The sequence below is a fragment of the Haemaphysalis longicornis genome, unplaced genomic scaffold (genome assembly GCF_048455015.1).
Source record: "Haemaphysalis longicornis isolate Haplotype H1 unplaced genomic scaffold, Haemaphysalis longicornis Haplotype H1 scaffold_1, whole genome shotgun sequence".
Lineage (NCBI taxonomy): Eukaryota > Metazoa > Arthropoda > Arachnida > Ixodida > Ixodidae > Haemaphysalis > Haemaphysalis longicornis.
Genome location: NW_027526203.1, coordinates 35,535,377 through 35,679,555, shown reverse-complemented (window position 1 = coordinate 35,679,555; position 144,179 = coordinate 35,535,377). Strand labels below are relative to the sequence as shown.

At 47.7% G+C, this 144,179-nt stretch overlaps 3 protein-coding genes across 3 annotated transcripts; 1 reads left to right on the top strand and 2 right to left on the bottom strand.

The window, feature by feature from the left end:
- Positions 1 to 27,296: 27,296 nt before the first annotated feature.
- LOC144163745 (uncharacterized) lies at positions 27,297 to 29,032 on the bottom strand. Its single transcript, XM_077694500.1, has 2 exons — positions 28,628 to 29,032; positions 27,297 to 28,523 (listed from the first exon to the last, which is right to left on the bottom strand). The coding sequence occupies exons 1-2, from the start codon at positions 29,030 to 29,032 to the stop codon at positions 27,297 to 27,299; spliced, it is 1,632 nt and encodes a 543-aa protein (XP_077550626.1).
- A 6,496-nt stretch (positions 29,033 to 35,528) lies between these two features.
- Positions 35,529 to 98,962, top strand: LOC144163630 (kinesin-like protein KIF20A). The gene is made up of 7 exons (XM_077694457.1): positions 35,529 to 35,579; positions 84,572 to 84,778; positions 86,038 to 86,262; positions 87,016 to 87,543; positions 92,742 to 93,085; positions 96,017 to 96,185; positions 98,831 to 98,962. Exons 1-7 carry the CDS (start codon positions 35,529 to 35,531, stop codon positions 98,960 to 98,962), a joined length of 1,656 nt encoding a protein of 551 aa, XP_077550583.1.
- Positions 98,963 to 132,691: 33,729 nt separating this feature from the next.
- On the bottom strand, positions 132,692 to 133,048 carry LOC144163489 (uncharacterized). The gene has a single exon (XM_077694413.1). It carries the CDS (start codon positions 133,046 to 133,048, stop codon positions 132,692 to 132,694), a length of 357 nt encoding a protein of 118 aa, XP_077550539.1.
- Positions 133,049 to 144,179: the final 11,131 nt, after the last annotated feature.

Sequence of the window (144,179 nt, the reverse complement as noted above, 5' to 3'; positions counted from 1 at the left end):
GAAGCGGGAGATGCTCGAGCCTTTTTGTGCTGTAGTGATGATGATGATGAAGGCTAAATGTTTATCCTCGCAGTCGGGGTGATAGCAAGCGCCATCTCGCCTGCGTGAGCACGTTGTCCACTGCTTTTTATTCTACACACTCTAAGGCCACATTATTGTCTTCGTGAATTTTTCGTGAATTCATTATCTTGTTTTATATAAGCGATTGCTTACATGTGCACGTAAAGGTCTGATGGAACGCCGGGTGATATGACACTCGCTTTAAAAAATCACCATGAACCAAGGACAAGAAAATGGTCGAGACGTATGTAAAAAGGAATTCATCGCTAAAAAAAACATATTTTTATTCCAAACTAGAGTTAATATCATTTCAGCCGGTGTAGCTACATTGGCCATAACCTCCCCTCCATCGGTCTATTGTTTTTTTAACAATTTATCTATTGTCGCATTCCCAAAAAAATCGCGTTTGCTTTTTACGCACAGCCTCTATAATAACCTTTTTCTGGGGTGGTTCATTTCTTGAGTCTCTCGCTTGTCTTAAAGATCACCATTGTCACGACCACAAATTAGTTTCACGCTACACCAGCTTTTTCTTATATATTTGTAATTTTCTTGGCGCTATTTGCCCTAGAGGCCCGTGCGCCACAAAAAACAACTACCATCACCATCAAATCCAACACAAACCCAATTTATTTCTCTTAAGCGCGGCTGCCATTTTGGTACCATTCGTGTTGATAGACCATACCGTCACCAAGATTGCGCTTTTGATGCGTCCAAGTAAAGATTTATTTTGGCTAAAGTTCTCCGGACAGCATATTGTAACGATATTTTAGAATGACAACTGGTAAAGGTTTGTTTACAAGGCAAACTTGTGTACAGGAACAGTGCGCGTCTCGTAGACTCGGAGGTGGAACGTCGTCTTCCTCCTCTTTCCCCACCTAGGGCATCTCGTCTTCTTCTTCCTTGCCTTCCCCTTGTTCACTGATGCCTGACGTCAGTGTCGAGCCAACGCGTAATATTCAAGCACGTTGCAATATAACACAAACGCCTGAAATGTGGACAATTAAATGTCCTTGCTATAGGCCCAAGTCGTTAAAGTGTTCGCGTACATAGGGCTTGCGAAATTAAATTTTTTTGTCCAAACAGAAGAAAGTGATCAAAAAGTAGGTGCATATAAAAATCAGCAATATGAAGGTGCACACTTCAAAAGGTTTACTAGAAAAATATCTTTTCCCACAACAGTTGGTCAGATACAAAAAAAAAGTTCGCACTCCTGGTTCCCATGCCATGCGGTGAAGCCAATCGTGTATTTTGGATGGCGGGACTTTGGACGGTCCCCTTGAAGAAATCTAAATCTGATAGATTACTGCAGGCAATAGATCCCGCTCGTGACTTAACAATCTTCTCAATGACTTTCTTTGCATTTACGGCGAGCGCAAGATTGCGCACAAGCATGCGATCCCATGACATAAATTCATATTCCAAAGCGAAACTCGGTGGCAAATATGTGCTGTCATTTACAGTCATTTTATTGTGATTTAGCTCTCAACTTATACTTGCGATTTACTGCCATCTTCTAATTTGGTATAGTTGCCACGGTTGCAGAAATTAGGCATAATCGCGGCCGGCAAACTTTGAGCAAGAAGCTGTTGCGGAACAAAAAAATGTTCCATGCCAGCAACCTTCTGCCGTTCAGCGCCACCTAACATTTTGCATAGATACAATACCGACACGGTTGCAGGCTTTGCCAGTATTGTCAGTGCTATAATAGTCAATATTTGACATTTAGTGTTCTACTGTCATAGGAGCATTTTTTTCCAAGTCGCCAGCCAATGCGTGGGGCTTAGGCTAGGAGCGTTAGGGGTGGCACAACTGGAATTGTGCTTTTTATGTTTAATAAGTTAGCTGATGGTGGATTGACTTGACGATGTTGATGTTTAGGACAAGCGAGAGACTCAAGAAATAAACTACCCGAGAAAAAGGTCATTATAGAGGCTGCGCGTAAACAGCAAACGTGATTTTTTTGTTAATGTAACAATAGATAAATAGATAAGCCAAAGATAGACATAGACGGGGGAGGGGGGGTTGGGGCATATGGCCAACGCAGCTGGACCGGCTGTAATGATAGTAACTCTGGGTTAGAATAAAAATACGGGTGTTTTGTTAGTGATGAATTCTTCTTTTTAATACGTATTGACCTTTCGTCGTGAACTTTCGTGCACACGTATCCAATCACTTATATAAAACAAGGTAATGATTTCACGAAAAATTCACGAGGACAATAATGTGGAGTAGAATAAAAAGCAGTGGACAACGTGCTCACGCAGGCGAGATGGCGCTTGCTATCACCCCGACTGCGAGGGAAAGCCTTTACCCTTCCTCATCATCGTCAACAACAGCAGAAAAAGGCTCGAGCATGCCCCGTTCCGCCGTTCGCATTAGCGCGTGCAGCAAGCTGCCCATCGTGTTCGTATCGTAGCGGTCCACGGGCAGCGTCTGGTTTTGATTCCCGATCAGCTTCAGCCAGTGTTTTTCTTGGCGATGCCTGCTCACCTTGCGAAGAAGCCGAAGACTGCTCAAGGAGCGACGGAGCCGCCCATGCAAACGACAGATCCAAAGGTGGGCGGCAGCCACTACTCGCCCCCTTGCACGCGTTCACAGAAGGACCGCTTCGAGAAGCGTCTCCAGAAACAAGAACCGCTGGTGGAGCGTCGTAGGTCGAAGGCGACGGTGCAAAAACAGCCTGGTAAAGCACGCCCTGCGCTGAAAAGGGTGGAGACTCTTCCTGAGAACAAGACTCATCTCGCCTCCGCAGGAAAGGGGCAGCCAACGGCTGGGGAACCTGCGACGTCGCGGCCCACCCTGAAGAATTTAGCGCCAACCTCTTCATCCGGCGCGAGCGGGTCTTCTGCCGGCAGTACCCGGGCCCGTCCTCCGACTAGTGCCAAGAACGAGGCCTAGCAAACCTCACGGCCATCTTCAAATCAGTCTAACTTTGCTTCCTACGCCCACCCGCCTGCAACAAGTCCTCCTGAAAGGCTTGTGTGGTCGCCCACCTCCACTTCCTCACCCGCCTCGACGAAGAATGGTCAGTCGTGTTCCCGAACTGCCTGCTCCTCCTACTGAACTTCGAAAGCTTGACCGCCATTTTTAACTTCGCACATAAAGGGGCTACTTGACACATTGCCATTTTGTTGTGGTTGCCATGCCGCATGCGTACCGCGTTATCAGTGCTGACGTAGTTTCCGCACCTGTGCGGTGGATGGTAGCGGTAGAATTTCCCAGCCAGAAAACCGTCTATTGGGGTGTTTTACACTCCACACTCTCTTTCACCGCCTCTGAGAAACTGCAGGCGGGGGATCAACCCGCTTGTACGCGCCGACTACGGCAACGCCTTTCCCTGAGTTACCATGGCGTGTACACCAGAAATGAAATTTTTCCGGAAGTAGAGACTTCTCCAACTGATAACTTTGGCTGAAAAATTTAAAATGCATGGCATGGCTTCGGAAAATTTTAGATAAACTGGCACCGGGGATAGCTACTGAGGTGTAACGTGGTTAACCAGCCAACTCGCCCGAGGTGCTATCCTTGGACAATTGAAATGCTGGAAGTTTCTGCCGATCCCACTTCGTGCGAACACGGAATACGTTGTTAGAGCTACTATCGGAGCACCCTAACGGCACCGGCCGGAAATACCAAATAACTATAAGATTTGTAGTAGTACATTTAGGGAGCAAACAGAGCGCTTGGGATGGCTCTTTTGTGCCGCTAGCGCCCAAAGATTCCCGACATAGTCAGTGGCCGCGAGAAGCAATAATAAATGCTGGGGACCTGTCGGAATTCTGAGCTTCTCTCCTCTGCGTACCGCAGTGCTTGATCCAGCAAAGCAAGAACTAGTTCAGATCTATTCCTACGGCGTGCATCGATCCTGCACGCAGCTATGCATGAGCCGTCAACGCAAGCTCGGGAACATATTTAATGCTTCAGCCCTGATGATGCGCGGGCACTGCGCTTCATCTCTGCAGCGGATATTTCTTATGAGGACATTTTATCTCCGAGGGCGAAATATGCACAACACCCTGTTGCTTTCCAAAACCATTTCTAAAGAATTCAGCGGGTTTTGAATGATGGTAGCTTTTTATACCGAAGCGTTGACTCAATTCACCCCCCCCCCCTCTAAATGTATGGGTGGCTTCTGGTGCTAATGCTGTTACTGCTGCCCTTGCTTCTCTCCTGCCTGGAGCACATCTGGGTTTTCTACACGCGATCACTTCATTAGGCTCATTTTTCGTTTTTCCATGTTTGCTAGGCGTTGTTGGGACTAGGCGTCCCCCCGCAATCACTAATGTTTAGAATCGCATCCGAGATTGTCACCGATGTTGGGAATCAGCCATCCCGACACTGTCACAAGTGTTGAGACTGGCCATGCGAGCGCAGTCACCGGTGTAGCGACGCTGCCTTGCTCAGTCCGTTATCGACGCCCGTAGAGTCGAGCTATGAAGTCCTCTAGCTGATGAAAAGTTGAAGTAGCATTTATATACAGTATGTAGAAGGGCAAAAAAACGTTACAAGGCTCGCACAAATGCGATATCACCTCTCCACTCGGTGCCTTCGTAAAGTGCCGCTGAAGAATGCCGCCGGAGAATGCTGACGATAAGTGCCTCCTGGCGGGTTTTTATACCCCCAGGAATCTTTTGTGGCCCCGAGAAGATAGAATCGCTCCAATACCGACTCTCGCTGGGCGAAGTTTGAAATACGACGGATGGCTGCGAAGTGGTTGAGTCAGCCGAGCCGCCGCGATGAAGAAAAGGAGGGCGATACCAACGCCGTCTCCTCCAGCTCCTCCAATATTTCGGTTGCCGGTCGTTCACCCGATGCAGGATTCGGCCGAGCCGAATCTTCAACTCAGCCAAACTTCAACTCAGCCACAATCCAAAGCCAACGCCTCGCTACAAACTCGAAGGAAATGTGCGCCCTGAAAGCGATAGCGCATACGAATAGACGAAAGTTTTATAACACGAGGGACACAGGTTCGATTTCGACCATGGGAAGACTTTTGTTTTGGTGCAGAGCACTTTATGGACTCGCCGTTTCGACGTTGCTCGCTAATGGTCAATGTCAAGAGACTGCCGGAATCAGGCGGCGCAGCGAGATAACGTACTCAAGTATAGCCTGTTGTACCGTCATCAGGGAATCATGCCGAGGCTTCGAAAACACCGCGGTTTAAAAAGTCATAAACGTTCCAACCTCGGGAACCGCTGCCGCTTGTCATATATGTCCCTGATGTTTACCGCAAACAAAACTGCAGGTACGTTTTAGGCAAAACTTGCTATATAACAAGCTGCCCCCCTGTTCATTAATTATGAACGCTTGCTGGCTTGGTACTTACGCTAGTAAGCGAAAAATGCGGCCGCGCAAGAACAAATGGCGCGTTCGAAATGACGCAGAAAGGCTCCAGCCGCGCACGACAAAAATTGCGCGTTCGAAATGCCGCATAGGCTCCAGCTTCACAAGAGAATATTAATCGTTCGGAATGACGCAAAAAAGATCCAGGTAACGAAATTTAACCAAGCTCAAAAAGAAGAGAACTCCCGCTGGTGAGCAGTCCCAGCACCGCCTTTTGAGCAGCTTCCATTTTCGCCACCTTTCCTCGCACTTCCTGGCCCAACATTTCCCGCCTGTCCCCTCCACTGGTAAAATTTAGTGCCCTTCCCCTCTCCGAGGAACAATGACCAGCGAAGCGGGCCGCAGTTCAACGAGTGCGATTGAGGATTCTCCTTAGTTAACTTGCTGAAAGAAACTTGGGAAAACTCGAGGTTCATTGCAGATGACAAAGCCCTGGTTGCCGGTTCGATCCAAATACTTACTCCCTCACTCTTAACTGCGTAGTTACCAAAGTAAATCAAACTCGGTGAACTGTTAACGTCGTCTTAGGGGTTAATTGACATAAAGTTTGATTAAAGTAAATACACAGTCTGTTTTTGTGACAATATTCCCTCCGTAAATGGCCATGTTTTCACAGGAGTCTGAAATCTCACAATAGTTGTAACTTAACTGTGAACTAAATATTTACGACAAGTACATGGCCTTAGTACTTAGCCGCGAACCGCTCTTATCCGCGAGCAAGTACTTAGTCGCGAACCGTCCTAAATTTGTTTTGTGATAATTTCGAGATAACTAACACGCTTTGCAGCCAGCCGTTTTCTGCAACCATACTGTCTCCGCGTAGACGACCATGTACTGACTTCAGACCCCAATACTTTATCTTTAAAACTTCCCGGAATACTAATTATGAAATGTAAAGGAAACTCAGTGTAATGACACAGTCATCCTAGCGGATAATTTCAGTATATTTTTTGCAGCGAAGCTGTATATTTCTCGGTTTCTCTATACAGCGTGCATCAACGGAAGTCGCGTCAAAAAGACTCGCCAGCGCTCACTCTAGAGGTAATATAAAATGATCTGTAGCTATCAATATTATACAGGGTGTCCCAGCTATCATGCACCAAGATTTAAAAAATGAGAAATTGCGTAACTCGAAGAAAACGTAATGCATAATGTTTGCAGTACTGTGAAGAAGCGGAGAGTAATTTTTTCGTTAATCTGTCTTAATTAATTAATTGTAAATAATTATCTAACTCGAAAAATACTGTCCTAATCACTAAAGTGTCAATGAGGCACTTGTAGGTAACCACGAGGGGCATCTAACTGCGCTATTTTCAGCGACGAACTAATTGCGTACTCATTTATTCTGACTGATAAAGGAAACCCGCGAAATGTGAAAAATACCACGTGACGACGCTTACGCGCGCATTGTAAAGCAGCGTCCCCAAACAAAGCTGATTGAAAGCAACTGCTTCGCGTGTTACCCTCCCGAAGAAGCAGCGCATCACCTTGATAATGGCATGCATGGAAGGAGCAGCAGCAGCAAGATTCGCGGGACGCGTGTGCAGATAAGGAACAAACTCGGTCGCGATTTCTTCTTTCTTTCTTTTGTCTATTCATTCTGGCTAACTCAGAGGCAGCCTGTTTGAGGGCGTTGCTTTACGGTGCGCGCGGAGGCGTCGTCACGTGGTATTTTTCATATTTCGCGGGTTTCCTTTATCAGTCAGAATAAATGTGTACGCAATTAGTTCATCGCTGAAGATGCCGCAGTTAGATGCCCCTCGTGGTTACCTACAAGTGCCTCATTCACACTTTAGTGATTAGGACAGTATTTCTCGAGTTAGATAATTAATTACAATTCGTTAATTAAGTCTCATTAAAGAAAAAATACTGTCCGCTTCTTCACAGTACTGCAAACATTATGCACCTGGTTTCTTTCGAGTTACGCCTTTAATCTTTTTTTAAATCTTGGTGCATGATAGCTGGGACACCCTGTATAGGTATCTCGAACAAATAATATGAAATTGACCGTGCAGACGATTGGAGTGTTACTCCGAATTTTATTTACTTGTCATGAGTACTTAGTTGACGTTTAGGTGCTATATACTGGGAAATGTCGGTCTGCTGCAAATACGTAGGCTTCCGCGGGAGGGAAACGAACCGCCCCATATCTGTCTATTGCTATAAAACTCATGTCCTTCCAAGTCTGATTCAGCTAGTTAACTAGGCAGTATATGCTGAATTGGAAATTACAAACTAACGTGTCTTGTTTTTTTCCATTCAGTGTACTGCGTCCGGTACCGGTGATCATCCTTCTTCACCTAGTGAAAGGGCTCTAAATTTTTTTAAGGTGTCTACATTAGATTGAGAGCTACATATCATTTTACACGCTTTGGGAAAAGCGCGGGCGATTCTTTTCCGATGCGACTTCCGTTCACGCAAGCTATATGTGAAAACCGAGACATATGCAGCTTCTGTGTAAAAAAGCAAAAAGCTCGCCTTCATAACGAGAAGAAGATCAAATTTTACCCAAGCTATTTACAAACTGTCTGAAAGAATTATTCAGGATGCTTGAATTGGAGAAGGCAGTATTACAGAAAAAGGAAGAACATCTGATGCACCTGAGATTTTCGGTCGGCTTGCCGTAGTCCACTGAGTGTAGAAAACACCTTTTAAAATTGCTGGAAGACCTATTCCCAGAAAGCTTGATCGTAGAGTTAAGATGTGCAAAATTTGAAAGTGATGCTAATTGGACGTACAAATGACACATTCATTACGAGCGGTATAGAAATGCTTGAACAAGTGGATACAAAACCTCGGACAAGTGATCGCAACCATTGCAAGGAAATCCCGTGCAGAACAGGTATGGGCTGCAATACACAAATTCAGTATTTTCACATAATGAGTAGGTGGTCATTAGAAGGAAATCCGGTGCAGAACAGGTATGAGCTGCAATACACAAAGCCGGAACATTCACATAATGATCTTGGCGCCATTAAAACAAAATCGGGTGCAGAACAGGTATGGGCTGCAATCCACAAAGCCAGTATTTTCACATAACGAGTAGGTGGCCATAAAAAGAAATCCGGTGCAAAACAGGTATTGGCTGCAATACAAAAGCCAGTACTTTCGTATATAAGCAGGTGGCCATTAAAAGAAATCCGGTTTAGAACAGATATGGGCTGCAATACACAAAGCCATACTTCCACATAATGAGTAGGTGGCGATTAGAAGGTAATCCGGTGCAGAACAGGAATGGGCTGCAATACACAAAGCCAGTACTTTCCCATAATGAGTAGGTGGCGATCAGTAGGAAATCCAAGGCAGAACAGGTATGGACTGCAATACACAAAGCCAGTATTTTCACATAATGAGTAGGTGGCCATTAGAAGAAAATCCGGTGCAGAACAGGTATGGGCTGCAATACACAAAGCCAGTACATTCACCTTATGAATAGGTGGCTATTGGAAGGAAATATGGTGTAGAACTGGTATGGCGTGCAAAACACAAAGCTGGTATTTTTATACAATAATTAGGTGGCCATTAGAAGGAAATCCGGTGCAGAACAGGTATGGGCTGCAATACACAAAGCCAGTATTTTCCCAAAATGCGTAGGTGGCCATTAGAAGGAAATCCGGTGCATAACAGTATGGGCTGCAATAGAAAAAGCCAGTATTCTCACATAATGAGTAGGTGGCCATTAGAAGAAAATCAGGTGCAGAACATTAATGGGCTGCATTACACAAAGCCTGTATTTTTACATAATGAGTACGTGGCCATTAGAAGTAAATCCGGGGTAGAACCGGTATTGGCTGCAATACACAAAGCCAGTATTTTCACATAATGAGTGGGTGGTCATTAGAAGAAAATCCGGTAAAGAGCAGGTATGGGCGGCAATACACAAAGCCGGTATTTTCACATAATGACTAGGTGGCCATTAAAAAGAAATACGGTGCAGAACAGGTATGGTCTGCAACACACAAAACCAGTATTTTCACATAATGACTAGGTGGCCATTAAAAGGAAATCCGAGGCAGAACAGGTATGGGCTGCAATACACAAAGCTAGTGTCTTCACATAATTACTACGTGGCTATTACAAGAAAATCAGGGGCAGAACAGATATGGGCTGCAATACACAAAGCCGGTATTTTCACATATTGAGTAGGCGGCCACGAGAATGAAATGCAGTGCGGAAAAGGTATGGGCTGCAATACACAAAGCCAGTATTTCACATAATGACTAGGTGGCCATTAGAAGGAAATCCGGTGCAGAGCAGGTATGGTCTGGAGTACACAAATCCAGTATTTTCACATAATGAGTAGGCGGCCATAAGAAGGTAATCGGGTGCAGAACAGGTATGGGCTGCAAAACACAAAGCCGGTGTTTTCACATAATGAGTAGGTGGCCAGTAAATGTAAATCCGCTGCAGAACAGGTATGGGCTGCCATACACAAAGCCAGTATTTTCACATAATGAGTCGCTGGCCATAAAAAAGAAATCGGGTGAAGAACAGGTATGGGCTGGAATACACAAAGCCCGTATTTTCACATAATGAGTAGGTGGCTACCCGTCTCTCTGAGAAAAATATTGTACAACGAATGCCTATTACCGGTGGTGACATGCTGTAGAAACGTGGTGCTCTACTGAATGCCTGGAAAGTAAAGTTATTCCAGCGCGAAAAACGTGAACGAGGGTGATAGGAGTAACGCTTAGTTGCATGAAACGGTCATGTTAAATCAATGAACCAAATTAAGAACGAAATGGAGTTTGGCTGGACGTGCAATCCGACGAAACAACAACTGGTGTATCACAAGTGTGGAGAAGTAGTTACCAAGAGGCGGGGCTGGAAATAAAGAAAGGCCATTGAATATAATAAAGAGAGAACTAGTAAAAAGTGGTGGGAAAGAATGGATAAAGGCAGTGCGAGAAGAGATCAGTTGGAGGTCTATGGTACAAACTTATGTCTTGCATTGGACATAAATGGAATAATTACGATGGTGATCATCATCATGTGATTCAAAGTTGCTGACACAGAGTATTGATTTCCCTTTCCGGGTCGAGAACGCCCAAACAACGCACGCCGCTGACGACGTAGTTTGAATGCGTTAAAGATATAAGGCGCGTCTAACACTGATATCACTGTCGCGTCCGTGGCTTGGTCAACGTCGCGTCCGTGGCTTAGTAACTTCCGGCGCGCTCAGCGAACGGACGTGCGGATGGCTGGCTCCGCGCCAGGCGTTTCAGCGGCCATGTCCGGCCGCGGTGAACGGTTTCCTTCTGCGCCTTCGGGCTACAGGTTTTTGCTGCCGACGATATCGTCGGAAGACTCGATGAAAGCTTGTTTAATTCTTCACTGTGACCTTGGTGGGAGACCATACCGGATTGAGGACTTTCGCACGCCTTTACAAGAAATGGGCGTGCTCAAGGACATCGCAGGAATAGGGCCCTTTCAAATGGGCCATGTCTGGCTGATAAAGCTGAAGACACCGGAGGCGCGCCAACGGCTGGTGGACGCAGGAGGACTGAAAGTGAAGGGGCGTTACTGCGCCGTCATAGACCCCATTCAACAAGAAGTTACCATCAAGCTACATTGGGTACCCTTTCACGTTCCGGATGCCTCGATACGCAGGGTGTTCACAGAGTTTGGTGAAGTGAAGGACGTTCGCCAAGACGCATGGGGGGCAGCCGGCTTTGAGACTGCAGAGTCGACGACACGCCTCGTCCGCATGACTCTGCGTGAGGACTTCACCACCGACGATTTGCCCCACCTGTTCAAGTTCTACGGAGGCTCCGTTCTTGTCGTCGTGCCGGGTCGTGCGCCTCAGTGTCTGCGGTGCAAGCGTAGAGGACACATGCGAAAAGAGTGCCGAACACCGAGGTGCTCGAAGTGTAAGCTTTTTGGCCACCTCTCAGACGAATGTGTAAGGACCTACGCCAATGTCACCGGCCCTGCTGATGAACCGGAAGTACATCCTGAAGTCATGGATGACGAAGAAGCGGAGAGGGCAGCGGCGTCGACAGCTTTGGCCGCGGCAGCGACGGAGAACGCCGTAAACCGAGTGAACGGGGCTGGCGACCAAACGCCCCTTGACACTGCAAAAGTAAGCGAGGAGCAAACCGCCAACGGGTCACAGCTCAAGCCACAGACCAGCGACTGGGTTGCAAGTACACCCGAGGCCACTGAGGAGGACGCACCCATCGAGCAGCAGCACGAAGACACCGCGGACGACGACGACGCAGTGAGCCAGCACTCATGTGTTTCCACACGGACACTGCATAGCGGAGAGTATCTAACGGAGGACGAGAGCAAGAAGGCACAGAACACCGGACTTCGAGACGAGTCGGCAAAGCGACGCCGGGATGCAACATTGAGCGAAGAGCGACGCCTCGCCCGCCTAGAGAAGGAATGGAAAATATCAACAAAAAAAAAGGGCAAGTTTGAATCGCACCAACCGCGGTCACAGTCCGCGACGCGTTTTAAGAAGCACTGAGTCTTGTGTTTCCCGCTAAAATGTAAATCATGGTGTCTGTGTGTAACTCATTATCGGTGACAGCCGATACACCCCTCCAAGTAGCGACGCTAAATGTACGAGGCCTTGGTTCAAGGAAGCGTCAACTTCAGCTTCGGAAGCTAATGGAGGAAATGCAAATTGATTTGCTAGCCGTACAAGAAACTAAAATTGAATCCGAGCAACATACAGACACCATGGTGCAACCATTCCTTGATGCGTATGACGTGTGCGTTAGCCATGCGACTGGAACTTCTGGAGGCTGTTGCTTGTTTATAAGAAAGGCGAAAAACTGCGTGGTTGAAAGCGTTAAGGCCTGCTCAGAGGGCCGTTTCGTCTGCTGTGATTTCGTGTATCACCAACAGCCTTTTAGAGTTGTGTGTGTCTATGCGCCCACAAAGCCCAAAGAACGCCGTATTTTTTTTGAGGATATAGTTAAACTTCTCGAGTGTGACAGGAAGCTTATTTTTCTCGGTGATTTTAACTGTGTTTGCAGGCAAGAGGACCGTTCGAACGAAAACGCCCCCTCTGATCCAAGTGCTATATTTTTGTTGGAAAACATCAGCCGCTTGTTACTCGAGGACGTTGCGTGCTTCGCAAATGCTACATGCGCGGCAAAATTCACACATTTTCAAGGAGCTAGCCATGCCAGATTAGATAGGATTTATGTGTCGGCAGAGCTAGGCCCCTCGTGCAATGATTATTCAGTCGAACCCGTCTCGTTTTCAGATCATTGTTTGGTTACCGCGCGTGTCGGAGGCAAAAAACAAAGCAGGGAAAAGTTTAACTGGACCCTTTGGAAATTAAATGAAAAGCTCCTTCAGGATGACAAGTTTCTTTTCATGATTAACGCAGAGCGAGATGAACTTTTTCACACCGAAGGCAAGAACTGTATCGAGAAGTGGGAGTGCTTTAAGCAAGAAGTGAAGATTGTAGCTATTGAGCGTTCTACTGAAATTCGACGTGAAGAAAGAAAACAAGAGAAGGATTTACGCAACTTGCTTAAACAGCTGACAGATGAGGAGACAAAAATGCCCGGTCTGTTTATGGCTGACATGCGCAGTGTAAAAGAAAAAATAGAAGCCATCGAAGTAGAAAAGTACAAGGGGGCGGCAATAAGGGCCCGTTCAGAGAACCTTATAGCCGGGGAAATGCCAACGAAGCGCTCACTGTCAGACGAAAAAAGGCAGGCAAAGAAGAACGAAATTGGGGGAATAGAATACAAAGGATCCGAAGTCCGTGAACAAGCTGAAATTGAAAAAGCTTTTTTTGAATACTACAAAGATCTTTTTTCCTGTAAACAGGCACCGGATGGGTTTGAGAGCTCATTTCTTAGCCTTTTGCCCCAATTAGAAAAAGAGACAACTGACAGTTTAGGTAGCCCCATAAGCGTGGAGGAAATCGAAGACGCGATAAACAATTTAAATAACGGGAAATCGCCGGGACCAGACGGGTTAGGTACTGCGTTCTATAAATTATTCAAGAAGGATGTGGCGCCTATTTTATATGAAGTTTTCCGTGAATCCTTCAGCTTTGGTTTTTTACCTCCGTCCTTCTCAAAAGCACATACAATTCTGATTCCCAAGAGTGACGATGCAGAACAATTGTCAAAAGTCACTGGCTATAGGCCCATTACCCTGACTAACACTGATTACAAAGTGTTCACGAAGGTACTGGCTAAGCGAATTCAGGGGGTCATCCAAACGTTGGTCGGGCCCCATCAAACTTGCGGGATAAAAGGACGAACCATTTATACCAACATACATGTTGCACGGAGTATTCTGGAAGCATGTGACATAGATTTTAGGAGGGTGGCGATGATACAAATTGATTTTGAAAAGGCGTTTGATAAGGTGTGCCATTCCATTCTTTTCAAAATCCTGGAACGCGCAGGACTTGGAAAAGTTATACTTGACGGAGTTAAAATGGCCTACCATAAGTGCACAACTAAGATTTTAGTCAACCGACGACTAACACAGAGTATAGATGTGTGTGCCTCAATACGACAAGGCTGCGCACTTTCCTCTCTTCTTTTCGCGCTTTACTTGGAACCTTTATGTAGAAGAATTAACAACAGTACCGGCATACAGGGTTTTACACTAGAATCGTCCGAAGTCAGAATAATGGCATACGCAGATGATGTTGTTTTTTTTTGCGTTAACAAACAAAGTGTTTCAAATGCCTTGGACATAACACAGGAGTTCTGTGATGTCACGGGCAGTTCAGTTAATTACAAGAAGTGTGTCGGCCTCTGGCATGGCGATTGGCTGCAATTTCCACGCATCTTCAAGGGTGTCACGTGGTCATCAAAACCAACGTCTTATCTAGGAGTACCGCTGCAGCATTACCGTGATAACAGGACTTACTGGTGTGAAAAGGCACAGGAAATACGAGAACGGACAGGGAACTGGGGGGGTCGTAATCTGTCCATCTTTGCTCGTGTCACGATCTGTAATGTTTTTCTAGTGGCCAAGATTTGGTATGTTATGCAGGCTTTGTTTTGTTCCCGTTTGAATATTCAGAAGTTTCACCGCATTTTTGCCGTGTTCGTTTGGAATTCAACGTTCGAAAGAACTAGTCGTACTAATCTTTTTAGAAAGCTCAAAGGGGGTGGGCTAGCTTTGCCCCATCTCTTTTTAAGACAAGTTGTGTCACGTTTTTTCTTTTTGCGGGACCAGTCTAACCCTTTCTTGCGAACTTTTATGCAGTTTGCTTTGGGTGATGCTTTGCCTGACTTTCTGGTTCCTTCTGCTGTTGTGGCTCGTTACACCGTTAGTCTTTTTTTGAAGGAAGTGGTTTTTTCTTATCGGTTTCTCACGGCACGCTTCTCGCGTGATTTTCTTTCTTCCGTGACACGTAAAAAATTGATGGGGGATTTGATCGAATGTTTATTTCCCGAACCCTTGTATCGTTCTATTTACAATGCGGGCCCAGGTCAGGATGTCTTGAAGAGAGTGAAGAAAATGCCAGTGCCGGGGGGAATTAAGACTTTCTTCTTTAAGATGCACACAGAAACTCTTCCGGTTATGACGTGGATGGCTGCCAAGGAGCTCTTCTTGCCGTGGGGTGCGGACTGTTCACTCTGCAGGAAACCAGAGAGTATTGAACACGTATTCCTGGACTGCTGGGACGCAGTTTTTTTTTGGGATGTCCTGCAGCGCACCTTAAAGAAAGAACTGCCTTTGACGCCCCATGGAATTCGATACCTCGCTATAGGTCCAGATGTTTTGCCCTACGACCTGTTCTTCCTCCTGGGCCTACATGCTATATGGAGGAGCCGTATGGATGTGCGTAATGCAGATGTAAATGCTCGATCTGTATGTTGTTATTTTGTAGAAAGCATATGCAAATTACGCGAGGTGTTCCACAGAGCAGGCTATGATGAAGAAATATTGTCTCTAATGGATGACTTGGCTGTCATGAAAGTACATTTCTTTTAACTGCTCGCTCAAAGCGATGCAGTCCCCCCTTTTTTCTTTTCCTTCTTTCCTTTCATGTTTTATCAGTCATTGTGGCTGGTATTGTTGTATATGTGTTGTTTTGTCCTTTTCGGCAATAAAGAAAAAAAAAAAAAAGCGTCCGTGGCTTGGTCGGTAGAGCGTCGCGCTGCGGCCGCAAAGTCCTCGGATCGAAACCTGGCGCCGGATGCTGTTTCTTTTTCAAATATAGAGGAGCACTGCGGACGCCAACGCCGCCGGCGGTGGATGGTTTGGGGTCGCTTATAAAGTGCATTCGCACTTAAAAATGTTTGAACTTGCCTGCAGACGCAGACCTGCAGTTACAGGTCTAGATGCAATACTTACTGCGGGAGGTCATTTTCTCTCGGTATATTTGACCACTTTTTTTGCTCCTCTACATCTTTCCGAAGCCGGTTACAGATCGTTACAATGGAATCAACGTACCATGCCAAGTTCTCGCGAATTTTTTCGGATGTAATCTAATCCGAGCTGATCAAAAAACGTTGCAGCAGTTCTACTTAACGTGAAAACTGTCAAGTGCAGAGCAGTGATTCGCCAGAAGGGCTGTGGTGGCGTTATCCGCTCTTTTCTACCGTTCCTCACTCTATTTCCCTCACTGTGTCACTACTCTGTTTAGAATTGAACGGAAGTTTGTTCAGTGTAACTTAATTTTACCGCTTTCGCAATCCTTACGCGCCGTCTCCTGGACAGCTCGCATCGTTTTTTATCTTTTGTTTGTTTTCGCATCGATTTATTTATCTTAACTTGCGTAATGCTGTGCCAACTCGGGTTTTAAGGACAAGATACTAAGCCAATGCTGAAGAGTGAACATTGTCAGCTGCCGAGCCCAGTGAACGTAAGACTGCCTTTATTCCAAAACGGCGTCGCTTATATACAGCATCAGAGCTTCTGGGTATTACAACGTCCCCTTTCTCTTTCACTGTTCTTTCTTTCATAGACAGAGTTACCCTGCCGGAATGACTTGGTAGTGCAAACTTTTCTTTATTAAATCAGCAGCGTGTTGTAAAACCTGCCTTCATAAAATTAGCTTAGATTAGCATGCTGTTTTTTTTTATTGTAGGGTTTACGGTGCCGATACAATGTAGGCGATGAGTCGCACCGTAGTAGGGGGCTCCGGATTAATTTTGACCACCTGGAGATCTTTCACGTCCACCGAAATCTCCTACACACGGGCGTTTTTGCTTTTCGCCTCGGTCAGAAAAGCGGCCGCCACGGCCCGGAATCGAACCAGCGTCATCGTTCTCAGCAGCACAACCCCTTAGCCACTGAGCCAACGCGGCGGGTTCACTTCCTCTTTTTGGGATCTACTTGTATGACAGCTGAGTCCGGTGTGTTACGCTTAAACCATGAAGGGAAGCAATCTGGCACATTTTGCTGCAGCCTTTGCGATGGGGTCGACCCTGCGTATCTATTAACAAGGAGCTCTTCTAGCTGGCCGTAATGCGTGGCGCGTAACGCGTTAAAAATAAGAAAATGCCGGGTGCTCGTGAACGCATGCCTCGCGCCGACCACAGACAGGCCCCGCCAGGCGCAGTGGCTTTACGAAAAAAACAGGGAGGCAATCATGGAGCAAAAACAGTTGGCGGAGCAGCTCCTATGACACATCGCGCGCGCACACCGGGCCATGTGTCTTCTCCACCCTACGGAAAACAAAACGTGCTGCAGTCCTTCAACACCATTTTCGCCATACAACTCCATATTTTCTTTTTAATTTAAAGGTTCAAATTGATACTTCACGTGCTTACAATGAACTTGGGACATGGGGCGCAAGGAACATAGAAACGAGTGGTCATTGCAGACGAACATATTTTCTTTTTCCTTTCGAACATTTCGGACCTGCAGAGGAAGATATAAGAGGATGTCTTGTTCTGTACAGTGCAATTGTACATGCATTCATGGACTTATTCAAAGAGCAGCCGAACACCTCTTCCCAACCCTTTCAACACCCTCAGAAAAACCAAGGGTGTGGAATTTGATTACCACTATATTTTTCGCAAAAAAATGGTGTAGAGCTAGGAAAAGGGTTTATAAATTACACACAAAAGGGTGTACAGCTAGGAGAAGGGTTTTGAGATACACAAAAAAGGATTTAATGGCCTCCGAACACCCTATTCCCATTTATGCTACACCCTTTTTTGCCAAATAGGGTGTAACAAACTTCAGTGAGGCATAGAAATTATTTCAGCCAAATTCACCACCGGGGAAGGTCTCTGCTTCCGGAAAAATTTCATTTGTGGTGTACACACCACGGTAACTCATGGGAAGGCGTTGCCGTAGTCGTCGCGTACACTTGGATAGATTCCCCGGCTGCAGTTTCTCATAGGCGGGGAAAGAAAGTGTGGGGTGTAAAACACCTCAATCGACGGTTTTCTGGCTTGGAAATTCTACCGCTACCATCCACCGCACACGTGCAGGAACTACGTCATTATTGATATCGCGGTACGCATGCGGCAAGGACACCACAACAAAATGGCGATGTGCCACTTTATGTGTGGAGTTAAACATGGATGTCAACCTTTACAAGTTCAGTAGGAAGAGCTGACAGTTCGGGAACACGACTGACAATTCTTCGTCGAGGCTGGTGAGGGAGTGGAGGCGGGCGACCAGAGAAGCGTTTCAGCAGACGTGTAGAAAGCTGGCGGGCGGGAGAAGCAAAGCTGTACTTATTTGAAGATGACCGTCAGGTTGGCTAGGCCTCGTTCTTGGCATGATTCGGAGGACGGGCCCCGTTACTGACGGCAGAAGACCCACTCGCGCCGGACCAAGAGGTCAACGCTAAAGTCTTCGGAGTGGGTCGCGACGTCGCAGTCTCCGCAGCCGTAGCCTGCCCGTTTCCTGCGGTGGTGAGCCCAGTCTCCACCCGTTTCAGCGAAGGGCGTACTTTACTAGGCTCTGTGTGCACCGTCGCCTTCCACCTACGACGCTCCACCAGCGATTCTTGTTTCTGGAGACGCTTCTCGAAGCGGTCCTTCTGTGAACGAGTGCAAGGGGGCGAGTAGTGGCTGCCGCACACCTTTGAATCTGTCGTTTGCAAGGGCGGCTGCGCAGCTGCTTGAGCAGTCTTGGGCTTCTTCGCAAGGTGAGCAGGCATGCTCAAGAAAAACACTGGCTGAAGCTGATCGGGAATCAAACCCAGACGCCGCCCGGGGACCGCTACTATACGAAAACAACGGGCAGCTTGCTGCACGCGCTAATGCGAATGGCGGAGCAGGAGATGCTCGAGCTTATTTGTGCTGTTGTTGATGATGATAATGAAGGCGAAAGGTTTCCCTTCGCAGTCGGGGGGATAGCAAGCGCCATCTTGCCTACGTAAGCACGTTGCCCACTGCTGTTTATCCTACACAGGCTAAGGGCTCCATTATTGTCTTCGTTAATGTTTTGTGAATTGATTATCTTGTTTTCTATAAGCGATTGGTTACGTGTGCACGTAAAGGTCTGATGGAACGCCGGGTGATATGAAGCTAGCTTTGCAAAATGACCATGAACAAAGGACAAGAAAACGGTCGATACGTATAAAAAAAAAGAATTCATCGCTAACACATAAGCCGTATTTTTATTCCAAACTACAGTAAATATCATTTCAGCCGGGCTAGCTACATTGGCCATAACCTCCCCTTTATCGGTCTATCTTTTTTTTAACTATTTATTTATTGTCGCAATCGCAACAAAATCGCGTTTGCTTTTTACGCACAACCTCTATAATAACCTTTTTCTGGGGTGGTTCATTTCTTGAGTCTCTCGCTTGTCTTAAAGATCCCCATCGTCACGACCACAATTTAGTTTCACGCTACACAATGTTTTCTCGTGTATCTGTAATTTTCTTCGCGCTATTTGTCCTAGTTACCCGCGCGCTGCAAAAACCAACTACCATCACCATCAAATTAGACACGAACCCAATTTATTTTCTCTAAGAGCGGCTCACATTTGGGAACCATTCGTGTGGATGGTCGATACCGATAGCCGGATGGCCGCTTTTTATGCGTTTAAGATTTATTTTGGCTAAAGCTCTTCGGTCAGCATATTCTCACGATGTTCACGAATAACGAATGGTAAAGGTTTGTTTACAAGGCAAACTTGTGTCCAGAAACGGTGCGTGTCTCGTAGACTCCGGGCTGCAACGTCGTCTTCCTCGTCTTTCCCCACCTAGGGCGTCTCGTCTTCTTCTTCCTTGCCTTTCTCTTGTTCGCTAATGCCTGACGTCAGTGTCCAGCCAACGCGTAATATTAAAGCATGTTGCATTATAATACAAAGGCCTGAAATGTGGACAATTAAATGTCCTTTCTATAGGCCCAAGTCGTTAAAGTGTTTGCGTACATAGGGCTTTTGAAAAAATGCATAAATTAAAATTTTTTGTCCAAACATAGAAGAAAGTGATCAAAAAGTAGTTGCATATAAAAAAACAGCAATAGGAAAAGAAAATAAGAATGTACGCTTTGTAGGCGCACACTTCAAAAGGTTTACTAGAAAAATATCTTTTCCCACAACAGTTGGTCGGATACAAAAAAAAAGTTTGCATTTGTGGTTCCCGTGCCATGCGGTGAAGCCAATCGTGCATTTCGGATGGCGGGACTTTGGACGGTCTTCTTGAAGAAATCTAAATCGGACAGAAAACTGCAGCAATAGATCCCGCTCGTGACTTAACAATCTTCTCAATGACTTCCTTTGCATTTACGGCGAGCGCAAGGTTACGCACAAGCACGCGATCCCACAAAATAAGTTCAGATTTCAAAGCGAAACTCGGTGGCAAATATTTGCTGTCATTTACAGTCATTTTATTGTGATTTAGCTCTCAAATTATACTTGCGATTTACTCCCATCTTCTAATTTGGTATAGTTGCCATGGTTGCAGAAATTAGGTATAATCGCGGCCGGCAAACTTTGAGCAAGAAGCTGTTGCGGAACAAAAAAATGTTCCATGCCAGCAACCTTCTGCTTTCCAGCGCCACATAACATCTTGCATAGAAACAATACCGAAGCGGTTGCAGGCTTTGCCAGAATAGTCAGTGCTATAATAGTCAACATTTGACATTTAGTGTTCTACTGTCATAGGAGCATTTTTTTTCCAAGTTGACAGCCAATGCGTGGGGCTTCGGCTAGGAGCGTCAGGGGTGGCACAACTGGAATTGTGCTTTTTATGTTTAATAAGTCAGCTGATGGTGGATTGACATGACGATGTTGATGTTTAAGATAAGCGAGAGACTCAAAAAATAAACCACCCCAGAAAAAGGTCATTATAGAGGCTGTGAGTAAACAGTAAACGCTATTTTTTGTGAAAGCAACAATAAATAAATAGATAAGCAAATGATAGACATAGGGGGGGGGGAGGTTGGGGCATATGGCCAACGCAGCTGGACCGGCTGTAATGACAGTAACTCTAGGTTCGAATAAAAATACGGGTATTTTGTTAGTGATGAATTCTTTTTTTAATACGTATTGACCGTTTTCATGTCCTTTGTTCACGGTGATTTTGTAGAGCGAGCGTCATATCACCCGGCGTTCCATCAGAACTTTACGTGCACACGTATCCAATCGCTTATATAAAACAAGGTAATGAGTTCACGAAAAAATCACGAGGACAATAATGTGGTGTAGAATAAAAAGCAGTGGACAACGTGCTCACGCAGGCGAGATGGCGCTTGCTATCACCCCGACTGTGAGGGAAAGCCTTTACCCTTCCTCATCATCATCAACAACAGCACAAAAAGGCTCGAGCATGCCCCGTTCCGCCGTTGGCATTAGCGCGTGCAGCAAGCTGCCCATCGTGTTCGTATCGTAGCGGTCCACGGGCGGCGTCTGGTTTTGATTCCCGATCAGCTTCAGCCAGTGTTTTTCTTGAGTATGTCTGCTCACCTTGCGAAGAAGCCGAAGACTGCTCAAGGAGCGGCGGAGCCGCCCATGCAAACGACAGATCCAAAGGTGGGCGGCAGCCACTACTCGCCCCCTTGCACGCGTTCACAGAAGGACCGCTTCGAGAAGCGTCTCCAGAAACAAGAACCGCTGGTGGAGCGTCGTAGGTCGAAGGCGACAGTGCAAAAAGAGCCTGGTAAAGCACGCCCTGCGCTGAAAAGGGTGGAGACTCTTCCTGAGAACAAGACTCATCTCGCCACTGCAGGAAAGGGGCAGCCAACGGCTGGGGAACCTGCGACGTCGCGGCCCACCCTGAAGAATTTAGCGCCAACCTCTTCATCCGGCGCGAGCGGGTCTACTGCCGGCAGTACCCGGGCCCGTCCTCCGACTAGTGCCAAGAACGAGGCCTAGCAAACCTCACGGCCGTCTTCAAATCAGTCCAACTTTGCTTCCCACGCCCACTCGCCTGCTACAAGTCCTCCTGAAAGGCTTGTGTGGTCGCCCACCTCCACTTCCTCACCCGCCTCGACGAAGAATGGTCAGTCGTGTTCCCGAACTGCCTGCTCCTCCTACTGAACTTCGAAAGCTTGACCGCCATTTTTAACTCCGCACATAAAGGGGCTACTTGACACATTGCCATTTTGTTGTGGTTGCCATGCCGCATGCGTACCGCGTTATCAGTGCTGACGTAGTTTCCGCACCTGTGCGGTGGATGATAGCGGTAGAATTTCCCAGCCAGAAAACCGTCTATTGGGGTGTTTTACACTCCACACTCTCTTTCACCGCCTCTGAGAAACTGCAGCCGGGGGATCAACCCGCTTGTACGCGCCGACTACGGCAACGCCTTTCCCTGAGTTACCATGGCGCGTACACCAGAAATGAACTTTTTCCGGAAGTAGAGACTTCTCCCAGTGATAACTTTGGCTGAAAAATTTAAAATGCATGGAATGGCTTCGGAAAATTTTAGATAAACTGGCACCGGGGATAGCTACTGAGGTGTAACGTGGTTAACCAGCCAACTCGCCCGAGGTGCTATCCTTGGACAATTGAGATGCTGGAAGTTTCTGCCGATCGCACTTCACGCGAACACGGAATACGTTGTTAGAGCTACTATCGGAGCATCCTAACGGCACCGCCCGGAAATACCAAATAACTATAAGATGTGTAGTAGTACATTTAGGGAGCAAACAGAGCGCTTGGGCTGGCTCTTTTGTGCCGCTAGCGCCAAAAGATTCCCGACATAGTCAGTGGCCGCGAGCAGCAATAATAAATGCTGGGGACCTGTCGGAATTCTGAGCTTCTCTCCTGTGCGTAGCCGCAGTGCTTGATCCAGCAAAGCAAGAACAGGTTCAGATCTATTTCTACGGCGTGCATCGATCCTGCACGCAGCTATGCATGAGCCGTCAACGCAAGCTCGGGAACATATTTAATGCTTCAGCCCTGATGATGCGCGGGCACTGCGCTTCATCTCTGCAGCGGGTATTTCTTATGAGGACATTTTATCTCCGAGGGCGAAATATGCACAACACCCTGCTGCTTTCCAAAACCATTTCAAAAGAATTTAGCGGGTTTTGAATGATGGTAGCTCTTTCTACCGAAGCGTTGACTCAATCTCCCCCCCCCCCTCTCAGGTGTATGGGTGGCTTCTGGTGCTAATGCTGTTACTGCTGCTCTTGCTTCTCTCCTGCCTGGAGCACATCTGGGTTTTCTATACGCGATCACTTTATTAGGCTCATTTTCTGTTTTTCCATGTTTGCTAGGCGTTGTTGGGACTAGGCATCAGCCCGCAGTCACTAATGTTGAGAATCGCATCCTAGCTTGTCACCGATGTTGGGTATCAGCCATCCCGACACTGTCACAACTCTTGAGACTGGCCATGCGAGTGCAGTTACCGGTGTAGCGACGCTGCCTTGCGCAGTGCGTTATCGCCGCGGCGCAGAGTCGACCGATGAAGTTATCTAGCTGATGAAAAGTTGAAGTCGCGTTTATATACAGTATGTAGAAGGGCAAAAAACGTTACAAGGCTCGCACAAATGCGATAGCACCTCTCCACTCGGTGCCTTCGTAAAGTGCCGCCTTCGTAAAGTGCCGCCGAAGAATGCCGCCGGAAAATGCCGACGATAAGTGCTTCCTGGCGGGTTTATACCCCCAGGAATCTTTTGTGGCCCCGAGAAGATTGAATCGCTCCAATCACTTCTCTCGTTGGGCGAAGTTTGAAATCCGACGGATGGATGCGAAGCGGTTGAGTCAGCCGAGCCGTCGCGATGAAGAAAGGGAGGGCGATACCAACGCCGTCTCCTCCAACCGGCCTAGATTCGTGTGGTGACATTTCGGTTGCCGGTCGTTCACCCGAGACGAATCTTCAACTCAGCCAAACTTCAACTCTGCCACAATCCAAAGCCAACGCCTCGCTACAAACTCGAAGGAAATGTGCGCCCTGAAAGCGATAGCGCATACGAATAGACGAAAGTTTTATAACACGAGGGACACAGGTTCGATTTCGACCATGGGAAGACTTTTGTTTTGGTGCAGAGCACTTTATGGACTCGCCGTTTCTACGTTGCTCGCTAATGGTCAATGTCAAGAGACTGCCGGAATCAGGCGGCGCAGCGAGATAACGTACTCAAGTATAGCCTGTTGTACCGTCATCAGGGAGTCATGCCGAGGCTTCGAAAACCCCGCGGTTTAAAAAGTCATAAACGTTCCAACCTCGTGAACCGCTGCCGCTTGTCATATATGTCCCTGATGTTTACCGCAAACAAAACTGCAGGTACGTTTTAGGCAAAACTTGCTATATAACCAGCAGCCCCCGTGTTCAATAATTATGAACGCTTGCTGGCTTGGTACTTACGCTAGTAAGCGAAAAATGCGGCCGCGCAAAAACAAATGGCGCGTTCGAAATGACGCAGAAAGGCTGCAGCCGCGCACGACCAAAATGGCGCGTTCGAAATGCCGCATAAAGGCTCCAGCTTCACAAGAGAATATTATTCGTTCGAAATGACGCAAAACAGCTCCAGGTAACGAAATTTAACCAAGCTCAAAAAAGAGGAGAACTCCCGCTGGCGCAGTTTCAGGAGGGTGGCGTACGAGCACTTCGATGGCTCGAAATTTGAATTGCATATTCACCGCGAGAGGAGTGAGACAGGGCGACGAAGAGCGTAATGGGTGGTAGCAGTGAATGGATAATTGCGCCACCACCTATTATGGTGAATCACATCTCTGCACGTCCGACAGCTTCCACATTAAGCGGAACGGCTTAATTTTTTTGCTCTCCCGTTGGCTGCTCATGTCATTGTTCCCCGCCGCTGCTAACCTTGTACCCCTCGGGCCTTTGGGGTGGCGCAGTGATTAAATTGCCGGTTTTCCTCCCTAATCACATTTTTTTCTTCAGGTGAGCAGCCCCAGCACCGGCTTTTGCGCACCTTCCGTTTTCGCCCCTTTTCCTCACACTTCCTGGCCCAACATTTCCCGCCTGTCCCCTCCGCTGGTAAAATTTAGTGCCCTTCCCGTCTCCGAAGAACAATGACCAGCGAAGCGGGCCGCAGTTCATCGAGTGCGATTGAGGATTCCCCTCAGTTAACTTGCTGAAAGAAACTTGGGAAAACTCGAGTTTCATTGCAGATGACAAATCCCTGGTTGTCCGTTTCGATCCAAATACTTACTCCCTCAATCTTAACTGCGTAGTTACCAGAAGTAAATAGAACTCGGTGAACTGTTAACGTCGTCTTAGTGGTTAATTGACATAAATTTGGAATAAAGTAAATATACAGTCTGTGTTTCTGACAATATTCCCTCCGTAGATGGCCATATTTTCACAGTAGTCTGAAATCTTACAATATTTGTAACTTAACTGTGAACTAACTATTTACGACAAGTACATGGCCTTAGTCCTTAGCCGCGAACCGCACTTATCCGCGAACAAGTACTTAGTCGCGAACCTTCGTAAATTTGTTTTGTGATAATTTCGAGATAACTACCACGTTTTGCAGCCGTTTTTTGCAACCATACTGTCTCCGTGTAGACGACCATGTACTGACTTAATACCCGTATACTTTAACACTAAAACTTCCCGGCATACTAATTATGAAATGTAAAGGAAACTCACTGTATTGACACAGTCATCCTAGCGGATAATTTCAGTATATTTTTTGCAGCGAAGCTGTATATTTTTAGGTTTCTGTATATAGCTTGCACCAGCAGAAGTAGCGTCAAAAAGACTCGCCAGCGCTCACTCTAGAGGTACGGTACGGTACGGTACGACAACTTTATTGATAGTGCCTGCAGACGGCTTGTCGCCCTGGTCTTGTTACGGTACTTCACCGCGACGCGGCCTTGACGTCGTCTCGGTTGGAGTCGCCTCTAATTTTGGCCGCGGCCCCGCTACTTCTTCTTGTCGACCACGCCTGCCCCTGGTCTGGAGCGGCAGTCTTCCCTCGGGTTCGCTGGGTCGCTGCCTTTCGTGTGCGGCCGAGACCTGCTGGACGGCCTGGATCTGGGTCTCCTTGTCGTAGCTCCTCGTCGCTGCTTCTAGCAGCGGCGGGATCGTCTTCCTCGTTGCCGCTTCGTGTGGATTTTTGCTGCAGTCCCATAGGACGTGAGCCGCTGTGGCTCTCTCCTTCTGGCATGTGCGGCATAGGTCACTCGTGTACACGTCCGGGCACACGTGCTTCATTCGGGCTGGGGTGGGTAGCGTCCCCGTCTGGAGTTGCCGATATAGTACCGCTTCCTCCCTGGTCAGGCCCGGGTGGGGCGGTGGCATCGTTCTCCTCTTGTGTCTGTACCACTTCGTTATCTCGTTGTATGTGGTCATGTTGTCTTTGGTCTCCCACCACCACGTTGGATCGACGGCGGCAGTTGCCGCAGCGCGGTTAGTGAGGCCTCGCGCCACGGCGTTCGCCGTCTCGTTGTGGTTTGCGTACCCTCTTTCCGATAAGTCTTCGCCCATGTGTGCAGGGAACCATTTGATCGCCACGCGGCGGCTCTCGATTTTTGTCGCTCTCAGTATTCGCGCGGCTTCGCTGCTCACTCTTCCCCTGGCGTAGTTGCGTACTGCCGTTCTGGAGTCACTGAGTATGGTCGTGCACTCGGTGTCGGCGATGGCCAGGGCGATGGCCACCTCCTCTGCCCGATGCGCCTTCCGTGTGCGCACGCTTGCTGCTGCCTTAGTTGTCGCTGTCGTGGTTTGGACTACGACTGCTGCGTAGGCTTTCCCGTCTCCCAGGTATTCGGCCGCGTCCACGTATACGGCTCCCTCGTCCTTGGCGTGGAGGTCGATGAGTGCCCTGGCTCTCGCCTCTCGCCTTTCCCTGTTGTATTCTGGATTCATGTTTCTCGGTATTGGGTGTTCTCATAGCCTTCTGCTGATGTCTTCTGGGATTGTCTCTTCTGTTCTATTTTGTTCCCTCAGGCTTATGCCCAGGTTCCTTAGTACTTGTCTTCCTGTTCTTGTTTCTGTAAGGCGCGCGAGCTGCGCCGTTCTTTGCGCCTCTGCTATTTCTTCCAGCGTGTTGTGCACGCCGAGGGCCAGGAGTTTCTCCGTGCTCATGCCGTCGATGAGCCCGAGTGCCGCCTTGTACGCCTTGCGTATCAGCACGTTGATTTTGTTCCGCTCGCATTGCCTCCAGTTGTGGAATGCTGCCACGTACGTTACGTGGCTTATTGCGAAGGACTGTACGAGTCTTATGAGGCTCTCCTCCTTCATTCCTTTTTTCTTGTTTGATACTCTCTGTATGAGTCGTATGGCCGCGTACACTTTGGCCGTCACTCGGTTGACCGTCTCGCCGTTCACCCACTTCCGTTCGATTAGCATGCCGAGTACCCGAATCTTCGCGACCTCAGGGATCGTGAGGCCGCTTCTCGTCTTGATCCTGATCTTGTCTCTCTCTCTCTCTCGGATTTGTCTCCCTTTGTCCTTCCGGTTGACCTCTTTTGTGGAATCACCAGTAGCTCGGACTTGCGTGGGGAGCAGATGAGGCCGGACCCGTCTAGTTGCTCTTCGAGGTCCTCGACTGCTTCTTGCAGCGTGCTCTCGATGTACCCGTCACTTCCCCCCCCCCCCCCCGGTACCCACAGCGTCACGTCGTCGGCGTGTGTCGAACCCCCGCGACTCGCGAGAGTCTCTCTGCCACCCCGATTATTACCAGATTGAAGAGTAATGGTGAGATGACCGAGCTTTGGGGGGTTCCGACGCTGCCCAGCAGCTTCTCGGGTAGCCGCAGGTCACCGGCGTTGATCTCAGTGGTTCTGTTCGTCAGGAAATCTTTGATGTACGCATACGTCCTGCGGCCCATGTTTAGCTTCGCCCCTTGCGCCAGGATCGCGGAGTGCCTCACTTGGTCGAAGGCGCTCTGGAAGTCCAGGCCCAGTATGGCCTTGTTGTCTCTCGTTCCCGTTGTGTCGTCGAGAATATCGTGCTTTAATTGAATCATGGCGTCTTGGGTGCCGAGCTTATTCCTGAACCCAATGATGGTGTTGGGGTAGAGCCCTCCGTCTTCTAGGTACCTCTGCCATCTGTTCAGGAGGACATGTTCTAGCACCTTGCCTACGCAGGACGTCAACGAGATTGGTCTGAGGTTCTCGATGCCAGGACGTTTGCCTGGCTTTGGGATTAAGATGGTCTTGGCCGTCTTCCATTGTCGGTGCAGCGACCCTGCGCGCCAGCACTTGTTGAAGTAGGCCGTGAGGTTCTCGATTGCCGGTTCGTTTAGATTTTTGAGTGCTCTATTTGTGACGCGGTCGGGTCCCGCCGCCGACTTTGTGTTCAAATCTTGTAGGGTGGCCCCGACCTCCCACACTTCAATGTCCCGGTCCAGCCACTCGTTCTGTTCCCCCTGGTATTCCGGGTGCGCCTCGGTGGGTGCGGTCGGTAGGTACTTGTTGTTGATTCTCCTCTTTGTCTCGTCTTCCCCGTGCTCTTTTCTGGCTTTGTGGATGATTCGGGCCAGGTTGTCGTGCTGGTGGGATTTGGTTGCGCTATCGTCTAAGAGGCTTTTCAGCAAGCTCCACGTCTTGCCGCAGTGCATCTGGCTGTCCGACTCGTTGCACACTTCGTTCCATTGTTGGGTGCACAGCACCCTGCTGTGGGCTTCTATCTCCCGGTTTAGTTCGGCCACCTTCTTGCGCAGTTTCCTGTTGGTTCGCTGCGTCTTCCACCTTGCCTGTATCGATTGTTTGGCTTCGATGAGGTGGGCCAGTCGGCTGTCGATTCTACCGACGTTGTCTTCTGTCTCGATGGTTCTGGTGGCTTCCTTTTCCTTCTCCCTGATTTCGTTTGTCCACTCCTCTATGTCCGTGATGTCCGTCTGCTCGGAGGGTAGCAGCTTTCGGAAGGCGTCCCAATCCGTGTGTCGGTGCTTTCGGTGGCCTCTGTATGTCCCTCCGTTGCACCAGATCGGGATCTCGTGACCTCCACGATGTAGTGGTCGCTGCCCAGGTTGTTTCCCGTGTTGCGCCACTCGAAGTCTGCCCTGTCGTTTTTGCCCTTTCTGACGAAAGTGAGGTCCGGCGTTGTGTCTCTGGTGACCGAGTTGCCGGTTCTTGTGGGCTGGGTCGGGTCCGTGATTAGATTTAGTCCCAGGTCCGTGGAATCTTGCAGCAAGTCTCTGCCCTTTGCTAATGTCCTTTGGTACCCCCACGCTTGATTCTGTGCGTTGAAGTCTCCACATATTATCAATCTGTTGTCCGGTCCCGCGATCTTGCTCGCCTTGTGCAGTAGAGCTTTGAATTTCTGCTTTCCGTGCGACGAACTACTGTATACGTTTGCTATGTACGTGCTTTCCTTCTTCTTCTTTCCCGTTACCACTTTTACCATTGTGTGATCTATCATGCTATTGTTGAGAAGCTCGTGCTCGACAAACGTGATGCCCTCTTCACCATGGTGCAGACTCCCTTGCCACCCCTCCTGGCCGTTCCCCGGTCTTTGGGTCGACTGGCAACGGATCGGTAGCCCGGAAGTGGTAATATAAAATGATCTGTAGCTATCCATCTTATATAGGTATCTCCAAAAAATAATATGAAATTGACCGTGCAGACGATTGGATTGTTCCTCCGAATTTTATTTACTAGTCATAAGTACTCAGTTGACGTTTAGGTGCTATATACTGGGAAATGTCGGTCTGCTGCAAATACGAAGGCTTCCGCGGGAGGGAAACGAACCGCCCGATATCTGTCTATTGCTATAAAACTCAAGTCCTTCCAAGTCTGATTCAGCTAGTTAACTAGGCAGTATATGCTCAATTGGAAATTACAAACTAACGTGTCTTGTTTTTTCCACTCATTGTACTGCGTCCGGCACCGCTGATCATCCCTCTTCACCTAGTGGAAGGGCTCTGAATTTTTTCAAGGTGTCTACATTAGATTAGGAGCTACATATCATTTTACACGCTTTGGGAAAAGCGCGGGCGATTCTTTTCCGATGCGACTTCCGTTCACGCAAGCTGTATGTGAAAACCGAGACATATGCAGCTTCTGTGTAAAAAAGCAAAAAGCTCGCCTTCATAACGAGAAGAAGATCAAATTTTACCCAAGCTATTTACAAAGTGTCTGAAAGAATTATTTAGGATGCTTGAATTAGAGAAGATAGTATTACAGAAAAAGGAAGAATATCTGATGCACCTGAGATTTTCGGTCGGCTTGCCGTAGTTCACTGAGTGTAGAAAACACCTTTTAAAATTGCTTGAAGACCTATTCCCAGAAAGCTTGATCGTAGAGTTAAGATGTGCAAAATTTTAAAGTGATGCTAACTGGACGTACAAATGGCACATTCTTTACGAGCGGTATAGAAATGTCTGAACTAGTGGATACAGAACCTCGGACAAGTGATCGCAACCATTGCAAGGAAATCCCGTGCAGAACAGGTATGGGCTGCAATACACAAATCCAGTATTTTCACATAATGAGTAGGTGGTTATTAGAAGGAAATCCGGTGCAGAACAGGTATGGGCTGCTATACAAAAGCCAGTACTTTCGTATATAAGCAGGTGGCCATTAAAAGAAATCCAGTTTAGAACAGATATCGGCTGCAATACACAAATCCATACTTCCACATAATGAGTAGGTGGCCATTAAAATGTAATCCGGTGCAGAACAGGAATAGGCTGCAATACACAAAGCCAGTACTTTCCCATAATGAGTAGGTGGCCATTAGTAGGAAATCCAAAGCAGAACAGGTATGGGCTGCAATACACGAAGCCAGTATTTTCACATAATGAATAGGTGGCCATTAGAAGGAAATATGGTGCAGAACAGGTATGGGCTGCAATACACAAAGCCAGTACATTCACCTTATGAGTAGGTGCCTATTGGAAGAAAATCCGGTGTAGAACCGGTATGGGCTGCAATACACAAAGCTTTTATTTTTATATAATAATTAGGTGGCCATTAGAAGGAAATCCGGTGCAGAACAGGTATGGGCTGCAATACACAAAGTCAGTATTTTCACAAAATGAGTAGGTGGCCATTAGAAGGAAATAGAAGGAAATCCGGTGCATAACAGTATGGGCTGCAATAGAAAAAGCCAGTATTTTCACATAATGAGTAGGCGGCCATAAGAAGGTAATCGGGTGCAGAACAGGTATGGGCACGGCCGGGCTGGAGGAGCGGCGGGCGCGCACTTTCATACGGCCTGCGCTTCGGGTATAGTTCCCACCTTTGACCGCCGCTAGTTCGTGTCGCTGCGGACCAACCCTCGCCGGTTGACCTACAGCACGCGCGGGGTAGGTAGAGCGGCGGCGCGCGCGCACTTGCCACTGCTCTAGCCCTGCCGTGGCTACACGCGATACCTGTCCGTGTAAATTTACATGTGCGTCATTAAAATAGGCGACTCCTCCCCCTTCTGAATTTTCGGTCTAATAGGGTCAAACAGCCTAACATTATCACTCGGAAGCGGCTAATCAAAAAATTGAAAGAAACATTTTAACTCGGGGCACATGAAGAAAAATGTGCGAGGCCTTCATATCTTATCAGCGACTGTATTATATGAAAATGGTGAGACAGGCAAATAAACACGGCACTTTCCGTGACTGAAATATCATTTCTTATTTTTTATTTTTCCTTTCAGATGATGTCTTGGTTTGCACACGCACAGGGCACGACCAGTGACGCGAATGATTTCCCGTCGAGGGAGATAGGGTTATCGCTTAGCTAAACGTGATTCTGCTAAACGTGATTCTGCTGCCGGCGGGCTGAGCAGCCCGCCGGCAGCGAAGCGCACTGTCAAAAACACACAGCTGCTCGGCCAGAGGCGATGCGTCGACTAACAGAAAGGCGGGTTGGAAGGGCAGAGGGTTGGTTCGAAGCGCCCCCACTGTAAAGAATCTGCTGTATTGGTTCCTTCTTGCGTGCGCAGGCCGTATGAAAGTGCGCGCTCGCCGCTGCTCCAGTCCGGCCGTGGTATGGGCTGCAAAACACAAAGCCGGTGTTTTCACATAATGAGTAGGTGGCCAGTAAATGTAAATCCGCTGCAGAACAGGTATGGGCTGCCATACACAAAGCCAGTATTTTCACATAATGAGTCGGTGGCCGTAAAAAGGAAATCGGGTGCAAAACAGGTATGGGCTGCAATACACAAAGCCCGTATTTTCACATAATGAGTAGGTGGCTACCCTTCTCTCTGAGAAAAATATTGTACAACGAATGCCTATTACCGGTGGTGACATGCTGTAGAAACGTGGTGCTCTACTGAATGCCTGGAAAGTAAAGTTATTCCAGCGCGACAAAACGTAAACGAGGGTGATAGGAGTAACGCTTAGTTGCATGAAACGGTCATGTTAAATCAATGAACAAAATTAAGAACGAAGTGGAGTTGGGCTGGACGTGCAATCCGACGAAACAACAACTGATGTACCACAAGTGTGGAGAAGTAGTTACCAAGAGACGGGGCTGGAAATAAAGAAAGGCCATCGAATATAATAAAGAGAGAACTAGTAAAAAGTGGTGAGAAAGAATGAATAAAGGCAGTGCGAGAAGAGATCAGTTGTAGGTCAGTTGTAAGAATCAGTTGTAAGAATTTCAGTAGTACAAATAAGGAGAGTACAGAGCGCTTGGGCTGGCGCTTTTGTGCCGCTGGCGCGAAAAGAGTGCCGACATAGTCAGTGGCCGCGAGGAGCAATAATAAATGCTGGGGAGCTGTCTCATTTCAGAGCTTCTCTCATCTGCGTAGTCGCAATGCTTTATGCAGCAAATCAAGAACAGGTTCAGATCTTTTCCTACGGCGTGCGTCGTTATCCTGCATGCAGCTATGCATGAGCCGTCACCGGCAGCTCAGGAACTTTTTTAATGCTTCATCCCTGATCATGCGCGGCCTCCGCGCGTCGTTTCTGCAGCGGGCACTGTCTTATGAGGACTTTTTAACTCCGAGGGCGAAATATGCACGACACCCTGCTGCCTTAGAAAATCATTTCAAAACAATTTAGCGGGTTTTGTATAACTGTAGCTTTTTAAACCGAAGCGATGATTCCGCGTCCGCCCCCCTCCCCCCTCAGGTATGTGGGTGGCTTCTGGTGGTGATGCAGTTACTGCTGCCTTTGCGGCTTTCCTGCGTGGAACGCTTCTGTGTTTTCTTCATTCGATCGCATTATTTGGCTCATTTTCTGCCATTCCGTGTTTGCTAGGCGTTGTTGGGACTGGGAACAGTTACCAATGCTGAAAATCGCATCCCAACTTGTCCCCGATGTTGGGAATCAGTGATCCCGACATTGTTAACACTCTTGAGACTGGCCATGCGAGCGCAGTCACCGGTGTAGCGACGCTGCCTTGGTCCGTACGCTATTGACGCGGCGCAGAGCAGAGCGATGAAGTTCTCTAGCTGACTAAAAGTTGAAGCAGCATTTATATACAGTATGTAGAAGGGCTAACAAACTTTACATGGCTCGCAAAAAAGCGACACCACCTCTCCACTCGGTGCCTCCGAAAAGTGCCGCCGAAGAATGCCGCCGCCGAACGCCGACGATAAGTGCGTCCGGGCGGGTATTTTTAGCGCCAGGAATACTTTGCGGCCCCGAGAAGTTCGAATCGCTCCAATAACGAATCCACTGGACGAAGTTTGAAATCCGACGAATGAATGCGAAGCGGTTGCGTCAGCCGAGCCGCGCAGATGCAGAAAGGGAGGCCGACGCCCACGTCGCCTCCTCGAACCCGCCTCCATGCGTGTAGCGGCATGTCGGTTGCCGGTCGTTTACCCGATGCAGGATTCGACCGAGACGCCGCGACGCAAAAAGAGAGGCGAGTTGCGGCGGTGCAAGTGGTAGCCTTTAGCCTGCAGGCGGTTTGGTATGGTTTAAACGATGCGCGAATACGCCCCGCTGTCGGCGCGTCGTCCCTTGCAATGAATTTGGGCCGGGCGCTCCGGCACAAGAGCACAACCCCGCCAGACAATGCGCCGGGAAGACCAGCTGCCTTCACATGGCTCGGATGCCGGGCGCGCTTCTTCGCCAGGCTCATCCAGGTTCACCTCCAGTGCTCCAGGAAAAGGACAGCTCCACGCTCCTTTCCACGACCAGCTACCACCAGCCAGGTCCCGATCACAGGTACATCTCCGGGCCGTCCAGGTGCCTCGACCAGCTTCGCCCGGCTCTTCCGGTCTTGTCTGTTAGCAGCGGATGCTATTCGTTCTGCAGCATGCAAAGAACCGAGCGACAACAGGCAACACCCAGCGTAAGCAAGCACCCTCTGTCCTCCGTCAGAACACCAGACTCCAACACGTAATAAAATCTCCTAGCCAAGGGTCTATCCCCAATTTGGACCCTCTACACTAAGAGACCTATGCGGGACGCAAGACTCTTAAAATAGGAACTTAAACGACATGCCAAGCGTAACCTACGATCTGAAATGATCCTAACTTCGGTTGATTTCTTGATATCATGCGGAACAGAAATAATCAAATGATGCAGCAAATAAGGCCAATATTTTTGCTCACGTCTACCTGCTAAACTAAAAGCTGCTCACGAAAAGACGAAACACAAGTCATGGGGAGGACAAAGGCAGCATTACTAAGAACGCACGGCTTAAGGTGTCAGCGTTAGCATTCAACTCTCCATTCTTATAGCAAACGACAAAATTGTGCAGCTGGAGTATCATACTGCACCTAAGCAAACGACTGCTTTTAGTCGATATGCCATTTAGATAAGTTAGCCGGCAATGAACAGTTTCTACAACAAACTGTGAACCGGCTACAGCGCACGCCATCTTTGCACTGTCCACGCGATGGGGCCACATTCCTTTTAGGATGTACTGTACGCGTCCTCCCTGCAAGTTAGCTTACGGCTTAGGTACAATACTGGTCGTCCCCGGCCGTTCGCATCCTCTTGCAATAGTACAGCTCCAATGCCACGACCGTTCGCATCGCACTGAATCACGAAGGTTTCGAAAAGTCGGGGCCCTTGAAACTGGTTCCTCGCACAAGGTTCATTTCAGCTTTTGAAACGTGTCCTCCTTCTTTGTGTCCCAGTCCACTTTAACTGACTTCGTCTTTCTAAGAGCAGCAGTTAAAAGGCTAACAAGTGTGGAGCAAGCTTTCACATAATGCTGATAATACCCAGCCAAACCCAAACGGGGCCTTATTTCGGACTTCGTGGTTTGTAGGCGAAAGTTCCCGACCGCGGCTACTTTGATTTCCGACGGTCTGCGTCGGCCGGGCTACCACCTCCACCTGCCTTGGTTACGTCACTTCGGTGCAACCTACGTGACACTAGACTTGACCGATAGGCCACCTTCTTTGAGCCTGCTCAGCCGGACTCTAGGTGCTCTACATGGTCCTACCCATGTGATCGTCGAGATCAAGGAGCCCGGCCACGCAACACGCGATTCGTTAGGTTTGATAGGCACACGCCGCGTTTTGAGACCGAAGCTCAATGTGTCCGGACGAACTATTTCGAACGGGGCAACAAATGGAGCGTGAGAACTAGCGATTTGGCCACGGCTACTCTCGTCCTTCGAAATGCGTTATCTTTTCCTGGCCGTATACAAGCTTCGCAGGGCTGACGCCAGTAATCTCCTGCAGAGCTGACGTCAAGGCCAACGTAGCAGCAGGCACGCATGCCTCACAATCTTGTTTCCGCTCAAAGCATACACCTCTCAACTTTCGCTTTCGCACTGAGTGCCTTCACTCCACTGTATTAGAATGCGGGCGCAGGTTAGAACTGTGCACTATCTAGATTACATGCCCGCTATCGAGGACTGGGCACCATGGCGAGTTCTCCAAGCAACGCGCGGCCAGCTGGGTTCCTCTGACGATCGGGATGGCGTCACGCCCTTCGGCCGTAGGCGGCTCATCTAAAGCCTGGTTTCTTTTCAGTCCGACAGAGCCCGACATGGCCCGACTGGGCCTGTCGTGCTCTGTCGGGGAGGCCCTGAAGGGCCAAGTTGGACGCCGAGGCCGAATTCGCTCGGCGAGCGAATTCATCCGGCTGAGCCGGCCGGCTGGGCCATCCTGGCTCCGCCCATCGGCCTTCGGCAACATGGCGGCAGCGAGCTGCGGAGACGGTGTGCGTCGCACAACTTGATTGTGATATAAAAAAATCGCCCCAATCCACCCCGTGAATGTGGTTGGAAAGCAAAGCTGTAAACGGCAGCCATAACAATTACCCATGCGACGTCACTTAAATTCTCTCACATCGCTCTACAAATAGTAAAACCAGAGAGAAGTAAAGTGCACTTAACCACACCATTTATTAGTTCAAATAGATATTCTCGGTAGGTTCAATCAATACATGATGCATGAACCGTGCTTGTTTGAGTTGTATTGGTGTAGCACGAGTGGAAACTTTATTTATAAAATTAAAGTAACCAGCAACCCGGTGTTAGACAATCTGACTTCTCGGTTTCTGCGCCGTGGACGGAGGCGACGAGATTTGCGGCAGAGAAAGAGGAGGAGGAGGAATAAATACTTCTGTTAAGATTTCTGAGCGGCCCAGAGTGCAGCCCAGGGGAGCGATTCCTTCCTCTGTGGGGCCCATATGCAGTCCGCGCGGCCTGTGTTCTGTCTACCCGGTGAAGCTAGGTAGGTAGAGAGGGCCCGGACAGCAGCATCTCCCATTGCTCTTTTTGGGTAGTTGACGGAAAGAGAGGAGGTTGCTCAGGGCTAAAGTCGCACATCCCGATTACGGGGTGGAGTGTTCCTACTTCTGAGCAAAATTTACATTGAGCGTCATAACGATTCGGATACAATAAGTGAAGACGCGTAATCTCTGGAATCCGCCCGGATCGTATGAGCCGTAGGGTAGTTTGTTGTTCTCTGGAAAGGTTAGGGTACGGCGAAGGTACGGTCTGTCTCAGAAGACGATAATGCTGGGTTATCTCCCTGAAGGTGACAAGCGGGTGACTGTCCTCGTGCAGCTCCATAGCACGGGAGGTAAAAGCGCAGGCTTGTTGGGTGGGCGTATTTATTGCCCTCCATTGAAGCGTGATGGGGTGTCCAGATGAGCCAAATGGAACCGTTTGGGATGTTGTTTTTTAGCACGTGCATTGCAGGACAGGACACCCAACTCGACTGGTAATTCCAGTAGGCTTGCTGGGAATCGGTGACTACCCTCCGAACACCTGGTTAAATGAGAGAGCCAAGGTGATGGCTGCCTCTTCTGCTGCCGTCTTTTCTTGGGTCCTAAGCTAGGTACACGCAAGGAGGTTGGTTCTGGAGGTAGCCACGATGATGGCTTACTGCTGCCCTCGATGTTTGGGGGCGTCTGTGTAGATAACTGCATGATACTCACCGAGGATGGTGTTAAGCTCTTGAGCCCGTGCTTTTCGGTGACCCTCGTCATGTGAGGTGTTCATATTTCTAAGCAAAGGGAGCATCTTTAGTTTTAGTCGCCAAGAGTGTGGGAGTACGTCAAGCTGAGTGACATTTTTGGCTGCCCAGCCAATCTGCTGAAGCATGCGGTTACCCATCGCAGTTCTGAGTCGGACCTCCTGGTTAGAAAGATGGCCTTCGATCAGCTCTTCCACCGTGTTGTGGAGCCCCGTGCTAAGCAGCCTCTATGTGGACGCACTAATGATAAGACAAATGGCCTGCTCGAGCGCCTTTCTAATCATTATATAAAGCATTTTTATGTCTTCCTTCTCGAGAAGAAGACAGGGGGTTGACGTAAGTGACTCTCTAGAGGACAAAAGCTTCAATTAATCGAAATGTACCGGATTACTTTAGGCCTCGCTTCTTGGTGGCAACTCGCCTGATCATGTGTATGATTTGATTAATGCTGTTTTTGAGGCGCTGCAAGGAGACGTCACTCTTGGTGTTAGCCTCGAGATGTAGGGCCAGGATGTTGACGCTGGTGCTTGGAGTGATGGTCTGGCCATCAAGGAATATTTGAATGTATTCCTTGATTTGGCGTGAGGGCGGACGACAAGGAGCTGGGATTTTTTACGTGAACACTGGAGGCCACAGGCTTGATAGCACAGTGGCGCACTAGAAGTGAGATGCAATGCATTAGTGTGAGCTTCCTTTAATATTTCTAACCCTTAGCACATGAGCAAGGTGCGCATAGGGCCGCTAGACGGGCGTGAGTGGTCGCGTGACGCTTTCACGTGACATTCAGCGAGAACAATGGGGGTAAACCCGTAGACGTGCTTGGTGAGTACACCAACTGTCTTCCCCGTCTTCGCGTGTGCTCGTAGCTAAATTGGTAAGACAACAGGCTCTCGCTTTGTTAGTCTATTAGTTCCAGGTTCGATTCCCGGCGGTGCCAGTAAATTCTTTTATTTATTCGCTGGAGTTTTCTGGTGACACCAACGGTCGCGAAAGAACCCTTGGGGGGTAGAGGTAAAATGCTTTGCTTTAAAAGGACAACGACTTGCAGAAGTTACGACAGACCACCGCGGTCCTGAGTCGGTACTGCGATACGCGTTTATCGTTGGTCTATTTCAAATGTTCGCGCTTTGTGTGGAGCCGAGGCAGAAAAGGCACCAGCACCAGCGTCTGCAGAGTGGTGCGACGTGTTTTCTTTCTCTATCAAGTGTGTAGAGATACGCTCGTCGCGCTCATCGCTAACGCGAGACAACCGATAAGTCCAAATTCATCGTGGCCCCGCTCTCGCGCGCTCCGAGCTGTCAAGGTCTGTCTCCGGGCTTGGATCATCGATAACGTTCAAAATATGGTCACTGTGAGTGAAAGCAACGCGCAGTGGCGGTCAGCGCTTGTGTACAGTGCAAGTTTTTCATATCAAGTGTGTACGCCGTGCTGTTATCTGTTTGATGTGTCGAAGTTCGGCTCTCGCGATCAGCCGTGTGTGGTGCGTCGCAGTTCTCCCGGAGTTGAATGTTTGTCTGTGAAGCTGCGGCGCCGCTAGCTCCGATACTGCAAGAAACACATCGCATCCGAGGGGTGCACCTTTTACCTAACTTTCCCGTTGTATATCTGCGCAGTTGGTCGCGATGTGTGGCGGTGTTTCTGCGTTTTGAAATGTGAGGGTGTTCCCAGTGCTTTAGTGCCGCTGGTGGACTGCAGCGTTCCCAAACCAGTGTCGTGAGTGCTCCGCTAGTTCGCCTATTCTAGTGGCCGCGTGATGTGGTGGCAAGTGTGCTTTGTGCAGCAACTGCAGTGTGTGTCCAGGCTGTGCTTTTTTTTTCGTGTTCAGCACTGTTTGGTTACGTGACGTGTGCTTCATGCGAGATGCTGTTTCCGTTTGGGATTAGTTTTCGTGGTGATTTCACTTGCAGCTGTTGCTTGTTTACGCATGCCGCGTATAAGCGCTAGGTAAAGCTTCCATGCACCACTACCCGAAAAAGTACCTTTACTAATGAAGCACATGGTTATTGTAATGTAATCATGCAGTCATGGCATATTCCTGTGAGTAGTGTTTACACACCAGGTTCACAAAATGGTTTCTATCATAAACCTTTTCAAATGCCCATTTACGCTTTTGTTATAGTTGTTTGCTTTAAGCCACATCAAAGTTGGCTATGTTGAGGTCTTCCCTGAACTCTTAAAATGCCAGCACTGTCAATCATCAGTGAACATTCTTAAAGCGGAGTCAGGGGTAATTCGTGTTCCGTGCGCGGCACACGTGACTTCTTTCGAGAATCCCTTTTTGCTCCCAACATATCCAGTATCGTTCAGCTTGATTAAGCTCGTCGGATATGAGGGGTCCCAATTTGCTGCTTTGTTGTTTGGTTCTAGCGATGAACTGAAAAACCCGAGCTGTGACTCTGATTAGCGTTAAGATTTTGCCGTAGTGTTCCAGATCGATCATGCCCGACTCAGTAGGTGGCGATGTTGCCGCTGGAAATGAACATGTTTTCTTCCTTTCCCCTAGTTCGATTTCATCGCATATCGCTTTCGGAACCACTCATTCCCAATATGCATGCGGGACAAATCCGCAGTGCTCTGCTCCGCTACAGTGCGTTTTTGGCCAGCTGCATGGCTGGGATGTCGCGAACTGGATTTTCTCTTCCCGGATAATGTCTACATACGCACTTGTCCGCGAGGCGTTGAATTTTAGTGACTCAGTTGCGTGCGAACTGCTTCCAGCAGCCAACATCTTCATGAATCCGATAAAGTGGTGTTGTTGAATCTGTCCGTAGGTAGATGTTTGATGGCTGTTGCTTGAGGGCTTCCAAAATATAGCCACACAATCGACCAGCGAGCAGGCATGCCACCAGTTCCAGTCTCGCCAGTGTAATTTCCTTGCCTGGTGCAACCCTTTGTTTGCTTACCAGAGTTGTCGATCTTGTACCGTTTTCACCCTCCAGGGTGAGGTAGGCAACTGCCTCATATGCCATTGGACGGGTATCAGCAGAAATGTGAAAGCAGTCCGTCCTCCCTCCATTTGTTTGCGACCTGTAGTACCGGGGTACTTGAACCTCAGGGAGATAGGGAGTCCGTCTAGCTACCTTCCAGGCCGCCGTGCTGTTGGTAGGTAGCGTGTTGAAGTCGATGTTTTTACGCCACACTTTGTGGAACAGGACCTTGGCATGGACAATGAAGGAAGAAAGCCCCCCCCCCCCCCTCCCTCCTCCCTCCCTTCCCAGTGGTTCATGTTGAACCTCAGTGCAAATGACAAGACGCGGTACGATAGCAACAGGACACACGAAGCGCTGCTTTGTCCTGTCGTTTACGCTAGGGTTCAACATGCTTCCCAACACTTCCAAGTTTTCACGTTGCGCCCTAGTGGGTCACATATCCACGGCGTTTGTAGCATGGGCCAATTTGTGAATGGTTCTATGCCATGAATACAATCCATACATGGACAGAATGTTAAAGTGGTTGGCACGCGGGTCCCACGTACATCGCAAAACCTTCAGCACACCCGACAAATAACCGAGATGCATGGTAGCCCGGGAGTCACGTTGAAATCACTGGCATAGCATTTTACTGCTTCAAACATTTCAGTTGCATTTTTGTACAGCTTCACGGCAGCTTTCTTGCTTCCAGCTCCTGTGAGCACGTCATCCGTGTATGTCTCACAGTTTGAGGGTACTGCTCTTTGTTTAAGTGGTGTTGAAGCATTTCGGAAAGTAGAAATGGGTTAGCCATCACTCTGAAAGGGATGCGGGTCATACAGTAAGTCAAAACTGGTGAAAGTGGTACACCCGGTTTTGGTATTGCTTGAAACCACAGGAAATGCAATGCATCTGTGTCCACCAGTTTTATGCCAACCTTTAAAAATGTTTGTTTGATATCCGACCCTTGCGCCACTTGGTGTCTTCGGGAGTTCAGCAATAGGGTGTATGCACTGGGCTTTTGACCGTGCAGCAATGCTACCTACACGACGGCCCCGACACCATATCCACAGTTGCATTCTGCCGTGCAGGCAGCATGTTTCCTGATGCAAAACGTGGTTTGCGGCGTGGTGTTGGTAAGAACGTTCGCGTGGGCAGTGTTTTTTTCTGCGTGATTCGTGGGTTTGCGAATGCCTTGTCACAAGGAGTAGTCAGCATTGTTTTTGTTTCGAAATTTTGGACTGTGCTGTTCACACTTCCGCAACCGCAGATCCGAAAGCAGGGCGCACAATAAAAGCAAGCGTTTCGCTTTTTTTTAAGTGCGAATGCACTTCTTAAGCGACCCTGAATCACGCGTCCACCGCCGTCCGTCCGTCCGCACCACATACCCACTTAGGGCGATTGGCCAAGACGAGTTCCTAATTTCTTTAGCACATACCCACTTAGGGCGATTGGCCAAGTAATCTGAATCACGCGTCCATCGCCGTCCGTCCGTCCGCACCACATACCCACTTAGGGCGATTGGCCAAGAAGAGTTCCTAATTTCTTTAGCACATACCCACTTAGCGCGATTGGCCAAGTAATCTGAATCACGCGTCCACCGCCGTCCGTCCGTCCGCACCGCATACCCACTTAGGGCGATTGGCCAAGAATCGGGCGTGAGAAGGGCTAATGCACCCGCTTAAAGGAGTACTGACACGAAATTTCAAAGCTGAGATCCGCTCTAGCAATCAAGTACAACGACAACACAAACAGGTGTCTGTGCATGGCACATACCCACGTGGGGGATTGGCCACGAATCGGGCGTGAGAAGGGCTAATGCACCCGCTAAAGGAGTACTGACACGAAATTTCAAAGCTGAGATCCGCTCTAGCAATCAAGTACAACGACAACACAAATAGGTGTCTGTGAATAAATGCATCTTTCTTTCTTTGTAGTTGTGTGTGTGTGTGATCTCTCTTTCGCGAACATTACCGAACCACGCAAATTCAACTCCTGCATTCGCACTTTCACATTCTTCCCCTCGGGGAAATGCGGGGAAATTTTCTGTTTTGAAGCGGTAGCTAGAGCAGTGCTTGAAGACGATCTGACTCCATGCAACGAATTCGCAAAGAAGCTATCGATGATGGGTTTAATCAATACCGAATCAGGCGTGCCCATTTTATTTCAGGGGGAGATGACGGCCGTCAAAGCTTTCACCTCATACCTTGCACATGCTTGTAACACGATGTGTTAAGGTAGCCGGCATACTTTATCAATGAGGCTAACCCGACTGTGCATCCAGCCGCAGCCTTGTCTACTTCCAGTGTTTTTAGGTGAATACGTGTACATGAAATGCAGCCTTTTTTCAGGTAATTGTGGGCCTCCAATTCTTTTGTAGTCTTCGAGCGCTCTTTAATGACCAAGCGCGTTCTGTGCTTATGCACTAAAGCTTGACGTTGGCTATACAATTTGACTACTTCAAGAACAGCGCAGAGATGAAGACTTATGGAGTGACAAACTAGAGCAGTATGGTTTATCGCTTGTCTCTGTGCTGTTTTGGCAGTATTCAAAGCGTGTTCCATAATCTTGTTTTGCTTATAATTTCCACCTCGTCTACATAAAAAAAAGCACTTGAAAAATATCGGTCCAATCTTTGTCGACGTGGCTGCACCTAATTTTATATACATATGTCGCGATTGCTTCCACCCAGAACCTCTGCGTAATTTCTCACCGTCATTGGAAGCTTAGGTAGACAACAGTCATACGTTCAACACACCAGAACACTGTTGCCAGAGCACCTCACCGTCTCTCGCACTCCCCAAGAAGCGCGCAGCATGCCTGGGTGGCTCGGTAAAGCCAGTGCCTCGTCCCACACGCTGTCACCATATCAAATATTGTTGCAGCTTTGGGTGGAAAAATTTGCCTAACTCGAGACACGGTCCTTTGAAGCAACCCAAAAATAAGAAAATCAATGCATGGGTATCACATGGAGATAATGCATGGCGGACTACGTTATCAGCCCCTGTCCAACGGTTAGACAGGTGCGGACAGGGGTGCAGAGAGCACTGCGCAATGTTTCAAGCATGTGACAAAGTGTGAGGTGAAAGCTTCAAGGCCCGTCGTTTCCACTTGAAACGAAACGGGTGCAACAGATTCAGTACTGATTAGTCCCATTATCGATAGCTTCATTGTAAATTCGTCTCATGAAGGCGGACTGTCGTCAAGCGCTGCTCTATCCTTGGCTCCGAAGCAGCAAAAAAAAAAAAGAGCGACACGCTTGCTTTTGCCATGCGGCCTGCTTCGGATCTTCGGTTGTAGCAAGCGTGCACAGCGCCGTCTGGAATTTCAACGCAAAAACAATGCTGACTACTACTTGTAACAAGGCATTCACAAACCCACAAATCGCTCGAAAGAAAACGCTGTCCACTTGAACGTTCTTGCCAACACCACACTGCGAACCACATTACACATCAGACACGCCGCGGCCCATGCGGCAAAATGCAACCGTGCAGATGGCATCGGTGCAGCTAAGCAAATAGCACCACCACGCATTCGAAAGCCCATTGCATACGCCGATAGACTGACTAAATCGGAGGTCAGGTTCAGTCCACTTTCAAAGTTGTTGAAATATTTCGGTGAGTTACTGTGCGATGAGGCGTCAAAAACCACCTGAAGCTTGGGAGAGTAACGTGCAACAGCCTAGTGCAGCATGTAGTAAACGGCATCAGCTTCACTCGTACTGTCCGTAAGTTTTGCTATCCCTAGCTGGTCGTAGTTTCTGATCACAGCGTCGGTAGTCCTGACACAATTCTGGGGAGTTTAGAAAGTGCCTTATCAAGTGGTATAGTGACATTGGCTTCCAAGAAAGCGCCTTCTTCTAATGTCCATCCATTTGTTTGATGGTCCCGCAAACACAGAAAAATACAATAGAGGCGTGGATATTTCTGAAATTTCAAACACTTTGCGAATGCTGTTTGCTATTCGATTTGCAGCGCACTTTTATCATTCAAAGTGCTGAATGTTTTCGAGTATTGAAAATTTGGGAATAATTGAGCAGTAAAAGTTGGCTTTGCCGCATGATGATGATGATGATGATGATTCCTATTGGTTTCCCCTTTGAAGCGGGGTGATGACATGTCATCTTACCAAAAAGGACTAATATAACTATGTTTTACACTCTTGGTTTAGTACTAGCGCTGCTTAGGGCAGGCACTAAAGCTTATTAGGCACGAAATACTTTCTTTTCCCTGTTACAGGTGGTAACTGTCCTAGGCAATATTCCCCTCTCTGCTTTTCGTCCACCAGCATTCTAATCTTCTTTTCGTTCCCTCGACAGCCTTGAAGTTAACTTCCTCTCTGATACCCTTATATCCTAGGGCTTCTGGAAGCCCAATATTCCCTTCAGGTAGATTTGGATGGATACCCTCACATTCTAACATTATGTGCCGCATAGTTTCTGTTTTGTTTCCGCAGACCACGCATACCCCATCATTTTGTGAATACTTCCCCACAAAACTCTTAGTTCGCAGGCAACCTGCTCTAGCCTCAAAAAGCAAAGCACTGCCCTGGGAATTATTGTAGAAATTTTCCTTTCTGATGTTCATCTTCTCAGCCCTGTATATCTCTACGACGTTTTAGCATCCATTTTTTCCCTCCATTTATTCGTTTCAATCTGCCTTGCCTCTTTTTTGGTTACCTTGGCTGTTTTGGATTCTCCGCTATTCTTTCCGTATTTCATCGTTAGCCTTCTAGTCTTTCTTAACCACTGCGTGTCCACGCTTTTCAAGTATAGGTACCTAAAAACCTTAGCTGCCCACCTTCGTTGATCCATTGCCCTCAACCTCATCTCAAAGCATATTTTACTCTGAGCTTCTCTAACTTGAAACGACGCCCAGCCCATATCTCCCTGAACTGCTTCGTTAGTTATTTTTCCATGCGCGCCTAAGACCAAACGTCCTACCGTTCTCTGGTTTACTTCAAGGCCTGATATTCAAGGCATGATATTCAAATTTTCTAGCTTCACTGCATGGCATGCCCTCTTTCGTTGACTTTTTGCATGACACTGAAGTTGTGCAAAAAAGCTTAACACGCGGTCATACTATCACACTTAAAAATAAATGAACAACTGTATACCAACTGGTAGAGGTTTCGGAAGTGTCAAAGGCGGTGGCGGTCAAGACCATCGCTAATGACATCAAGGTTTTCTTGCCTTTAACACACCATTTGCTCACTTCTCATTTTTCTTCCACTCAGTTTTTATGTGTACCAACTTTCAGCCTTTTTTCCATCTGCCTGAGGGTCTAGCTTTATTCAACAGCTGAAGATCAGAAAATAAACTAAAAAAATCACTCCACAAAGTGAACACCCTCATCCAAAACGCTTATGCAGAGGCTGGACGGGCTGCAGAATGCTGAACGCCCTTACTCTATGAAAGAGAACATGCGTCATCTCTTGTGCTACTGCACGCAGCATGCAACCCAACACGAAACAGCGAAAAGAACTCTTGTGCGATTGCTACGAAAAAACTTTTCAGAACTGAATCACTTTTGTGAACTGTAGCAGTCATGCTGACACTGCTCTACGGACAAAGGCTCTAGATTGGTCGACGTTCTATAACTTGAGATCCTGAGATCTGTTATCCAACTACTGCCATTTTTCAAATGTTCCTGATTTATTTCATTCTCCCTCTTATTCATTGTTTCTACGTACTCTTTCCACATTTTTTTTTCATTTACTGTGTTCACCTATCTGACGCAGCAAGCAACGCCATTTGTGGAGCTAATGTCTTCAGTATTCATTTCCCAAATCATTTATCTAACATCACTATCATCATCTGGAAGGCTCCCGCGCAATTACAGCTTTCAGCCCCATTTCATGCAGCAATGGCCTCGGTCTGCCTTGCGTGGTTCTTCCACTACACCATCCCTGTTGCACTAAGCTCATGTGCTTGCGCTTTGTGCATAAAGTAACCGACAGGTGTCCTGAGGTCGAGAATGCCTAGATTGGGCTGTGTGTCGACCTGCTATTCCAGGTGCAGAAGCACAAATGAACGGGTGTAGCACTTTTGTCTTCTGTCTGGCGCCAAGCGTAGGGAGAAGTGGAAAAGGGCACTAGAACGGTCGGAAGCTGACTGTTTTAGCTGGGATTGTAAGAGCGTTCGATTTTATGAGGAGTACTTTGATGGTATTGGCATTATAGTAACTTGCAGCTTTATTGGCAGCGGGCACGTGTTTTTGCAAAAAGATAAAGCAAGGCGTTGCAAATGAACTGTGTTTTCTACCTCTCAACTGGTTACATTGATTTGATTGATTATGGGGTTTAATGCACCAATGCTACAATTGGACTATGAGGCGCGCCGTATTAATGTACTCTGGATTAATTTTGACCTCCTAAGATCTTTAAAATATGCCAAAATCTCGACATGAGCATTGTTGCTTTTTGCCTTTATGGTTGGGTCCCAGTCAGGCTGCACATGCAATCAAAGCTCTTTTGGAGTTTTGTGATTGAAAATTTTGGCCGCATCAAATGACATCTTTTCGTCTTCACGTTTTTTTTTTCTTTATGTTTTTCTTGTCTCATTTAGCGTAGCAAGCCAGCCCGACGGCTCGGCTACCATCGCTGGTCTCCATTAAAGTTATTCTCTCTCTCTCTAAGCCATTGTATTGGTGTTGAGTGCATAGAATTTTTACTGATTGCAAGAACATAGTGTATGTGATGATGCTCAAGTATCAATTTATATTTAAGGAACCCAGGAGAAGAAAAATATGAATGGTGCAAAATGAAAGGGTTCAACATGCATGGGACTACTTGATCATTACGAGTTGTGTGCCTATCGATGAAATGTCAATAAACCGTGCTGCAATTTAGCGTCATCTAGTGCTGATCTTTTTTTTTCCAAGTCTGCATAAACTTAACTTATTGTTGTATGTAGTGTTGTTCACTTAACCGTGTGTGTTTCAAGTCTGTAATACTTTGTGCATTTGGTAGCATTAAACAAAGGAACTCTTTTTGCTGTGCCTTTACTTGCCTAACTTTGGCCGAAAAAGGCTTCATTTCAAAACAGAAGACCGCGTTATAAGTGGAAATTACGGAAATTAACTAGATCTTGGTAACTCATTGAGGCATCACTGCTCTTAACAAAACGTAGCCAGCTTTGTTTATAACTAAGGCTTATTAATTCATGTATCTATAAATCTCTTGGGCCTATCTGTTTTTGTGCATAGCTGTCTTGTTTTGAAATAAAATTTGATCGGTGAGTTTTATTTTGTGTGGGGTATACACGTCGTGTTCTGCCGTGAGTCTTCTGCAATTAGTGTGGGGCCAATTTTTCTTCAGCACCTCGAGCTGCCCTTGTCACTAATTTTTTAAATTTTTATTGAAGTGCATACTGCGAACCAGAGGCCCAAGAAGGAGGGGCATAAAGGTGTGAACAAGATCAGAGATACCAGCAGTTCAGGATACTACACGTGGCAGCAATGAGAAAGAACAAAAGGTTAAAATAAACTAAACATTTGCTTCTATTTATTCAAATTAATCAAGACATATGTTCAGGTGTATTTTTCCAGTCGATAATACATGTGGGAAAAAAATTTCAACCGGTGTGTAGAACGGGTGAAAGAATGGAAATGGTAATGATGAATATTATTTTGAAGTATGTCGTGGTCTTGTATCTAGGCCAAGTTTGTAGCAAAACAACAGCAAAAAATTTAAGGCATTAAGACTTCTTTTTTCCCTAATGCTTCAATCGCACCAGTTTGCATGAGCTCATTAAGAGAATCCGTGCGACCATAGTTAGAATTCTGAACAGTGAAGAAACGTAAGATGCAAAAACTTTCTCCTTGACTAATGTTCGAATCCCATAAGCTTACATGATCTCACAAAGAGAATTTGTGCGATTATATTTAGAATAAATAAAGTCAACAGCCTTTCTTAGAGCCTTTTCAAATGATGATTGTAGGGTTTAACGCGCCGACGCAACGCAGGCGATGAGGCGCGCCGTAGTGGAGGGCTCCGGATTAATTTTGACCACCTGGGGATCTTTATCGTGCGCCGAAATCTCGTACACACTGGCGTTTTTGCTTTTCGCCTCCATCAGAAAAGCGGCCGCCGCGGCCGGGAATCGAACCCACGACCTCGTGCTCAGCAGCGCAACGCCTTAGCCACTGAGCCACCGCGGCGGGTAGAGCCTTTTCAACCAATTCCATATTATTTCCTCTATAGGGGTCTGAGACTTTGCAGGCATATTGAAGTTTCTATCAAATTAGAGTAGGGTACAAAAGTAATCTAACTTTTGCTGGAGTATCCGTGAGTTTATGCTTTATAAAACCGACTTCATGACAAGATGAGGAAACATTGGTTTTTATATGTGACTTCAGCTCAAGTTGCTAGTTTATACAATAGCTAGACGAGTACATTTCCGAGCTTCGGGCAAGTTTTCCTGAAAAAGGGTAAAAAAGTGTGAGTGGATTCTTTTAGTTGACGATATGAAGGGAGGCTGCAGTCATCCGGTTTTAACCCCGTAGCCCACACATGACTCCAGGAGGGGATATTATAAGAAATAGTGAAAGTGCCAGTATATAGCGAAATCTCTCTAGGCTCATTTACAATGGAAATAATTCATTACAGAAAATTTAAAGGAAAGACCAAGGGCACTACCATGGGGACCATTAGAAGTAGGAGGAAAATGTCAGCTATTCACTCCAATCCGATGAACAAGCAGTAACCCAGGCTGCAAGAAAGGAGAGGGGAGGGTGGGAGGCAGTATGTGAATTAATTTTTTGAAATTAATTTGGCCAGACGGCTGTTACCCCCCAGTAAGTGCAGGTGGTGGGACTGGCCTGCTCCTGTGAAGGATAAAAAAAAAACTTCCATTCTGCTGTATGAATCGCTCATGCGTTCTGGTATATGGCCACCATATGCAGACGTGAATGGACGCCTGTTTTTACAAACCCCGGACCAGGCTCTAACCCTGTGCTAATTTGCAAACAAAATCTGTAGTGTCGGAATCAGCATAATTAACTGTAAACAAATGTACTTGAAACATGCAGCAAAGCGTTAAATGTGCCTAGCTGTGTTTTCTGTGGAAGTTATTTACTAAGTAAAACTGTTGACCTGGATGGGAGCCTTCGTACAGTCGTCCAGAAAAGGTAATCTCGTTGTAGAACACAAAGATCAAAGCCGGCATCGCCATTAAAAAAAACTAAGAAAAGAAAACACCGCGGCGCCGGTCGGTGGAACTATTCCGGTTTTTGCGAGTTACTAAATGCGATCGCTGGCTGCCGTAGTTCCACTGGCGCGTAATCGCAAAATGAGTACGTAAATATGTGTTTAAGAGATGCGGACATGATGTTAAGGTAACAACTATGCTGCCGATATTCCCATACCAAAATTTTGTACCCTGCGTCGCAGAATTTAAAGTACCAGCGCTCATTGCATTTGACGAAAGATGCGCTAACATTTGCCGCAACGACGCAAATAGACAGCCTGTGCGCACCGTATCAGAATGCGATGCGCTGAACGATCGAGAGTTTGTTTCTGCGTAATCATAGAGCGCTGCTACGTACGTGGACGCATGTTACATCGCTGGGAGAGCGGTTATGCTTCAAAGAACAGTCTTGCCGCATGATATTCGGAAAAAGGGGAAGAATAAAAGATACCCCGCATTTCCCCGAGGGGAAGAATGTGAAAGTGCGAATGCTTCTTCGGCCGCTTTCCCCACTCGACGTTGGCGTCATGCCGCGGCTACCCGCGCGCAGTTCGGAGTCCGCAGCTCGCCGTTGACGTTGGGCCGCAGCTTCCCGCGCTCGCAGTTCCTGATCGGCAGCTCGCTTCGCCCGCTTTCGTTCGGCGTCGCGGGCCCTCCGCTTCGCAGCCTTGTCTTCGACCTACGACGAAGTATTTGAAGTTCCCGCGGTGACGTGACCTTCAGCGACGGGTGAAATGCTCGTGCTGGATTGTATTTCACTCGTTGTTGGTGGTACCGTTGCCTGCGAACTATCCGCCATCTTCGGTCGCGCCGTTGCTAGGCGCGCTCCCCTCCGCTCCGCTCCATTGCTAGGGGAGAGGAGGCGCCCGATAACACCTCCGGAGGAGCGGCGGACGACGGCGGCGGACGATTCAGGCTCGCTTAAGAAGTGCATTCGCACCTAATATTTTGCGCCGTCGCCGCTTCATAACCCGAGCCACAGTGACCCTGCCCGAGCCAAGCTGCAGCATCGCCGGGCATGCACCGGTTTATGGGAAGCTCTCCATTGCGCTTGCGTCTACATAAACGTTACGGCTGCTGGCTGATTAAGTCTAGCGAGATCAACATATGCGCCATGCTGAGGGAAATAAACTCAAATTTTCTCAAATTACCGCAATAGCTGTTTGAGCGTAAACAAAAAGTACTATAAGGTCGGCCGAACCAACCACAATATTCGATTCAAGTGACGTGTTTGGCCCGACACTGCTGTCGGGGTCCTGCTCCCGAACGCAAAAGAAAACGGCCGCCCGACACAAACTCGCGTGTCGGACCGACAAGTCGCACCCGACATGTTGGATCCGACTTGTCGGACTAAAAAGAAATACCCCTTAAGCTACCGCCAGAGCTTTCGGTCCGCTCGCCGCACGTGCTTCGTTGCTCCCGCGTCTTTCGTGTCCCGCTCGAAGGCTTTGCCACAACATCGCCCGAGTTCGAGCTCGCACCCGAAGGAACACTTTCTATTTCCGGTGGTTGTTGCGGCTTCGTCTGGCTAGCCTCACGGTATACACTTTACCGCGAAACCTCGTTATCTCGCACACTCTGCGTGCTCCGGTGGGAAACTACCCCCAAAGCTTGCCGTGATTCTGAGTATTCTGCTGATTTTGCCGAGATCGCCAAACCCGTGTCCGACACATAAACGCGATCAGCGGACTCGTACGGCCCTCTATGGGACGTCTCAGCAAGTGCGTTATCTTGTTTAGGTACCCCTTTGCTCTCCGATACGGCGGTAACGCCGTTTCCTACGAGCTCAATGGGTATTCTCTCGCAGCAGCGCTTCGACATTGAACTCGTTTACGCGCAACAACTGATCGGTCACTGGGAGCAACGTACTGTTCGTCTCGCCCGGCTGCGTATTTCGAGCGAAGGGTTTACGAAACTTCTTCAGCCGCTGGCGGGGCGACTAGGCTACCACCGATAGTTCTCCATCGTCTCGTAGTTCTGGCTACGCTGCTCGGCATCTTTTCATGTCTCGCTCACTGGGGAAGAGTAATGTTTCCGCGAGATCTTCCCCGCTTGCGAACTCGTAAGCACCATGCACTGGCCACTAATCGCGGACTGTTTGCGGGTTCCCAAATCTTTATTTCGACGCGGATTCTCTGCCTCTGCCCCTTCAGGTTTTCCTGGCTCGTTTCTGTGTCCATGAATACGAGTTCAATCGGTTCGCGTTAGCCCAGGGAGGCTCCGTTTTCCATACCTGACCCATAGAGAAAGAAATACTGGAAAGAGCGGACACTCCCTTAGAGCCCTGCGGCCGAATGACTGTACTGTAGTGTAGCGCACCGAGCGGGTAGCCAAAATACTAACCATATACTTCGTTCACTTCCGGTTTCGGTTTCGCGGAACTTATTTTGGCGGGTAGTTTGAATGACTGGAAAGCGCTGTTCCCGGCGACGGGCATCGGTACGGTATTCGGACGCTTTCATGCAATAATTAGTGTTAATTTCAATATATCATTATCAGGCTTAGTGCCCGCATGCTTTTACCAAAAAAACCTTTTTGAAAATGTGAAATCGCAATTTACAGTACCATTCACAGTTGGTTAAGAATTCTGTCGTGTGTTCACATCTTGCCAAGCCACAAAAGAGACACATCATAAATGAAGAAATATTTGTTACATGGCACTAAACGGAACAACAAGTCCAAATTGTCATCATTCTTTGCAACACACATATAATAATAAACAGTGGGTAATACACAACCGAGACAATACACAGTAGTAAGGGGAAAATACGTTTCCAGGAATGCAACAAATGCACAAGTAAAGGTATCACAACCACACAAAGGATTTTTCCTCCACGGTAATTGAAAATGCAGAAAACCCAGAAGACTCAGCCATGCACACGTTTACTTGTATCTACGACACCCTCAGACTGTGCGCTGTTGCAGTCATGCAAAAATATAAACCATAACATAATCTAGACACTGGGATACTTGCAACTGTTTACAACCACTATCTCCGCAAATAATTTTTTTAGTCTGGCACTTTCTCTAGTTAGGATGTGAAAGAAGGGAAAAACTTAGGCTTTGATGGCCTCGCTTATTTGATGAACTATAATGAGGTCTATTGTCTCGGGGCAACTTCAAATCAGTAGCAGTAATTGAACAAAAATCTCATTTGTGTGGAGATGCACACGCAAAAGGTTAAGAGGAAAAAAATCAACTTTCTATTGGTTCCTTGCAAGGGTGCATTTTCCCAAGAAGCCGGGTTACCTTCCGAAAGCATCGCCTTTCCAGTAAAGGCAAAGGGCGAGGCGGGGATATTTTAGGTACGTGCACGAAGTCAACCGACAGGTTCCAGGCTCGATTAAGGCACACAAATTCATCCCTTCCGCTGTCAATACGAACAGTCTAATATAAGAAACAGGGAAGCAGTATATGCTTCTCGTGTATAAGACAATGGTGGCACTCATGGTGGTCAGCGCGAACGGAAACAACACACAGAGAAGAGAATAGACGACACAGGCGCTGACTAGCAACTGAAATATTATTGGAAGATTGATTGATTGTGGGGTTTAACGCGCCGACGCAACGCAGGCGATGAGGCGCGCCGTAGTGGAGGGCTCCGTATTAATTTTGAACACCTGGGGATCTTTATCGTGCGCCGAAATCTCGTACACACGGGCGTTTTTGCTTTTCGCCTCCATCAGAAAAGCGGCCGCCGCGGCCCGGAAGCGAACCCGCGACCTCGTGCTCAGCAGCGCAACGCCTTAGCCACTGAGCCACCGCGGCGGGTTATTATTGGAAGAACACGTTTTATTTAAGCAATAAATGGTGGCACATTACAGAGTCCCATAAGCATTCGACAACGTAGCTCCCAACATGGTTCTCTTCATTTAGGCCAGTGCGACAACACGCAGCACGTACGGTGACAAACGACATTGAGCATGACCTTTTACCCTGGCAGTCTTCATAATGTAAAAGGGTTTTTGTGGATGTACTGTTTCTACGATATTACAACTAGCCGCAACAATAATTTGCGAGTGGAGTTTGGAGACTGTATACGCTGTTGTTAGTGGTTTTAATGAGATGAGGCATGTCAGTGATAAAAAACAGTTTGTTCCTTGAGTCAACGATTGTCTTTTCAGTTGTCACGCCTTATTGAGTGCCGAGACTTGCGTTAGATTTTCGGTGCTAATGGCAAGGTTCAATAGATGGAATACAGTTGCGGTATCCATTAGAAGCATCAATAAGGCCGCAAGAAGCATTGCAGGCAGTCATCAATACAACTGATTAACTCTGGGAGAACAGTTGACACGGCCACTTGTGTGAGTCCTGTGAGTGCAGGATCCATGAAGTGCTTACACCATGTTTGGTATGACGGTTGGCTCTGTCTTGAGGGCACCTGTACACCTGCACAGGTGATAGGTGATATAGTACACAAACTGCTTGCAATGACAGATGACCTGCTAATAGTCTGTAAATTTCACTGCAACTAGTACTTAAGGATTGCTTCCAGTGCATGCCACCTATTTAAAACACAACTTCTCTCATTCTATTCAACAATCATGCGGTCAAGCTATTAGCAACACTAAAAATATGGGTCTTTGTAATTTCGCAACACTGGTTAGGCACATTCTTATTGCAATTCAGCAATTGTTTGGGTTAACAAAAATGATAACGCTGCTCACATAGCCTGAATCCCTTTGTCTTTTTTTTGTAAAATCAGGGCGAAGAGCGAGAGCGAGCTGAACGTAATAAAAGGCTTAAACAAACCTGTTGCCCCACGGGCTCACGAAAAAAACGCATCCCGAGAACGGGCACCTGGCGAAAGTATATTTGGGCGCTGTGTGGGCACCATGGCAAGCAGCAGTAAGCGTCGTGCTGAGTATTACGGACCGCCAAAGGCCATGCCCTGAAAACTATGACAAGAACACACACAGCTCCGACTGAATAGGTGCAATCTGCGCAATACGTGTTTAATAAAACTAGCCAAAATATGACTAGAGAAAAGAGAGCAAACGCTTGAAAAAACGGCAAGTGTGGAACAGTTCTATGCAGTGCCTGCGATACCGGAATTGATATACGATGTAGAACGAAGACCCAATTTGAAGGTTTCAATGCACTGCGCACTCACCCAGCCTCGAGCAAAGCTGTTATCCGCCGACGAAAGACGCGCTTTTACCGTACCTGACACGCCAAAGCGAAGCGACGCGCGCGCGTTATCGGCGTCGGCGAGTGGGTTCGCTTTGTACGCAGGCAGCTTGGTATGCACCCATGTGTAAAACTTACGATGAGTGTACGGCCGCTGGTTATGCCCAGATAAGCCAAATTAATGCAGATACGGCTACTTCGCCGTGTACGTTAGCCCGGACTGCTTTGCAATGCATCACGGTCATAATACATAATAGCAGTAACAGTTGGCCAAGCTAGCAATGGCTAGCTAGTATAATACAACGCAGCCTGCGGCTCACGTAATTTAGTGCGGCGACCGCGCACAACGCCTGCTTCGCCTAAGGACCGCCGGCCAACCGGCCACATCCGCAACTCACCGCCGTCAATTGCCCGGCGCGTACCGCTGGCATCCCTCAGCGCTAGATAAAACGGAACAACCAGCCTAAAATACCATTACGTCCGGCTAAAAAAATGGTGTCTTACGCCTTTTCGGGGCGTTTCCAAAGCGCTTATCTTAAAGACGCAGCACTAGCTATGCCTGATTCCCTGAGGCTACGCAGTGCTCGCAGCGTTTGCAGTACACGGAAACGTAAATATGATACGCCACACCAGCACTTTAAAAAGAAAGTCTCACCTTTCGTTCAGGATGCAAAACCGATGTCGCAAAGAAAGCGCTAGGCGTTCCCTTCTCAACAACAGAGGTTAGCACGAAGCTTCAGAAACGCACGTGCAAACGCTGCCGAAAGAGCCAGATGGCGGCTTGCGCTTGCGACTTGGCCAGGCCTGGCACAAAGAAGCCACAAAAAATTACATTCACAGCCAATCTAGTTATTACACAAATGAAAGTGTGTAGTCTAAGTGTAACACAATTTTAAAAGTATGATATTGTGTGTTAGCTTAATTTTAAATATACAGTTTTTTACCGCTTGCGCCGACTGCCGGATGGTGCAGGAGTCAGGCCACTCGGCCGCGATAAGCCCGTGTGTCCACTCTTCTAATTTTTTATTTCTCTATGCCTGACCTCTCAACATCGAACGGCGGCAGTGTATCCCGACTTCTCGGGCCGCTCGCCTGAACCGTTGGACAAGTCACCCTCGACACCGGCGAGCACTGCCGGAGCTTCGATTCTAGCCTCATCAACTCGAGCTTGAACTGCCTTTCGGCTTGCTCTTTCCGTTTCTACCTTTTGGCATCCTCACTCTGATTCCGCCTTTCGGCTTCCTGTCTCGATTTCTGCCATACGGATTCGGCTTCCAGCCTCCGCTTCTGCCGTTCAGACTCTTTAGCCTCCCCGCGTTCGCTTCGCTCTTTAATATCTATTCCTGGCCTCATTGACTTCCTCAGTCGTTACGTTCTCCTTCCGCATGATCTCAAGGATCGCAAGCTTCCGTTTCTCACGGCCTAAGTCAAGGCCTAGCTCCTGACAAATTCCGATGAGTTGCTTCGCTTTATGGTCCTACATCGTTTGAACTAGCCTCTTGCTACTTGGCCAAATTGTAATTTGCTTGACGTTCCTATACTATCGAGCTCCTAGTAAGGTACGCGCAAGTAATTCTCCACGCTCCTTTGTTGACACCCTCGGCACTAGCTTTGGTTTCACACTTTCTGTAGGCTTGAAACAATCAAAGCTTTCCAGTGCTTCAAACAGCCCTTCTCTAAACTACCATAACCTGTGCTGGAGAATTCTGTGAACTGAGAGAAAACGTTGAGCACTTGCGACACTAGGTAGTAGCCGTTGCCGGGTGATCCGGCAGCTGCCTGCCAATGGTGGGAATGGGTGATCCCAGCGCTCACGCCAATGTTGGGACTGCACATCCCACCGCTGGCATCATAGTTGGGACTGGGCATGCCACCGCAGTAACCAATGTTGTGACTCGCATCCCAGCTTATCACCGATGTTGGAAATCAGCCATCCCGACGCAGTCACCACTGTTGAGACTGGCCATCCCAGCACAGTCACCGGTTTAGCGACGCTGCCTTACTCCGTCCGCTATTCACGCGGCGCAGAGCACACCGATGACGTTCTCGAGCTGACGAAAAGTTGAAGAACATTTATATACATTATGTACAAGGGTAAGTAAACGTTGCATGGCTCGCACAAAGGTGACAGCACCTCTCCACTCGGTGCCTCCGAAACCTTCCGACGAAAAACACCGATGATAATTGCCTCTGGGCGGGTTTTTATACCCCCCGGAAATCCGTTGCGGCCACGAGAAGTTTGGATCGCTCCAATCATGACTCTCGCTGGCCGAAGTTTGAAATCCTACGAATGGAAGCGAAGCGGTGGCGCAAGCCGAGATGGGGAAAGGGAGGGCGACGCCCACGCCGTCGCCTCGAACCCGCCTCCAGGTGTGTGGTGGCAACTCAGTTCCCGGTCGTTCACCCGATTCTAGATTCCGTAGAGCCGCCGCGACGCAAAAGTAGAGGCGAGTCTGTGGCGGTGCAAGTTGTAGCCTTTCGGCCGCGGACCGTTTGGTCTGGCTTGGACGAGGCGTGAATCGGACCCGCTGTCGGCACGTCACCCCGTGCAATGATTTTGGGCCAGGCGCTCTGGTACAACAGCGTCCTCTATCTGGCTGTGCTAATCAAGCGTTCGCGGAAGTGCGTCATCGCTGCGAACCAGAAACTAGGACCGAGGAAGCTAGATGTGATACGTGGGAATTGAAGTGGAAAGGAGGACGAGACTGAGATGCAGACGAAAGAATAGATATGTGGTTTATGCAGGCGCTTCGGTTGTACAATGAGGTTTGTTCTACACCCCACTGGTAGCCGCATTCTCGGAAGACGCAATCCCCAGCTATGTTCGCAAGTGATGCCACGATATCAAAACAACTTTCTCCCAGGAATTAAGATGGCACCAACATTGTGTCAGTTAAAAAAAAAAGCCAAAATCATTAACGCCACGCCCTCAAAAACCAATGAAGCCCTAGACTATAAGCAGAAACAAACCGAACTGTGCGCTCCTAGGAATTCAAAGACAGTACTTAAGTACGTCTAGCAACTCGCATTTTCGAACTACTTTTGGAATTTCCCGCGGGCCTTATCACCATCGCAAGAACTGACTTGCAAACGGTGGATGGCACCACGAGGTCAAGTTGAAGAATCGGCCTAAAATAGTTCAGGATCGTATCCCAGAGAACAGTCTCGTATAGGAATTAGATAAGGATAGGGAGAGCTCTTTATTTTAAACTGGGGCCACTGTAGAGGCAGGGCTCATCCTAGACATGGCCCTGTGGAGAAGTGGCACAGCCGATCTGGCTATGGCGAAAATACAGACCATTTTTCCGCATTTGGCCCGCATTGTAAAACGCCTCACCGGAGGAATATCAGGAAAGAGAACAGAAGCGTTAGGACTCATACAGTCGTTGATAATGAGGCAGATATCGTACAGCTTACCGTGCCCCAAAGTTACTAACAAGAAAACGACAAAACCACTGACCACCGGACAGCTTACAACGCAGCCCTCAACCTCCCAATTTTGAGATCTCTCAAAAGTTCCCCAAATTTAGCCTGTATACTGCCCTTGAAGGAGACGGATGAGACAGTCTCTTAGCGCAAAAAAAAAGAAAGAAAAGCACTTGGAAAGAATAAATACGGGCGATCACAGGGAGCAAACGAAAGCATAAACATCATAGGCATGTCATTCCGGACCGGCCTTACCTCATTCAGCCCACAGAGCGAACCGCTGCAACGACGACCTGTTCAAGTGTGTTCAGCTGAGCCTCAGCCTCCAGAGATGGTATCTGGGTCATTATAGGTAGGGAGGTGATGGGGCGCATTGCGGCACTGTTAATAGCCTCAAGTCAGGACCACTCCATCTGAGTCATGTAGTAGAATTGCGCCTGATACACTAGTCAAGGCTTGGAGTACTCACCTCACCAGGAGTCAAGCCATCTTGGAGAAGGCGCCTCCCGACTTCTGTGAGATGCGTCGAATCAGGTGAAGCATCTGGCCTCCTTTTTGGCGGGAGGATCGAAGCCACGTGGCAGCCGACCCAGACGCAGAAACTTCCAACCCTAACAAGCGAAGAGGTGTGGCAGTGTGTACGGGTTTGCCGGAAAGTTTGATTATGAGGGGCGACATCACCGGTGTGCAACGGCCCCAAGCACTGGCCACAGGCAGAACGGCTGTTTTTGTCCGCTGAAAGTATTAGTCCAGCGAATTTACACGATGTCTGAGTGTCTGTCATGGCTTGTCGAACAACATGCTTTGCCGATGCAGGGCCTGGGTGGATGGTACAAATAAATAGCTTGTAGCCTAGTTCATTTCTGTTACAGTGGCTTTAAACCTGCCATAGCCATGCTGGCACGAATATTGTCCCCCCGTATTTTTCTTTTTTCTTGGGGGGTGGGGTGGGGGGTGGGGAAAGGGTAGGGGGAACACGGAATTTTTAAACGGATTTAGAACGCACACGCTTTGCCGATGCACGTCTCGGTGGGTGGTCCCTACCGTTATCTCGTACGCGTAAACGGGAAACTGCAGGTCCGGTATGGAGCCCAGATGCCAGGCAAGCGGCAACATCATAATATTAAAAAGGATGGCCGAAATAACCGACCCGTGAGGTACTCCGCGAACTGGCATGAAGTGGCCATAGCTTTCCCCGCCAATACGTATAGAAAAATATCGTGTAGTAACAAAAGTCTGGATGAAAGAGCACAGCTTGTCCCGGAGACAAAGGCGTTGGAGAGTTTCCAGAATAGCCCCGTAGCTGACGTTATCGTAGGCCTTGTGGATTTCCATAGCAAGGAGTCTCCGCACTGTGTGTGAACGACCACCTAGTAACACCATTGACGAAAAGTGGCCAAGCCCATCCTCTCTACGCAGACGTGTCTAAACACAGCCTTGGCAGGGTGGTATCATAGGAAGGTGTCCAACCTTCTATGGTACCTTTTATTGTAAGCTGGTTTTCCACGTTCTGCGTTGGACAGTGAAGCCCGTCCGTCTACTGAGGGAGTATAATTATAGAAAACGGGTAGAACTCCCCTTTCACTGAAACTATCCAAAAATCAATTATATGACAATTAGTTGCTAAGACGGCTCTACCATCACGAGAAATTTCATTCATGTTTCAAAACTACTTAGTTCACTGTGAAGTTCTAAATACGGTGGAAGTCTCATCTGCTGTCAGTACATGGGCTTCAGCGGGAAAATAACTGCAGTCCGTCAAAGTATCATCCATTTAATTAACCAAGAAGTATGCTTCATCCCAAAATTGCGAACAAACGTAAATTGTTTTGTGCACTCCTTGGGGTGCGCCCTGGTAAAAGCATATTGTCGCTCACGTTGAGCTTCGGCACCCCAGCTTCGTTGGTCATCCTTCTTCACAGAGCGGAAGGACGCTGAATTTCTTTTAAAGCGAAAACTTTCTCAGTTGGAACGATGGCGCCCTGTCAAAAATATAATGAATTTCTCGATAGATTGGTTGGCCACCGAAAAGCTTTCATAAAATATGAAAAGAGGCCTTACGGCCGTCATATTTTTATATGACAGCTTAAATTGCTCCTTAAAAAAGTCTTCCCAGCAATGCGTTTATGCTTGAAGGTGAAGCCGACTTGTGAAGTATTGGTGTAAGCTTTGTTTTGTAAGCTGGCTTTCCCGCGCTGCTTCTTCTGCAGAGAAGCATGGCCATCTACGAAAGGAGTATGATTACAGAAAACGGCCCTAACTCTTTGAACAAAAGTATCCCGAAACAAATTACATTATAATTACCCGCTAAGAAGAATCTGCAACCGTTAAACCAAGCTTTTATTGCATTTAAACGGTCAGCCGAAAATCGCGAAAAAGAACGGATTGGGATAAGACAATAAATGCATCCATCATGAAGCAGGAGTACAATAGTATGTATCTCATAAATCGCGTATCGGTGTACATTTAAATGCATTTTTACTGAATGCATGCATTTAGAATGAATTCTAAATGCATTTTTACTGCGGAAAAAAATCGTCCCTTTCGCACTTCTGTCGACTTTCTTAAGGACGGGATATTAGATTTCTTATAATTGCATTTTTCGATGAATTCTTTCCGTTTCTTTAATAGGGTGTTTAATCGTAAAATAATATTGTGTTTCACGGTTCATTAAAGCCAGCTATGTATTTCGGTGGCTGAAGCCTCGAACGGGGACTGCGAATCAATGCACAAGGCAGAATTAGTATCTCCTGCATGACGCCGCCTAATGTCCGATCTGGCCACAGATCATGTACATTTCAAGCACATAATGCTGCTTAAAAGGCACGTCGAAAAGAGGATTCCCAGTAAAAAAATGTTACTTGTATTAGCAAAAATGCCATACAACTGCAGTTATTCATCAAGAACCTAGCGGGCACTACCGAAACCCCGCTATTTCCCGATTGACTGGCGATTTTGTATGAGATTTTTATACCTTCTGTTGAGTGTCTAGTTTAAGCCTTTAGCAGCAACCAACAAGCCTTAGAGGCACGAATACGACGGGCATTCAGGTGAAACAAGTAGTGTTATAGCTACTCTCAAATAGCAGGAGCAGGAATAAGATCTGCGTACTGACGGGATGAATAAAGCGTCAGTATTTTTTTGTTAGGTTTCGTAGAATACGCCCGAAAATTACGGATTTTTTACAGTTCCCCGCACGCGCGCCTTTTCATTGGTCAAGCGTGCTGCGCAGACGCCCTGACAGACACGGAGCCATCGTCGAAATGTGGAAGTGGTTTTCACTGGTCGTAGTATTAAATAACAAAAAACAATGCGCGCGATAGCTCCAGGTACATACCTCATGTAACATATTGACAGAAGGACAAAGTTTCAGCGTTAAAAACAGTGGACAGGCGGAATCTCTTCTTTTACATAGAAAATGCACATACTATATTTTTATAATCACGATCAATTATTTCGGGGCTTTAGTGAAGCGCATTGGCTGGCGTCTGGAGTTGGTGCACGACTTCTCCTCACACCAGTGTTGCGGAGTTACCAGTCCGGAATTGGAATGAATCCGGAATCATTCCACACTTTCGCGACCCCGGAATGGAATGGGATGGAATGGCGACAATACTTGAAGGAATGGAATGGGAATGGAATTAAGCGCCTTTTGCCCGGAATGGAATGGGAATGGAATTACATGTATTTTTCCCAAAATAAAGCGCGCTTTTCCTTCTACGCGCTGTTTTTTGTCAAAATATGCAAAAATACGCAAAAGATCCCACCAGCCCAAGTTCAAACATTAGTTAGCCGGAGCCTTGAATATAACAATAACTCGGTACTGTTAAAATCGATTGGCTGATTACAAGCACGGTATATTTATAGGCAGCGATTGTACTACAATTATATACTTAAATACAGCGCTGCTACGAAGTTCGTCGTGGTTCTCCGCCTAATAAACGCTGCTCTAAGCCGTTGGTATCCGTCGTGGGGAACTACCGCGGTGGCATCCCCCCCTATCTCTCCCACCAACTTCGCCTTGATTTCGGCGCACGATAAAGATCCCCAGGTGGTCAAAATTAATCAGGAGCCCTCCACTACGGCGCGCCTCATCGCCTGCGTTGCGTCGGCGCGCGTTAAACCCCACAATCAATCAATCAACTTCGCCTTGTGATTTTTTACCTTGGTGGTGCCTTCGCCCCGGCTGCGAGCTGTCTCCCCATGCTTCACTTTTGTTTTTTACGTCCGGAACAGTCGGTGATCGCATCCCACCTCGCCGTCATCGGGACGCTGGCGCGGTGCTTGTGTTCACTGCGAAATTTCGCATATCAGCTTACGCCCCATCTCCTCTATCTCCCCTTCCCCCACCCCCAACGACCACTTCCTTCTCCTCCTCCTCCCCCATCTCCCTTCGCGCTCCCCCCTCCTCCCCCAGGACGTTTTGCAATACTGGCCCTCCTGTCTAGACACTCGGACGCCTTTGCCCGAAGCAGCGTCTACGAAGGCTTAAAATATTGGTTCGAGAATCCACCCGAAAGAGGAGAGCCCATGTGATAGGAAGTGCCGTCACGCCTGCGCCTGCAAGCTGCACGCTGCAAGCTTTGTTTCTAAACGATTCCGACCTAACGGAAAGTGAACGCTAGCCACTTTCCCTTGCTTTCCCGACTCGCAAGGGCAGTTTCCGTTGTAAATGTGACGGCAGCTGACGTGGAACACGTGTTTTACACGGCATTTCTTTTAATGACAGACAGCGAAGCGAAACCGGCTCTCAAACAGCTCTTTTAAGCAGCTCGTTTGTCAAGTGCAACACACAGGCAGAAGGCAACTGTATTAGTTTACTTTTTTTTGTTTTTAGAACTGATCGTTGAAGCAGCCGTCATTTACCCTTCGTGTTTTCAGAACTGAACGGGGAAGCGCCCATTTGGCTCACACAATTTTGTTACGTAATTTTGATGAATGAAACCAAAATAAAGTTTTTTTCGACCTTTCACGGCAGCTTTAGACCTTTATTGCAGCATATAAAATTCACGAGGAGACCTAATTGGGCTGCTGAGCACGAGGTAGCGGTTCGATTCCCGGCCGCGGCGGCCGCTTTCCTGATGGAGGCGAAAAGCAAAAACGCCCTTGTGTACGAGATTTCGGCCTAAGGTGGTCAAAATTAATCCGGAGCCCTCCACTACGGCGCGCCTCATTGCCTGCGTTGCGTCGGCACGTTAAACCCTACAATATATCAACGAGGACACCTACGCACTTTTTTTCTGGCGTAGGCATTTCCACAACACTACACTGACCGGCTGCCGAACGTGTCCTTCTATTATTATCGTTATCATTTTTCTTTACACATTTTCTTTCGGTTGATCGCCTAGACCAGAGGACACTTGGGGGAACCTTCATTGCTACTCCACTGCATGCAACTCGTCAAATTAGTTATACAGGCCTCAGTTATACAATTAGTTACAAAGGCCTTGGACTCAGTCTTGCTGAGTTCAAGGACGCAACGCATTCTCTAAGTTCTTCTTCAGTTAGCTAGAGCCAAAGGTTGCATGGTGCTAAAGTGTGAACAGTCTCCCAATTTCTAAAAGAAAAAAAAAAGCAAGACGCAGATTAGTACACGAACCAATGCACTATCACAGTGTAGACTAACGAGAGAAAAAAGAATTTTCCCTGCGCATTGGTTCTCATCGAGCCACCCATACAAAGGTCGCGCATATTCTAAGCACAGCCTGAACTTTCGCTCGTGCGCAGTGAATGATACCTGACGCACGTAACTAAGCTTTTCGTCAAGGGCGACATTGCATACTGCGCACACGCAAACACAGGAAGTTCTGAACCTATTCGTGCTTTCAAGGCGCGCTTCATATGCGTGAGTGCTGACGACCTGTGCGGCCCGTGATTCGTATTTGGTGCAAAGGCAGGACAAGCTGCTCGAGCGGTAATTCTTCCAACTGATACCACCAGATCCGGAGGTTCTGTTCCTCGTTAACATAATTATAGTTCTAACCATGCTCACGACCGCTCCATACGCGTGTTAACTGCTTAAGGAATATAATGTCTTCTTCAACCATACTTTTGTCAGCACAAAAATAGAACATGTCCTCACGTTAGCATTAACACATTCACTCTTAAACAATATTAAAGCATCACAACTCGTAAAGACGTGCTGGCCATGCAAATACTATAATAACTACCTGGAGAACTGCCCCTGTGGGAATTAGTAGGGTGATTGCACTGAACGAGATATGTCACAAAGCCACTATCCCTCGACCTTGGTTACGTGTTTGCGTATTTTAGCAGTTCTTAACGCGTGTAATAACATCAGCTGAATGGTGGGTTCATTGGCAACTTGATAATCACCCGATAAAACGTTGAGGAATTAGAGGAATGGAATTGAACTGCCCGGCAATTCCCGGAGTGGGAATGGGTGATGTTCCGGCATTCCGAGGAATTGAAAGGAATGGAATTTAAGCAATTTGTAATTCCTCGGAATGGAATTGGAATGGAATGGGGACGCCCATTCCGCAACACTGCCTCACACCCATGCGTAAACATCGGGGACAACTGATTGCTGTCAGTACAAGGAGAACCTCCTCGTGTAATGTTATAGACCGTGTGGGGTTTGTTAGTATAGATAAGGTTGGCTAGCCTAATACTAAAATTAGACTCCATCTCTTACTTTAAAGGGCATTTACAATTTCTTCTGTTTCCCTTTAAAGCGTTCAATACACGCCAGTAATTTTAGCATTTTTGTCTTTCTTTCCTTAAACAAACAGCTCTACTTGGAAATATACGTAAGGGGAGACAGCTGTATCCAGGGGTTGCCGCAATAAAGTTTTTGTTCAGTGTGTTTGCGACACGGTCGGGAGGAGGTTTCAATCGAAGCCAAAGTATTATAAGGATGCCTTCCACGGGGTGAAGCTCATAACATCGGCCTCTGCTCGATCAGTGAAGATTTATTCCGTTGTCTCTCTTAAAATAAAACCAACCCGGGCTTCGAAATAAAAATGTTCAACCGAGGTAACGCAACTACTCTTTCTTAAGTAGCCAGACCATTGTAAGAATTTTTTTTCATATCCATGCACAAAGTAACAATAGTTGCAAAGAAGTCACTCTATCTTACTTTTCCGGGCGATAATTTCGCGACAAGGCGCCCTTTCAGCGTAAGTTTTGTTCTTGTTTCAGCGTTTTCTTTATCCATAAGTGTAAAAAGCCAAATTTTGCACTTGAGTTAGTTTCGTGAATACGGTCGCCCGAAACCTCCGCAGGCGGTTTCTCGGAAGGCCAATTCCACCTTCACATCCTCGTTTTGGGTGCGAAATTGTGGGTTCATATTTCTCCGTGCAAGCTTGATAGTTTGGGATTATTTAGGCACAGCCGTTTTCTCCTGCACTTTTCAAAGTCAAATACAAATTTATTCATTCATGCATTTACATGTCGCGTTGCAAGGAGTGCGGTCAAAAATCCAGCACAGGCACCGGCTTGACAAGGACCCTGTGTACACACGTCGACGGCAGCGCAGAACTGCCAGCCACTAATTATAAAGCAAGTGTCATGTAATAAAAAAATGAACTGAAACAAGTCGAACCTATGTCGATCAACCAAGTTTAAAAAAAAAAAATCCGATCAAGACAAAATGAAAGAAAATGAACATAACCGTGTCTAAGCGGTACAGTATACAAGGCACAGTTCAAACGAAACAAATATGCACCTTATTTATATCGTAGAGAATTTCCCAACGTGCACCATGGTACAACATAAAAAATTCCCCCGCATTTCCCCGAGGGGGAGAATGTGAAAGTGCGAATGCACGGTTGTCGGCCCGCTTGCGGCGCTTGCGCTCGGCCCCCGCAGCCCACCGCCTCGCCGCCTTCTCTTTCATCTCTTCCATCGGGTTTGTAGTATCACGTGTACACCACGCAGTTATCAAGCCGCTATAACGCCGCTGAGTCGCCAACGCACGCCGCTGACGACGTAGTTTGAGTGCGTTAAAGATATAAGGCGCGTCACTAACGCTGATATCACGTCGCGTCCGTGGCTTGGTCGGTAGAGCGTCGCGCTGCGGCCGCAAAGTCCGCGGATCGAAACCTGGCGCCGGATGCTGTTTCTTTATAGAAGAGCACTGCGGACGCCGACGCCGCCGCCGCCGCCGGTGGATGGTTTGGGGTCGCTTATAAAGTGCATTCGCACTTAAAACAGGCGTCAATGCAAGTATAAATAACAAGTAAGCACGTTTAGCAGAAGAGCGCCAAATCAACATTGTACTGCTTCCATGATTTAAGCGTTGGGTTTTCTGGGTGCATTTTACATCGGTATATTTGGTTTAAGTTGTAAGGCAGCTGTTACTGCACTCGTTGCTTTCCGTAGTTTGTCCTGGCAAGGGGGTAAGCTTCAAAGTGCACGGCCGTCGTCTTTTCTTTTGATGGACTGAAGACACAGCCGGGTGGAGAGAAGAGGGAGGGTGCAATCATTTTTGGTCCGTGCCCCCTTAACGCCGGCGCCCTGGGCGACCGCCCTGGTTGTCCACGCCTAAGACAGGCCCTGATGTCCCCGATCAGCTGGACACGATTCCGAGTCCGGGCGACACAAGTTCGAGCGAAAAGTCAAGATCATATTCCTTCGATCCTTTGGTGAAAGTCTCAAAACCATGGAACCACAGTGTATACTGGCGGCGGGATGTTCGAAAGTAACAAAGAAACAATTGAGCCGTTTTTCTTCGGGATGAGCGAGATCCACAAAACCCTAATTTGAGATACAAACGGAAGTTTGTTACCGGACCTAAGCGCAATGCCGTCTAATTTATTATACGATATATTTTACATGTCAGCTAGGGGAAGTTTATGGCCACAAGAAATTAAAAATTATGCCGTAAATGTGAGCAATATTGGGGTTATAAACTTGGATTTGGCTCACAGAGAATTGAAACACCCAAGTTGATGCGGCATTGTCATAAAAACTTGATTTAAATTAACTTTCAAGCATGGGGCGATTGAGTTCGGGTTTTTCAAAAGGCATTACAATATGCAACAGGGCTCCAAGAACAGAACTATACATGGAGAGTAGGTGGATCCTCTTGGCAACATTAGCAGCGCTTATAGAATTCTTCCCTAGGATAGTTTTCTTGGGCACTTCTGAAGGTACTCACGAAGTAAGCAAGCTGTTCATTGCTTTGCCACGAATTTGCGAAAACGCTTCACAAGAAGGCTGCTCGTATCTTCTTCCTCACCTCAGTGAATTGGTTCGTACTCTCAGTGGGCGGGTTTTCCAGGGCTTGTAAGCGGCGGCAATTCAATTAAGTACTAAAATGGCAAATATGAGAGTAAAAAACAAACGTAACCAGAGTTATTTCGCAGGGTAGGGTGAGACGAAATGAAATCATTGTTTCACATCTCTCAGTTCCATTTCTTTGACTTCTTACGTTCACTTCGTCATTGAAATCTGGGGACAGATTTTTCGCTGGTCTCCTAATTGTCGTCCTAATTGATAATAAGCCAGCTTCGAAGAGCAAAAAAAAAAACTTTCCAAAACACCCACGAAATAGGCTCAACAGTCAAGCCAAAAGCAAACGCCCCTTGGGCAATTGGATTTGGCTCATTTTGATCCGTGAAACAGCAGGAGCCTGCTCATTTTTGATAGGAACTACGATCTGCGTACGCGTTTTCAGGGCGTCATCTCAACAATTACGCGTTTTCAGGGCGTCATCTCAACAAGGGCGTCACCTCAACAATCGAGTGTGAACTCTTGAAAGGGAAATCCACACCTCGAAAGCTGCCTTTACATTTGCGAGAGGCCCCTGACCCTTGTCCATGTGGCGGGGCCCCCGGTCATCATCCCACGTTTCGCCATTGCCGGGGTGAAAGAGTCTGGTGGCATGTCCTGCAACAGGCGGTTGCGAGTTGAGCGTCCAGCGTGGCTGTGGAAGGCACCGTGTGCATTCGTCTGCCTTGGTTGCGTCGGGCACCTACGGGCAAAATAGGCACAAGCGACTCCCCAGCCTGGCGCTCGGCCCTTTTCTGGGACTTCAACGCTTGGGAAGTTCACCCTGCTGGCACGGGAAATCACCCCTATGGAAAGGGGCCGCTGGAAAAACGCAGGCACTTTTTTGGCTACTTTACAGAGGCGGTATCAGACTTGTTTCTCTTTCTGAGAATATCCGCCCGTAATTGCAGATGACTTTGATGCCTGCTGCCGTTTTTATATAGTATCAAGCCCTGAGGACCTGCTTTCAAAATTTGTGCCATAAAGTTTTTGTTCAGCCTTTCCAAGCTGGTTGGACGCGTTGTTCTCTTTTTTACCTCCCATGTGTGTACAGCCTGCCATGTCTGTGAGCCTGGCCCCGCGCCGTCATGGCCCCGGAGGATGCGGATACGAAGAAGCTCACCGGGAAACAGAATCGAGAAGACCGGCACCGACACCTGGTTGGAAAAGTTGCCCCCTTCTGGTTTATCATGCTGCTCGATCAGTGGGACAGAAATAGTTCATGGAATGTGCATCCGGTTTTTGTCATTGATGTTATCATATGGCTGTTTCTCCCTTGTTTAATAACATAGTCTTACAAATACGTTCAATATAGATGGGAATTGTTCCGCTATGTCAAAGAGTTTGCAATAAATTTCAACTCTTAAAAGCAGTTAATTATTGAACACAATATAATATGTTTGTGTAATTGCTTCTCTCATTCCTACGAGAATGATGCCGGGCTAGTATTAGACCAGTTTGCAGTAAATCCCTATTGTACGCGGACTAATATTTTTCAGGGACGGGGTTGAATATTGGGCCAGGTCGAATATCATGGTCAGGGAAGATGTGCCCCTCAAATTGCAGACAATTGCAAATGTGAATGGTGGGATAAATTCGTAAGCAGCTCTGCCCTACACCGATACCTTTTATTGTCGGCTTCTATACTGTAGCCAGCATCACTCCTGGTAAGAAATAGTTATGGGAATATAAGGGGCCAGATTTGGTGTATCAAGGCCCTGGAAGCTTTATTCTGTACCTCCGCAATTCCCCGTGTGTCATGACATAGAAGCTTGCTACTTGATTGATTGGTACATCCATCCCCTCTGAAACCGGGGGGTGGACGTAGGTCGTCTCACCACAAAAGGGAATTACATCTATTCTGTGCGACCTCTTAACTTTAGCGCTGATATTACTGCTGCATGATAAAAATTAAATTTTGTGAGTTATCGGTGCGACCTATTATACACGGTATTCGCCTTTATGCTTTTGTGTACTTTCTTGGCGTGCGTTGGTTTTTAACGAGCCTGTTACAGAAACTCGACAATACCAACAGCAGACGTTTGTAAGTAAGCTGGGAAATGGTTCAGGAACCTCAAATCCAAACTTCCAGTCATGAACCTGAGAGATGCATGGACCACTGATATTGGCGAAGTCCTGGTACTTAAATGAATCGAACACTAGCAAGTGCCGAGGTCCCGTAGCATCGGTCGGAACTTGCTAGCGGTGATCCCACTTCAGGCCGCTGTTCCGGTACTTCGGCTAGATGCACGGTTGGAAAATTCTTCCGATATGCAATGCGACGGCAAAATGTAAAATTGTATGGTGAGCAAAGTGCTGAAAATGCGGCCTCGCGCACAACCCACAGCATGCATACTTCGCTTGAGGAGTGGAATATTTGTGAGGTGTCTTGGAGTGCATCCAGGTCATTTTTTTTGTTTCACAAGTTTTATCCTTCAAAGCCATACCGCCACCCTCTAAGCAGCGTTTGCAGTGGCCCGTTCTTGCAAGAATAATTCATTACCTTGAAAACCCCCTGGCGGCAATGCGGATGAGAAGGTCATGATTCACGGGCAAGCTCACTTGATTAATTAAAAGACTACAGGTTATTGGTTTTTTTAAGCATGAAGGCTTCCCTACAACCATTCTGAGGATGTTTTTCAGAGAAAAAGGCTGGTTTAGCACCATTTGAGGTTTAAGGGGCTGGAGGCAAAAACAAGAAGCTCTAGATCAAGCCTTATCCAATCCACTTTGTGCCTATGAGCCATCCCTCTGAAAAATAGAAAGAAGAAGAAAAATGGCAGCTGCTAGAAAGAACCTCAGTTTTAGTTTAATGCGTGTTAAATTCCTCGTGTTTACAATCACCACCATGTATAACACGACGACGACGAACATTCACTCGGGACCATGAGAAACCATAATCATCATCGTAGTCGAGGAAGAAGAAGAACACCAATGAGAAAGCGTACAGGGGCTCTGGGACACGGTGTACTTCCATGTAACAAATTTTGCTTTATGTGTAAACGTCATTTATCGTAAAAGTAGCATATCCTGAAACGGCAAGCTAGAGGATCGTTGCGCTATATCATTCCTGGACAGGCGGCAGCAGCAAGGAGAAATAGACTTCAACCGCAGAAGGTGTTGCATGGCCGCCCCATTCGCTGTCTTGCACGCGGTGCAGTATTCATGTTATGTTTGCCATGCCGAAACGAGAAACGAATAAAACTCCTGTACTCTGCTTTCCCTCTTTATACAGATGGAGAGAGGGTAGAAAAGAAATCCGTTCGGAAATCATACTGAGATAAATGCGGGCTCGACGCCTGTAGCCCCGCTGTCTGGCTCTCCACCGATGAGAATGGCTCATCATAGTTGCATCAGCTTTAGACCACCTAATGGCACACCTTCTTAAGTCGAAATCCTTTATACCACGCGTTCTAGCGTGAAGTCGATACAGGGAGAGCTCTGATGGCCTGCATAACCTTAGCAGCACGAAGATTGACCCGCAAAAAGGTGTCAGCAAATCAAAACCGGGAGCTGCTGCTATAACCAAGAAGAGAGTCTTAAGCGTTCATCTACCCGTTCACAGCGTTAATCTATAGGGGAAAGCGTTCATGTAATAGTTTTTCCCCTGGCCAGTTGGTATGATGAAGGGTTTGTCTCGACACTAATATAAATTTTTTTCTAGGTGCGGCCGCTGCTCCAACCGACAGCGAACCTTCCGAGAAAGCTCTCCCACGCTTCAAGACGCCCTCGAGGGCAGTTCACAGCGACCAAGTGCCGGAGGAGTGCCGTTTTCACCGTGTTCCCAGCTACGAGGTAACGCCTCCATTTAAACCTTTTGTCCACCATTGAGTGCCTTGTTGCTGAGTTTGTGAGCGCTGTCCCCTGGAATGTTCTGGTGCACGTCGTAGATTGACAGGACAACAAAAAATTAGTCCACCCGCTATTATCTGCTCTAACCATCAAGCCGCGTACTTTGCTTGGCAAAAGCAGAGGAGTTTAAGCGTTTAGTTCCGCCGCGGAACCTTACCAGAAAATTCAGCCAAGCCGGGGGCACGTAAGCATTCGTCTCCATGGGAGCACCCGGTGGCGTCCAGGCTTGCGCGTGGTACTTCCCCACGTGAGGAACTGGCAAATAAATACCAAGGAAAAATACCGAGCACCCGGGAGCGTGCGCCTCGTGAAGAGCGCCTGGTTTAGGCCAGCTCGATGTTCGAGAACACTCTTCCCTCTGTCCGTGGCACGATCTCTAGAGTGCTGTTATCCTGGCTAGTTAACGTGCGTTACCGCATCAGTGGGGAGCACAGACGCCGAGTTCGCCCTACAGACGCCCGAGTCCGCGAAGCCGGTTGGCACGGGTTCTAGCGTGTGCTACCGCGGTCCACTTAGGGAGAAATGTGAACGCCTCGGACAAATGATCCAGACCTGCCAGTTATGGAGATCTTGCACCGGCAAGTTCGCAAACCATGTGAGGTGCAACAGTCGTGTCCCATATGAAGGGAGATGGGCCGCAAGATCGGCTGCTTCTCCAGCTCTGCATCACTAGTGCAAGCTGCACCAATTTTTGTTAGTCTTTATTGACAATTGCCTTGATCAGTTTGTGGCGTCATTTTGGGTATATATCAGCTTATTGGCGGCTGGTTATCGTGACAATCAATAGCGGCCGCGGCGCTAGCTTTTCTGATGGGGGCGAAAAGCGAAAACGCCCGTGTGCTCGAGATTTCGGTGCACTTTAAAGGTTCCCAGGTTGTCTAAATTAACCCGGAGCCCTTCACACGGACGCGCCTCATCTCTTTTATAGCGTCGGCGCGTTAAATCTCATAATCGCTATCGTGACAATCATGTCGAGTCTGGCGACTCCGTCGTGAAGAGGTTCCTGTTTCTGCCACGAAAGGAGGCTCGGATTTAGAAGGAATTCATTGCGGTGTAGTTTGCCGACAAAGATTTGATTGCTCAATTTGAACCCTGTACTTGCGGCGGAACATTAGCCAACAAGTAAATTAGTCGAGGGGGATGATTTTTAAGGGCGAAGCCCCTCAAAGGCTCTGGCTTTCGGCGTCTCCTGTCGTTGTGGTCAGGATCTCATGTAGTTACATTGCTAATAAAACACTGGGACACTTGTTTTCCAACGCCTCGCCCTACAAAGTAAGGCCTACTAAACGTGTATAGTAGATAAAAATGGTTCAAAATAAACCAATCGTCAAGCACAAGCAGAAATTGTTTTCAGACTGGCTATGACTTGTGTTACACTCAAATTCCTTTCAGCTTTTGACGGTAGGCCTCACTGGGTCGGATGGTCGGTCGAAGCAAGAAACAGAATACTTACCTGGTGCCGGGGCTTCGTTGATCACGGTGTACGAGCCCCCATGGCGAGGCGCGGACATTGAACTGCACTTGCGTTGACCCCTGCCGCTACCCCAAACAGCGGCAGATGGGGCATGCAAATTGCATCATTCCGATTCGACGCTAAAGAAGACCCCCCCCCCCCCCCCCCCCGCCTTAGCAACCGTGCGATTGCCCCTCCCACCGGCGCTTCTCTGGCGCTCAATCAGCGCGCGCCGTGTTGCAAGTGAGAGACTTACAATTTTTGAATTCACTTATACACTGAATGCTTCACCCCTCCCAAAGTTTATCATATATGGGGATGGCCTGGGATTTTCTTTTTTTTTTTTTTTGAGCGCGCGGTAGCCCGCCGGTTAAGCCCCGCTGTCTCATCTTGCTCCAGCCGACCTTCTTTTATGCCGCGCGTTCCCCGAGTTGAGTTGAGCCCGGCTGCGAGACTAGCTCTGGGCGCTGCGGACAGCTTTGCCCTACTAGAGTTGAGCGAGTCCTGCTGGGAGGCAGGGCTAGGAGGCTAGCGCGTGCCTTTCGCCGTTATCTGTCGAGCGCTGCTTTCGCGCTCTCTTCTCGTCAGGAGGCACAGCGTGCGTCCTGATTCTTGTTTTATTGCGGACGCCACCGGAACAAGCTCAAGCTTATAAAACTCCGCTGTTAGAAGCTGCAACTGAAATGACCTGAAAAGGCTGCTACTGTGTATACGTCGGGGGCATAATTACACTCAAGCAAATGCCACACGCAAGTTAATCACACCCAGGTGTGCCACCATGCAAGCTTCGCGTTACGTCGATTCACACGATTTCCCAAGTACGCTTGTGATCGGCCAATTTTTTTTCCATTTTTATGCACATTTCAGAGTTATGCTGCCAGATCTGTACTACTGTACCTGTGCAAGACAAGGCAGCTAATCAGGGCTCATAAAGTATAATTGATACCACGAAGAAAGCACACTGGTTCGCGCCGTCAGTTCAAGCGGCGTTTAATGGAGTACTGACACAAATTTTCGGCGTTAATATCATTGCACAGTTCGCTTTCTTTGCTAAACAGAATACCTTGGCTCAAATATGAGCGGCCTGCGTAACGAAGAGCATATTTTAACTGGATCTTATTAATCGCGCCGACTGAACAGCACGCAGAGTGACACTGAGCAAATGGACATCAGTGTGACATCATCCCGTGGTACCCAAAAGAAGTGACGCGGACCCCGCTCGTCAAAAACTCGTGACGTCACTTCACAGACGCGCTCCGCGAGTGGCGACTGGGCGATGGCACATTCACAAACGGGCGCACGCAGCCAGAGCTACACACATAACGGCTGCCCAGAAAAGCACTGTTGGCAAAAATAAAGTTCCACACACTGGAAAGGAAGCGGTAATCTAGCTAGGAATCGCATAGGTAGCCATCACGACTTTTCTTGAAAGTGGTCATAGAATTTCCGTCGCAATGGTAGGCCTATCACCTTCAGGTAGCTCAAGCATTCAGCTCCGGCGGCAGCGCGCTCGAAACAGCTTCCCAGCGGCCGGTGACACTCTGCCCGTAAGAACCTGTTGTATCCGCCGCCCACCGAGTCACCATACGTGGCAGAGAGACGCAGACGCTACCTCGTACCCACGGAAAATAGAGCCTTTATTCTTGTTACACGATATTTATAACCGGGCTTGCGGTTGCTGATGATGATGCTGGAAATTGGCTACCTCAGCATTGTGCGCCACCTGGTGGCATGAACAGAACTACATTACACAACACAACATCCCCTCCTCCCAAAACAGGGGCAGCACACCGTCGCACAACACAACATCCCCTCCTCTCAAAAAGGGGCGCGCACAGTCACTGCATTGTCTCATAAGCCATATTCAGCCAGCCACGCAGGCTTGCGTCGACCTCTGGTGGATCGCCGTGGAGCCTCACTTTCAGCACTTGTCTCAGTCCCTCCCGACACGTTCCTTGGTACACTCATGTCCGTGAAATCAACACTCGGCACACCAGTACTTGCAGTTGAAGTTGGAACTGCCGTTCTGTTGGTGCTGGCCGGGGTAGCAAGTGGCTGGAACATCTGGGCACTTGGGGGCTGTGCTGCGGTGGAGCCGGGAGTCCCAGGGGAAACGCAGGTTGCCTCTGTCGCAGGATTCCACGCTGCAGTGTATGGAATCAGCCGCTCACGATTCCAAACGTGACCATCGCTCAGCTCGTACGTGTCCTCATTTTGGCGCCGAACCACGGTGAAAGGACGTGAATACGATGGGGAACCCTTTGGCACATGTCCCGGTAGCTTAATCCGAACTGCTTTTCCTGCGCTCAATGACGAATATTTGGCTGAACGACGACGATCCGTATAGTGCTTGCTTGCAAGCTGTTTCCGAGTTACCCTTTGCTTGAATGCTTGAAGCTCCACGCCTCCGACCTCAGGAACACTTCCAGTCAGTCCTGCAGCGAGATCGAGTCTGGTCTTTCGGTGACGGCCGTATAGGAGAACAGCAGGTTTCTGACCCGTAGTTGCATGCGGGGTGCAGCGGTAGATCCCAAGGTACTCTGTGACAGCCTCTTACAGTGGGCGGTGTTCCTCCAAACACACCTGAACGTAGTCCTTTAACACACGATTAAACCGTTCCAATTGTCCATTTGACTGTGGATGATAGACTGCCGAGAATGTGTGGTGGATACCTCTATTGCGCAAGAATTGTTCAAACTGGACGGATGTAAATTGCGGCCCATGGTCACTCACTATGTCCTTCGGATAGCCCTCACGGCTAAATATACTCCGCAAAAAGGACATGGTCGTCACTGTGATTGCTTTGTACGCGTGATGCCTGGGTGTGATTCATGGGCGATATACAGAAGTCTGCTCACCAACGAAGAAGGTACCACGAACTGTTCCCCTCGGAGCAGCAGATCATTCATCACTGACAGTTCGTCCCGAACCCTGTAGAAAGGCATTGCTTCTGGAGGCAGCGTCTTGGCTGATGGCCACCTGGACGTTGTCCACTGCATCACTTGGCAAAGTACAGAATCCTGCGCAGATGCAGTTACGAATTCCTCGTGAGTTAAACATGAAGAAACAAAGCAAACAGCATCTTCCGGCTCCGGACGGGCTCCATACTTCTCCTGTGGTAAGCGGGAAAGGGCATCTGCGACAGTATTTTCAGTGCCCTTCTTGTATTCTATTGTGTAGTTGTATGCCAGGTCAGGAGAGAGCTCTTCCGGTTTACAAGAAGTGTGGAAGCAGCTCCGTGACCTACCATTTATCTGTAGTCAGTGTGTTGATAGCGTCGATGCCCAGGAGATTTGTGCCCTGTGGTACCACGTAGAAAAGAAGTTGAGCATCCCGGTTCCGATACTGGAGTGGAGTGGCGAAGCATCCTTGAATGTAGATGTTTCTGCGTGAAAAATTGATCAATGTCGCCGCTGTTGGCTGGAGTGGTGGTGGAGGCCTCAGTTTGCTGTACGTGTTAGCAGCAAGAATTGAAACTGCAGAACCCGTGTCCACGAGGAAATCAACGATAGTTTCTTGAACCTGTACTTGTATGCGCACTCCGGTGCTCTGTTCCCCGTTAACTTGCATTACGCTGAGAGCTGTTGGATCGTGGTGCTGGACTTCTTGAACAGCGAGTGACTTCTTGCTAAGCTTCTCGCTACGACAGACTCTCTCGAAATGGCCTACATTGCCACAGTTGTTGCATGTCTTGTTCCTTGCTTTGCAAATACTAGAATTGGCTAAGTGTTTCGCAGAGCCGCAGCGAAAACAAGTCCTACTATTTTGTCCCGACGATTCATGTTCGGCTGGCCCTGGCGCTAAACGCTTATCCACTTTTTGCACGTACCCTGCAGGGCTAGCTGATGACAACTCCTTGGAATATTTTGCAGCTTCTTGGATACTTCGAGCAATTGTGAGGGCCCTGTCCAACGTCAATGAGGAGCCTTCCAAAAGTAGCCGCTGTCAGGTTCATGAACAACAATAATAAATACAAGTATAAATTGTGAACGAGACTACGTTTATGTAGTACCCGAAACCCAAATAAACACACACCATGGACAGAGAGAATAAAGAACACTGGGGACAGAAGAATAGAGGGGGGCGGCGATACCGCAGTATCGAAAACGCTAACAAGTTTGACAAACAACCAACCGTCAAAGTCCGCGAAAGGACGGCGGGGACACAGTAGGGTTCAGTGCGGGAACGGGGTTGTCATACCTCACGTCCCAGATTTGCCGTCGTGATGCTTCGGTATTGAAAGGTCGAGGTGGCGTGTCAAGGCCAGGGTGGTAGCGCGCGCACCGAGCTCCCGTTGCACCGTTGTGGGGAACGCAGCTCTCTTGGGGCGTCGCGGTTTCCTACCGACGCACGGCGAGACGACTTTCTTGCGGTGGTGAAGTTCGGGGGGTTGCAGTTGAGGCGGACCTATTGGGGCACGGCACGGGTCCAGTCGCCCGACCGCCGCGCATCCCGGTCTCGCTCCGCACTGAAGCCTCCCTGTGCTCTCTCTGCCGCCAGCCGCTGTCGCTGGCCGCTTCCGATTGGCCGGCTCAAGATTGAGGGGTGAACGACCCCGAATGACACTGATGATGATGGTGACCTCGGGGTTTTTGAAACATACCCCGTAGATCGCGCCTTTGCGTCTTCGTCATCGTCGTTGTCTTCGTTTTCACTCATGACACCGCTCCCGAAGTACGGTGTTGCTCGTCTTGGCAACGAGTTGGTCGCGTATGAACTCGTCGGCCCCGTCATTAAAGGCGCAGGAAAGTGAAAGTTCTCGCAGCGAAAAAACGAACATGTCCGCGGTCTCACCAGGCACCTGAACGCGTTGACCAAACCGCTGGCGTTCAATGACAACGTTAGTACTTGCTGCGTAGTAGGCCTCGAGCGTCTGCAGAGCACTGTAATATGACTAGTATGAACTTATTTTCACTAGCTTCATGTCACGTGGGGGCGCCCGAGTACCAATCACATGATGGAGGCTTGCCAGGAAAATTGATGGAAAGCGTATGTTCGACTCTAGCATGGAAAACCGCCTAATGGTATGCTGCAAGCACTGACTGGGTCCCGTGTACTTGGGGACATCAGCAGCGTCTTGGCACAGGCTTTTTTTCTCAATTAATTGACGTCTGAACGCCTGGTCATATTTGGCTTGGGTGTACACCGTAGTAACGTATTCTTAAGAGGACACTGACTACAATTAGCAGGTTGAGCACAGACGACAGCTCAACTGCCCCGAAGCCCTGTTAGCGTTTATTCGGGTGGAAAAGATGATTTTATTCACAAGAAATTAGCAATTGAAAAACGCATTTCATTCCTCGAGCCATTGCATATCGTTTCGCGTGACGTCAATAATTGCCTGAAACGAGTGAGACAGCGGTGAGTTCCCACAGGAAAACTAATACCTACCCAACGAACCACCGCGGCCGCAGGAGACACACCGGTCGCGCACTAGACCCTACGTTCAGGAACGGTGGACGAGCCTTATGGCGCATACGCCAACTAGACATTAAAAAAACAAAGAAAGCGACCTTTTTTTGCCGGCGTGACATCATGGTTCAAGATAAATGGCAGCAGTTATGCGGTTTCCTCGCTGCGCTCTTCTCGTCATGATTTTTGCCTGCCTTTGCAGCGGTTCATAGGTTTTTGGCTTGCGATCGTTTTAAAGGCGCTCTCGAAGAACTTCTGCAGAGCACTCACGGTGGTGTGCAGCGTGTGATCGGGATGCTGAGTGTGTGTGGCCGCATAATTGGCGCGTAGCGCGACGGTGAATACGGGCGTTCTGCATCAGCTGTGCGGCCTTGATTTGCGAGAGCTGTGCCGCCTCGATTTGCGAGAGTGATGAGTGCACTAGCGATCAACTTTTGCGCTACGTCATAGATTGCTGCGTTTTATTAGAGGACCGTGTTGAGGCAGCTTGCCTTTTGTCTCCGACGTGCGAGTGCGCGTATGCCTTCAACTTCAAACGGCGCTGCTATCGTAGCCAGCTGCGAACGATCGTTCGCACGAAACTCTTGTCCCACACCACACGGTAGTTGACTAAGAAATAACAAGACCAGACTGTTGCGACCTACATTGCTGATTTCTGCGCGCCGCTTTGGTTCGTCGAACCCCGTGTCTTGTAATCGCTGCGGGCTGTCATCGGCTCCGGAACAAATATATTCAGGAGGTCATGGTCCTGCTGCATATTCTTGTTAAATCATTGCAGAGGTCTCTTGGCGAGCAAAAATAAAACATTTTTGATTATTCCTATTAGTTTTGTTCTTCTATACAGAACTGCTTTCCTGAAGAGAGTATTGATGCGTACATCGCGGTATGGGAGCTGAACAAATGTGTTGACGGATGTGGAGGGCACACGTTGTAGCTGTTCTTGGGGCGGAACTGGATATCCGAGGAGTTCAAGGGTGTCTTGTCTGGTAGGCGGTTGCGGCGAGGGGGAGATTTGGGAGTGATGATTAGCTTCGTGCAGTTTATCTAAGGTATTGTGTGCTCCCAGTTAGGCCAAATTGCACGTCAGTGTTCAGAGGACACCGTTCGATATGTTAAAATATTGATTTCCCCACCACCATATTTTGAGCACGTTTGTCCTTCTGCTATCAGCATTCGTCGTGTTCTGCTTGATCCTACACAACGACAAAGATTCATAACCATAGCGGGACCCCACACCAAATGCGGCAGTGGGCCATATTAGCAACTCAAATGCTAATTGCATAGACACGTTGGACACTAATTCTTGTAACTTGTTCCTACTGAGGCTACACAGCTCGTCACCATATTGCACCCCATTTACTGAAAGTCACGTGCTTTGTTGTTCGTATTTCAATTTATCTTAATGCTACATAGGGCAGAAAAGGCACGGCCCTAACAGGCGGTGGCGGGAGCATGCCGCATTGCTGACAACAAAACCTATTTGGTGCTCCACTCCAAGACTCAATGTACCCCACGTGGCTGCACGCCAGAATTTGTTATGACGAGAGTGCTGAAGCTGTATGGCACAAAACAGGATCGAGGAATTTTTGAGGCCTATGTGATAAAGATGGCAGACAGATACACTGTAGATTACTGAATGATTAGTGTGAAGTGTGCAGCAGCTGTATTTTGTTTTTTACATGTGGTGTTAAAGCAGTGTCACATTAGGGTTTTGATTACTTTGTAATCACTCGCAGAGAGAAATGAAGCTTCGTTGATGAAGCTCTTCCCTGTCTCTATCCTTTCCTTGAGTCATCCTTGACATTTGACCAAAATGTCCACGATAAAGTCTCAGCTAGCCTGCGTAGCCACCTTCATTCAGTTCACTGTTTTGATGCATATTTAAGCACAAAACCCTGGGACGTCTGCCTTTATTGACTCATAAGAAATCATTGATGTCTGCAACACTCACCACTACCAGTTCCACAATTTTGCGAAAAACAGACGCAAGCATATTCATGACAAATTCCAACACGTTTCCCGGTAACCATGTCGCCTCTATCAAGAAGGATGCATCACACCTAAAATACACTACGACGCATACAAAAGCTAGCGATCACCTACCTCATCTGGACACCAGGCCCAATTAAACTACAAGAGAATGAGGCAGCACGCACTGCTCCCCTCACATTTACTAGACACGGATTCGTAGAAAGGAGACAAGACCCGCCAGATTTCCTCACGTACCTCTTAAGTCCAAAGCCGTCGTAGAGATGCCTACAAATCCACACATACAACACAACGCAACATATTACCGAACACGTGCCCCTATGAATTCCCACCCTGCAAAGGAAGGAAGGAGATAGTACAGGGAATACAGAGAGAGCAACAATCCAATAAACTGCACCGAATGCTTATCAATGATTTCAAATAAATGCGTCAAACTTGCATAATGAACACCTAATGGCATTTTTAACTCATTCATGAAATTATTTGTGTAAACTTAATATACACTTATACTGAATTGACAAGGCAGTATATGTTTAGGTTTGTGAACATTCGAAACTTAGAATATGTTGCGAAAAGTTTTGAATATTCGATTTGCAGCTCTGTTTCAAATATTTGAAATTTACAAATATTAGAGCAACGAATGTTTCCTCTTCTGCAAGACTTGCGAACTTTCAAGCTTCACTATAAGGCAAGACCTTACGGGCTGGTTTTTCTCAAATACACCGAAGCCGAGCCAAAAGCCCAATGTAGAAGCCTTGCACCAAAGAAGTGTTCGCTAACTGTGCTGTATCTTAGGTCAAGTGCAACACTACGAGAGCAAAATTTATATTCTAATATAGGTTTCCTGTAAATAAATGGCACCATTGAGAAATTACGCGTCATTGCTGGCTTGTTGGTGAGGGTTCACCAGCAACTAGCATGCCCAGCCTCCTTTCAGTGATTGAGGGGGAGATGGGCGGGACTTCTGCCAATCATATTAAATATACTTATATGCTTACTGTGATCACAGTATTGGGAGGAACCCATATTTCTTCTTGCAATTTATGCAAAATTCTTGTTGCACAGCTTTGCATGTTTATTTTTAGTTTTCTCTGTTACATTAAATTTTTTGCATGTCAAGCACAAGTACCTGAACAGAGCTGTGTCTAGTTCTGACTGCCTAAGCTGTCTTTTTTATGTAGTTATGTTTTATACACTATAGAAACACCAAAACAATTATAGCGTGGTTTGAGAATATTCAATAGACCCTATGCAAAATGCGCCCCGCCATCTGACGTCGACTCCGGTAACTAGGTCCGCCATTTTGGTACGGTCGTTTGAAACCGAAACCAATTAGCAAAACATATATAAGGCGGGCATTGACCGCTCTTGGTGATGGACTACAATGCCGGAGCATTGTTTCGTGCCGCAGTGCACGCAATGCGGAAATACCGGTCCAAATGGAGAAAAGGTACGTGAAGTTCCACGCTTTTGAACGAACCTTCGGACGCGAACTATGCCGGCGCGAGCAACCTGTGGGACACGCTGGGCGCGGTGCGCTGGGAGCGAATATTTGTCGTTTGTTCGCTAAGCGCAGGATTTCGTAGTCGCTGTCCGGATGAAAAATACAGCTGCGTTGGAGTTCTGTGGTCCAGCCTTTGTACTCTAAATGAAGACTGAGCGTGCGCCACCTATTCATGCGACTGACAGCGGCGCTCCACCGGGGAAACAGTACCACACGTTGCCAAAATTAGGCTGTTTCTTTACTCGTCCCTGTGGCACTGCGCCCGCTTCATTTCATTGTTAAATGGTACTGCTTAGCCGCTACACGAGCTAGGGCTGTAAACAAACCTTACCTAGGGCTGTAAACAAACTTTTATTGCCGCACTACGCCGTCACGGCACGGTTGAAAATTTCCTCTGTGGCGGGCGCGCACGGTATGGGAGTGTGTTGTTGGTTTCTCTTACGTTGCATTTAGCCGCGTGTAGTGGCTGAAGTGGCGTACACTGTTTTATGATGATCTAACGGTGGAAAATTCAACCTTTTGTACTTGGTTCCCCATTTGCCGGGCTGAAAGGTTTGTTGTTACGTCAAGTTAAGTTGGTGCCCATTGTCATTTCAGCCACGATGAATTTACTGTCGAATATTTTGCGACTAAAATGCATACGCACTCCTCTAGTTTGCCACATGCTGCTTGCAAGCCTCCGACGTAATGATAGTGCTCATTGATTAGGTAGCTGAAGCAATTTTCAAGTTTTATTGAAAAAAAAAGAAAATGGCCAGCGTTGCATCCGGCCGCCCCGCTTCAGCTTGAGTGCTTTTGCATTTTTGTATCCACAGTGAACACCCCAGTAAACACCCACAGTGAACACCCCAGTGAACACCCCAGTGAACACCCCTTGTATGCACGAACGTGCAGTGGAACAAAACAATCTCTGGAGGTATAGTATGCTAGTTAAATATGCAGAATTGCTTACCTTCTGTGACACCTTGCGTAGGCGCAGAGCAAGCAGTCAAATTGTTCCTTGCGAATACTGTGCTGTAAACTGTTCACTGGTATTCTTATTGTTTACCGACTGTTTCTTCAATGAGTGCTTTTGGATATTTTATTTTAACAACCTCTTTGCCCGATAAATGCAAAAAAGCCCCGGATAATGCGCTGTTGTTGCTTACAACGTACATTAAATTTTTATTGACCTAGCCTGAAAATGCTAAAAAGATCAAATCGATAACCACTCAAAACCACCGTTGCCTTATAAGCCACTCCTGAAATGAGCAGGCCGGGGTGATGTCGAAACTTGTTATGGAACCCGCCACGATGGCTCAGCAGCAAGGTTGTTGTGCTGCAGAGCCCAAGGACACGGGATCGATTCCCGGCTGTGGCGGCCACTTTTCTTATGGAGGCGAAAAGCAAAAGCATTCATGTGTGCGAGATTTCGGTACACGTAAAGATGCCCAGTTGGGAAAAATCAATACTGATTCCTCCACTACGGTGCACCTTATCGCCTGTGTAGCGTTGGCGCATTAAGGACTCACCAGATCACATTCCTATGGGACTTACTGATTCATGACCCGGACTTAAAAGCCATCGTATACTAATAAGAAAAGTTTTACAAATCCATGAAAATGTTCGTAATGGCCTTGTTTGCTTCTTTTAGAAATATAGCTCACCATAACTGAAATAAAAATTCCCCGCATTTCCCCGAGGGGAAGAATGTGAAAGTGCGAATGCACGAGTTGAATTTGCGCGGTTCGGTAATGTTCGCGAAAGAGAGATCACACACACACACACAACTACAAAGAAAGAAAGATGCATTTATTCACAGACACCTATTTGTGTTGTCGTTGTACTTGATTGCTAGCGCGGATCTCAGCTTTGAAATTTCGTGTCAGTACTCCTTTAAGCGGGTGCATTAGCCCTTCTCACGCCCGATTCCTGGCCAATCCCCCACTTGGGTATGTGCCATGTCAGCGGCCAGGCAGCGCGCGCCCATCTCCCCCCGTTGCCAAGGAAGACGAGGAGATTCCTGGCCAATCCCCCACGTGGGTATGCTATGCGGACATCGCCGGTGGACGCAGGTTCAGGGTCGCTTAAGAAGTGCATTCGCACTTAAAAAATAACCAAGGAAGGCATTTTCTTTTATCTAGTTTTCGTTAGATTGCGCTAGCGGTCTACCATACGAGAGTTTTATTTTTATTTTCTTACAGAAGTGACATATTTTGAAAATAGGCAAACTAGACCGTTGTGCACACTGGTTGGGTAATTCGTTGATATTGTTACGAACAAGTGGACAATCCCCAATGTCCAACCATAGGCGAAGACGAGGGAGTGGCTGACGCGCCGCCGGTGTGAGCTCGGCGATAGCCGCCATGTAAATAGTTCAGAATACTTAATCCGCATCTCATTGTTCATGTCCTGCGCCACGTAACATGTTTGGTAGAGTGTGCGGGTTTCTCCCCGTCCTGGCCCCGGCGTCGCTCCGTCTCGGCACCGGCGCAAACATCGAGGGTACACGGGCCGTGTCGGGCAGCCCCAGCCCCGCCGCGACCAGCACATGACGATACCCCCGCCCCGTGTCCCCAGCCCGTGAGAAGCCGATCAAGAACCAAGACGCGACGAGATGTGACCAGCGAAGACGTGTCGCCCAGCCGTGTCACCAGCCTTTTCGTCCGGTACGGTTCTGTGCACCCTCATCGGTTCGTCGTGGCCTTGTGGGCGTCGATGTTCGGGGACCAGTCGACATCGGAGACCGCCATCGTCCTTTGCCGTGGAAAGGACTTCAGTGTTTATACACATCGCATCGCATCCTCACCGCACCCATCCATTCACGGTGACCGAGCACGACCGGGACGGTCGTCTTTGGCCGGGGGGTGATGTTACGAACAAGTGGACAATCCCCAATGTCCAACCATAGGCGAAGACGAGGGAGTGGCTGACGCGCCGCCGGTGTGAGCTCGGCGATAGCCGCCATGTAAATAGTTCAGAATACTTAGTCCGCATCTCATTGTTCATGTCCTGCGCCACGTAACAATATTGTTTCGACTTGCTTTGAGTTTGCACGGACGTTTTCTCTTATTTTGTTCACTTAATCTTAAGAACCGTGTTTTTTAACAAGAGAATGAGTCATGCGACCTTGGATGTATTATCATTCTCTTTATAATTGCTAACCGCACCGAAGACAAATTGAGAATAAATACAATCCAGTAGTACAAATTTTTCCTGACTTCAGGAAAGTACGTAAGCATTTTGGCAGTCAAAGATGTTTGATGCGCAATAAAACCAACACCCATCGTATGTGTTATAGCAGCCTTAAACGAATGTTCGGCCCAATAAATCACTGAACTGTAGGAGTGTAACAGAGTGGTGTGATCCAGGATTTGTTCGTTTTGCCTGCAAAAATATCCGCGCGAAAGAAAGGCTACGTCACGAAATGAACTAAGCCTGCAACTCTTTCCTGCATTCACGCGAAGAATGTGTGGAGTCCAGTGTCAAAAACAAACTTGGCGTGACAACTGAGCGCCATTTGTCTTCCCAGGTGTTCCCAGAGGCGAGTCGCCAGGAGCAGATCTTCCAAAGAACCATGCGGGGGCCCCTGGATGCCTTCATCGAGGGCAAAAATGTGCTACTATTTGCCTACGGCCCAACTTCCAGCGGGAAGGCCCACACTATGCAGGGACCACAAACGGATCCAGGAATCATACCTAGAACCTTGGACCGGCTTTTCAAACTTCTGGGATCCCAGGTATGGTAGTGCTATTTTTTTTCCTATTGTTCTAGGAATGCACTAATATCTGGTGTTTGTGAGCAGGAGTCACAGTACAGAGGGGACCGTTTATGGCATAGCGCCGGCAGGGGTGAGACAACGGCGCATATTGCGCAGTTTTGATACCAATTTGTTTTCCTGCGCCAAGCTGCTCCAAAAGCTCGAAAATTGAAAAAATTGCGCAGACCTGCTCCAAAACAGTCTGAGAACCAAGGATTTTAACACTGCCGTTTGTTTCAGTGGGGGAAAATGCTTACTGACGGCATAATTTTCCTGCATTAACAGGGAGATGCTGTTTGTAAAGTTTTAATTGATTGATCATTCAACAAAAGACCCGCATAAAATTTTCCTGGAGATAGTTTTTTTTATGTCCCAATGTTGGTTGCAAATGGTATATTCTGTGAGTTTGTAAAGGTTTCCCATCAAAAACCATACCTAACCCCTGTAGAAAAAAATATTTATGTGTGCTGAGGCGACAAACTACTTCCGCTAGTTGATGAAAAACCGCAATTTTTGGGGTGTTGTGTCTCCGGAACGACATTACTGGACGCCGCAATCTTGGTGTGGTGAAGATAGCAAAACATGGCCTCCGAACGAAGCAGTCGCTCGTGTTTCATGCAGAGTGCTCTTCGCCGGTTTCTACCCTGGTTTTGGTTGTGGGAGTGGCTGGGATTACATTTAGTCGTTCGATCTGTTGCGGGAAGTTGCGCGACTCAAAAGGCGGGAGTTCATAAAAAAAATTACACCATCTTCCCACATGGGAGCCCTGAGGGGATTCAAAGCCGTGGAGTAGTAGCGTGTTAATTGGTTGTTAGAGTAAAGACACGTGTAGTGGCGTATTAAATGTCTTCTTTATTTATCGAGTAGTGGGGAACGTTTTGCGGCTTCTCGTTCTCGAAGCGAGGAATCCGAAGCGAGGAATCCGCGAGGAACCGCAGGATGCCGACCCCTGCACCAAAGCATCAAAATAGGCGCTTTCTAGCGAAAGCTAACATTGGGAGCAAGGGGGCGCCACTCAAACATCTCACCGCCAATACGTTGTCTGCACTGGGCTAATTATTCTGCTCATGGGTTGTCCACAAATGTTCACACTTGTTCGCAGAGGTTGGAAAGTGGTAGCACAACTACGAGTGTTGTGTGGATGTGAAACGCTCGGGATGCCGTCGCAGCCATGGCCGAACGTGTTGGAGTTTCACCTGCCTTGATCGCAACGTTCTGCTCCTCTCCGTCTATCCCAGGTCTCTGCAGGTGCTTCTGTCCGACAAGACCGCTTCGAGGGCGTCGTTTTCCTCGGCCCTGGTGAGGAGGCGGCCGTGCTGTCCTCGAAGAGCGAGCTGCTAGGCGAGAAGGTGGCTCACGGTGCGGCTGACTTCAGCACTTTCCACCACCCTGCCGGCGACAGCAAAGACTATTCGCTGTTCAACTCCCGCTTCAGTGACGATGGCCGGTACAGCATGGTACAGGTGCTCTTTTACACCACGTGTTATACCTGTGGTCGACGCGTACGCACGAGCTTTGTGGAGATGGCGCAAAAATTAAACATGTATAGAGCATGTCAGCGTCACTTTAGGGGTTCTAACCCGTATACTAGCGCTAGACTGTATCAAGCATTTTGTAACCAAACTGGAAGTCTCATTGGTTCCAGCTTTAAAAGAGAGCGTCTTTCTTTGCAGCAATACAGGGTATTATTTAGCGAAACAGAAGAGGGCTGCCGGAGGGGTTTATTCATGCTGTAGGTGCTTGAAACGCTTCAATTACCCATAGCTTGTTGAATATTGCCCCCCAACTATTGCCAAGCTTATTTCTAGTTTGTCTGCCCTATAGGACACAAGTGTTCTAAAAATGTTTGGCGAAACACCTTCTCCTCCCTTTTTTACGGGAAATTACACGTTTTCCAATAGCATACACACCTACGTCACAAAATGCACTTTAAAACAGACAAACCACATGCACGTTTTCTAATTGGTAGCGTGCGGTTTGTATGTATGGAAGCGCATTTTGTGAGGTAGCGGTGTATGTTGTGCACTGAAGCAAGAAGCGTGTCCCTGCATTGCAGCAAAGCCAAAGCCATTTTCAAATATATTCAAGGCTTGGTTACTTTGGTCACGAATTAGCATACTGCGAGCTAATCGTGATTGCAAACACGGTTCAACACGTCAAGCGTTTACACCCCACAAAGCTGCAAATGGTCACCTGCTTGCTTCCTTGGGCAGGAGGTTCTCGTTTGGATCTCCTGCTATGAGATCTACAACGAGGGACTGTATGAACTCCTCGTCCCACCGTCCACGATGGCCTACGGCAAAGCAGCTGGTGGCGGCCTCCGCACTCTTTTCAAGCTCGGCGAAGACCGCGCCAAGTGCTCGTTCTTGCACGGCCTGGTGGAAGTCCCCGTACGCAACGCAGACGAGGCACACCCCCTGCTCTGCCTGTCCCGCCACAACCAGAGCGTAGCCGAGACGAGCCTGAACCGGAGCTCGAGCCGCAGCCACTGCGTGTTCACTGTGCGGCTCGTGTGCTCCCTGGCTGGAGGCCAGAAGTGGCGCGTGAGCACACTCATGCTGTGCGACCTGGCCGGCTCTGACCGGCCCTCCAAGACGGGCACGGGGCGATTGCGCCTTCGGGAGGCCGGACGCATCAACAATTCACTCATGGTGCTCGGCAGATGCCTAGAGGGACTGCGCCAAAACCGGAACACTGCGGCCAAGCAGGTGCGGGTGCCCTTTCAGGAGAGCAAGCTCACACAGGTGAATAGAGGGAGCTGGTTTGTTGATGAAAGGCATTTGAATGGGCGGCTGTCGAGTGGTAGTTAATTTTCTTGTTGGAGGAAGTAGTGGCGCAAACGTTGGGTGGGCATTAAAGGGGCCATGCAGACAAAACACAAGATTGCTTCATTCAAACGATCCTCTTATTAGAATCATACTGACACCACTTTTAACACACACTTTGTTCAAATAAGCTATACGATTAGAAAAAACAGAATTGCCGTGCGACCCGCTAGCTCATTTCCCACAACAGAACATATCATGTCATATGCCCAGCTGCACAATTGACTGAGGTTGGCAACAGCAAACCCAACGTAGACAGGGCTTGTAAGCTTGCCGAATAAGCCATTTGCGCCTAAATGTGATCATCATCATCATCACCAGCCTATCTACGCCCACTGCAGGGCAAAGGCCTCTCCCATTATTCTCCAATTACCTCGGCCCTGTGCCAACTGTGACCAATTTATCCCCGCAAACTTCTTGATCTCATCTGCCCATCTAACTTTCTGCCGCCCCCTGCAACGCTTGCCTTCTCTGGGGATCCACTCTGTTACCCTTAATGACCAGCGGTTATCTTGCCTTCGCATTACATGCCCTGCCCACGTCCATTTCTTCTTCTTAATTTCTATTATTATGTCTTTAACACCAGTTTGCTCCGTGACCCACTCCGCTCTCTTCTTGTCCCTTAATGTTACACCTATCATTTTCCGCTCCATTGCCCGCTGAGTCGTTCTCAATTTAAGTTGAACCCTCTTAGTGAATCTCCAAGTTTCTGCCCCGTAGGTGAGTACCGGTAAGATGCAGCTGTCATACACTTTCTTTTTCAGCGACAATGGTAGGCTGCTATTCATTATCTGAGAATGTCTGCCATATGCACCCCAACCCATTCTGATCCTTCTAATTATCTCTGCCTCATGGTTGGGATCTGGGGTCACAACTTGGCCTAAGTAGATATATTCGCTTACCACTTCCACTGCCTCGCCACCTATCTCAAACTGCTGTGCTGTCCCGAGGGGATTGATCATTACTTTAGTTTTCTGCATATTAATTTTCAGGCCCACGGTTCTACTCTGTTCGCCCAGTGCGGAAAGCATGCTTTGCAATTCGTCCCCCGAGTTACTTAGCAAGGCAACGTCATGAGCAAATCTGAGGTTACTGAGGTATTCTCCATTAACCCTTACTCCCACCTGTTCCCAATCCAACGTTCTGAATACTTCTTGTAAGCATGCTGTGAATAACGTTGGAGAGATTGTGTCTCCTTGTCTGACACCCTTCCTTATAGGTATTTTACTGCTCTCCTTATGGAGGATGATGGTAGCTGTAGACCCATTGTAGATATCCTCTAGTATTCGTACATAATGCTCATCTACCCCCTGGTTCCGTAATGCCTGAATGACTGCTAGGGTTTCGACTGAGTCGAATGCTTTCTCATATTCTATGAAGGCTATATATAGGGGTTCCGTATACTCAGCGCACTTCTATATCACCTGATTGATCGTGTGGATATGGTCCATTGTTGAATAACCTTTACGGAACCCTGCTTGTTCTTTAGGTTGACTGAAATCTAAGGTTGCAGAGATTCGGTTGGCGATTACCTTGGTAAATACCTTGTAGACGACTGACAGTAAGCTGATCGGCCTGTAATTTTTCAAGTCCTTCATGTCGCCTTTCTTATGGATTAGGATGATGTTCGCGTTCTTCCAAGATTCCGGTACCATTTCGGTCATTAGGCATTGCGTATACAGGTTTGCCAGTTTTTCAAGTACAATTTCGCCGCCATCCTTCAAGAGGTCTGCTGTTATCTGATCCTCACCAGGTGCTTTGCCCCCTTTCATTTCTTTCAAAGTCTTCCTTACTTCTTCGGCCTAAATGTAATGCATATTTATTTTCCAGTAGTAAGAATGGTGTGGTAAACAATTAGAGTTACGAAAATACGCCTTAGAATAAAAGTACCGATGCGCACTGTTGTTGGTACTGGGCTCACTGTGCTTTTTTTAACCGCACAGCAGCCCGCTGCTTTGGAGTTGTCTTCACGACACTGGCTGATTGGCGAAAGCGACGTTGTCTTGCGTGACCTTGTTTGTCGAGCATACCCCACGTTTCACGAAACGATTACTTTCTACCGTAACAAAAACAAGCCACGTGCAAATGTTGGCAAAAACAAAGCAACGCTGGACAACGGTCCATGGCTGACTATAGTAGCACCATCTGGTAGGAATGACGGTCAGCAAGGCTGTAGAGCTGAATGATGCAGTGGAAGTTCGTTTGAATGCACGCGCTTATGACTTCATGGCAGACGTCACGGAAACACACGATTTAGTGGGAGAATCAAATTTCTAACATATATTGGTTACTTTCGCAGTGAATACTGCATCGTTTCCTGCGAGACAAGTGCTGGGGGCACTGTAAAATACCAAATATTTGGTATAAAACAAACTGGTATTCAGTCTTCATGGCCCCTTTACGGTGCCATGAAGACAGAATACAGCTTTGTTCAACTTGAAAGAACTACCCTTTGGTAAATCACTCAGCTCCATTTCAGTCTCTTGAGATGTCTTTTTAAACTAACAAATCCCAACACATATTCAAAAACATTCATATTTCTCGCTACAGGTATGTAAGAGTAAGGTAATAAGGGCCAGCACTTAAAAACATAGTTATCAGTATGAGGGTGTCTACCAACCTTGAAAACCGGGAATACTCAGGGAGTTTGAATTGTCTGGAAAAACTCAGGGAAAACTGGGAGATATGTGCTTCTATCAGGGAAAACTAGCTGTACTTTACAACGGAAGCAAAATTCATGGTAATGCTGGCTCGAGCAACAACAAGTCCAAATTGGGCAGACCTCCGGCGTCCCCTGAAGTCACTAGTTCTATTGAGAACCCGCTTTGTACAGCTTGCAACTTCCCCCCACCCTATTCCCACATGATCCCCTGTACGCTCCCTTTGTGTTCTGGCAAATTTCCCAGACTCCTGAAAAGCGGCAAAACGTTGCGCGCCACGATAGCGTATTGTGGCAGCGTAACAGAGTCAACAGGGGCAATGGCAGTAGTCGCTTTCAATACTATAGTGGAACACCTGGCACCATCTACTGTGGTTTCTAGTTAGTTGATGCATGTTGCGAATCATTGAGTTGTGCATCTTGCGTAACAAAAAACCCATCTCACTTATTTTAAACTTAAAAAGTTGGCAGTTGTGTAAAAATACGACTTAAGTATCGAGTATAGACAATGTACCCCGCTTCAAGAGCTACTTTTAACTGCTATCCGGCACTATACTCATCTGCGTAGGAAGACAGGGAATGTTTTGACTGCGTAGCTTTCGCTGGGCACCAAAAGAACAACTTTATGAGGAGCCACTATAGCGGAGCGTGGTTGAGGTGTTTCTGATTTGAATCCCAAACAAACTCTTCCCGCTTATCGTGCGCAACCCTGTGGTGCTGCAAGGATCACGGCGTTTAAGGGCACCTAACGAGTCGGCGTCAAAGATGAAGGTGCACCTTATTCAAACAAAAATAAACTGTTTTAAATAGTGAAATACAGCACTGAGGCATTGGGTGCGAGCTGAGAACATAGAGTACGGCTTTACCATTCTTGTTTCGATATTTTATTCACTGTGAATGTTACTACAACACTTTCTTCTTTTTGAACGCAGTAAAAGGTACTGGTTAGCATCCTAACTCTAGTTTGTCATATTTTATTTAATAACATGCTTGTTAGAGAGCGACAGCAACTGGCGAAGTGGTGTAAGCCGGTCTTGACCTCAATGTTCTGTGTCACTCAGGGAATTCATGAAAAAGACTCAGGAAAAACTTTGAAAACTCAAGGAATATGAAAATGGCAACTTGGCAGGCACCCTGAGGAATTTAAATTTACGTTAGCATTTAAGTAATACGGAAAAATTGAACTGTAAGCCACACTACAATCGCATAGGCATGTTTCTTGTCAGTTACTGGGGAGTTGGCGCTTCTTCATATCTTTTCTCTAATGTCTCAATTATTTGTTGGAAGTTTGTGACAAAATTGTGACATTATACTTATTGTTGCTGGGACGAAAAAGTCTTCTTAACCCTTTCACTGTCGGCTGTATCTGGCTGTGACGCACGCCCCAGTGTCAGCTTAGCTTCTGAAATATGAGGGAAGGAACATAGTGATTTTTTTACTAAGATAGCGTCCGGAACGTGACGTGTCGAAAGGAAAGAGCATGGGTGAGAAATAGCCTTTCTTCCAGATATTTTCAGTTTGCCGTGCACACTTGTGGGACGACGACCCTGCCGTTTCAACATCAGAATCTGATGCTGTGGAACTCGCATCCCTTCCTCGCATGAGAAACTCTCAGAATGCGAACCCGAGCTCGGCTCGTATACAGATCAGAATCGGAGAACCATCGCTCCCATCCACAGTCGAAGGTCCCGTGCCGTCAGCCATCCGAAAGTAATCGTGCGCATGAAAGGAGCAATTTCAGCAGCCCGGACAATGCACAGAAATTAGTGAGCGAAAGCCACGATTGAGTCATGTTTCGGTCAATTGGAGATGCAGTGGCGCGCTAGGCTAACCTGGCACGCCATAGCCGACGCAGGAACAGAAGAAAAAACCTAGAAATTCGTTGCGGATGGCACAACACCCCTTGCACCCGTAATTGCACGTATGCCGTATGGTCACTCATCCCAAGGGAGTACAGTGAGTGTAGTGACCAAGCCCCTCTGGTCACTACACTACAGGAGGTCCCCCTCCAGCCTCGTGCTCTGGGACCTCCTTCTGTATATTTTGTTATGTAAATATGTTTACGGCAAAAAAATTTCTTCTCCTTCTTCATCAATAAAAGGTGGACGCGGTCGCTCCATACTCTTCAACATACTGCTGAAAGAGTTAGCAAGTGAAAATCCGAGCTACTAGAAAGATTCTACAGATGGCGTCAACAATCCAGGCGTGCCCACTTTGTGCTATGGTGCGGATTTATAAACGCACCATGGAGAACGTAGCGGTACGTCAGTGACACTGGAGAGGAAATGCTAAAACGCGCCAGTACGTCAGTGACAGCGAAATCGTTAAAGAACGAAACGTATTTTGAGTTCGTGGCCCCTTTAACTCGGCTGCCACGGCACTAATTATCCGTCTGAGAGCTCGCTCGTAAGTGCGAGTGCAGCTAGTGATGATGCCCTCCTGTTTCTGGTTCCAACAGGTGATGCAGGCCTTCTTCACCACGGGCGGCCACATCTCTTTAGTGGTCAACATCTGCCCAGCGCTGTCTATGCTCGAGGAGTCGGTGAACGCCCTTAAGTTCTCGGCTGTCGCGTGCGAGGTCGTCCCCGTGCAGCTGGAGACGCGGCGCGAGCGCTGCAACCGGACCGTGCGCCGCATCACTGAGCTGTGGCACCGGTCCAGCCAGGGCGAGGCGCGTAGCGACTCTAACGTGGCTGTGGCGGATGTCGACTATGTCCCGTTGGATGAACGCGACGTGAAGGCACTCGTTGACATCATTGAAGAGCTGGAAGAGGAACTGGCTGAAACCCATCCGAAGCTCAAGCAAGTGTGCCTGATGAACTCGGTGCTTTTTAGGCGAAAAGTCATAGTGGAACCAGTTGAGTAGTCACTGACACAGAGTTTTATACTAATTTGTACTAGGGGGAAATCTGGCGCTACTGTCCCGGTGAGCTGTGCTTCATTAGGTGAGCATGTCGTCAGGCAGCAGGTAGGAATGTTCCGCTTGCCCTTGGCATGGATCACCAATGAGCTCAAATATTGCCTGTGGGTGCAAAAATTCACCATTATCCTTAAAAGAATGTTTAAATATGTTTCTTCAGTAGAAAGTGGAGCTTCAAAACAGTCATTTGTAAAATTATTTAGAAGCTCCGTGCAAGATGAACAAGGAAAAAATCCCGGGCCATCTCCACTAACGTGAAACCTGGGAAGGGGCAAAGGCTGCAGCGTATAAGTGTATTCTTGGCGCCTTGGCGTTTTTGCCAACAGAGGTGAAACTGTTGGGGGGTAGAGGTATACGGCTTTGCTCTAAATGTTTCGAGTCTCTGAAGCCCGAATATCTCAAGAGCGAGGTGTAATTTAGTGTCCCGGTGTGTTTTAGTAAGCGTTACGTTCTAGCGCAAGGCGTAAACGAGTTTTCCAGTGTTTTAGTACTGTGACTACAAGAGACGACAATTATGATGACAATGACAGGAGACGCCTACAGCCCCAAAGGCCTTCGCCCGTAAAAAAAAGTTACCACCTTTTTTTATTTTGGCATAAATGGCGAAAATTAGCCATGTGGCTAGCTGAGCCAAGCAGGAGAGGAACGTCGCGGGGTGCTAGGCTACAGATATTCCTCTATTATATCTAAGGAAATCGTTGTATAAAACTCTAAGGCCACTGTGACGGGACGCTAATGGCGCGAGGCAGGTTGGGTGGTCTGGATTGGCTAACGTGTCATCCTACTGACATTCTGCTCTGAACGGCTGTTGACACTGTATCGAGTGAAGCTGAAAAAGAATAACGTTAAAGTTAAGGCAGCAGTGGGCTTGCAAATGTGCAGAAAATGCATTCACCATCACGCTCGCAACGGCTAGTGTTTGCTTCAATGGCACAGAAAGCAAGGAAAAAACCAAGGTTTAGGAAGGAAGAGTTTATTATGCTTTGTATAGTAGTAAACATTCTGTTTCCCCAGGAATTGAAAATGTATGACATCAGTGATTGGCTTGCAGTGTAATATAAATTTTTTCATCAGTAAACTCTGTCATTACGGTGGAAACGGCCGATTTTGAGTGCTTCCAGATTTTTTCTTCGTGAGCTTTTGAGGCTTGCTATGCATAAAATTGTAGCTTATGCATTGCCCTTCCAAACGCATAACAGCAGTTTCATGAAATGTACAATTATTTACATTTTATTGGTCAAATAATCAGAAAAGATGCACAAAGAAAGTATACACACAACGTATATAGGTGATTATAGTGAGCCAGAAACTTATTTCAGGAGTTCTCAGATGTACAAATTGTTCCTACGTTCCTCGGGTATGCTTCAATAAATAAATCAATACTCTACACCAAGTTCTGGATCTATGCGCACCCGTCAACCTAGCGAAACTGACGGCTGTGCCACTCCTCGAAGCCACTCGAGGAAAAGTCAGTCGCTCTAAAATGTGCATCCAAGCATACTTGTTTGTGTCAGGACACAAAATCCTTACCTCTTCAGTGGTATAAAAAAAGAACAAAAATACCCTGCGCTCTTGAGAAGCGTCGCAATTTGCGCCACAGCACTAATCAGACCCGAGAGCCTGGCTATCTTGAAGTTGATAACGCATGTGATAATGGAGCACTTGGCTCAGGCGGCTGCCTCCTGCCGGCCTTCCCCATATCCAAACTTGGAAACTTCGCACGGCTCTCTCACTCTTTCTGCTTTTTTTGTTAGCTTCAAATACGACGCTTTTGGCAGCGGGGAAAAAGAGAATCCGTCTGAGTGCACACGGGAGGGGAGCTTTTTCGTGTGGTCCCCTCTCCACTTTCCAGCTGGCAGTCGTAGTTCGATGACTCATATCACCCATATCCGCACGTGTGCGCATTTGGAACACCAGAAAAGTGGGTAGCTGAATACAGGGCACTTTGGCCGGAGAATTGTAAAAATTCGTATAATCCCGAAATTCGTACCAGCCGTGATCAGACAACGCAGTTTCACTGTATTAATATTAAAAACTATGGTGGGACCTTGTGCAAGACATGCAACAGCAGTACTAAAACCTATAAAACTTTTTTGAACCGAAAAGAAGCTTCACTGGTCACCTGTCGATATTTTCAGCCGATTTCACTGATTGTTACGGTTGGTGCCTAAATCTGGCGATTGCAGATATCCTCTTCCGCTTCACCACTTTAATGTTATAGAAAAAGGGACGCAGCATGTTTGAGTGGTAAGCTTTTGTATATCTTCAAAATCTGTGGTGTGCAGTGGCTAACTTTGACGCCGAGAGGACGCCACTTTACAATTAAAAACCCATTCATTGTCGCGTGAATGAAACGGATTCTGAGTGGGCATGTTGTGAAATCACCACCAGATGCTTTACCTTGTCTGTGAAATGCCTCAAACGCAATAAAACTCCACATTGAAGTCGCGAATCAATTTAACAAAACTTGTTACTGTACTGGATGGTATATACTTGAAGAAAGACGAAAATGTTCGGCAAACTAGACGTGGGCGAAGGAGAGAAGATAACACAGATACAGGCGCCAATTTGTCGTATCCGTTGTATCGTTTCTGCTTCGTCCGCGTCTAGTTTGCGCCGCATTTTCGTCTTTCGTGAATCAAGTTTTGAATAGGCATGAGAATGAAAAATGTTGCAGAGTGCGGCAGGTCACGAGGGACCGCAGCACGACATTCTACTTTGCCTACCGATAGCACTGGTGAACTGTCCGGAGCTGTCCGGTATGAGAAGGAGTCAGATGGACCGCAACTCCACTCTTTGTTCCGTGTGCCCAGGTGGAGCGATCGCAATGCAAGTGGGCACGAGGCGAAGTACAAAGAGTACGAAGAGATGGTGACCGCACTGGAGCAGACAAAGCGCATGATCCGCGAGAATAGCGACCGCGAGATGACCGTGCGCGTCAGCAGTGCCTGCGAGATCACCCTCATGGAGATGTACCCCCAGGTACGAGACCGACCGACCAGTGAACATCTCTCTCGTTTCGCTGTCTGTTTTGGGGCCGCAAGTTTCCGATTGCTGACCATTTCATCTCTTGAGCCGAACCACGTCACTCGCTAAAACCTGATTATTATGGACGATTCCTATAAGTGTCGCGTAAGCACAGCTTGTAAGAGGTCAGGCAAAGCCTAACATGAGATATTTATTTCAAGCTTTGAACGATTAATTTTAAGTGCTGAGCACTTTAGGGTGCGCCTTGTCATCGTAGCTCACTCGCTGGACCCAATTAGAGCTGGCGTTTCGTCGTGGCTGCTGTCGTCGCGGCGTGATCCAGAGGCTTCGAAAGCGGAGCGGTTTATAGAGTCCCAAGCGTTCGAAACTCGTGAACCACTGGCGCTTCTCACACTTCTCCCCGTTGTTTAGCGCAAAAAAAAACTGTAGGTACATTTGAGGCAAAATATACGTAATTAACCGGCAGCACCCACGTTCACTTAGGCACGCTGGTTGGGTTGGTTTTTACGATTCTAAGTGAAAAAGGTGCAGTGCAACACCCGCACGTGGGGGGGGAAGCAGGCACAAACAGAACAGGAGTCCACTGGCGCAGTTTCAGGCAAGAGATGCGCGAGAACTGCAAAGGCGGCGAATTTGATTTGCGTTGGGTGGTAGCAGTGAGCGGATAACGGCGCAACAGAGCATTATGGTAAATCACTGCTCTGAACTTGCAACAGCTCTCACATTGAGTGGAACAGCTTTAATTTTTTACTGCACCTACGTACAAGACTCGGCATGCTGAACCATTCGCTTTTGCAGAGCTAGCCATGGTCATCAATTGTTATCACACATGATCCTCAATCTCCTAAATCAATTTACTGAACGTGGCGTTTACTTGAATTCTGTAACGCTCCCTGAACTTTTGTGTGTACACATGCAACACCAACTGTTTGTTCTTATTGTCTGACCTCGATTTTATTACGAAGCTTTTTGTTCTTGGTATGCATGCAAGGAAGGTTTCCAAAGAGAATGTTTAAACTTGCGCTTTCTCATTTGTGTTTGATTTATTCACATTTATTGCAACAGTACCTTTTTCTGAATTGTTTATTGCATATTGTGCAAAAATATGGTTTTATTGACGTTCCATTGTAATGAATATATGCAAATGCTGTAGGATGGATATTGTCACGTGCCATCTGCTGCCCATACGTATGTATGGGGCGATAGCTGGGTAAGCTGTCCACGGCAACTTTACCTCTCTCTTTGCCATGTCTTGTAAAGAAAATGAAATAAACTTTTATTCTAGCCTTTTCATTTTAACTAGTGCTTGGCTGGAGCACCAAGGGAAACGAGCAGCAGCAGTGAAAGAGAACTTTCACACTATCTCACAGTCCCTGGGCAGTTGTAAATGCATTTGCGCGGTCTTCGGCTTTGAGAGTTGATGCAAAGGGTTGAGTGCTACTGCTGATTAATTCTTGCGTAACGTGCAATGCTGCAAATAGCCTAGATGGCTCATTGCCCTCGAACCCACCGCAGTGGCTCAACGTTTAAGGCTTTAAGCTCCTAAGCCCAAAGACGCGGGCTCAACCTCGTCCCGGTGGCTGCTTTTTTGATGGAGGTGACAACCGAAAATTCCCGTGTGTGGAGATTTTAAGGCGCGTCAAAGATCCCCAGACGGTCTAAATGCGTCCGGAGCCACCATCCACCATGGTGCGTCACAGCCTAGGTGGAGGTCGGGCGCATTAAAAAGGCCATGCAGACAACACACAAGTTTTGTTCATTCGAAAGATTGCCTCGAGAGAATAATACTGACACCACTAATAATGCACACTTCCCTCAAACAAGCTACACAATTAGGAAAAAAGGGAATGGCCATGCGACCCACTCTCTCATTTCCCGCAACAGAACCAATGATGTCATATGCCCAGCTGCTCAATTGGCTGAAGTTGCTGCCGAACGAGCTTGCTGAGGTTGCTGCCGAATAAGCTTGCCGAACGAGCTATTTACGCTTAAATGCAATGCACCGTCTTTTTGCAGCAGTAATAAACGGTGGTGTAAACAACGAAAGTTATGAAACTACGCGTAAATCTCAAGTTCCGATGCACACTGCTGTTGGTACGGGCGCACTATGCTTGTTTTAGCTGCACAGCAGGCCGCCACTCTCGAGTTGTCTCAAACGACACTGGCTGATTGGCATAAGCGAAGTAGTCTTACGTGGCCCTGTTTGTCGAGCATATCCCATGTTTCACGAAGCGGTTACTTCCTACCCTAACTAAAGCAAGCCAGGTGCAACAAAGCAATGGCGGACAACGTTCCGGGGCTGAGTATTTAAGCGCCATGTGAGAGGACTGAAGGTAAGCAAGGTTGCAAGGTTGCAGGTCCCACTGATGCACTGGAAATTAATTTGAATACCCGCACTCATGACTTCATTGCAGACGTCGCTAAAACAAACGGTTTGGCGGGAGAATCAAAATGCTAACCTAAATTGGTTAATTTCTCACTGAATACTGCATTGTTTGCTGCCGCACAAGCGCGGGGACACTGTAAAAAACGAAATCTCTCGAATAAAGCAAACATGTATTTTGTCTGCATGGCCGCTCGAATCCCCACAGTCAGTTTTGATGGTGCCCGATCGTGGCTTCCTGGTTCTTTGCCAACAGCCAGATCGTGGTTCCACCATGGGGCTGCTGGGACGCTGCGAAGAGGCCGAGCGGTGTGTGGCCCTGCTGGAGGAGCGCCTTCATGCACAGTCGACCAGTGAAGCCCCGCAACAGGACTTGGCGGCACTATAGGACCGGTAGGGGACCACTTCCTCCGGCTTCCTCTAGTTGACGGGGTGTCATTTGTGCCGCACTGCTGCGAGAGCATTGCAAGACAGGCTGCACTTGCCGTGTTTTTCGAAAGATGAAGAACGGAGTATTGACCAAGTCCGAAAACAAAGTTGGACTTTCAGGAACACTAGGGCGCCCGTGTATAATTGTGAACAAAGGAGCTGAAGTGTTCCTGTAATGTCATTTTTATTTTTTTTACTTGTTCGGTGACCTGTGTAGTATGACCTTTTTATAAAAAGGTGAAACACAGGTAAAAGTAAAGTCTTTACTTGGAAGGGTGAAACGCGGTGTGTGCTCTTGTGATAGCGGTTAGCAAAGTGAACGTTTAGTCTTATTTGCGATGTTTACACGCTTAGTTATTGCTATGTTTGACAGCGGGCTTTGTAGCATTGGGGGAAAAACGGTAGACGCATCAAAAGCTGCGGCGCACATAGCATAGCCGCTGCGCATTAGAGCATTGCCTGACTGCGCGACCGGTTATGATTGAACGCGTTGTAATTACTGCCCATGATGTTTCATTTAATCCTAAAAGCGAGCTGACAAGCCATGTAAGGGATATTAAAGTATAGTATGCTCAGGTAAACGCGTGCCTCGATGCGGACAAGCCATATTGCCTTACAATGTTTCCCGTACACGTCTACTAATCATAAAAACAGGTCTGAGTTCGGAATGAAACCCTGTTCACGGCGTTATAAATGTACCTTAATACCGTAGATTCAACCAATTGAATTTTTTAGGGAAATTATTAATACCAATGCATACATCTATTGTTTCCTGCATGGCCATGCGGCGAGAAATTTTTGATGCCCTGAATGTAAAGAGTACTGAAAAAATGGGCATACATTGAAGTTGGAGTTATGAAGAATATTATACCAAGCTTCAAAGTTGTTCGTTTGTATCCTTGAGGTATGTAAATTTTTGGCAATGAACGCCTGCACGTACGAGTAACAAGTTGCTGCTGCAGGCGAGATTATAAAATATAAAAGAAGCCAAAAGTCAGTTTTCAGAATTAAGTAAAAAAGAGTTCTTCATTTCTTCCTTCCTTCTAGTGCCACCAAGGTCTAATGAGCTGTAAAATTAGTTGCAAGCGGTGCATCAAAAAACCGATTCTCTTATTGCACTCGCCAGGGTTCATAGTAGTGGAAATTATAAAGATTACAGTTTTAATACTAACACTATTTTATCTATTGTTGCTCCGAAATGAGTCATTATCTCTAATTATGTTGGTAACTAATTGACTAACTGAAAAAATAATGCCATATCTGATATCAGTGTGAAGAAAGTTGCAAGACGGCAAGTTTACAGAGTTCACCTAACAATTAAAGGAAGCCGTTTAAAAAGCAGTGTGCTCCATCAAGTTTTGGTAAACTTCCGAAGGCATATTGTAAAATATTTGTCGAGCAATTTTAGCCACTTCCGGTGTAAGTTGGGAAGTATAACCGGAGCGATGATACCTGTCTTTACGTTTTCGGTATTTTTCTACCGAATTTTAAAAACGCTCTGCGCAAGAGCGGTACATTTGTGTTCTTGGTGATCTAATCTATCGATCTAATAGAAAACTTTTACTTTGTCTTCAGTGTCCCTTTAACACGCGTGTGTCTTTGTGCCCGCCTGCAGCCCTTGTTATGACTCACTGGCGCCATGTTTGCGCGGGTCAGTCACCCGCCAGTCGACCTCCCCACCGCTTATCGACGGAAACGAAAAGAGGCCAACAACGCGGCGGCGGCCACTGATTGACAGCGGCTTTTGAGCGGCGTTGAGTGTTGTTGCCCCAAAAGGGATTAAGGAGCCGCCGGTATTCCCCCGGCCTGAGCAACTGAACGCGTGTGCGCGTGAAAGCCCAGACGGCGACGACCGGACAATGGGACCCCGTGGCGGCGGCAGCACAGCGAAGAAGGCAGTGGCAATGGTCAAGCCATTAACCCTTCCCGGAGTGATTCCACGAACCTTGTTAATCTGTGCTGTTAGGCTCCCTGGGAACGCAGCGCGCGGCAGACACCAAAAGAATACGCGGCGCCCGCGCGTCTTCCGTTCTTCCCCTCTGCTACAGGCTCCTGATGAGTGGCAAGGGTGTGTGTGTGTGCGTGTGCGCATCTGCCGACATACCTGAAAGGCGTGTCCCTACCCGAGGGCGGTGCTTCACAGCGAGGAACGTACACATCACCATTGGTCCGCATTGTTTTGTAAGGGGATCCCTAACCTAGGGACCTAGGAATCGGGGGTCAACAAAAAGGGCGTGCTGCGGCCCGCCAAGATCTGTCTTCTGTCTTCATCTCGACAACTCACTGTAAAAATGTAAATAAACCTGTTGAGTTTGCTCTAAGCTCTCCCCTAGTCCTGGCTCGACGAAGCGACGGCGACCGGCCCCGCTACCAGCAGACTGCGGTCGCTACAAGACGCAACACCCTACAGCTGTCGTCGTCAACCAAGGCACACAGACTGATGAGGTCTAAACGGAGGACTCCCGTGAAGCGAAATCCCTGGACGAATTGAGCGAGTGGGCTGCTGCATTGGAGGCGGCCGAGGCTGCCAAGAGTGCGGAGCTCTCCTGGGTACTACAAGACGAAGCAGAAAAACTCTGCCATTCCGTGGAACAGCTCCGCAATGAGTTGGCCCACGAATCGCAGGCACGCTGCCATGCTGAGGACGCCGCTCCAGAAGCCACTTATCGGCTTGCATATATCTCTCAAGAGCTCTCAGAGCAAGTTTCCGGCAAACAGTAGCTGGAACAAAGTCTTGAGGATTCCCAGCAGCTTGCCCGCGAAGTACACAGCCGCGAGCTCGACGAGCTGAGGTATGAGCTCGGGCAGCGCAACCGTGAGCTTGAAGGCCTGCGTGAACAGCACAAAGACAAGATCGAAGCCTCGAGGGCAGCCGAGACGAGAATGAAGCGCGATATGGAGAATCATTATTGGCAGCTGGAAGACTGCCGCGGTTGGCGTGGCGAAACTGCCCGGGACCTGGAAAAGGCGGAGGTGAAGGTGCGTGACCTTGAGGGTGACCTTGAGGATAAAGCTGGCGTGGTTTCAACCCTAGAAAAAAAATGCTGGGCACTCGAGGCAGATGCGAAATAATCCCACGAGTTGGCGCACAAGGCGGAAGAAGCATTGCAGAAGGCAGTGTCTCGTAACAGGGCAGCGGAGCAAGAGCTAAGCGTCTGCCGCCAGGAGCTGTTGGCCAGGTATGGCAGCCACGCCTTTTGTAAACGGTGCAACATGATCAGCACGGGCAGCACTACAGTTATTCAATGTATGCAGTGTTGCAAAACTTCTCATTGGCCCTCTGTATGAAAAGGCGATCTTTGGTTTGTCAGCTGGCTTGGGGTGAGCAGGCAACTAGAGTAGATTGCCTTCTACTGAGAGAAAATTGTAGCACCCAGCTGCTTGCAGCTACTTCTGCTGGCTATAGTGGAAAGACCATGAAACATTGGAAACATTTCTTAAGTTGCAAAGCAAGTTTTGCTGAAACAGTTGTGTTGTTAAAAATAAGTCTACAAAAGATCAGTTTTAATTCCGTTGATTCTGAAGTCTTCATTTACTAGGAATGAGGTAGAAGTTATAGATTTTCAAGTGGCGTTTTGCAACTGGTATACAATGAAGAACTCTAACCAGCGTGTAGGAGTTTGCTTTGACTTCTGACCCATGAGGATCATTTGTAGTGTACTACCAAACTGTGCTGCCACTTGTCAAACTGATGTCATTTAATAATGTCTTGCTCTGTTAAGTTGAAAAGAATAGGGCTCTAAACAGGTGACAAAGGTGGACACAGACGGCACATAGGCCGGTATGTATTCGGTGTCTGCCTTTGTCTTCGTTTGTTTAGTGCCTTTTTTTACGTCATAAATTGATCAACACAGCTCAGCAAGTTCTGTTAGCTGGCGTTGCGAATATAGCATCACCAGTACCAGTTTCTTCTCTGGTTGTAAGCATTCACTCATGACAGCTTTGGAAGCAATAAATGACCTCCTTATGTATATTTTGCGTGTTATTCCCAGCTAAAATTGGTGTTGCGCTTCAGGCCTAATACAGTGGAACCCCAATGCAGTTTATTCTCAATATAACGAAGTCTTGCTTGGGATCGCAAATTTCGTTAACTCGAGAATTTCTTAAAATCGGTGTTTCAATCTTACAGTTAATTTAACCAGTTATTGAGGTTTCAAAACATTGCCCTTCGCCCAGAAACAACTGCTATTTAGGTTTTGTCTCGCACAATCTATCTCTCAGTCTCTGTCATTCTAACCTTTTCTCCCTTACCTAATTTCAAGAATTCTAGTTACAAGGTGTAGGATGCTGGCTGAAAGTTGAGGGAAAAGCCGTGAAGCCTGGATGGCTTCACGGCTTTTCACGAATCACCTTATCACGAATGCAGCGGGGTAAGGCGATGCGGTGGAATGAAAACTAATTTGGGAAGGGTCCTTTTTTTGCCTCCCTGGTACTAGCAAATCAGGTAGTTTTATAAGAGCAGCTGTCAGGACTCATCATCTTGCTTGTTATGGCAAGGCTTTTCTATTTCGTACTTGAGGCTGAAGTTGCCGAACTCGCAACAAGCTCTTAACACTTCTGTTTGAGTTCGGACAAGCCAAACAAGCCTTTATGTCCGCTGCATTTGTTTCAGTGGGAGCCCACTCCACATTCAAATCCTACCCGCATCTCGAAAGAGGGCAGCATTGAGGATGCATATAACAGTTTCACAAAACCTGCTGAGCTAGTTGGTTCATGACTAAGGTGAAAAGAAAGCTCTAAGCAGACGTAGACAAAGAGAGAAACAAACAACATATTCTCTCTTCATCCAAGTCTGCCTACTGCCCTATCCTTTTTAAATGCAGAGCATTTTAGTAACTCACGAGGTCACCCGCGTTGGCGTCCGTAGTCCGCGTCTGCATCGCTCCCCCTACACTATATAAAAAAATAATACTTGCTGGCGCCAGGTTTCGATCTTACGACTCTGCGGGCGGAACGCAAGGTGCACGGTACGCTACCAACTGAGCCACAAAGCCGACACAGAACGGAAGGTTACGAACGTGCCTTATATCCTTGGCTCATTCAACCGTCGGCCAGAGGTGCGCCCTCTCCCCCGCGTCCTCCTCGCCTTCTCTCCGCTCGCAACGCCCTCTCTCACCGCGTTCGGTTCGGGCGCACAACAGGTGGGGACGTGCGCAACACCCTCTCTCGCCGCGTTAGGTTCGCGCGCAAGAACAGGTGGGGCGCTCGCATCGCGCTCTCTCGCCGCGGTCGGTTCGCGCTTAAACCACATATGTCGTTCGCGCGCGCTGCCGTCGCTAACATCTGTGGCGTGATCGTGACGTCAGCATCACGCGTTCGCGTGGTGGCGATTTCGGTGCTATAACACTCTCTCGCGAGGGGCATTGGATTGGATTCGATTGGATTGGCTTGGATTGGCTTGGATTTGGATTGGATTGAATTAAAGTGGATTGTGTTGGATTGTGTTGCGTCTAGCCGCGCCCCGTTGCGTCATAGCCGCTCCACGTTGCGTCATAGCCGCGGCAGGGGGTTCACGACACGTTTCACCATCGACTTCATCGACAATGTCTACGCTGGAAGACAACAATTACAACAACAACAACCAATACGTAATCCATACGACTTGCAGGCGCGCCCCCCCGCAGAAATGCTCTGCATTTGATCGTGCCCCTCGCGAGGGGGATGTTTCTTTTTTTTGCTGATCGGCCAAGCCCAGTACCGAGGCTTGCGACGCTTCTTTGAGCATCTTAGAAAAGAAGAAGCGACTGGAAAAATCTCTGCGGTGCTACCGATGTACGAGGAGGGGCCACCGATCGAAGGAGTGCCGAAGAATTTTAACATGCACAACATGCCAGGGAAGGCATGCAACTGGCATGTGCGACGCAGACTATGCATGCGCAGAAAAAACGGACGAGGTGCACGCTGACCCCGCATGAAAGGTCCCGGTGCAGACGCAGGACGCCAAGTCAGCATCAACTGCCCTCACTAGCTGCCACTTGGGTGAGGACGTTTACCTCCACACCTTCCGGTCGTGGATTATCGGTCCTAAAGGTAGATGTTACATACGAGGCATTTTTACCTTAGCAGTTCGACTTTGTTCAAATACGCAAACTCTCCTCTTATTTTCACAGCGTAACCACATTGCGCTGTCACACCTGCTTCGAATGCTGACGCCGTTTTAATGATATTTAACGAAAAGTTGGACTTTGCTTTCCTTCTTTTTTTGCGTTGGTCGATGCAGCGAGGAAGCTCGTGTGACGGCCTCGCTTCAAGTCGAGGCCAAAGAAGAGGAGCTCTCGCAGCTTCGGAGCGCCTGCCAGCCTACCAAGGCCGAGGTTCAGGAGGAGGACAGGTCTGAGGAGCCGTACAAGAACTGCCAGCCGAGAACGAGATGGACAGCAGGAACCACTCGGGCGAAAAAGACCCAGACCGCTACGGTTTCCCTCGAAGCCCCTGATGAAGACGACGACGACGACTTTGAGACTCCGCGCCGAGTCACCCGCTCGCGCAAACATTCGGCAGCGCAAAAGCTGAGCAAATAAAGCTAGAAGCAATTACTAGCAAGCTATAAAAATCAGTCATGGCCAGTGGAATCAGCCAGGATCTTTTTAAACCGCTCGTCGAACAATGCTTATCGCTGCCTGACGTTCCTCAAGGCAGCTTGCACTTTTTAATTATCACATTCTTGTTCATTAAACAGCTGATACGAAATGAAAAGTTAGACCACTTGGCTTCCACACTACCAGCGGCTGATTTCACGCAATGAACAAGAACCATCTCCCGGCTTGAGACATTCAGTACCTTTTTCGTCGAACAGCGCAAGCGTGGGAATAATAAATGCCGAACTTCACTGTGCCCGAGTTCTTTATAACATAAAAAACTGTGATGAAGGCAGACTAACTTCCGGGTGCACTGATGAGTGTATTTGAAAGCACTGCTCCTCAATCTCACCATGGTCACATTTTTGATGGCGGCCGTGTTCTTTATGGCCGAGCGGACCATCTGCTAAGACAAGCCTGCACTTCTGGCGATTGCAGCGTGTTTTTCGCCATGTTCGACCATGTTAATTATGCTTAGCTTATCCAACTGTGAAATCAGCTACTCTGTCGCTGGTCACAAAAACATCCACAAGTGACGTCACTTCTAGGACGCCGAATCGTGTTGTCGTCTGCTACAACACATTTCCCCTGCGTATGCGGAAGCGTGTTTTTTTGTTGCGGCCACCGTCTCGTCCGCTCCTAGTGGATTTGATGCAAATTACCAAAAAAGTTGCCTGTAAACCAAATAATTCGGACAAGCAACCAGCGACTCGCTTGTTCCCGGCGACACCGCCGCGTTTAGGTACTAGTTGCTACCAACGCGACCCACAGCTCTTACATACGCAGCTAGCTAAAGCCAAGGACGATGCAACTGATGTCGAGAAAAGTACGCTGTAAATTCATTACGAAATACTTTTGACGGGACATGTGTGTGCAAGCAAACACCTTGTAACAGCGACGGAAACGCGTCGCTCACTTATGATCTCACCGCGCGAACTGCTCGTATTGCCTCGTAAATGAATGACGCGAGAACGGTGACCAGATTGCTTCGCCGCACATGCTTAAAAGTATTGTTATGGTCTGCAGTTTGGCTTAAGCAGTGCCTATCTCCCCTACGATGTTTTTATAGTCATGCTCGGATTTGATTAACGATCACTGCCGTAGCCTGTACTCTGCACGGCTGATGTTTACTTTTCGCGACTTGTCCGCAATGTATGAACGGTATGAACGCGAGTTTTTAACGCCTTCGAGCGGGTTCGGACAAGGTTATATTTAGTTTTCATTAGGTGCTCGGCGTGGTAATTTATAATTGCAGCGTGTTTTGTATGATTACAGTAAGCCGGCATTTCTCAAACATCAATTTCGAAACTCACGACTTCTCCCAGAAGGCGAGGCTGCGTACGAGGCGAAACACGTCGTTAATGATCTCGGGTAATGGGGATATTTAGAATAGGAGAACCGAGCGTTGGGGGCCCCCAAGAAGTTAGAGGAACCCAAACGCAACACGCGCGTGCGCGACGGGAGGGCCTTCGCCAACAACTCGCAGCCGGCTTCGGATGCACGTAATCGGATGTTGGGAACTTTTGGCTTGGCGTCGCAGCAGATATTTCATTGCCGTTAGAGTTGCGAGTGACAGTCCCTAACAGAACGTTCCACCGCGCTCGGAACTCTGTAAGCGCGGTGATTTCTGTTGAAGCGATCGACGATCAAGATACCTGCACGGCCTCGGCCGATTCTTGCGCGCAAGCATAGCCATCTTTCGGCCGCTCGCCGCACCGTGCGTGAACGGGCCGGCGCTGCCGGGACCGACCTCCGCGGCCGGTCGGCGTAAATCGCGGCAGATATTTGAGCATCGCTTTGAAAACCACAGCTGATGACACTGCCTATCAGAATTTTTATCACACTAACATCCACTTTCACCAATCTGGAACTTCTTTTCTACGACTTGTGTGATTTTAAAAAGCGGCGACAAGTTGTTGCTGCCGCGACCTGCGTGGGTTCGAGCCGCACCGTCGGCTGTGCGGGTAGGCACGGCGGGTGCGTGTGCTTGTGCGAGCAGTTAACGCTTCACGATTTCCTGCTTTATACATTTCTTGCAAACAGGGGAAATCTAGAAACTTCACTCGGCGATCGTCGTAGTCCACATTGTTGATCGGGGAAACAGGCCGCTGCTTACGCTTCGGTCGCATGCGTAATACACCACCACGCTCATGGTGTTTGCGGATAACCTACCACAGTTGATACGGTTATACAGTCACTATTAGGTCGAACTGCGCTTGACGCACTGAGAATTAACTTCAAACGAAGGAAAATAACATGAAAATACTTTTAGAACGCGCTTCCTAAGCGAAGTGTCCCGCGCTGCAAGCCAACTACGCAGCAAGATAGGAACGGTGATCCTACAAGTGACGTCAAAACGATCGCAGCGCCCACCTCTCCAGTGGTGGGCCTCGCGGCCAATAGCCATTTGTCTGCTCTAGCCAGGTCCATTATGAGCTGAGTGGATTCCATGCAAAATGCATGGGGACCAAGCAAACCAACAGAAATTGTCTGTTGTAATGGAAAGTCCGCTGTTGCCAAATCCGCCGTAACAAGCGTAGATTGTATAGGCAGAACCGTTCGAAACTCCTGGAACCGCTGACCCTGGTCGCACATTTCTCCAATGTTTAGAACAAAGAAAACTCCATGTACATTTGAGGCGATACTATGTAATTAACCGGCAGTCCCCACGCCGATTATTAAAGGAGCCATGAAGAGAAAACAAAAGTTTGTTTTATTCGAAAGATTAGGTGTTTCATAGTACCCCAAGCGCTTTCCCGGAAGCAAATGATGCTTTATTCACTGATAAATAAGGCAATTTAAGCCAAAATTTTAAATCTCCCGCTAAAATTGAACATTCCGTGACGTGTGCAATGGCGTCATAGAGCCGGTCCATGAAACAGATACCTAGTATGTCGACTCCATATAGCACCCACACGCGGGAGTCGATCGAGACGGCGGCCATTTTAAAAATACTAGTAAAACCTAGTGCACCCGCAGCCCTAGTCATGGAATCGCCTGCTCCGGAGAAGAAAACTCTCGCCGAGGAGCTCGGGCTTGCATTTAACAACCTCACACCACAAAAACGCTCAATGCTTCTAAGTGCACGAGCGGCAAGAGTTGTGGGATACGCGGTGGACGGGAAAGCGACCATTCCGCGATAGCCACAACAGACGAACGCCCAGCCGTCGGCACCGCTGCCTCGTCAGCCCCGTCGCGACGGACGAATATAGACTGGTACGTATGTGCCGTATTTTGATTACGGTTAATAATAGTTCAATTTCAGTAGCAGTATCACTTATGCCAGTTGGCCGGTGTCGTGTATGGAAAGCCGTTCGCGCGAGCTCTCTGCTTCGACCAGAAAGATACGAGCGTCAATGCGCGGTGTTTACGGCATTTTTTTCCCCAAGGTCAGAGCGATTTGACGAAGTCGGCAACGAGCGCCAGCATGTTCCAGGAGTGAGCTAACGTAAGGGTCCCTGCCGTAACTGAACAAACTGAAGTTTTCAGTGGTTGTAAACTGGAAACGAGCTCGTAACGACAGCAGCAAACCAACACCATTCGAAACTTACGCGACGACTGGCACTATCTCGTCGCTTCTTGCTGTTCCTTACTCCCCTCGTTTCTATTTTTACCTTTGCTGGTTGGCGATATGACGGCCAACCTCCTGTGAAGGGATTACGATACGAAGGAAGGTCGCGGCTGTGCGTGCTGGAACGGTTCGTTGGCCCCGAAGAGCCTCGAACCCGAAAATTCGTCTGCGCGACGGCGAGATGTCGAGCTCGGCCGGCGCGCTAGTTTCGTACGCATTGGCGCACACGCTTGCGAGTTCGTTCGGACCTTCAACCGTTTACTCCACCGTTCTTTGTCATAAAAAGAATGTGCAGTATGTTTCACGGGCATTTAGCTCGCTATGCAAGCTGTAAGCCCTGCCTAACATGCGTTTGCTTTTGCCGGCCTCCGCCAATCGCAGAGCTTAGCCCATGTGACGGCATAGGTTCTGTTGCGGGAAATGAGCTGGTGGGTCGCATGACCATTCCCGTTTTTCCTAATTATGTAGCTTATTTGAGCGAAGTTTGCGTTATAAGTGGTGTCGTTATGGTTCTAACGAGGCAATCTTTCGAATGAACCAAACTTGTGTTTTCTCTTCATGGCTCCTTTAAGGAACGCTCATTGGGTTCGTTTTTACGAAGGTAGGCGAAAAAAATTGGAAAAAATTACACGTTCAGAATGGCGCAGAAAGGGTTCAGCACGTGCGAGGCGAAAGCAGACATGATTGCCTTGCGCCAGTAAACTCCAAACACCATCATGAAAGCAAGCACGAAGAAAACAGAACGCCCGCTCATGCAGCTGCAGGAAGAACAAGAAACAAAGCATAAAAAGAAGGATGTGGGCTGCCCCAGGAGAAGGCGTGCGAGCGCTGCGAGGTCTGGAAAATTGAATTGCACTGAGTGAACCTCCGTTCATTTCATCAAGAGAGGAGCGAGGCCGAGAGGGTAAGGGCGTGAGGGGTGGTAGAGAAAGAGCGGAAATGGGCGCCACAGCCACTGTGGAGAACCACTGCTCTGCACTTCCGACAGCTTTCATGTTGAATGCAACTGGTTTAATTTTTTTTGTCCAGTTTCGTGCTATTGAAGTCTTGTGTCACGGCTTAATGAGTATTAGTGGGCTTAAGCAGGTGACTGTTTACTTTAACGACAGTGTGCGTGTGTCCCTCGGAACAACACCTTGCAGGGGGCAACATCGAGCCGACGGAGCATCTTCCAGACACAGAGTCGTCGCCACTGCAACGCTTCAGTGACATGGTGTCCAGCGTGCTTTCTCGGGCCTCGAGAGCCAGGTGGGCTTTCACCGCAGTCACTAAAATTCAAATCGTCAGTTAGGTCCTTTCCCGTCGAGAAGCAGGCGACATAATTTTCGTTTCATTGCTGTCAAAAGGAAGAGACAAAAGCTGGCTTTTTTGCAGCGTAACCTTTTTTCTCGCTTTTGTGGAGAAAAATTATTTATTTCCATAGCTGCAAAGCTGGTTGCTGGTCATGCCAACATTAAACTACGCACCGCTCACGGCGGAGCCCAGATAATACCACTTTCAGGGGACCACGCGAAAGCATCGTATGATCGGGGGTATGGGTAAATTCTGCTAGGGCATGCAGTCTGACGTGACAGGCGGGCAAAGACCTTATTTAAATTGCATTATTTAGCACGTTCTTGCGTAATTTCCGAACCCCTAACTGAAAGGCCAAGTTCCTTAGAGCACCTATTTTGTGCCCCACCCCTTAAACTCACGGCGTCTGTGCTAGCCCGCCAGCTGTGCCCCTTTCGCCCGCAAGATAAGCTGGGAAGGCTAACGCAGCCAAGCTGTACGAGAGCGAAAAAAGGCAAGAGTGCAGCTGAAGCGGCAGGCAAGTGATGCAAGGGAGGACAAGCGGACGAGTAAAGCGGGAGTTCAATCATCGTCGTCGGGTGCTGCGTCTCACGCTCATCGGCTCGCATGGGAGCTTCAAATTGGTGGTCTACCAGATGGATACCTAATAACTTCTCGCCAGTACCTGCCTGCTTGCGCGAGTCTGTTTGGCAAGTGGTTAGGCGGGGAGACTCTTCATCTTTGCACATTAGGCTGTGACAAATGGGGCTGAGAAATAAAGGTCGGGACGGGGTGGCAAAGTGGCACTAAAGGTGGGGAAAATGCCAATTTATCTTCGCGAGCGTCCGTCGTATAAAGGTGATCGCGTGCAGCGGAGCGTTGAATAATTGGGTTTTTAATGCAATTGCATTTATGCATTTGCAGCTCTCTTTCAAATATTTGAAAGTTACAGACAGTACAGCAACGACTGTTTGCTCTTTCGCAACACTTGCCATCTTTCAAGCTTCACTAGATGGCAAGACCTTACGGGCTGGTTTTTCTGCATGACACCGAAGCCGTGCCAGAAGCCCATTGTAGAAGCCTTGCGCCAAACAAGTGTTCGCTAACTGTGGTGTATGTTAGGTCAAGTGCAGCACTACGAGAGCAAAATTCATATACCTCAATAAGTTTCCAGTAAATACAATGGCACGAGGGAGAAATTAAGCGTCATTGCTGGCTTGTTGGTGAGGTCTCACCAGGAACTAGCATGTCCAGCCTCCTGTCAGTGATTGAGGCGGAGGGTGTTAAATATGCCTAATATGCTTACTCTGTTCACAGTATTTTGAGGAACTCATATTTCTCCATGCAATGTGTGCAAAAGTTGTTGCACAGCTTTGCATGTCTATTTTCAATTTTCTCTGTTACATTAAATTTTTTGCATGTCAATCACAAGTACCTGAACACAGATTTGTCTAGTTCTGACTGCCCAAGCTGTCTTTTTTATGTAGTTATGTTTTATACACTATAGAAACACCGAAACAAACATAGTGTGGTTCGAAAATATTCAATTCGCAGCCAGCTTTTACTATTCGTATTCAGATATATTGTATTCAATTCACAGCCAAGTTTAATCTCTTATATTCAATTCACACACGCGAAGTTGATAATCACACACCTCCAAATATATATACAAACGTTAAGTTGTCCTTCAACTGACAAAAAACACTCAGCTGCCATTTTCATCACTGCTGGTGAGAGAAAACTGACAAGCAAATCCTCATCCCTGACTAATTTCAGGTTTAAGCTGTAGTGGTACTTTTGTGCTGTTTGACGAGCAATAACTTATTTGCGTAAGATTGCTGAACAAGTCCTCAGTCGTTCTAAACACAGAAGAAATGGACTTGAAATCATTGCACATCTTAAGATCTGTTGCTAAATGTACAAATTGAAGTGCCATATTGTTCTGCGGCATGTGGCAGCACACATCAAGGACATACTGGGTGAACTGTTCAGCATCTGTTGTATGCATGGCATTATTTCAGCTTGAACGTGCCCCAGAAGAGATAATTTTAAAAACGGTAACTTGAGAGGGCCCACATAAAGAAATATGCTTGGCGCCAAGGCTAAGCGCTACTAGTTAACATTTTCTAATCACTACTTGAGGCCTGGATGTGCATTACTAAGGCTTGGTTCCTACAGCTGGTAACACCAACAACAAAAAAACTTTGTTTTGTGCGCAGCCATACCTCCCACCTAGCTCCATGTCTCATTATCAGCTGGCTTAAGGTTTTATACCAACGAAGTGATCAGCAGACAGATTATTCAGCATGGTAGTTACTAAACCTGCGCACTGGTGAACATTACTTGCCTGCCTCACGACTCCGAACACACAATTATACATTACGTCGCAAAGGCTAACACCGTTATACTGGGATAAAAACACAGCCCTGTGGCCTACGTAGCAGTCTAGTGCGAAATATGTTATGCGCGCAGAATCGCTTGCAGTGGCTAGTTTGGTTACGATGGGAGTGGTCATGCGCCGTCCCACTGCACTCGTGTGACCGGCGTTGCTGCCTCTATTCCGCCACGAAGGCGACAAAACGCCCAGCGGCCTCAACACAGCGCTCTGATAAAACACAGCGCAGAAGTTCGTCAAGAACACACTCTTAACGGTCGTAAAACGAGGTGGAAGAACTGATGCAGAGCACTCGTGGTCACCGTCGCAACGTACTACGTGCAAATTAGGCAGTCGCACACACTCAGCGTCCCAATCACAAGCTGCACACCACCGTAAGTGTTCTCCAGAAGTTCTTCGAGAGCGCCCTCATCACAATAGCAAGCCAAACACCTATGCACCACTGCAACGGCCGACAAAAACCACGACGAGAAGAGCGCAGCGAGATAACCGCACAACAGCTGCCATTTTTTTTTGAACCATGACGTCACATCCGGCAAAAAAAAGACGCTTTCTTTGTTTTTTGATGTCTAGTTGGCGCATGCGCAGTAAGGCTCGTCCACCGTTCCTGAAAGTCAGGTGCGCACTGGGCGCATACGACAAAACAACTTCCCGCATCACACTTCCGTTACCTTCCACCAGTATATTATCTCTATGCCTTCCACTCTCTGTGCGTCAATCTTGTGGCCGCACGAGGCGTGAGATGGCGGTGAAACTATGGGAACGTGCCACGCGGGCCTCTCTTTACCTACAATACGTCCAGAGGACAGTGGAACCACCGGGAGAACGATGACAGGCGCGCTCTTTTGATTTGCAGTCTTAGTCTTGTTATGGATAGTTGGGCTTTTGTCGCTTCGATGCACTCGGCTTGGAAGCGTGCCGCCACCTATCAGTTTAACTGATAACAGCAGGCAACGCTAAATTTTTCCATCGCAATGTGGTAGCGCTTATTGCGCCATCTGCTGAATGCGTTGCGAAGCGAGTTGCCTATCAGCCCTTCTTACAAGATTTAGAGTGGCCCGACCGGCGGCCCGTGGAGGTGCTCTTTTCTCGCAGAAAATAGCGGCGGCGCTGTAGTCAACGGCCACTCAAAGCGGCGGCTGACCGCGCGCACTGCCGCGTGCCCGGCCGCACTGTCGGCAGCCAGAAGACGCTGCTGTTCTACGCGCGAATCGCTTGAAGTTTCTTCTCTTGGACGTCCAACTGCCTAAATATACGCCTCGAGCGCTGGCTGCATGGGCGCCACTGAAATCCCCCTAGCGGTCTGTTTCGAAAGCAGTCGCGAGAGTAGCCAGCCCGCTCACCACGGTCGTCGTTGCTTTTGCGACACTTTCGCGACTAATATTTTCCGTTCATATGCGTTGGAAATACTTATCTCTCGGGAGCAGTCACTCTGTTCGCAAATTTGGTGTATTTACGAGAGTGTAACTGCTTCTGACGCGATCTTACTTAGGTACGTTCGGTCCGCATAAGCGCCAAGCGTGTCTCACAAGCCGGTGTCACGAAACCGGTGACACAAGCCGGTGTTGCCGGTGTCACGTATGCATGGAGCGGATTGTAATTACACTGCCCTGAAACTTACTAACACTACTTCAGTAACCAGCGTTCGTTCAGATGCTCATGCTACGGCTATGCACTACAATGCAAATGGCTTTCATGTGCTTACATAATCTAGCGGAGCACTCATACCTGACAGCACGGCAGTTGCGCTTCATATCTCAGATTTGAACGCTACCCTGAACAAACCAATGTGGCATACATTTCACGGACATTCCATGCAAGAAGTACGATGGATACTGCAAAATTACATGCAGGAGTCAGCACAAAGAATCTTCGGCTTGGTCGTCTTGTTGCGAGGAGAGCTTTCCCAAATAGCAGTCATCGGTTACATACATCATCCGCTTATATCCGCGGCCGTGACTAAACGCTTCTTCGAAACATCATCATATGACACAGGGAGCCTGCAGAATTTAGCACAAAAGTGAAATCAGAGGGCCTTATCAAATACCACTCTACCAATGACACCTTTTATCGCTAGTGAACTTTCTTACTGTATACTTAAAAAAAAAATCCTCCTTCGCATGCCCCCGCGCGAGGGACACGAGTAAATGCAGAGCATTGGGGTCGTTTACGTGGCGTAGGGTTGGTGGTGGTGGTGGTGGTAGTTGTTGGTGGTAGTTGTTGGTGGTGGTAGTTTGGTTTGAGAGAGAGGCGCAGCCCGCTGGCGTTCGCGGACAGCCTCCGTGGCGGCGTCTCGACGACGACGCTCGGCGGCCGCTTCTCGTGCGCGTACCGCGGGATCCGCGGCCCGGCGCTGACGTGTCGCAGTCGCGTGTCGCGCACGAATCGAAGGGTCCGTGGCCCGACGCTGACGAGCAGACGCTGCTTCTTCCTGACGAAGGCCTGGATCCGCTGCTCGACGTTGACGCTTGGCCGCGGCTTCTCGTTCACGAAGGTCGGCATCGGCGGCACGCTTACGACGCTTGCGTTCGGCGTCGGCAGCGCGCCGCCTCGCCGCCTTGTCTTCTGCCGACGTCGACGAAGACGATGGTACGATGTCTTGTACTGGTTCCGCGACGCTTATGTTGGGTTGCGTCGCGGTACTAGTTGAAGGTCTTGCTTCCATCGCTTATCAACTGCGACCGCCGACGAACGCAAGAGAAGAGAGGGCAGGAGTCGACTGGAGTGGAGCCCGCGCCAACCCGCTTTATAGGGGGTGGTTGTATTGCGGTAACGTTTAGTGTTTAGGGGGTTGGTGCTATCACGTGTACACCACGCAGCTATCACGCCGCTAGCACACCGCTGAGTCGCCAACGCACGCCGCTGACGACGTAGTTTGAATGAGTGAAGGATATAAGGCGCGTTCGTAGCCTTTGAATCTGTGTCGTTTTGTGGCGCAGTGGACAGAGCACCATGTACCTTGCGTTCCGCCCGCAGTGTCGTGGGATCGAAACCAGGCGCCGGTAACTGTTGCTTCTTTTTCTTTTTATAGTGTAGGGGGAGGCTGGCTGCTGCGGACGCCGACGCACGGGTGACATCGTGAGTTATACAAATGCTCTGCATTTAGAATGTGTCCGCCGAATGATCAGCTGTTATTAAAGTCAAAAAACAAAATAAAGGTGAATGCGCAGCTGGTGTGTGACTACTAAAATGGTCATTCCTTGATTTCGCTCCGCATTTGTACACAACGATAGTTATGCGCCTCCCTGCTTCCCCTCCAAGCTGCCTTGGAAAATATCGGTGCATTAAGCATCTGGTTCGTATAGTGAGTTCAACTTTGCTTAAAGTAAGACGAACTTCTATAGGATTTCCGAAACTTCACTGGGTTTTTCATTCCCGCACTAGCTATTACATTGCTTCCGGACTTGGCAGACCATGTATTTTTCCGTGGTTTCATTAGAGAGTTTTAGTACAGCGTTTGTTGCCTTTGCGTACCTTAAACGCTAGATTTTTGCGTCCCGCTCCGTAAACACCGCGACCGGAGTTTTAGTAGAGCTTGTCATCAGTTTTGCGTAGCGGAACGCTAATGCATACGGCGCCATCATCCTAATGTTTTGCGAAATGACTCGCCGGCTGATCTGCGAGTGGAATGCCGCAGTGCTTGGAGATTTTACGACTATCCAAACAATTGTAAAAAAACGCTTTCCCGTTAGTACTGAATGCAACACGGCCATGGCATGGCATGAATATTTTCTTAGCTGAGTACGTTTCATAAAGACACCGTTGAAGTCCCGCGGAACTTCTTTCCTGCTATCAAACAGAAGGACCTGAACCGAATTCCCGGGTTTGACTCATACCTTTTATTCAACTTTAAAGCAATCCAGAGAGGCGTTTCGAACGAGCACAACGTCACGACATGCGTTTCAAATCTGAACTGCGATCGGCCGGCGATCGGTTGCCTCCTCCTGCCCGTCGTAAATTCGGCACTCACCTCGTTGGTGGTTTGCGGGGTGGAACAGCAAGTCACTTAACTCCGGCACTCAAGCCGAGAGAGCTTTTAGCCACGCACACTGTAAATACCGGATGCGATGTCGAGTCGGTCGTACGTCGCTTGAGAAAGATAATCCAGAGCATGGGAAGCACTATCCACCCGCAGAAACACGTCGCATTTCATCGCGAACGCGCCCACAACACACGCACACACACACACACCGCTTCGACAACTGGCCTGGCTACAAAGCTTCGTTCGGGCAGTCAGCGATGTCACGACGATACGGAGCTGCGCGAGGGGCGATGTGCTAAGCACTCGACGTATTTAAAAACACAGGGGCAAAGAACTTGGTTCATCGGGTGCAAATTACTATCGACAGAAAAGCGGAATCGTGGATGTTTGCCCGGCTAGTTGCCGCCATGTTGGAAACGCAAGCGGCCTCACGTACGCACGCTATTTCGCTGAAATAGCGTTCGCTCGGCTTCCGCCCGCTAAACTCAGAAGCGGCTCAACGTACGGCGCATTCGCAGTGAGAACGACGCAAAGAAATAGCGTTCGCTTACTGTTTGCGTACGGTTGCGTACGTTATTCTAAAACTCTCTATTAACTCTCCTTTGTTCATGCTATCAGGTGGGAGTGGGCACATATTGAACTACCCACAGAATTGGAATATACTTAAAATGTTTGCGTAGCCTATATTTCTTTAAAGAGCACAAGTTATCACCTCCCCGAATGATATTTTCCTACGACGTGTACATTCAAAACAAGGCCGAATTCGTTCTCCGCGCTGAAAAACATCACCAACCTCTCACTGTGCCAATATCAGGTCTAAATAAGGCGTCAGCGGAATTAACTGGGGCCTGAGATATTCGGAGGTGACAGTGGTGATATACCGCTGCCGTCGCCGACGTCCGTAAGACTGGCAAAGAAGCGCGCAGTACCGCATCCCCGGATAGCTCTTGTTGGCGTTCGAGCACTCTAACCAGGACGCAGCTGTTTTTTGAAGTGACCTAAACGTACTATTTGCTTACAGACATCACCATAACAAGATGTTTAGGGCACGTAAAGGCAAAAAAAGCGAAAGAGAACAAAACACTACATGAGCCAAGCGGCGGCAGGCGGAGCAGCGATCGCGAAACTCGAGGCGTATACTCTAGGTACAGTGTACTGTGGGTAGGAAATGAAAAATAAATGCTCGGCGCATTTTGCGTTATTTTGCCCTTTCCGCCGGACAACAACAAAAAAAATTACGGTTTTTTCTTTGGTTCAGTATCCGTAGCGGAGTGTACATTAAGTAATTGCAGCGACATTTTCGGTATTCTAACTTCGCACCACAAAGTATTTTGCGTGAACTTGCCTAATTAAAACGATTTCAAGATTGCTTAATGATCCTGTCCTTATTGTGCTCCTAGATGGACATAATTCGCTGACACAAATGACATGAAAAAATATCAGGCATGGAATGATGCCTTTTCAGGGTATTTTTTTTTATTGGGGTATGATTTACGCTCGGGATACGGTAATGTGCCTTAATACCAAAAGTGGATTTATTGGGTGAGTTGTTATTATAGCTGTAAACAGTGGCCCACTTGTGATAGTTACGGGCCACCGTGGTGTTAATTTTGTCGCCTGGCCGAGCAGAAAATGACACACGAAAGCGAGAAATTTTTCTTAACTTAGAAAGCGTTAGCCCAGCGGTTAGCTTGTCCCCAGTACCTTGCTTTATTGTAACTATTCCCCCAATTCTATTTTTCTACCCCCTTTGACGTGGTTGGTTGATTGATTGGTTGACTGATTGATTGATTGATTGATTAATTGATTGAATAAATGATTGATTGATTGATTGAATATTGATTATTTGATTGATTGATTGATTGATTGATTGATTGATTGATTGATTGATTGATTGATTGATTGATTGATTGATTGATTGATTGATTGATTGATTGATTGATTGATTGATTGATTGATTGATTGATTGATTGATTGTAGGGTTTAATTCACCGGCGCTACACAGGCGATGAGGCACGCCGAAGTGGAGGGCGCCGGATTAATTTTTTTTGGCCCCCTGGTGATCTCTAACGTGCACTGAAATCTTGAGCTCACGGGGGTTTTCACTTTTCGCCTCTGTCAGAAAAGCGGCCGTTACGGCCGGGAATCGAACCCGCGTCCTTGGGCTCAGCAGCATAACTGAGCCGTAAAGGAGTTTATTCACAAGTATAATGAGCAAACAACTACACGCACATTAAACCAAACCAAAACATAGATTACATTATTAACAAATATATTGATCGCGACAAAAAAAATAACATGGAAACCATACACACTCTATTATACAAGAAATTTCAAAGTTCAAATGAATGGAGCTAGGAATAAATACACCTTTTTTATTACATTATACATGGTAACGCAAATGAAATATGACGCAAGAAATCATACACAAATTCTATTCAACAAAGAATGGTACAAGAATGCCACCATACACCATCATTACTAAACAGCGCAACAAAAACACGGACTATAGCTGAGGTACACAGGACGAGCGCTCGTCCTGTATACCTCAGCTATAGTCCGTGTTTTTTTTGCGCTGTTTAGTAATGATGGATAACCAACTCGCCCAATACTGCACTTTGCCAGCATAAAGACTCAACTGGGACAAAAAATACTTTGTTTACTTTCTGGACCAACGCATTTTCAGAGCTTCGCATGTAATAACGGGACTTGTTTGGACCTTTTATATAGAAATTCATTCGTGTCACGACGTAAATCCCAACCAAGTTTCCAGTCAAGGCCTTACTGCGCTGGCCGCAACCAATGCCGCTAGGTGTTTTCTTTTTTTTTTTTTTTTGGAATAAGGGCCAGCACATCCATAACGCTGTCATTGTGGAGTTCTTCGCCGCTGAAGTAACCGGTTAAATGCCCTCGAGATCGCTAGTAAACTTCAAAATGTGCACTGAGGGGTACAGAAGTCACCAACGTTACAAGAGTTAGTAAACAGAGCTGCAGTAGCTTCCCCTTGCATGCAGGAAGAAGCAGCTGGTCCTCGCAGATTTCGTAATTCGTTTTCAGAATGCTCATAAAATTCATGCGCCGCCGCTTTTCTTCATGCGCAGAGTCAAGCGGTTGAATAGAAAAACTTTTCCGATGCCGACGCCAAAGTTTAAGACGATTTCGGATCTTTCGAAATATCGGTTAAATCATTAACTTTTCTCGCAGTGCCTTTACCTCCCATAGGCGGTACGCATTCGCCTCCCTTTTTCTCGAAACGTTTCTTCTTAGGACCACGGATATCTTGAAATATTGACCGAGAGGACACAAGGCAAAGTTCGCACAGGCAGGTGATATTATCCCTGTTCGAACGCTTAGCTCCCACTGCGCGCCGAACGAGGTCGTACACGGAAAATGTACGCGAAGTACGCGCTGTGCAACGCCATTGTCCCCATTACCGGAATGCTGTTTGTCGCTTAGGTCGTTTTGAGATAGCTACATGTGGAGGACACAGCTGATTATGCAGACTACCAGGAGCCTCCAAAAGTGCCTACAACGGAAAAAAACAAAAAAATATGCATCGTCTGCTTCGCAACAAGATAAAAAGTAGCGGTGGCGACCCAAAACTGATGTGACGCATTGAGTAGCTAGCAAACGCTTTTTTGGTATTCAGAGGCAAACGCGAAAAAGGCGAGCACTACTTTTTTCTCTCTTTTGCTATAGTCGAAAATTGTTTTTCCCCCGTTTCATTTTTCCTTTATTAGGGAAGCACCCATTTGCTGTGGAGCTTTTGTAAGCAGCACTACATAGCTTTTATTTCAGTAACCCGGCCACCCTTCCACTTAACTCGATACTCCACTCATCTTGAAATTTTCCAGATAATTTTACGACTGAGTTAACGAGAGAGTACTATCAAGAGTGTTTCAGAATGCGCACCAGGAAATGTGAAACTATCGTTAGGGGAAGGAGTCGATAATGTTATGTTGGGCCGTACTAGATTGTAATTTTCACAAGCGGAATTATAAAATTCTACGTTTACGTTTTAAATAAGCTGCTCAAAGGCGTGGATTCGATTCCCTGCCGCGGCAGCTGCTTTTCTGATGGAGGAGAAAAGCTAAAAGCGGCCACGTGTTCGAGATTTTTTAGCAGCTTAGAGATTCCAAGGTGCTCAAAATTAATCCTTGGCCCTCCACAACGGCGCCCATCATCCCCTGTCTAGCGCCGGCGCGTTAAACCTTATAATCAATAGATAATCCGCCCAAGCACAAAACACCGCGGCCAGAAGCGCAAACCTCGCCGCGCGCAGGCTGGGAGCTGGTGCCGGGAAGCGGCGGCTGTTCTGTGGTAGAGGACAGCAGCGGCGCCGTTATACCGGTTTATTTTCGGTGCGAAAGTCGACCCGGCGGAACAAGGGGAGAGGCCGCCGCTCGGGCCACTCTAAACCTTCTAGTACACTCTACCAGAAGTGTGCCTAGAGCTTTTACAAGCACCAAAACCACAACTAACAAAACGCCTTGGCGCCACTAAGGAATTAAAAACCTGCATAGCATGATACAAATAGTATCGTTTTACCTACGTACCCACCATGGGGGACGCATAGCAGCCCACAATGCCCGGAATCAAAATACGCCGTTTGAAGCACACACATTATTCAACTTCAAGGGAATCGAGTAATCTTTTCGAACAAACACATTGCCACGGCATGCGATCTTGAGGCCGAAGCGCGACATTAACAGGCGATCGATTTCCTCCGGTTCGTCGAAAGGGTAGCAATCGCTACTTTACAGGAGCCCACAAGTCACTTCACTCTACCGCAAGCCGAGAAGGTTTTAAACAATTCTCGCATACTGTACATACCCGGTGTGGCGTTCCATCATAGCTGGTGATCATTACAAAATAGTAGCAGAGTCCCTTCTTACGAAAAACTCCACGGAATTTCATCGCCAATGTAATGCAAACACAGCCCACACGCATCTTCGACCTCTTTCCTGTTCTCTCGTTTATAGAACAAGGAGTTCATCAACCTCGGGTGCTTTCTCTTTGCAAATCCCACTAGTCTATCTCATCGGCTGTTGCGATTGTCGATTCCGAAGTTTCCCACTTTCGACCTTTGCTTTAAAGTCTCAAACTACAGTCGTGCACCGCATTGTTGCATTCTTCATTGCTGATTCGACTTCCTTGTAGGAACTAACAACGGCTTCATTATCATAGCTGGTTGTTGGCACATTGCACTATTTTTAACCTGTATCGCTTGTTCAGTGTGACAACAAAAGCCGCGACTCCCTCGCTAATCCTGAAAAACTCCTCCACGTTTCCTACCATTTTTCGGTGGATTATAAATCCCATTGAGTGTTCTTTCTTCTCTGGGGTCCACTGCAGCATCGAATATGCATGCCCGCTAGTGAGCTCCATGAAGCCTTCTCGCGCCCTTCTAAATTCGCTTAACCCTATAATATCCAACCTAATGTCCGAGAGCTCATCTAGTAGTACCGACAACTAGTAGTACAGACAATTTGCAAGAGCCGCCTGTCCGGACCGAGAGATGATTAGCAGCCTCCGCTGTATCGCTATTTTTACCGTCGCACTGGAGAGGTGCTCTACAGCTGCTGGTGACTGAGTGCCGAGAGTTTATTTGGTTAGTCACGGCAGGTTGCGGCAAACTAGTACATCAGGGCGAGCAGATCCTTCTCTGGTGAGGGAGTGCCGTTTATGTACCTAAGAGCCTTCCTAGTATGGTTGAACCTTCCTAGTGTAGCCCCTTAGGTATCCTGGATGATGGTTACTCCCGGAGCAGGCAGCACTCCGTACCTGCATGTGTTGGGTACACAGAGCCAGACGAGAAAAAGCGAGGGAGCGAGAGAAATTTCCCGCGGACGACGTTGCCGCGAATTCCTGTAGTGATATTCAGCCAGCGTTTGTCGGCTTTTCTTTATATACGCGAATCTCTAAAGGAATAAGCTGACACGCTGGCTTACTGATGAGATCTACTGACGTCTAGCCGTTGGAAAGGTAAGCCACTGCCATGCTCAACTGTATAACTGCAAAGAAATGGATATTTTGCCGTTGGCTAAAAAGGCGGCTGAAGTTGTATTAGAGTCCTTCCTGCCATTTTATAATATTTTAAACAGAAAAACTGTTTATCGTGCGCTTCGCCAACAACCACGACCCTTTGATTTGTGGTAATTGGTTTAAATTAGGTACAAAGGTGCTCTAGAACTTTACGAAAGAGGAGTGCGGAAGGACTGGAACTTACATGGCCGCTTCAGTGAAGAAATTGTAAAAGTTCCCGCAGTTCTTTCTAAACATGTGCACCACGACGGCAAGCTTCTCGAACCTACGGTGACTGTTTTCATTTCATTTTTGGCTGTAACTTCACGAAGAATGCGCCTAGCAAGCTGATTTAACTTTTCAAACTATCGGATCAGCAACGCAATAACGCGAGTTTGGCATTTAATGGGTCATCTTGTCGCGGAAGCTAGCTAGGTTTAATTTACGTGCGTGGGACAAAGCGGGCGCACCCGCTCCTACACCGAGAAAAAAGAAAACGCTGATATTTGTAAAAGCATTCGTGCTAAGAGGTAGAAATCTGGCAACAAAAGTGCTCTACAACTTTGTGAAAGAAGAGTGGGAACAATCAGAACTGACATGGCAGATTTCTTGTAGAAAATGTAAAAATTAGTGAAGCTCCATCACAACACGTCCGCTATGACGGGAAGCTTTTCGAACCTCCGGTGAATGTTTGTTTACTTTTCGGCATTGGCTGTAACTTTACGAACAATGCTCCTAGCGAGCTGAGAGAGAGAGAGAGAGAGAGAGAGAGAGAGACTGCAGAGGAAAATGCAGAGAGGTCTGCCAACATCAGTTCGCCGACATGCTACTTTGCGGGGAGAGGAACAGAGGGGAAAAGTAGTAGGTGTGGTAAAGGAGAAGGGAGTAGTAGTAAGGAATAAAATAAAATACGGTCATTCTTCAGGGTATTGAGCTGAAAGGTCCTTGAGATGGAGGAAGGACTACAATTTCGTGGACAAACCAATGTCCTGGAGGAATTCGAATAGCGCGGACAAGATTCTGCCCTGAGCGGAGGGAGAGGGCCATGGTGCAAGTACCAATCTTAACGTCAATGGTCCAGGGTGGAGGCAATCAATTTTATGTTGTAAACGGCAACTTGAGTCGGCATAGGCAGAGCATTCTGGTATTATGTGTTCAACAGTTTTAAGTTTACCCCAATTATCGCAATATGGGATTGATATTTGGCCGATCCGATGTAGACAGGAATTTTTAAGACGAACTCTATGCAGCAACGTCTCCAAGAGGCGGGGTAGACGCTCTGGCAGCCGCATTGTGACATATGGGTCTATGGAATATAAAAACCCGTAACGATGCTACTGCAAGGACCATAAACCGTTCCTTTCCCACCGAGCTAGTGTCTTCGTCATTGTGGCAGCATCATGCTTCGTGAAGAAAATATTCTTTCTTTTTCTTATTTTTAGGCCGCTGCGGGGAGCCTCGTTCGCTTTCTCGTTTCCCATGATGCCGCTGTGGCCTGGAAGCCACTGGAAGGTAACGCGATGTACAGCGACGTATGCGAGATGGTGCAAATACTTTACGTCGCGCTGGACATTTTCGTGAAAGCTGAAGCAGCTAGCGCGTTGTAAACGTTGAAGTGCAGCCCTTGAATAAGATAAAACGCTCCAACATGCCGGTGGCCGTAGTAGAATATATCTAAGGGCTTCTCTAATACCCTATAGCTCCGCCGACACAGGCGAAGTAGGTCACTCAAGCCGATATGACAATGCTTTTTCTTTTGATGGAATAACAATTCTAGAGGAGCTGGATTCAGTTGTTGCCGATCCATCGGTGTAAATGTGAGTAGTTGCAGAATAAAATCTGTTAATATGTGCAAGCGTCATGTGCAGCAGGCCAATTATAGGTATATGTTTTTTTGAATCAGTTCCAGGTATGAATGATTTTATCCGGAGAGGCGTTATATTCCAGGGCGGGAAGTTTCGTTACATGTTCGACGGTGCTTGAGTTGGAATTGACGCATTAATACTTTTTATTGTTTGTCCAAAGCTAGAATTCGGATTCTGAACAGCAATACGGGACAGGAAATGGGTTCTTGCATGTAGCGTATGCCTCAAATGAGAGCGGAGCGTATCTTGGGCCGCAGCCCGTCCAAGGGGAGGCAACCGGCTTCAAGTTATAAAAGAACACGACGAGCCTTTAGGAAGTCCCAGGCATTTTCTGAGGCAGTTATTCCTCGCCGCCTCCTGCTGTCTTTTGCTTGTAGGTATCAGTTGCTCTAGGACAGGAAGGCTATAGCGCAACACGCCATCCAAATTCACCTTGAACAGCAAAACCATGGAGGGGCAATCGCTGCCCCAGTGGCTGCCAGCAAGATACCCAATAATTGGCGATGCTGTTGAGATTCGCTTCCGTAGCTTCTGCCCTTCAGGGGCCCAGGAGAGGTTTCTGACTAAGAGAATAGCAAGATATCTTTGGGTCCATCCGTAAAGCAGCGGCCGGCCACCCACGATTAAAGAATATCTATCCATGCATTTGCGAGTGAATGCCATATGGCCACGCTGTTTTCTGAGGAAAGATGAGTCCTTTGGGCACTAGGTGTGCAGATTTTTTTTGCAAGCGCCTTCTAAAGTGTGTTTTGCGTTACCCTCCGGGATTTTGATGCACTCCAAATACAAATGTCGTCTGCATAGAGAGTGATCTTGACGCCAAGGGGGAGAGCACGCTTCAGGTAGATTAGCGTGAGATTAAACATAAAGGCCTTAATACAGCTCCTTGAGGTACTCCTCTTTTTATTTCATTTTACTATGTTGGGCCTTCTGCCGTGCACATGAAGAGTTTTCGTCCTTCAAGGTCATTTGAAATCCATGCGTATAATCATCCGCCCAGTCCAAGTGCAAGAAGGAATGCCAGTATCGCGTCGTGCTGAACTGAGTCGAATGCTGATTTAACGTATACAAACACTGCAATAGGTACGTGTCCAGAATGTAGTTCTTCTACATACGATACCAGGGCAGTGATGCTGTCAATACGCGACCTATTTTGGCGAAGTCCATTCATTTGAGTTGGATAAAGTTTTTTGGTTTCCATGTACCAAGTGACCCTCTTAAAAATTGTCTTTTCTATTAATTTCAAAATGCAACTGAGCAAGGCAATAGGTCGAAAGGAGTTGTAGCTTGTCGGTGGTTTTCCAAGTTCACGCGGGATGAAACTATCAGAGCTTATCATTAAACACTCTATTGAGCCACTTAACAATGGAAGCATCACGTATACAAAAAACATGGCAGTAAGCAGCTGCATTGACATTTCATTTGAAGCAAAGTGGAAAGCCAGGCTAGTTGAAAATGGTTCATGTCTGGAACTGCGCCCAAAACACTGGACCAAGGGAAGAGAACCCACACAAAGCAGTGTGTGCATTCTCTTTCCTTTCCCAGTTTTTTGTGCGCAGTTCCAGTCATGAACGTTTCATTTGTCTAACGCCGCAGCGCTCAAACGTTTTCATGGTACACAGACATGGAAACTGGGCGAAGCGACCACTACCCGATTCTGCTATGTTACCTCGTAAAAGATGTGCCCTGACTGGAAATTAAAATGAATTGCACCAATTGGGACACCTATAAAGAGAGTGTAGATCAGCTGATTACTGCTGCAACTACAGATGATGACCTCATCCCAACCATAGCTCGCTGCCTTAAGGAATCGACGTGTGTGATGGGAAGTCGTTAACTTCAAGACGGATCAGGAATACGAGAGATTACGACCCATTCGCAGGCGCGCGGATCAGAAGGCGCGACGCACCAGAACTTTAGAAGACCTGCAACAAGCTCGCAAGGCGCACAGACATATGAGACGCCATTTGTAAAAGTTAAAAAGGCAGCGATGGCAAGACTTTTGCGCAAATTTAGATATTCGCAAACATTCGTCGCACATCTGGTGCGTTGTACTGGGCATGCGGAACAATATCTCGCAGCTACACCCATTCAGTGCGCTATCGCTGCACGAAAACATTTCCTAGATGGAAACAGCTGAACAGTACTGCAAGCTCCTGTCAGCGACCTCGTCGACGCAGATGCGCTCACAGTTCAACGATATCGTTGCTTTCTGCTGCACCCGCCTTGGACCTTCCATTTACAATAGAGGAACTCAATCCGGTGATTTCCGACGTCAGAAAACGCTCTTCTCTTGGTTAAGACGAAACTACCTACGACGCAATATCCCACCTATCTCAGCACTCCCGTCTACATCTTCTAGAATATTTTAATAGAGCATGGCTACCAGTGTTGCGGAATTACCAGGCCGGAATGGGAATGAATCCGGAATCATTCTACATTTTCGCAACCCCGGAATGGAATGGGAATGGAATGGCGCCAATGCTTGAAGGAATGGAATGGGAATGGAATTACATGTATTTTCCCAAAATAAAGCACGTGTACTTTTTCCTTTCAAACATCAGCAAGCCGGAGCCTTGAATTTGTCAACACAGTACTGTTAAAATCGATTGGCTGGTTTCAAGCACGGTATATGTATAACCAGCGACCCTACTAAAAATTCTGCCCTTTTATACAGCGCTACTACGACATTCGTCGTGATTCTCCGCGTAATAACCGCGGCTCTAAGCCGTTGGTATGCGTGGTGGGGAACTACCGCGGAGTCATCCCCCCCCTCCCCTTTCTGTCCCACTAACTGGGCCTTGTGATTTTTTACCTTGGCGGCGCATCCGCCCCGGCTGCGAGCTGTCTCCGGCCCCCCGCACCCCTCAACTTTTGTTTTTTGCTTCTGGAACCTTGGGCGACTCGCATCCAACCTTCCCGTCAGCGGGACGCTGGCGCGGTGCTTGTGTTCACTGCAAACTTCCACATATCAGCTTACGCCCCATCTCACCATGCGCTCCTCAGGTCTCCCCCAGGAACGTTTGCACTTTGCAATACTGTCCCTCCTGTATAGACACTCAGACGCCTTTGCCCGAAGAAGCGTCGACAAAGGCCTAAAATTTTGGTTCGGCGATCCAGCCGAAACAGGAGAGCCGATGAAATAGGAACTGCGGCCACGGCTGCGCCTCCCAGCTCCGACGCGGCAATTAGCGGCCGAATAAAGGCAGCGTTCGCACTGTTCTAGGGAACGTCTGCAAAATCAGCGAAAAGCTCGTGGCGCAAACGAACCTCTCACCAGATAGAAGAACCTCTTAATCGACCAGATTTAGCGGAAATCCTCAAGGTGGAGTAAGTATCTATGAAGGAAAGTTTGACATCCACCTGAATGCAGCCATACGGCTACAAAGGAAAGCTATACAGCTTTCTCAGAAACTTCGCATTTGAAGAAAAATTTGTCCCGGTCCAGGATTCGAACAAGGGACCACCGCTTAACCGGAGCAGTCGCTCTAACAACTGAGCTAACAAGGAGGCTAGCAGTTTGTAGCGCGAGAGCGAATTGATCAACAACTCGAAGTGAAGGACAGGTGTTAATCGACCAGATTTAGGGGAAGTCCCCAAAGTGGAGTAAGTTTTTATGAAGGAAAGTTTGACATCCACCTGAATGTAGCCATATGGCTACAGAGGAAAGCTACAAAAAAGAAGCTCTCCATCACCTGAACAGTCGCTACTGCGACGACAAAAATATAATAAATAATTCACGAGACAGCAAGTAGAGCTTTGATGACGACTTCTGCTTCCCCATGCTGGATGTAAGACTTAAGTAACCGCACACCTGGCGCCTGAAAGGAGGGGTGGAGGGGGAGACTCTTGTTGTCACTGCCGCCGCGCTGGCGCCTGTGGGCGACAAGACAAGCCCAATTATTGATTTAGGAGCACGCTCATACTGTAAAAGCTGGGCGATGCTTCCCCCTTCACATTCTGTGCTACCCAACCCCCCTCTTCCTCCTAGCTTTTTATGGGAAATAAACACCGATTTCATGGCGCACTGCCGCACACTTGCTCCTGAACCGAGCGGCTCACGTACGCACAACACGTCCGCCAACATGGCACAATGGAAACAGTTTTTTTTATATTACCCGTGAAGAAAAAAACAAGCTGCACGCTGCAAGCTTTGTTCCGAAACGGTTCCGACCTATTGAAAAGCGAACGGTAGCTGCTTCCCCTTGCTTTCCCGACTCTCAAGGCCAGTTTTCAGTGTAAATGCGACGTCACCTGACGTAGAACGTGCGGTTTCCACGGCATCCCTGATAATGACAGCAACGCGAAACCGGCTCTCAAACACGTCTTTCGAGCAGCTCATGTTTGTCAAGCGCCACGTATAGGCAGATTGCAACTGTTTTATTTTGCGTTTTTGTTTTTAGAACTGATGGTTGAAGCAGCCCTCATTTACACTTCGTGTTTTGAGAACTGTACAGCGAAGCACCCATTTAGCTCATACCATTTTGTTACGTAATTTTATGAATGAAACCAAAATAAAGCTTTTTTTCGACCTTTCACTGCAGCTTGAGACCGCAATGGCCGCTTTTATGATGTAGCAGAAAAGTAAAAACGCCGGTGTGTACGAGATTTCGGCTTACGTTGAAGATCCCCAGGTGGTCAAAATTAATCTGGAGCACTCCACTACAGCTCGCCTCATCGCCTGCGTTGCGTCGGCGCGTTAAACCCTACAATCAATCAACGAGAGCATCTAAGCACTTTTTCTGGTGTAGGGAGTTACGCAACACTAGACTGGCCGACTGCCGAACGTGTCCTTCTATTATTATCGTTATCATTTTTTTTTTGCTTTTTTTCGTTTGATCGCCGAGACCAGAGGACAGCTGGGGGAACCTACATTGCTACTCCACTGCATGGAACTCCTCAAATTATTTATACAGGCCTCAGTTATACAATGAGTTATACAGGCCTCGAACTCAGTTTTTGCTGAGCCCACAGTCGCAATCCATTCTTTAAGTCTTTCTTTATTTAGCTAGATTCAAAAGTTGCGTGGGGCAACAGTGTGAACGATCTCCCAATTTGTAAAAGAAAAAGAAACAAGACGCAAATTAGTATACAAAGAAGTGCACTATCTCAGTATACACTAACGAGAGCAAAACTTATCCCGGCGCATTGGTTCCCACCGAGACACCCATACCAAGGTCGCCCATACTCTAAGCGCAGCCTGAACTTTCGATCGTGTGCAGTGGATAATACCTGACGCACGTAACTAAGCTTATCCGCAAGGGCGACCTTGCAAGCCTGCACACACGCTTAACACCGAAAGTTCTCGACCTATCCATGCTTTCAACGCGCGCTTGACATCCGTGAGAGCTGACGACCTCTGCCGCCCGTGATCCGTATTTGGTGCAAAGGCAGGACCAGGTGCTCGAGCAGTAATTCTTCCAAGTGATACCACCAGATCCGGAGGTTCTGTTCCCCGTTAACAAAATTATAGTTCTAACCATACTCACGACTGCTCCATACTCGTGTAAACTACTACGCGTGTAATACGCGTTTAAGAAATATGTCTTCTTCAACCATACTTTTGTCAGTACAAAAAGAACATGTCGTCACTTTAGCATTAACACATTCAGGCTTAAACAATATGAAAACACCACAACTCGTAAAGATATGCTGACCATGGGAATACTGTAATAACTAACGGGAGAACTGCCCCTGTGGCAATTAGTGGGGTGATCACACTGCACGAGATCAGCCACAAAGCCCCTATCCCTTGACCTTGGGGACGTGTTTTGCGTGTTTTAGCAGTTCTTAACAAGTGTAATAACATCAGCTTAATGGTGTGTTCATTGGTAACTTGATAATCACCCGATAAAACTGGGAGGAATTAGAGGAATGGAATTGAGCTGGCCGGCCATTCCCGGAATGGGAATGGGCGATCTTCTGGCATTCCGAGGAATTGAAACGAATGGAATTTAGGCGAATTACCACTCCCCGGAATGGAATTGAAATGGAATGGGGACGCCCATTCCGCAACACTGATGGCTACATGGCATCGATCCCACTGGTTGGAAACTGGCGAAAATCAGCACTGTCTTAGCGAGCTGATGTAACTTGTCAAACTATGGGAACAGGAACGTGTCAACGCGAGTAAGGCGTTTTAAAGATCGCCGCGTAGCAGAAGTTAGCTAGGCTTCTTTTACTTGCGTGCGATTCAGCGCGCCCGGTCGCCCACGAATCGACCAAAAGAAAACATTTATGAGTAAAGGTAATAATACTAGGAGGAAGAGGAATCCACTTTTACTGAGCCCAAAAAGAAATCGGTGGTTCACGCTGGCACCACACGGGGTAATAACCTAGTTACAGGACCCATATGTTCCCAGCAGCTCCTGGCCCCTGTCTGTCAGTGCGAGCTGAGTCGGCAGGCGGGGCTGGTCAACAAGTTCTCCCATCGCTCAAGGGGTTGGGGATTGGGGGTGTTGTTGGGAAGGGAAGGAGGGGAGGTCTTCAGTTCTGTACACTCTGCCAAGATGTGCTGCACGATGCCCCTCTCTCTTTAGCAAAACGGACAGAGCGTATCGTGTTCCGCAGGGTACATACGGTTCATCAGTACGGGATGCGCAAGCGATCCCGCCTGCGCTCGACGCAGGATCGTCTGTTGTTCCCTAGTCAGTTTGGGGTGCGGTTCCGGCGGTCTGCACCTCTCCTCTCGGTATATCCGGGTAATGTCCCGAAAGCTGGTAACGGGTACGGTAGCTCTTCCGGCTCGTGCTCTTCCCGGATTGACATTTCTCGGGTATGGTAGTCGGCGAAGGTGTTGCCTGCTACCCGCGAGTGAGCCGGGACCCACACGAGCTCAATGGCTCTTAACGGTGGCTTGCACTTGGATAGAATGGCTCGGGCCGCGGAGGAGATTACCCCCCTGTTGAAGCTTCCGTACGCTGTCTTTGAATCTGTGACCACGGTGCCCACGCACGGCTGTGCGAGTGCCAGGGCCACGGCCCCTTCCTCGGCAACTGCGGAGTCTGTTGTCTTCAGGGACGCGCTGACGATCAGCCGGTCTCTGGACGTAACTACCGCCGCTGCACAGTCACTGTGTTTTCGGAGCGAGGCGTCTGCGTAGAGGACCCTGGGGTTCTCTTCCAGCTTCCGGGCCATTGCTTTTGCCCGCGCGGTGCACCTCTCGTCGTCTTTGCCCAGCGTCATTTTCCGGGGAAGGGGTTTGGTCTCAATGCTCATCTTCCAGTCTTCCGGAAGGGCTGCCTTGATGGGTACTGGCTCTATCTGCCAACCTATCTTGCGTAGGACGGCTCGTCCGTGCTCCGAGTGACTGAGCCGGATTCTCTGATTCGAAAGGTGGGCCTTGATGAGCTCCTCGACCGTGTTGTGGGCGCCCATGTCTAGCAGTCTTTGCGATGACGAGTATATCGGAATGCAGAGTGCTTGCTTCGTTGCCTTGTGAAGCATCGTGTTTAGGGTGTCCCTATTCGCCTTCTTCCGCTGGAGATACGGGGCGGAGTAGGTAACCAGCGACACGACGAACGCGCGTACCAGGCGCAAGGCATCGTCCTCTTTCAGGCCTCGGTTTCTGTTAGATACCCTCCGAATCATACTGAGTATCTGTTCGGATGTAGTCTTGATCTTCGTGACGGCGGCGTGTGCCTTTCCGTTGCTCTGAAGTAGTAGGCCGAGAATCCGAATCTGCTGAGTTGGCTTGATGGCCGTTCCGTCGATGGTGAAGGTAATGTTCGGCAGCGGCTCCTTCTTAGGTTTCCACGGTTGGATCATGAGCAGCTCCGATTTCTGGGGAGCGCAGCTTAGTCCGCACGACTTGGCGTACTCGTGCATGTTCGTTGCCGCCCGCTGCAAAGCTTTTTCCACCCAGGCATCGGACCCTGCTCGGGCCGTTCACACAGTAATGTCGTCGCCGTAGAACGCATGGGCCACGCCTTCGATTTGCTTGAGTAGATCGGGCAGGGGCAGGAGGGCAAGATTGAACAGCAGGGGCGACAAGACCGACCCCTAAGCGGTGCCCCTATCGCCGAGCTCGACAGGGTCCGACTTCTCGTCCCCTATCCTGATGGTCGCCGTTCGGTATGACCGAAAATCTTTTATGTAGCCGAATGTCTTGCGGCTGCACCTGGTATTGTTCAGATTCTGCAACAGGCTTGCGTGGGACACGCTGTTAAACGCTCCTGTCCGGTCGAGGGCGAGTATCCCGCGCGGCGTGTGCCTCGTTGCCTGCTTGACGACCAGCTCGTGGAGTTGGACCATCACGTCTTGGGTGCTGAGATGGTGTCTGAAGCCGTACATAGTCTCCGGCATCTGATCTGTTTCTTCGAGGTGCTTCTGCAGCCGGCGAAAAACCATGCGCTCCATCACCTTCCCCGCGCAGGATGTGAGGGAGATTAGCCGCAGATTGTCTATCGTGAGGGCTTTGCCAGGCTTTGGAATGAAGTGGACCTCGGCTTCCTTCCATTCCTTCGGCAACCGTGAGCTCTCCCAGGTTTCGTTGATATGCTCTTGGAGGCCGCGGGCCGCTGCACTGCTCATGTTACAGAGCAGTTTGTAAGTTATGGCGTCCCTGCCGGGGGCACTTTTCTTATTGCTTTCGTCTATCGCTGTCCAAAATTCCGTCATGGTAAACGGCCTGTCCAGCTCGTCGTTGGCGGGTCCTTCGTACCTCTCGGGCACCGGGTACTGGCCCTTCTCTTCCTTTAACTACCTCGCCTTCAGGTCTTCCAGGAGCCTGCAGCCGTCTCCCTTTTACATATAACTAGGAGGTGCAAATTTGGTTCAAAGGCACCCTAGAACTTTCTAAAGGAATGAGAAGGAGGGCGAAAGAAAAACTTTAAAATGCAGACTCCCAAACGCAACTCGTTGAGCAAATATTTGCGGTACTTGGAAATAAGGAAGCGCAAAAGGAATGCATTATTTTTGCGTCTTTTCTTTTTGGCTGTATAGATTTTGTCGCTAGCTGTTTCAAATCATACTTGCAATTTTTGAACCCCGTTAGCTGGTTATTAAAGTGGTACGAATTACTAGAAGTGCGCTGTGTGTATTAGGATGCGGGAGCCCGAAGAGGCTGACATTCGGAACGTTCGAACCGCAGGGCAGGAACGGTAAGGTAGACCCCGTCTGTAACGCACCTGAACGCGTGGTTGAAGCCCCTGTCGGATTGCTCCGTGGCTGACGAGCCTTCGGTTTGCCACACCCGCCCATCTCCCTACATACCAGTGGTACTTGCGTGTAGGTTAACCGCAGGACTTGTACGGCTCTCCATAATAGAATTTCATTTCCTTTCGTTTACGGCCAACTTGGAGGCTTTGTTTTGCAGTTTGAAAGAACGGCATTTGAAGCTGATTAGCCTTCGTCTAAAAGTTCTGTGTTTTCACGTAGAATAGGCGGATATATGACGGGTATATAGCGCCCGCACAGTCAGCACCTCTGACCTGGAGCCGGTCTTTCTCGCCATGCCCAACATCAATAGCGAATTGAGCAGCAGCATCGGAGTGTACGTATTTATTAGCAAACGAAGTAAATTTGTTTATTTAAGAAATACTGCAGGCCAATAGCAGAAGACGGAGGGGTACATACATCACAGAAAAATCAGCTTCCGTTCATAAAGCAGTATATATATATATATATATATATATATATATATATATATATATATATATATATATATATATATATATATATATATATATATATATATATAGTAAAAAGGGGCGCAATAAAAAACATAACAAGTTTACTTCGAAAACATAACTTTACATCGACGTTTCGGACGGGGACCGTCCTTTATCAAGCGTGATAAAGGACGCTTGATAAAGGACGGTCCCCGTCCGAAACGTCGATGTAAAGTTATGTTTTCGAAGTAAACTTGTTATGTTTTTTATTGCGCCCCTTTTTACTATTTAACCTTCACTAGCCTAATCGTTTACCTTATATATATATATATATATATATATATATATATATATATATATATATATATATATATATATATATATATATATATGTATATATATATGTATATATATATATATATACCGTAGGTGCAGCTGCACCTACGGTACAGCTGCACCTACAGCTCCACTGGCTTTGCAACCACGCCCACATGGGGAAAAACGGAGAGCTCCCTGGTTGCCCCTCCGCGGGGGGACCGCTTGGAAACAATACGGCTGCCAACCCTCCTGGCTTTACATTTGGCCCAACAACCACCACGACAACACACGGAGCAATTCCTAACATGATTATGTGGTCTAGATCTACAAATTAGAACTTATACAACTCGTGGCTCGGGAAAATTGCTTGTTACACGCCCACGAACCAGTTATCTTCGGCAGTCATTGGCATACAACATTCCAAGCATGTTAAATAAATTACAGGGAATTAGCGGCAATTATGGACCACTAACACGTGCTATCTTGCGTAATGCGTTTGTCGGAAATGATTGTTTTTGAATTTTATTTGCTATTTTGTTTGTGCCAATATACGTGAATTGTCTGGTCTGTTCGTTTACCTGTACGCGATTATGTGCCGCAGAACCAATGCGTTCAATCTCGTTATAGAAGTATTTTATTGTTCGCATTTTTTGTGATGTTTATCGGCCTTCAAAAAGGTATTCCTTGTCATAACAAAAGGTAGTCCTTGTCATAACCACACTGTACTTTCAGCAATGGTCATTGAGCTACCAATTTGGCTACCTGGCCCCGTCAAGCTGTAGCAATAGCTTTCTTGCCAGGGAGGCCATCGACATTGTAATATGTTCAGAAAAAAATTACGAAATAAAAGTTTTGAATTTGTTACTCTACGCGACTGTTAGCAGAGAGTGCAAGAGGGATGTTATAAATCTCTGGCCGCACTTACCTCTTAACAGCCCTCTCTTGACCACTTCCTTCTCCACTCTTACCTATTTTCGTTCTACCTCTCCCTCCCAACCTTTCTGACCTATCTCTCCCCTATTCCAGCTCTTTATCACCCCTTCCTTCCCCCCCTTCTTACATCCTCTCTCCCGTCCTGGCTTCCTCCTCACGTTTCTCTTTCGCTCCCCCTCCCTCACCTCCCAGCTGTCGGTATCTTTACATCCTCCCTTTTCCCTCCCTGTACCCCTTTTCATTGTGGCCCCGTTCTGAATATGCTTGTCAGGTCTGGGAACGAGACCGGGATCTGATATGTGTGTCTCGTCGGTTGAGTCTTCCGGATGATGTCGTTGTGTATCTGACTTCTAATAAAGGGTTCCTTAAGTCCTGAAGAGGACACACTTCGGGAGCACACTCATTGCCTTGCCAGGGTCGAGTTGGTTGTATTGCTTGTGGGGTTGCGCAGTTTGGGGTTGCGCAGTATTGCTTGTGGGGTTGCGCAGTTTGATTTTTAAGATGCGTCAATACCAACTCGCCCAACTTTCGACTCTTTTACAGTTAATTTCTTGTACAGTGGGCAATTCGTTATGTACTAACTTTAACCTAGGCGACCCAGCCGCCATCGTGTCTCTAATAGCGGTGTGTACATGTAAAGCACGAATCCTCTCTTGGCACGCGAGGAATGGGGCGTGATCTGTCATTCGTGTGCTTCTGAGTTTTTTATTTGTGTGTGCAGCCGATAGCGCTGAGAATGTGACGTATGTGGGGCGCCTGGGCATTTAATGTTCGGATTTTTGTAACAATAAACCAGTTGTGAGTCTGCGCTTGTGGTGTCTTCAGTGTGTTCACGTCCTCGTTAATTTGCGCGCAGTTTGATTTTTAAGTTGTGGGGTACTTCACGACATCTCGTGCACAGGTCGGCACGGGGAGTAAAGGGGGGTACTCTGAAGAACGCCCAAATGCCGCGGCGTTGAGGTCGTCGTGTAAACGGTGTGACGTGCGAGTTGGTATTGAAGCTTTGGTTGTATCGTGCGCTGAACCATCCAGCGTTGTAATTTGCAGTCAGACACATGTGATAAACGCCGGAGGAGAGTCACCGATTTGATTTTGAATACTTGGCGCCATTCAACATGTCATGATGAAAGGTCTTTCGTGCGTCGGTGTTTTTTGTATTCTGTCTCCACCTACGTTTCTGCTGCTAGATGCGTGGATACGCACGGCGTACTTCCCCCACCTTTAGGAAGCTCCTCCACTACCAGCACGAGCACGGTGGGCTCCTTCGGAGCTCTCAGCTGCCAAGAACTGGCGCCGCAGGGACTTGGAGTGTGCCCTCCACGAACATATCTGCCGACGCTTACACTTCGGCTTTGTCAGCGCAGCAACAGCGACACCTCTGGAACTACGTAAGCGATTCGTACACTTGAGTACATCCAATGAAAATCACGCGTAGATAGCAAATCGCATGTAGTTGCGTCGTTGTGATTAAGCATAAGAACTTAACAGCTTTAAGATGCTACGAACCAATGCATAAGCATCTGGCTGCGATGAAGATACCATGGGCAGTTTTTCTAAGGAGATCGAAGCAGCAGTAAAAACAGTATCCTTCACGGTGGCGACGGCAGGTTTTAAGATTAAAGTATGTTATAAGCTAGTTGGTTAAAAGCCAGCTGAAAACTTTGTAACAGCCATTCGGAATAGCAGTGGTGACTCGCTACTTTGATTTGCGGAGAGAGAAAACCCCAGGACAATCAATGCATTCCACGAAAGACGGAAAACATATTGAACAAGGAAAGACCCCAACTGTACAACTAAAATCGTAATCAGCTTCATTCTAAGTGATTATCAAGTAATATGCACGATTTTGAGATTCTGCGAACAAGGAAAGGCCCCAACTGTACAACTAAAAGCGAAATCAGCTTCATTCTAATTGACCATCAAGTAATACGTATGGTTTTGAGATTCTGCGAACAAGGAAACGCCCCAACTGTACAACTAAAGGCGAAATCAGCTTCGTTCCAAGTGACCATCAAGTATTCTGCAGGATTTTGAGGTTCTCACGTTAGTGCAAGAGCAGCCATCAAAGGTTGCTAGGCTGCAAAGGACTTGATCTAAATGGCGAAGTGACAAAACTAGCAAAACGTAAAAACTGAACTTGCAGTGATTTAGAGCAGGGATGGAGTAAAGTATCGTTTGTGTTGGAGACACTCAGGTGGAGGTAATAGTAGGTGAGTAATATCTCTAATGTTGGAATCAAACTGCTATCTCACAACGACGATGATGACAGTATAGCAGGCAGCTGCCACTAGCCTCTTCTTTCATACTAATATTTTAACTTCCTCTCACCCACACCATAAACAGAGGAAGATACTGAACAAAAGATGATGGGGCTTAGTTTTCACCAGTTCCCAACTATAGCCAACACAAGACTACATATATTAAAAGTTATGTAGGCGGCATGGTATGACCAATGTCGGTTCCATGTACGTGTGCGTTCCACCAAAGTAGTCCGTACTTCTGCTTGCATCGATGTTTCCGGCTTTTGTGCACAGCCCAGGAGCCCTCTGGGGTAAGCAGCTCGTATGGGCCATCGTACGTCCTGGATGACTGCACAGCAGTGCTCAAGAACTTCACTTGACACGTGCGTCGGATCGTTGATCTGGTGCTGAAAATTTTCTCGTACCCCCTACATCTTGCGATGCGTGTATTTACCCGTCTTTGTCGGACTTCCCCCTTTTCATCATCATTTAAGTGATCTGGCATTTGTTCATGCGGTTTGGTGAATACTTTATTTATAGTACTTGTATATGCAACTCGTAGGGCCACCCGGTTTTGCCGTTTTTGTAGTCTTCATTCTGACCTCGGTGTGTTCATATTTTCACATTTTGCTCTAAAGAAGGAAACTACCTCTGAACCGATGCTGCTTCGAGGACGATATGCATCACCAAGGCCGCGTGGGTGAGCGTAAGGTTCTTTTGAAATGTCGATGTTTGTGATCGTGCTACCTTCGTTCACCTGGGGCGTTTCTAGGCCCCTATTAAGTCGTTCATGGAACACTGGTCTTTTTGTCGTCCCGTAATAACAATAAAAGCCAGACAGTTTTTCTAGTATTGGCTTGGCGATCGCTGTTGCTTGGATGGCACGTAATCTTTTTTGCGGTAATCGCTGTTGGGAGTGTCTAGTGGGGGGAAAGGTCAATTTGTTGGAGCCAGCTACAAAAACAGGTGCTACCAATTTTTTTAATTGATGAATTGTCTTGTTTCAAGAAACCGGGTCTATGAGTAAGCTATGGCTCCTGACAAACTTTTTCTCAAAGGTGTCGTCAAATGACAAGCTTTATGGCGAGGTTCACTGTTGCGCACTGCTGATTCATTTTTGTTCACAATAAGAATGTGTTTTTCTGGGGCTAATTGTTCTACGTCATTGATGGAATGCATTCTTAATTCATTAAGCAATCTGGTCATTTGTAATTTGGTAAGAGAGATAGATATTTTGTATGTCTGTGCAATCTAAATTATTCGGTTGAAAGATCCACATCAACAAAACCTTCAATCTCGAAGTCAAGTTTGATAAAAAATATCATGTCGATATCGATTAAACCTTGCTTAAGTGAAATCAGCTAATAACTTTTACGTAACACGACATTCATCTCTGACCTAATCTCGCCAATAATTGAGCAAACATTGCTTTGGAGAAGGCTATCTTTTGCAGGGGGCGTCCATGATTCTTCTCTCCGATTTGTTAATACGGGTCGTCGAGGGTAGGCGGAGAGTGGAAATCATTGTATTTCCTTGATACTCGTGAGGCGTCCGCTTTGAATCAGTAGACTGAATGAGACATTGATTCATGTCGTCGCTTTTGGCAGCCCTCAGTTCATTCTGGGGTTTGCAAGGGTTAAGGCTTGGGCGAGTTGGTGCATGATTACAAAAGGGGAACAGCGCAAAGTTGTGTTTTGTCTGAGTTTGCGCTGTTCCCCTTTTGTAATCATTCTTGGGTCTTCTTAATATCTGCCTGTGTCAGTAGTTAAAGGTAGTAGTTCAGCTAGAATCTAGAGATGTGGCTCACGTTGTGAATGTACGGCGGTCCACTCTCAGTTCCTCCACTCCTGATGACAGTCAACGTATTTACGGTAGCATTTTGTTGAATACACCTAGGCGTGGGTCGAGGGACGTAAACGGTGCCTGTAATGGTGGAGTGGGGCTGCTTCCTCACAATGACGATGTTTAGTGTTGATCGCTGGTACCAGTAGCCTCGTCCTCTTCTATTTTTATATTTTCAACACTTACAGAACATATTCGCCGCTTCAACTAATGAAAATGCAGACAGCGTGTGTAAACGTACCTATAGTAATCACGAAGTCATCGGTCATGCTACCATATGGTCATTGTTCATGCTGGCATATGAGGAATACAATGGCAAACTATCTTTAAAAACGAAGAAGCATATTAAAGAAGGTAGAAATAAACGGGAGATTAGTTAAATTGGCGGATCTGAAAAATTGATTGCCAAAAGTACAGTTACATCGGTCCATACAAAGTGGTTAAGATTGACGAAATGTTAACGGAAGGAAGAAGCCTAACAGCAACTAAGAATAAGCAGATGTGGTCAAAGATACAATGCAAGTACGGAAATACAAACAGGGAAACATTGCGCACAACAATAATTAGATTGTAAAAGTCATGGAACGATTTTGTACTAGGATGTATTTGAGCAACGTTAGGCCGGGGAAAGCACTGAGCCGAAAAACTTGCGAGGTACACCACGAGTACTTCAAGTGCAGATTTACAAAGGCGCCCAAAAGTTGCGAAGACAAGAAAATCTCAAGAAGCCAGGACATGACCCAGAATCACTGGTAGGCGACATCGTACTGCAACAGCTTGCAAAAATATTTTCAAAATTCTCAAGGACCGCAATGGTGTCCTGCCATGAGATAATGATGATCTTCAAGAAACGTGATACCAAAGTGGTTAGGAATTACACATCCATCAGCCTACTCTTGGTTGCATACCCTCCAAGAAATCGCCGTAGGTGCGCTTCACCACAATGTTTCAGAACAGCCAATCAGCATGACCAAAAGCGCGAAATTGGTGAATGATGGTGACCAGCATTGGATAACAGTAAAAATGGAATCTACAATGGGGACAAGAGGGCACATGCACGCCTTGCGCTCTTTTGCCAGGACTGATTCTATGTTTTACTCTTCTCGCCTGCTTGGTCTCATCATTCGCCAAATTCACGAATTTGTTCATGATGAGTGGTCGTGATGGAGCTTTGTGGTGAAGCCGACTATACGGCGATTTTTTAGATTATATAAGCTGTTTATAAAGGTAATATTTATCAGCATAAAGAAACTGCCTACATTTTCAGCAATTCAGAGAAAAGGCGGAATTTAGGGCATGCTCCTCAACAATTGACCACCCCCAAGTCATTAATGAGGTAATTGAAAAAGCTGCAGACGGTAATGAGCCGTTTTACAGGACATGTCTGGACTACGAAAAGGACTTTGATTCTGTAGACACTTCTCAGTTTTGGTAGCTTCGAAAGGCCACGGACTAAAGGATACTTACACAATAGTAGATGACAGAGATGGATTAGATGCACATGAAGCATGATCCCCCAAGAAAAAAATTCGGCGGCCTTCGCAGTTGAGATGCGAGGACTGGGGTTACAGCGGGGCGTGCGACCTTCACTATCTTTAACTTGGCTTTTCTCAAATCTGCCCATTTCTTAAAAGAAAGATGGTTAAATGTGAACATTTCTTTATGCAAGAGGAGTTAAATTATATTCTACTATCCACCCCCCCAAAATTCGAAATCCAGACTGCCATAGTGCGAAGACAAAGTCAACTTCAACTGAGCCACAATCCAAAGAAAACGCCTCGCTACGAACTCGAAGGAAATGTGCGCCCTGAGTGCGATGATAGCCCATTCAAATTGACGACGGTTTTATAACACCAGGGACGCAGGTTCGACTTCGACAACGGGAAGAGTTTTTTTAAGTGCAGAGCATTTTAGGGAGTCACCGTTTCGACGTAGCTCGCTAAGGGTCGATGACAAGCGACTGCCGGAAACAGGCGGTGCAGCGAGATAACGTACTCAAGTATACCCTGCTGTACCATCGTCAGGGAGTCACACCGAAGCTTCGAAAACCACGCGGTTTAAATAGTCCTAAACGTTCCAACCTCGTGAGCCGCTGCCGTTTGTCATACATGCCCCCGGTGTTTACCGCAACGAAAACTGCAGGCACATTTCAGGCAAAACTTTGTATATAACCAGCAGCCCCCGTTTTCATTTAGTTATGAACGCTTGTTGTGTTGGCATTCACGCTAGTAAGCTAACAAAGCGGCCAGGCAAGAACAAGTGGCGCGTTAGAAATTATGCAGAAAGGCTCCAGCCGCGCAAGAGAAAATTACTCGTTCGAAATTACGCAAAACCGCTCCAGCTTACGAAATTTAACCGAGCACAAAAAGAACAGAACTCCTTCTGGCGCAGTTTCAGGCGGGGGGGCACACGAGCATTGCGATGGCTGGAAATTTGAATTGCATATTCACCAAGAGAGGACTGAGACAGGGTGACGAAGAACGTGATGGGTGGTAGCAGCGAAGAGATAAGAGATAAGGCAGCGAAGAGCAGCGAAGAGAGCTTCCACATTGAGTGGAACGGCTTTAATTTCTTTTTTTTTTTTTGCTTTCCTGTTGGCTGCTCATGTCATTCTTCCCCTCCGCAGCTAACCTTGTACACCTCGGGCCTTTGGGGTGGCGCAGTGATTACATTGCCGGTTTACCTCCCTAATCACATTTTTTTCTTCTGGCGCGCAGTCCCAGTACCGGCTTTTGAGCGCTTTTTGTTTTCGCCACTTTTTCTCACACTTCTTGGCCCAACATTTCCCGCCTTTCCACTCCGCTGTTACAAATTTAGTGACCTTCCCCTTTCCGAAGAACAATGACCAGCGTAGCGGGCCACAGTTCAACAATTGCGATTGAGGATTCTCCTCAGTTAACGTGCTGAAAGAAACTTGGCAATACTCGAGATTCATTGCACATGACAAACCGCTAGTTGTCCGTTTCGATCCAAATACTTACTCCCCTACTGTTAACTGCGTAGTTACAAAAACTAAATCAAACTCGATGAACTGTTAACGTCATTTGCAGTATGTTTTTGAGACAATATTCCCTCAGTATAGATGGCCATTTTTTCACAGTAGTAGTCTGCAATCTCACAATATTTGTAACTTCACTGTGAACTAACCATTTACAAGTACATGGCCTTAGTACTTAGCCGCGAACCGTACTCATCCCCGAAAAAGTACTTAGCCACCAACCGCTTAAATGTATTTTGTGATAATTTCGAGATAACTAACACGTTTTGCAGCCGTTTTTGCAACCACTCTGTATCCGTGTAGACGACCATGTATTGAGTGCAGACGCGAATACTTTAACGTTAAAAATTCCCTCCATACTAATTATGAAAAGTAAAGGGAACTCAGTGTAATGACAGAGTCATCTTAGCGGATACTTCGAGTATATTTCTTGCAGAGAAACTGTATATTTCTTGGTTTATCTATAGACCGTGCGTCAACGGAAGTCGCGTCAAAAAGACTCGCGCGCGATCCCTCTAGAGTTAATATAAAGTGATCTGTATCTATCAATCTGATGTAGGTATCATAAAAAATTATTATGAAATTGACCGTGCAGACGATTGGATTGTTACTCCGAATTGTATTTACTTGTCATAAGTACTTAGTTAACGGTTAAGTGCTATATACTGTGAAATTTCCCTCTGCTGCCAATACGTAGGCTTCCATGGGAGGGAAACGCACAGCCCGATATCTGTCCACTGCTATAAAACTCAAGTCCTTCCAAGTCTGATTCTGCTAGTTAACTCGGCAGTATATGCTCAATTGCAAATTACAAATGAACGTGTCTTGTTTTTTCCACTCCTTCTACGGCGTCCTGCTCCGCTGATCATCCTTCTTCGCAAATTGGAAAGGCACTGAATTTTTGCAAGGGGTCTACATTAGAGTGAGAGCTACAGATCCTTTTAAACGCAATGAGAAAAGCGGGGGCAATTCTTTTCTATAGCGACTTCCGTTCGCGCAAGCTATATGTGAAAACCGAGACATATATAGCTTCTCTGTAAAAAAGCAAAAAGCTCCACGTCATAAAGAGAGTAAGAAAAGAAGATCCAATTTAAGCCATACTATTTACAACCTGTCTGAAAGAGGTATTCAGGAAGCTTGAGTTGGAGAAGGCGGTATTACAGAAAAACGGGAAATATCTGAGGCACCTGATATTTTCGGTCGGTGTGCCGTAGTTCACTGAGTGTAGAAAACACCCGTTAAAATTGCCTGAAGACCTATTCCCAGAAAGCTTGGTCGTAGGGTTAAGAAATGAAAAATTCGAAAACGATGCTAATTGAACGTACAAAGGGCACCTCTTTACGTGCGGTATAGAAATGTTTGAACAAGTGGATAAAAAATTTCGGACATGTGATCGCATCCATTAGAAGGAAATCCCGTCCAGAAGAGGTATGGGCTGCAATACTCCAAGCCAGTATTTTTACATAATGAGTAGGTGGTCATCAGAAGGAAAGCCGGTGCAGAACAGGTATGGGCTGCAGTAAACAAAGCCAGTATTTTCACATAAT

Bases quoted from the DNA above. Each gene is read 5' to 3' on its own strand.
- LOC144163489 (XM_077694413.1), bottom strand. From the start codon at position 133,048: ATGGAGCGCATGGTTTTTCGCCGGCTGCAGAAGCACCTCGAAGAAACA.
- LOC144163630 (XM_077694457.1), top strand. From the start codon at position 35,529: ATGGCCCGACTGGGCCTGTCGTGCTCTGTCGGGGAGGCCCTGAAGGGC. The intron at 86,263-87,015 runs GTGCTCTTTTAC...CTTGGGCAGGAG, and splicing joins GCCGGTACAGCATGGTACAG to GTTCTCGTTTGGATCTCCTG. The intron at 87,544-92,741 runs GTGAATAGAGGG...TGGTTCCAACAG, and splicing joins AGGAGAGCAAGCTCACACAG to GTGATGCAGGCCTTCTTCAC.
- LOC144163745 (XM_077694500.1), bottom strand. From the start codon at position 29,032: ATGGTAAAAGTGGTAACGGGAAAGAAGAAGAAGGAAAGCACGTACATA. The intron at 28,524-28,627 runs GTCACGAGATCC...CCCTCCGAGCAG, and splicing joins GCGACCACTACATCGTGGAG to ACGGACATCACGGACATAGA.